Source organism: Sceloporus occidentalis, unplaced genomic scaffold (assembly GCF_023333645.1).
Source record: "Sceloporus occidentalis isolate IW3139 unplaced genomic scaffold, rSceOcc1.0.p SCAF_136, whole genome shotgun sequence".
In the NCBI taxonomy this organism is placed as follows: domain Eukaryota; kingdom Metazoa; phylum Chordata; class Lepidosauria; order Squamata; family Phrynosomatidae; genus Sceloporus; species Sceloporus occidentalis.
In genome coordinates, this window is record NW_028317116.1 from 557,390 (window position 1) to 679,285 (window position 121,896).

Consider the following 121,896-nt stretch of genomic DNA (forward strand, 5'->3'; position numbering starts at 1 on the left):
CCAGTGGTCTCTGAAGGTATGGAAGATAAGTGGAACAGCCTCCCAGCAGAGGTGGTAGAGGGTAATACAGTGAGGGTATTAAACATGCATGGGATAGACATACGGCTCCTGAATCTAAGACGAGAACAACGACTGATTAAGGTTTGAGTCTTTACAGCAGGAGAAACGGGCAGAGTAGACGGGGGCCGGATGGGGCTGATCTGCCAGCAGATTCTAGGTCTCATCTGTTTCCCATAAATAACACGGGTATTCCCATTCATCGAAAGCCATTACAGTCATCAGATACGGATCTCCCAACACTTTAAACGGCCTAAGAGGATGTCTTTTGTCTCAAGACATTCCCTTTTATAAGGCGGGTTGTACCGGAGCCTACCGAGGTCTCGTGAGACAGATCCATGATTTAAAGGGCAGTCGCGTCCAACTGTTTTTTAGGGATCTTAGTTCGCTTCAGAGCAATTTTATCCAGTGTTCCCCGGCCGCTACCTGCTGCCATCACCGGCTCTTCCCAGTAAGCCATTCCCAGTGCAGCCCAGTAACGCTGTCCGTAGTATCGGCACCGAGGCTAGTTGGGGTCTATAAAGATCATATATATTGCAAAAAAAAACCCCCAAAACTCAATGTATACAAAGTATCTTGGCAGCAACCAACCAGGTCTTCCGGAATTCTTGGGATTAACACCCAGAACAAGGTAAATAAATAAATAAATAATCGCTTGACTGTTCCTTTGAATGGAAACTAAATCTAAAACACATGACATCACCACCAAGCCTTTATCCTTATCTGATAACGCAATTTAACCGGTTTGCCATGTTTCTGATTACGGGACGGGTGGCACATGGAGATGGGCTGGGTGGCAGGGGGACGGGACGGGTGGCACACGGGGACGGGACATGTGGCACACGGGGACGGGACGGGTGCCAGGGGGACGGGATGGGTGGCACACGGGGACGGGATGGGTGGCACACGGGGACGGGACGGGTGGCACACGGGGACGAGACGGGTGGCAGGGGGACGGGACAGGTGGCACACGGGGACGGGACGGGTGGCACAGAGGGACGGGACGGGTGGCACAGGGGGACGGGACGGGTGGCAGGGGGACGGGACGGGTGGCACACGGGGACGGGACGGGTGGCACACGGGGACGGGTGGCAGGGGGACGGGTGGCACACGGGGACGAGCCGTGTGGCAGGGGGACGGGTGGCACACGGGGACGGGACGGGTGGCACATGGGGACGGGACGGGCCGGGTGGCACACGGGGACCGGACAGGTGGCAGGGGGACGGGTGGCACACGGGGACGGGTGGCAGGGGGACGGGTGGCACACATGCTCATTAAAGTGGGTTCATCAACTGAAATAAAAAACTGCATTCAGTAACCAAACACCCAGCTTAGAATCTGATAAGATTGGGGTCAGGACCAAGTAAGGTTTAATGATCTACAGCAGATAAAACAACGGGAAGCCCAAACACATCGGCAACTAACTTTGATTTAAACTTTGAGCCGAGTGGTCTTAAGATATGCCCCTAACTCTGTGTTTTTAAACTTAGTGAATAAACCCTCTGTAGAGTTCCTTATAGAAACACAGAGTTTAATGATAGGGGGACACGTCTTAAGACTGCTCGGCTCTTTAAGTAACAGTTGGTTGCCGATGCATTTCGCTATCTGCCCCAACATTTCTGATTTCCCTCATTTTACGCACTCACTCTGTAAACGGACCGTTGGCGTAATCCCTCAGCCGCCGGTGGACTTTCCATAACTCCATGTCGCTCCTCATTGGATATTTCCCCTCCTGCCGCAGGACGCTCTCCAACAGATCCACGTCGCCGATATTCACGACTTTGTATCGTCCCAGCGAGGTTTTCCACATGGGTCCATACTTCTTCTTGAAAATGAACTGAATACAAGGTGTGAATTAGCAGAACGGGGAATTTGACCCATACGTGGTGGCAGCGAATGTATAGGGGAGACGCCGCTCTAAGCAGAAGATTTTAGTCTGTATGGCAGCAGCTTTTGGTCTTGATTAGAGCTGTTTTTGTGAAATAGTAGTAGTGGATACAGACGCTATCTAACCGATTAATAATTAATGAATAACCAGCATGTGTTTAAGGCTACACTGTTGCAACAACTTTTTCCTTTCTGGAACTGATAATATTTTTTGTTACATTTATTATTTAGATTTGTGTTTTATTGACAAATAATCTAAAAAACCAAACAAACAAAACAATGTTATACAACAAAGAACAAAATAATGACTTTGGATCTAAATGATCCCTCATTTTGCCTCAATCACCCATATAATTCCTATTAGATTGTAAACTCACGAGCGGGACCCTCGTAAGACCACCATTCTTGCCAGGAGCTTTGTATTAAGTGTCATGAGGCTAGATGGCAGTTCGTGGGCCGGGCGCTCAACGCCTGCTGTATCTGTATATAAATATATAAATGTATATTTTCTATGTATTTGTTAACCACCTCATATATAATTTGTACAGCGCCGCAGGTTATGTTAGCACTTAATAAATAAAGAGTAATAAAAAAAACTATAAATCTGGTCCTCCTACCCTATAAATTAAAATGTGATTAAAGCTGGTTTTATGATTATAAATTTAATCAATCCTCAAGACTTTATATATAAATATTCTATGCATTTAATACATTTTAAGAGGATTTTTGTTATAATGACTATTTTTAATCACATCTTAAATAATAAAGCTGTATTATACCTTTAAGTTGATACAATGTTAATGAATAATCTTACATAAATAAACTGCTATATTTAGCTGAGACACAGGAAACATTTTATTTGGACAAAGTGTATCGGAGGACAGAGGTCTGGTTCTGGGCAGTAAGAAGGGATATAAAGTTACTCAACAAAGTACAAGAGGGGAGAGTAAGTCAAAGGAGGGGAGAGGTTAGGACACGAAGTCATAGTCTAAAACTAGAGGTTTAGATAAAACGGAAGGAAGCTTTCATTTACTTAGAGGGTGGTAGATAAGTGGGGCAGCCTCCCAGCAGTGAGGGGATTTAAACATAGGCTTATGGCTCCTGAATCTAAGACGAGACCAACGACTGATTAAGATTTGAGTCTCTACGGCAGGAGAAACAGGAGACTAGACGGGGGCCATATTTTCTTGCATAAAACACCAAATTCCCTAAAAACAGGAGGAAACAGTCAAAACATAATAATGCAATTTTGGGACCCTACTGGTTGAAATGTGTATTGCATTTTGCCAATGCACCCCCCCCCCCATTTCCTGGAATCAGATGAGTTAAACTTACTTGCAGCTCATGGGAGTACAGCAGGTATCCTCTCAGGAACACCCAGTACATATTGGTGAGCAGAGAAGGTCCAGGGAGATCCTGAAAGCTCTTCATCCTCTTCTCTCCTTGGACCACCCCAGCTGCAGCCCCTGTGATTGTCCTCCCCTGGGTCACAGCCCCCCTGCATGCCTGCAGCAGCAAGAAGCCCCTTCCCCTGCTCAGAGGGGGCAAGCAGCTCAGGGATCCAGGGGTTAACATAGCTGGAGAGGGGCTGCTTCTGGTTAGTCTGAGGGTATTAAGGGCAGACAGGAGCCTGGCCATGGTTATGGGAGGCAGGCTGTGCTTCCAGAGCCTGCTCTGTTGCTGTTACTGTAACAAGGAACTCCCTCTGATGGCTGCTTTCCTGCTCCAGCCCAGGGTGACTCCCACCAGTCTCTCCAGTTACTTAACTGAACTGGGAAAGGCAGGCAACTGGTGCTTATCCGGAGAGCAGAGAAGAATCCTCAAACCTTCACCCAGAATAATAAAAAAACATTAAAGAGAGGAAAAGGAGCTCATCTGTAACCTGATCACCTAAAGAAACAAAAGGAAATAAACCAGTTTTATTCTTTCATTTTATAAAAAACAAAGCTACGGAATGTCAGAAAATAAAGACTAGGACTGGTATTATTCTTATTGTTTTATAGAGCGTCATCATATTCCGTGGCGCTGTACAATGGAATATAAAATTTATATATGTTAGGTGTTACACTATAAGCAGGTGTGTGGATATATATGTATACGGACACGTGTATGCGGGTGTATGGATGTCCATGTGTGCAAATATGCATATGTATGTATGTGTGTGTATGTATATATATATATATATCATGGTTTCTGCTAATACTAGTTAAATCAAGATGCATGGGAGGTGGCCGGGAATGATAAATATTTGGGAAACCTTTTGTCTTAGTTTAGATAACACTGATATCCGTGATGAAGGGTGTGTGGAAGAAAGACGGGTTTTCTCATGAAATAGATTGAATCAGGTCAGGAGATCTTTGGGTTGTAAAAGACCCCAGGGTGTGGTGTTGGCCAAAGGGAATAACTTCAAAGGGTAACTACGGCAACCACAGGGTCCAATCAGGGATCTCCTAGTAGACCTAATTGGGACCCTCTAGTATATCAAGGGACAGGTAGTGAAAGTAAGGGAGAGAGAGGAGAGGAGGAGAGAAAGAAAAGAGACAAAGGAACATCACTAACCTGGAGCTCTCAGGGAAGGTAACTATGAACATGCATATTTGAATATTGTAAATAGGAACTTATATATATGTATTTGTTGTAAGTGTGTCAATTAATGTGGGGATTATTGTTATTGTACTGTTATTTGTATCGTTTTATATTTGGAACGTTCTAGTAAAAGTTTGTATTGTTGTATCATAGCCGCATTGTGGATTCTTGGATATCCTGTTGTTGTTTCCAAAATATTCTGTTGCATTCTGGAAGAAGCGAAAGTTTTCAGTTCCAACCTTAAAAGTTAGAAGAGACAGGGATTGTTTAACTTAATAAGCCAGTGGTGTGACAGGGCCAGGCTAGCTGGCTCATGTGTCATATGAAGTTTAGCCGGGTCACGGAGCACTTTTGTGTCCGGTTCCGTATACCGTGACCCGGTAATATATTATATTGTGTATTATTGTGTAACCGGCCCAGAGACTGATGTGGCTCCAGCTCCAGCCTTCAAAGAGACGATCCTATAATCTGGCTGGGGCTCTTAATCAGCCAACACAGCCCTGTCTGCCCAGACGGCACCCGGACTACAGGGGGGATAACACAGGTGGGGGAACCTATTGTATCCCTTAATCCCCTCACTTGATACATCCCCTGTATACTGATGGGATTTGTGATGGGATGTGGCTGATGGGATTGGGGGTTGGGTTCGGTACACATTGCATTGAGATTGGATATAAATTCTGTGTGTTTGTAATAAAGAGAGTTCTTCTTGGTTTACTGCGAATGGTGGTCTGGATGATCCGTGGATAGCTGAGTGCTATCCGTATGAGGGACTGACTGGTGATTCCTCAGCCCTCAAACAGGGGGACCCAGCCTTGGGTACGGTGACCCTGTAACATTGGTTGGCAGCGGTGGGAAGAATCCCACGATTTGGGTGAAATCCAAACCACCAACTGGGATTGCAGACGAGAGACACCGAGAGAGCTCCTGGAGGTTTGTAGCAAAGGAAAGGCTACTCTGATTGCGGACTGCAGAGAGATGGATCGGCACCAGGATGCCCCAGAGGAGAGCCTCGGACTGAGTGCTCTACAAAAGAACATTCTATGGCACCTATCCCTGTACCCAGGAGGGGCTACATCGGAGCAAGTGACGGCGGTGATTGAAATGTGTCACCAGGAACTGAGCCAGAGTGGGTCTGTATCTCCCAGACTAGGGGAACAGACCACCAAAATATTGTACCAGGATATCCAACCCTTCCGAGAACCAGAGGGTGAGACAGACCGGGTTACAGCCGAGGTGTGTGAGATGGAACACCAGCAGAGGCAGTTAGAGTCTGCGCCCGCAGACTGGAGGGATGATTTCTCCCATCCCCACTTTGAATCATACTGGGCACAGTACTGGACAATGTGGGATCTACGAGTTCCACTCCTGGGGGAGAACCCGTTGCCGGAGTGGGAAGAAGAATTGAGAGGTCTCATATATGCAGAACTCGACCTCCAGAGCCGCTACCAGGGATTCTCCCAGCAGTTAGCAGGTGAAGACCACAGCGACCCTCTGATGCTGTATAGCCCCGTCGACCCAGGACTGATATATGATGCCTTCCAATTTGACTCGTCCTTCGGAAGCCCCTGCCAGTACCGCAGGGATACAATCTGGGACAACCGTGCAGAAGTCCTGGTTTATGCTATTCCCCCTGAGCTGGAGGCTGTTATGGATTGCCTGGTCCAAGAGGAATGGCAGCTCGAGAGGGACTATAAAGAATTGCTGCGGAGAGTAGAGCTTCAGGAGTTACAAGGAGACTGGGAGCATGGTACTACAACTTGCGGGAGTGGGACCGAGGTCCTCTTCACCTACTCTGCGGCCCCTGCCCTGGCGAGAAGAACCGAGGTCCTCGCCAGCAAGAAGAAGCGGAGGAGGAAGCCAAAAGCTCCGACCCAAGTCCTCACCAACAACCCTGGCTGCTCTACCCCGGCAGAAGAGATGACTGTCCCCACCGCCCGAGTAAGTGGCACAATCCCCCTCACCAAACCCCTAGCTATGCCCGTAGAAGCCAGTGCCCCAGACTGTCCCCCTGATTTCCTGAGTGTCCTGGAAGAAGCCCGGGTCACTGCCCCAGAGGTTCCCTATGAAGTCCCTGGTGACCCAGTAGAGGCACCGTTCCCTAACCTAGCGAGGACGCCAGAGGGGGTGCCGAGTTCCCTGGGTCCTCTCAGTAGCCTGGCGCAGGCCCTGGTTCCTATCCCTGTGTTCTCCGAAGTGATCCCTGGTTCCCGAAGTGTCCTCCTAGAAGCCCAGGTCACTGTCCCAGAGTGTTCCTCTGACTCTCCCCGTGCCCAGGCAGAGGCACCTGTCCCAGAGAGGAAGATCGAGGGTCTGTTTAACCCTCCCGGTGGTCCAGTACTGGCACCTGTCCCTGCCCCGGAGTATTCCCCTGGGTCCCCTGAGTACCCCGCAGAGCTGCTTAGCTCGCCCAATAACCCTGTAAGGGCACCTGTTCCTGTCCCAGAGTGTCCCCTAGGTCACTCCAGTGTCCCGGTAGAGGCCTCGCTTACTACCTCTACGTGTTTCCCTGGTTCCCCGAGTGCCCCCGGCCCGATCAGCAGGGTTTTCCTTCCATGCAACCACCCTGGCCTGGCAGCTGCCCCAGACTCAGTTCCCAAGACTAGGGAGCAAGAGTCCCCACGTGCCCCTGTTACCCCGGTGAGGGGGATAGCCATGTGCCCCCGGCTGAGCTGGGACCGTCCTCCAATTCACAGAGAACTACTGACTATCTTTTTGGGCAACCAGGGCCCTGGCCCACCTTCTCTGGATGATTCTGACAAAGGGGGCCATGAACTAAGGCCTGCACCTTTGAACTTTGTCCACTCGGACAGCCTGCAGCAGACCCGTGTGGATCTGCCTGGTCTGCCGGACCGTTGGTCAAGGGGGAGATCTGTGACAGGGCCAGGCTAGCTGGCTCATGTGTCATATGAAGTTTAGCCGGGTCGCGGAGCACTTTTGTGTCCGGTTCCGTATACCGTGACCCGGTAATATATTATATTGTGTATTATTGTGTAACCGGCCCAGAGACTGATGTGGCTCCAGCTCCAGCCTTCAAAGAGACGATCCTATAATCTGGCTGGGGCTCTTAATCAGCCAACACAGCCCTGTCTGCCCAGACGGCACCCGGACTACAGGGGGGATAACACAGGTGGGGGAACCTATTGTATCCCGTAATCCCCTCACCTGATACATCCCCTGTATACTGATGGGAGTTGTGATGGGATGTGGCTGATGGGATTGGGGGTTGGGTTCGGTACACATTGCATTGAGATTGTATATAAGTTCTGGGTGTTTGTAATAAAGAGAGTTCTTCTTGGTTTACTACGAATGGTGGTCTGGATGATCCGTGGATAGCTGAGTGCGATCCGTATGAGGGACTGACTGGTGATTCCTCAGCCCTCAAACAGGGGTACCCAGCCTTGGGTCCGGTGACCCTGTAACAAGTGGGTGGGTTTATCGGTGCATATTTCATAAGTGTATCCATACACCCATTCACCTGGATAAGTGTAGTTATTGTAGCTGGAAAACACATTAGCCTTCAGGAGATATATCCGAATAAATATTGTGATTTCATTGATATGTGTTTGGATGTATCTGTTGTTGGATCAGTTGTAATCTTAAGCACATAACACATTCATAAGTCTTTTAGATGGTATGCTGTAGATAAAGCATTAATCCATCTGATTGATAGCTTAATAACACAATTCCCTAGTTCCCTCAAAAGAAAACTTAACATTAGGGTAGTTAGAAAGTCCCAGATTCAAACTAAGTCTAAAGGAAAGATTTCTTTTCTCTGCATGATTATTCCTCCCCATTAAGCTATTTTTGACCTGTTGGTAATGGGACACTCCGGCCATCATATGCACGTTAATGCATATGACGACTGAGAGGTCCCTTTACATTTTCACTGTGACCCCAATGCATGCGGGGATTCCGCCATCAGCTCGACACATGTTATGGGGGAGGGGGGATCCTCCATGCGCATGCACAGAAAGTTCTCCCATTGATTTCAAAGAGAGTGCTTTCCTGACAGTGTTTTGATGCCTCTGGAGCTGCAGCTTCTCCTAAAGGCAATTGATTTTTTTATTTTTTTTTGCAGGCTTGACAAATGCATATTAAAATACTTAAAGGATGCCTGGAAGACCCCCTTTAAGGTGCTGGCATACTAATTCTACCACCTTCGGCTTCACTCCTATACAGTAAAATAGTTTCTTACTTTAAAACCAATTCCACCAAGAAGGCAGTAGATAAATGGAACAGTCTGCCATCAGAAGTGGTAGAGGTTAAGAGTGTACAGGAATTTAAAACATGCATGGGATCAGGGCCGCCATCAGAAATATTGTAGCCCAGAACAAACATAAAGACAGCCCCCCCCTGCCCCATTCTGCCCCATCCTGCCCCATTCTGCCCCATCCTGCCCCATGCAAAAGAGCCACTAGACGTCAATCACTGGGGAATACACTGGACGCACTCGACCCAATGTGGGTTTGGGGAGCGGTAAACAGGTGCTGTGAGAAGGTTATGAAGCAATTTAATGAAACAGGATCTGCTGCTCTCACAAATCCTATGATTTACATTCCAATGCACTTGGCAAATCAATGTCATTGTGTTTACAAATTAAAAATTATACATGCACAGGGCTGGGGATGACGAAACGGCCCCGGCGCTTTAACGCTGGCAGACGCCTAATGGAATAAGAGTAGTTGATATGAGAGTCTGCACATTAAATATGACACCAGAGAATGAAATCTGGGTCCTCGCAGAAACGTTGACTTCTCATTACTTGAAGATACATTTGAATCACCTGCATCCTCTAGATTGTAAGCCTTTGAGCCGGGCCCTTCTCGCCTGTTGTTTCTGTAAGTCAAATTGCTATGTTACATATACTATGTGTTATGTCCTGTCTACCCAATGTACAGCGCTACGACATTTGATGGCGATATATATAACAATATTTAATAATAATTCACGCAGAGGTATCAACCATAACATACTGGTAACAAAACCACCAATTGGGAGTCTTATATTTGATCACACCAGGGTAGAATAGGAAGGAGTCAGCTCCAGACTGTGTGACCCTGAGAATTAACCTCTTCACCTTAAGAACCTAAGATTGGGGCAAAAATCCTGAGACTCAGGGGCAAACGTGCGTATTACCTGGCAAAATGTAAAAAATCCACCAGCATTCCGTTATCACGGGACTGTTGCTGTTCGGACTTGGGAAAGATGACCAGCTGGGTGGAAAAAGCCAAGTTAGAACTGGTTCAGGTCCCCGTTCCCTCCTCTGGATATGGAGAGTCCTTGTCACATCTGGAAGGATCAAACGATGGTGAAGGAAAAACGGGAATTTAGTCAATCTCCTTTTAAGCTAAACCAAGCAAGATGTTGCGCAATAGCCACCAATGGCCCTGCCTGTGCTACTACCATGTAAGCACATTGAAAAGTCTGGTTTTACCGTGGTTGGTAGGCTGGTTTCTCCCCAAAAGTGATATGTGTTGACTCTTATAGATCTAGCTTTTTTTTCTATCTATGCTGCAGTTTATCCATAAAGTTTTTCACCGGCTCTTGTTTTATTGTTATACCTCTCAGTGCCACTAGAGGGCACAAGCTGCACACAAAAAAAACACATTGTTCTGCTGTTGGCTCACAGCCCTCAATAAAAGGAACATTTAGATCAAGGATCCAAATGTATTTGTTTCTACACACACAATAGACTGACATGTACTAAAAGGCTCTGTCAACACAAAAATTTTACCGGACTCCGCCAGCAGAAAGTGTACGAAATGCCGCACGTCTTGGAACAGTCTGCTGCGTCACTAAGCAACATATTTTAGTAGAACACTTTGTGCTTTAGAAAATCCGCAATAAAGCCCAAATTCTATTGTTACACATCCACTGTTTCTCAGCGAGTCCTGCACAAACTGTCCTCCCTAACTCATATTGATCTACAACTCCTAACAGCCTCATCCAGCATATAGTATACTTACATGCTCAACAGCAGAAGTTTAGGCTTATGTCACGTGGCTGGCGGGTCCTATGTTCCTAGGATAGCATTATTTGGCTAGTATATGCATAGCACTAAAATGGTAAAAAAATAATATCATATGATACGTTGCAAAGGACTGATAGAACCTTAATGTACGATAACCCGACGGCTCCATTAAACCAGGGATTAAAAATGTAGCCAGATCAAAATGCAGCCAGATTTTGACACAGCTTTGCAATGTATATTTTCTATAAATATCTCCAATTAAGTAGCCATCTGGTGATTTTATGTTAATGTGATTGTGTTTTTTTTTTAGAAGCCTATATTTTACAGTTCAGTGCAAAAGATAAACCCATGTAATGCTGCTTACAGATTAAAGATGAGTTAATAGAAACCCACCTCCTCCTTCCCAAATGTCCCCTTTTAGGACTGTTTGTACAGCCTCTGCATTAGGCACTCCAGCTGATTCTGGAGCTAGTATTTCCATAGTGGACCCACAGCAATTTTCAGGATTGGTATTGTAGGAAGGAAAGGGAGGTGGGGGCATAGAGAGTAAGGGGCCTGGTGAGCATGACAGGGGCCAATAGGTAACATAAAGGATTCAGCAAGGAATCTCTACAGAACAATCTACAATTTACTCAAGACACCTCTAGTGGCCGTACCTGGAACTGCAAGGATTAAAAAAAGGGGTTTTGGGCCCATTCCTTGACTGCCTGATCTTTGTTAAAGCATATTTTTTGTAGGTACAAAGGTATGCAAGAATAATGACCCCTAATGACCCCTCCGCTCACACAAAAATCATTATTAAAAATATTATATTTATATTATAATCTTTAAAATTACATAGGCAAACTGCATGGATGCTGCAGACTCCAACTTCCATGATGCTCAGCCAGCAGCTGTTTCGGTGTTACTGTAACACAACATGTATTAACAGACACTAATTATTTTTTTTTTGGTCACAGTAATACTATATTAGTGAATATCCTTTTATTAGGCAAACACAGGGCTGTCTTTCCTTTAGTATAAAAATTACATTTAGTGGTGCAAACAGAAAAAAAGCTGCGTTAAAAAACGGATGATGTTGCATTGGAGTCATCGCCATGTTATACTCGAAAGAGATAAATCCTTTGTTGTTTTTTTTTTTATATTTTATTGTTTTGCTAATCAAAATCTTAAATCTGATTATAATTTTCTAAATCCGTTTCAGAACGTTGCCGAGCACAAAAACTAAATAAAAAAATATATATAATAATAATATTAATAAAAAATCGTTAAATTTTAGCTAAAATAAAACTCCAATCATTTATAAATCCAAGCAATTTGTTATTGTTTAAAATCTAAGACAGCAAAGTGTCGGCTTATTAAAAATATATAATGATTAACCTTTGCAATGCCAGTGTGTTGTTCAGTGCATTGCTCGTCTGGCACCCAAGGGGTTAAATTAACACTGGGGAGGTTGGGGGGGAAATGGAAGTGAATAGAATGGAAGCCCCGTTTTCGCTTTGTCCGTCAGCGCCTTTGTCTGCGATAATGTGAAGCCGTGCTGTACTCGGTGACATTGGGCCCGATCTGTTGCTAGGCAACCGTTATGGTCTAATCAATAATGGCTGACTTTCTAATATGCAAGGGGAACATTAATATGGAGAAGTGGTAAAAATGATGTGACGGGGCTGCCAGGAAGCGTCTGACGCGACCGCTGCGGCCGGAGGGGCTCTTTAAACGCACAATGCTGCCGACCGGCAATGCCATACTTACCAAGTGCCCCTTGTTTCAAGGGGTCCAGTCCTTCTCTGCGACCCAAATCCCACAGTTGCTAGGCAAAATAATGCGAGTCCAACGAGAGTTACCAAGGTAAACCGCTTTAATATTAACCCACATGGAAACAATTAGGAGGAAAAAAAATGCTGCTTCCGGTCTGCTGACATCACTTCGCACGCATAAATATATTAATAAACCAGGTGGACCTGTATTATTTACCCTTTACTGTACCCTCCTCTCTTTTATTTATCTTTTCTTTTTAAATGTAACGTAAGGGAGTTTTACTTTACAGAGAGGGTGGTGGATAAGCGAAACATCCTCCCAGCGGAAGTGGTAGAGGCTAATACAGCAAGGGTATTAAACATGCATGGGATAGACGTACGGCTCCTGGATCTAAGACGAGACCAACGACTGATTAAGGTCTGAGTCTTTGCAGCAGGAGAAACGGGCAACCAGACGGGGGCCGAATGGGGCCGATCTGCCGGCAGATTCATATCTCCGTTTCTGTCGTCCCGTCACCGCATGCCTTTCCACTTTCCTAGTCCTATACCCTGTCTGCCACTCTTGCTCCTTCTTGCCTCCCATATTTAACCCTTCATCTTCTTTGAATACTATTTCCAACCCCCTCCTGCAAAGAAATTCTATTTTCCATTGACTCTCCTTCTTAAAAAAACGGTCAGGAGTCCGATGATGTCATAGTAAAGAAAACTTGATTTTTTTAAGTAACACAACATCATAGAGAGGATTCTGAAAATCAGTGCAGAGTAACATCCCCGAAACTGTATCATTAAGTATATCGAGGATTCTAACATAAAAGAGGGTCGCTACATATGTATAAAACTCAGTGTTCCGTATGATGTAATCACGCCTTAAGTCACGAGCCAGGCTCTAGCCAATCATCGGCCACCTTGTAGCGTTATCTGTCAATGCTTCCTTCAGAGATGTGACCTTCGTCGGGCCGGGGATTAGGCAGCCGAATGTGACTTTCTTTTAACACATGGCATAACAGCGGCGTGGCCCTCGTGGCTCGCCCTGCGTGACGTTTCTAATTCCGGTGAGGCTAGCGCTTCGTAATCTTGTAAAAGCTCCGTAATCTCCCAAGTCAGCATTTTAACCGAGAAGCCACAGAGCTGAGAGATACTAGGAGCAAAAATCCAGCGACTAATCGCGGGACGCGTGTTACGGGCGCCGCGATGGAGGGGGTCATGTGACACAAAAGCCAAAACTGGAAGGAAGACTGAGCTCATGTAAAGAATTCCTCATCTGTGATTAGATCGCCATGAAGTTGGCATCGCGCATGTTGTATAAGTGCAGAACATTGAAAGGGTATAAGACTCGCCGCCAAAACCACAGCATATATATCTCTCCTGCAGCTCCTCTCGTCTCTTTGTACTACAGCGGCCAGCCGCGCTCTCATGCGCAGCCGCCCAACGCACAAGATGGCCACAGGCGTGCGTCCAAAACAGAGAGAGTCACCCCTATTCTCCTCCTCGGCCCTGTATAGACCTCAGAAACCCATTCCATCTCTGATGGCCGTGCCTATGCTAGTCATGGTGTGTCCTGTCCTTGAGCATTTATTGCTATTGTTTGACCCGGCTTGACCCTGAATATTCCGATTTCTGGCTTCCTTGATCTCGGCTCAGATATATCGACCACCCTAAACTCCGGCTTCTTGACCTCGACTCTTATACATCGCTTCCCCTGAACCTCGGCTGGGTGACCACGGCTTGTCTTGACCAACCTGCTTGCGCACGCTTAGAGTCTGTCCTCCGGTCTCGGAAGGAACGTCACAAGGTCCCACGGCCCGTCAAAGCCCCAAAACTCAACCTTATTGGGGAACGGGTTGGGGACCGATGGGCATTATCTGGTGGGGACACAGTGTCCTACCCAGGTCTCCTCTGGTACGTTGAGCGGACAGCGTGCAGACCTCTCTGTTGGGACACCCTATATAATATTTTAAATAATTTGTTGCCTACAATATACTTTTTGCGTATGTAATTGTTTCAGGGGTGTAACAAATGATTACAATGTATCCCCTCTGCAGGAATCCCTTGGCTCATGGTGAGAGCCTCGAGAATGCCCCTGTCCATGGTTCTGAACCGACTTCTGGTTGCCATAGCACCGTAGAGGCAGGAACGGGGTAGATTTATGAATCCAGACACTTTCCTGTAATAGAAATGAATCCTATGGAGAGCAACAAAGGAGATACTTAACCCTTGTGCTGCCACAGGAGGGCTACAATTCACGCTGCGATCCTTTGCATTAAACTGGAGGATGGAATATCTGATAAAAACAAGCCAAAAAAATAAAAAATAAAGCAAAAAATATATTAAAACCCTCGTCGGAAAAGCCCTGCTGCGTTTTCTTCCTGTTATGTCAACCGTTTAAATGATGAATCTTTGGACCCAGGTGTGGATTACCAGCCGCTGTCAGGAAGAAAGGGGAAAAATAGGATTAATTCCAGTCCTTTCCTTAACTCTTTAAGAGCCTGAGGGTTGTGCAATACGCCGCGCGGCTTGGCTTATTGCCTAAGAAATGATTATTTATTAATAAAGGCGATTTGCATACTAGGCTGGTTTTGCATCAGACATCAGGGAGTTAATATATATTATAAAGCCACGTGTAATGTATGCAAAGACGCAGCAGGGGGAATGCATTATAATTTATTTACGATTCAGGAGGTACGTCTATAAAGACAAAAAAGAGAATTTAATAGAATGTGGTTTTTTTATCCGTAATGAAGGCAAAATATTTTTTCTCTGGTTAAGGATCCCCATTGCAGACCTTCCTGGGAAAAAAAAGGCAATTATCATTTATATTGCAAGTATTAATCTCCTGCGGTTTAAAGGGAAATGTTTATCCAATGGATATTCAAATGGAAAATAAAATCAAGAATTTTATTTTTTTTAATATCGAGGCGGGTATTTTTGTAAAATAAAAGCAATATGATCTTTACAATAAATTCGCCGATATTGGGTAAAATACATTCTGGATCGTGTAGATTTTGGCAATTCAGCATCGGCTGCATACTCTACATTGAAACGCATACTATTCTCTGAAAGGCACGTGGCTGGCCAAACGTGATGGGAGTTAAGGTGGACACCAGTTAGAATGATTGTTATCTGCTGAAGAAATCCTTGTTATTCGCCATCAATATGTCTTGGAGACATCGCTAATTAACCTTTCCTCGAGGTGCACCCCGCGGCTCATTGAGGCCGTTCAGAAAAGCACAGATCAATATCAGGCTGCCAACTCGCCCATCTTTTCCTGGACACATGTATATTTCCGTTTGATGTAGAGCGCTGAATGGGTGAGCGTAGAAAGTATGTTCTCAAAGAAGGGAATCCATTAGGCAGAGAGACAGCAGCCGGTGAAAGTAACGCGTTTGGAAGACTGCAAAACCTATTATAGTCCTTGGGATCAAAGGGTATGAGACAGCAATCTGGTAGACTGACTTCATCGACATATCAAGCAGGGTCGGGACACAAGGACAGTCTAGAAAAAGGGATGCAAACAAAGTTCTTCATTAGACATTGGCAAGTGGGCCAAAAACAATACAAATTTTTGGGTTTGTTTTTGGCCCATTTGTTTCCGGGGGTCATTTTAGATTCAAAAATGAAATTCTGGTGACGTCCTCTCCCCCTGATTGGAGGATCACGGGAGAGGACGTCACCGGAAGCTCCGTCATTTTGCCCTAAGATAACCATGTGTGAACTTGCGCAAAAATGGGGGAGATTCTGGTGAGGATTAGAGGAGAGGACGACACTTGAAACTCCCCTATTTGAGCAGAAGTTCACCAGGAGGAAATGAGTATGAAGAAAGAAGAGAGAAGAAAGAAGAGAGAAAAGAGAAGAACAAGAAGATGCGAGACATGGGCATGGAAGTTGTTGACAGAGAAGGTAGGGAGACAACAGCGAGAGAGTGAAAGAGCCCCGGGATTTCGGATGAAAATTCAGAGCTTTTTGCTTCTATTTCGTCCAATTCATGGGGGGTCTGGCATTTTTTCGGTGATTTGTACTAACTGGCGAAATTGGCAGATTTTGATACATTTGCAATTCGTACAAACCCAAATGCACAAGTCTCTTCTTCATACACCACCAAGCCCACATTTCAACCATCATAGGATTTGTTCCCTTGTGCAGAGAAACGTTGCCTCATATTGTGGTTCTGAGCTGCCTTTGTGTCGGTCCGATATCTCGGTGGAGATTCTTCCTCTATAATGACACAAGAGAGGCTCCAGAGTCAGGATACATTAGAGCAGAACCGTCTGTCTGTCCTCGATGTGTTGATCTCAAACCTTTTTTTAGTATGAGGATATTTATTGAGCCTCCAGGTTAGGTCCATCTGCTCGCTAGTGGTGTTTTAGGTACAAAGTCCATGCGCACCAGTCGTGCAACAAAAAAGATAATGGCCCACAAAGAATCTTTATGATCCATTCACTAACAACATGTGTAACGTACTGCATTAGTAGCCTAAAGCTAAGGAAAGCTGGGTACATCTGAAGAGGGCACTTGACTCCTTCATGGGTCATGGTGTCCTATGAATGGACTATTTGTAGGCTTTCTTCAAGTCCTTCCTACTGACTTCAGCCAGAATTATGTTTATAACGTATATTGTAATATGAAAATAAAATAAATATTAAAGGGGAAAAAATAAATAAATAGCTAATATTATAATTCTCAGGGTTTGGATGATACCTTTTTTTTTGTTTGTTTGTTGATACATTTTTATCTTTCTGAGATGATTCTTCCCAAGATATAACATTCTCTCGTGTCATTTAATTAGGTGTCTTTTCTTGGAACTCAGGGCCACCAATGGGTCAGTAACTCCGCCGGATGGTATCACCTTTTCCGATAAACAAGCAAATTGGGCAATTTTTAAGGCTACCCCGAAAGGACTAGAATGGTGGCCGCTGCCTTATTCTCCACCATTTCCATTCCCAGCTTCTCCTTCCTCACTCTTCTACATTATCAATTTTCTCTTCTCCCCCAACGTCTCCAAACCTTTAATCCTGCCCTGACCGTGTAATTATTACCCCTCGTCCCATCTGCCCCCCCCTCCTCCTCCTCTATCCCCTCTCTCTCCCGGGAATTCTCCAGAACCTCTGCTCAAGGAACATGTAATTAAGATCTAAAATCTCTGCCAATAATTCAACGTTCCACGTCGACGTCTTATAAATGACACTTTCGATCCCCGCTGGCATTAGAGACCCGCTGAATGTAAATTTAACCCTTTCAGTGCCAGTAGCAGCGAAATACCGTTGTGACGTTTCCCTACGATCCATGGAGAATATATTACAAAGTATCTATTTTACAAACTATTCTTCTTTCTGTACATCCGGTGTTTTGGTTTTCCACCCCCCCCCCGTTACATTCTAAACCCCCACATTAAATGTTCTTTAAGGCTGACGCTATTAAACACACATGTAAAGAGCTCCTTGTGATACATTCATACCCCCAGCCCCCCCCCCCCTGGATTTCCTCCCACACACACCTATGGACCGCTCGGAATAGCATTGCCATGGAAACGCGGATGCTTCCGCAGTCCTGTATTATGCATCAGGCAGGGAACCGTTCGCAGGGAGCGTCTGTACCTCTCACTCACCGCCGTGAGAGCAGACTGCAGCAAACGGCAGCCAATCAGCTCGCCCGCTCCCCCCGCCCTCGCTGCCAAATGGCACATGCTGTTGATTCATAATTTCTTGCAGAAATTCCTTTTAAGGTCTTTATCGCCAGGAGTACCGCGGTGCATGGAATATTGATAAAGGGCCATTGATACTGACATCATTTTAACTAAATAGCAACAAAAAACAAAAAAAACATTTCTATTAAACTCAATCAACTTATAACAAAAATGTAAAATATTCCAGATGGAGAAATCTGTAAAAAAATTTAAAGGATTTTTTTTTTTTTAAACGGATCACAGACTCATAATGCAATGGATTAGAAAGCCTTCTGTCACACCAAGGGTTAAACCCAATTGAGAATAATGATGTGCATTCGTTCCATGGCCACACAGTTCCGTTCCTTTTAAGATTAAATTGCCAATATATGTAAAAAAAAATTCTTGTTGATTAGCTGGAAAAAAAAAGAGGTGGTGGTGGTGGGGAAAATCTACGCACAAGCAATCTATTTCAAAGCATCGAACAAGTGAGTCACTCCATCAAGGCTCCGGGATCAGGGCGATTACAACGGATACGGACCCTAACCTGCGGGCCGGTGTATGGAGGGCTGTGGGATATGTTTAAAATGCTTTGAAATATTAATATAGTTTATTATTATTATTATTACGGTATTATTATTATTAATATTACTACGGTATTATTATTATTAATAATATTATTACTGTATTATTATTATTATTACCGTATTATATTATTATTATTATTATTAATATTATTACGGTATTATTATTAATAATATTATTACTGTATTATTATTATTACCGTATTATATTATTATTATTATTAATATTATTACCATATTATTATTCTTCTTATTATTATGGTATTATTATTATTATTACCGTATTATATTATTATTATTATTATTATTAATATTATTACCATATTATTATTATTATTATTATTATGGTATTATTATTATTATTACCGTATTATATTATTATTATATTATTTATTATTTTTTAAACATTAGCTTGGCTGTCTGCAGCTTTTCTTCAAGGTTTGTGGGTGATTTAAAAGTAAAATCATCACCTATGATAATAAATTAATCCACATTGAATGATGTCATTTTAAACCCAAAGCATCTACTTCTATTTTCTGATTTCTTCATCCCTTATATAAATAAATGTTACTATTCTGGTCCCTAAGCTGATAGTCCAAAGACGTTGGAAATGTGAGGGTGATCAGGGTCGTTGTAAGGTCACGGTGGCCACCAGATCCCCAGTCTTAATCTTCTGGGGGTCAAACGCCATTAAAAGACCCTTCCTTCCCTCCTTAACCAGAAAGATGGATAGAGCAGCTGGGTCTCCACCCAAAAGGGTGAGATCCATTTAAGTCTTATTAGTTATTATTATTATTTATTGTTTTATATAGTGCCATCATATTCCATAGCGCTGTACAATGGGATAGAAGCAAAAAAACAAGGCTTCCATGACCGGGTTCCACTATGAGAATCTCTGGACTGCCATATTTGTGTCAAATTATTTCAATCCAAAAATAATAAATAAAAAAAAACATTGGGAAATGTTCTCTTTTAATATCAGTAAATGTTATCGCATTTTTCAGACTGCGAGGTGATGTTACGGGGACGGCGGCTTAGAAAACAAACACGTCCCACCAATGCGGCCTCGCTGGTAGATAAAAGATATGGGCATCCGGAAAAAAAATAACACCGAGCTGCGGTTAAGGAAGGTAAGGCCATGCGCGTGCTGGGAAAATACGAGGACATGAGAAGAAAATAAAAAGGTGCTATTTTCAGCTTTATTAAAAGAGTTAATATCCCTGCTTGATTACAGGTGTTTCAAGTCCTGACAAAGATGATTGGCTAAGCAAGCACTTGATTCCAAGTACATTGAGTCGTTGTAATGGGCTATTAGAGGATTTCCTTAAAATCAAGCATTCCCTTGATGATGACGAGGATGACGAGGATGATGACGATGACGAGGATGATGATGAGGATGATGAGGATGACGACGAGGCAGGGCTGATGGTACGGGGGCTGCCACGTATTTCGCCCCCACTGAACGATGACATTTAGGGCACGTACTGCTTTGATCAGAGAGATGTTTTTCCTGCCCTTTTCTTCTCAATCCCTCTGAAAGATACAAAATTGGCAAATTTGCAGTTTTTATCATTCCAGTAAATATTCTGGATACAGTATCACCCATCTGTCTGAGATTCTGTTACATCACATTGAGACACTTTTCTATATGCGTAAACCGCAGGAGCGGTGGTCTACTATTCAACATCTGCATTATTATTCCTCCCCATTGTTATCTCCCCACTTTTACTAAGCTGCTGATTGCTGTTGATTGGTCCAGGCAGCCCTCGCAAGAGCGGAGGGAGGAGAGGAGAAAGCGAGGTGAGAAAACGGTCGGATAATGGCGTCTCTCGGCTTCCCTGATGTGAAAACAGTAACTTTATTTTAAAACCAAAACTAAAAATATTTATAACAAATGTAAAAAAACCAACAGCAATGAGATCTCTGCGGTGGGGATTCCCTTATAACGAGGACATTTCTCTCTATATAAAGATACCCAAAGCCAGACATGCCACGTTTGTTGTTGGGAGCCTTTGGCTAATTCTACCAACAGCATGACAGAGACGGTAATTATTAGCATGTAATTAAATGTCACGGACGCTTCTACATACATGACGTCTGCACACAAAGTGTCTGATGATCGGGGTTTGGATCGGGTCCACCGAGCCGCAGCTGGGAGGATTTTTGTGATCCAGCTGCTTGCACACAGGCTGGATTCCATATGGATGTCGCCTTCTGTAAACCGGTGTCTACGCGTCCCAATTAACACCTCGCTGGTTACCCGTGTCTTTCACGGGTTGTAAAGGAGCCCCCCCGCGCATGCTTGATTACCCAAAAATGTAATTCTATCCAGTGCTGGCATTCCATTCTTATCTAACGTGCGTCTCAGATTAAGCAATACATTTATTATTATTATTATGATTATTATTATTATTATTATTATTATGCATTTTTATTTATTATTATACATTTTTATTTATTATTATGGATACTTAGTGATCCTGGTATGGGCTCATTTATTTGTATTTAAGTTATCTAATTTATTATGGATCTTTCTAGAAAAAAAATGGCTTCCCAGCCCCTGTAACGTTCTTGTAAATTCAAGGATTTAAATGTAAAAGACTAAAAGTGCAAAAAAACCCCCAAAAGACAAGAAGCCTGTACTGTGCCTATGGGAGGCAAGAAGGCGCAAGAGTGGCAGACAGGGTATAGGACTAGGAAAGTGACAAGACATGGAATCTCCTGGAAGATCGGCCCCATTCGGCCCCCATGTAGTCTGTCCGTTTCTTCTGCTGGAAAGACTCAAACCTTAATCAGTCGTTGGTCTCGTCTTAGATTCAGGAGCCGTATGTCCATCCCGTGCATGTTTAATACCCTCACTGTATTACCCTCTACCACTTCTGCTGGGAGGCTGTTCCATTTATCCACCCCCTAGGTAAAGTCAAACTTCTTTACATTACATCTAATGGATATAGAGTAACAGATCTCACACTCTGACACAGATATGATACTTTAGGATTGTATATAATCTGTGGTTCTGGACAATATTTTACTCCTCAATGCTCAATGGGTTGGACCAGTTCTTCTGACTGGTACCACACACCCTAATGCCTCCCAACTGTCCTGCTGTGTGTGAGACAGTCTCGAATTCGATACTTTATTCAGCTGTTCCGCCAAGCTCTACCTCTGTCACAATTTTTGGGGGGATAGAAGTAGAGCTCAGCGGGACAGCGGGCTTCGTTCTCCGGTGTATGCGCATGCACAGCACGATTCAAGGTACACTCCTGTCCCCCCCGTCTGGGGGTCTTATCCAGACTCAGAGCAGAGTTAATTCCAAATCTCAGAGTTTGCAAAAAATTTAAATCCGTGACTTGAAACTTTCAGAGCGAGATTTAAGAATAAAGCCCTGAATATTTCGTTACAAGATGCGGGCAGCGGAACATTCACAACACGGAGACATTCATTCTTATACCAAAAAAAAGTAATTATTGGTTCGATGCTGAAATTGCAGGTTGTGAGCACTTTGCATTGGGCCAAATATAATGAGACATTTTTAGCTAATTGTCTCAGGATTAGGCTGTAAGAATACAAGCGGAAAAAAATACGCCATTACAAAGCGAATGAATGAACAGAACATAGAATATATTTAGCTCAGCAGTCAGACCGGATGTGTTTTAATGACCAAAAAGAGAGAGAAAAAGCCCGGCAGCTCGGGTCAAGAGATCGGCTTATCAATGAAGAGATTCTCAAAGCAAAAAGAACATCAGGGGGGTCCCAAACGGGCCAAATGGGGTCCGATATGGACAGTCAGAAATACATGACCTGGTGGCCCCTAACTCTTTGAGTACCAGTAGACTGACTATATCTTCCCCCGGGAGGCCGGGTAAACTTTCGTGGTTTAGCACTAGTCATATTTAGATGACAATTTTATAAACAGCTTATATATATATACTGTATATATATATATATATATATATATATATATATATATATATATATATATATATATATATACATACAGAAGAACTTCCTGCGCATAACAAGAATTCCCTTTATGGTATATAATATGAATGCTTTGTGCTGCCCACACTGATAAAGCGAGAAATCAGCTGCGTGCAAATAATGGAAAATGCGAGGTTTTTGTTGACAGAGCGGATGAAAAATCCTTATGTCTCAAAACGTTAACATATAATTCATGGAGTTATTTTTATTCTCAGACCCCAAGATCCCTGTCAGCTCCAGCATTCCTAATGCCCTTGGGGCCGTGTGTTAACAACCCCCTCCTGCATAACAGTTTTCACCTTGAGCATAAACCCCAGAGCTGTATACATTAATAACCCCCAGCTCTGTATTTAGTAATAACCCTCAATGCTGTATACAGTAATTGACAAAAACCTGATTTAATCTCATTTTGTCCCAATAAACTCCCTTTATCTGCAGACCTGGAGCCGCCGTTGCTGTCAGTCATGTGATATTTTGGGTGACTTTCAAACACCACACTCAGCTGATGCTTTATGGCAATGCTAATGAAGTCCGCTCCTCCATAGACTTTCATTAGTCAGAGTGCCCAGCTGGGTGATTAAGACTCAGGCATTCTATTGTTCCCCACAGGCAGTATGATAAGGAGTCGGAGTGTTTAGTAGATCGGGGATCAGATAACAGAACGAGAATCATACAAACGGCTGATATGCAGCTGCCTGAAAACATCATATTATGGGGAAGAAACAGAGCAATATATCGGAATACTCATATAGGGGGCTTAGTAGTGTTGGCCCCAGTAGTTCAGATCCCTAAGCAGCTGCTCTTTTAGTGTGCATGGCAGGGCCGGCCCTGGTTCCTCTGAAAGACGTCGCAGTCACTCCTTATCTTCGCTCCTCCTGGCGGGGAAGACATTTTTTTTCTTGTTTATTCTGTGCGGCTAAAACTGATAAATCCATTGTTTGTCCAATTTAATGATATCTTTATAAACTGAGCAAGCCGCGGCCCGCGTTAGTAACAGACAGAGGCTGCTGCTGTCCGTCCTCCGCCGCTTTATAATTAACAGTCGCTTCTCAGAATAAACCGGCTGTAATTGCTAATCCCCACGTGGATCTATAATCCAGGTCCGTGACATCACAAGGCGACGCTACACAAACCCCGTGTGACATTGCAACAAAAAGATCATGACTTAGGTAACCAGCTAAGGCCTCCAGAAATAACACAGTTAAAAAAAGAACTGCCACCATTTTTTATCCCTAGTATCAGATTAAAACAATGTTTTCTAAAAATTCCGCTATTATTTTTTTTTTTATCCCAGTTGTAGTTTTTGCCCCATAATATGATGTTTTCAGGCAGCTGCATATCAGCCGTTTGTATGATTCTCGCTCTGTTATCTGATCCCCGATCTACTAAACACCCCGACTCCTTATCATACTGCCTGTGGGGAACAATAGAATGGCTCAGTCTTAATCACCCAGCCGGACTCTTTGATTAATGAAAGTCTATGGAGGGACGGACTTCATTAGCATTGCCATAAAGCATCAGCTCAGTGCGGTGTTTGAGCTGGAAAGTCACCCAAAATATCACATGACCGGCAACAATGGCCGCCTCCAGGTCTGCAGATAAAGGGAATTTTTTGGGACAAAATGAGATAAAATCAGGTTTTGAGGCAGCCTGTGTTACCACTAGCATGATTTAACCAATTTTCTGTCCTGAAGGCGGCCTTGACCAATCAACAACAATTGGCAATTTAACAAAATTATAGAGATAACTGAATGGGGAGGAATAATATTGATTATTTTTATCTGTAAGGCCTATAACATAGGATTATTTAGTATATAGAGATCTGGGGAAAGTGGCAGCGCGGATTCGAGTTTTACCTATAAACATTTTCATTTAAATGGATGGGCAGGTGGCGGCAGCACTCAGCCAGCTGGCAGCTCCCATCACAAGCCTGAATCACGATGCTAAGTGGGCAGACAGCGCCCTCAGTATCTGCAGTCATCTGATGCATAATAATAAGAGATGGCGAGGAGACGCTCGTCTGCTTCATACAGAGTGCAGGGCGCAGCTAAAACACTAAGAGAAATCCAGTGCAGGTTCCTGTGATCAGCAGCATCCCCAGCATTTGCCCCAATGGTGAGGTGGTAGATTCTTGGGATCATACAGTCTGGAACTGACCCCTTTCTATTCTACCCCTGCTGTGACCATATGTTGGACTCCTAGTTGGTGCTTTTGCCCCCAGTATGTTGAGGTTGATATCCCTGCTTGAATGCAGGTGACCCAATAAAGTGTAATGACAAGTCGAGGTTTCTATAAGGAGCGGGATTAGAGCCACTTGGTTAATGTATTTGTCGAGTCAGTATGTAGAATCTATTAAAGGGTTAAAATTTCAAGGTTCTCAGGGTACGCTCATTAGGAAAGTTCCCAAGTTTCTGCACCTGTATACAAGGTAGGCATGTGTGGAGGGATACATACAGCTTTAATGGGGACCTTGCCCCGCTCCATGCCCCGCTCCCTCACCCGCTCCATGCCTTGCCCTGCTCATTGCCCTGCTTCTTCTCCCGCTCCATGCCCCGCTCCTTGCCCCACTCCATTGCTTGCTCCATGCCCCGCTCCTTGCCCCACTCCATTGCTTGCTCCATGCCCCGCTCTTTGCCCCACTCTGTTGCTTGCTCCATGCCCCGCTCCTTGCCCCACTCTTTGCCCCGCTCCATGCCCTGGCAGAGCCTTGTGTGTTTTTTCAGCGGTTTATTGTCGGGCGCTGGGACTGATGTGAAATGTTACCGGTTTATTTATATAACATTTTAATGTAACAATATGTTTGGAATTTAAGGTTTCTTGTAGTTCTGGCAAAAAGCCAAACCTCTGACTCAAGAATCGCTTCCAAGATGTTTTTTCTCTTTTTCTTCTTCTTGAGAAACATCTGCTGGGCACTCGCTGGAGCGAAGCAGCCGCTGGAGTGAGAGAGACTTCCAAGATCATTCAGCGCTCCCGATCGCCCTCCGTGAGTCACCGGGACTCGCTGTTCCGTGTTCTGGAGTGGGCGATCCACTCGCTGGAACCCGGCTGGAATCTATTCTTTGTCTATTAAACGTATTTTGTTATTTCGGCCGGTGCTGCCCAATCACTCTTCAGCGGCTGCACAGATCGTGCTACGAGTGATGGATGTATCTCGAGAAGTTGTGGCATTGAAGGGTTAAACACTGTTAACTAGGGTTGAACACACAGAGATACAGAATGCCCATGTTTAAATTCCCTCACTGTATTATACGCTACCAAACCTGATGGGAAGCTGTTCCACTTATCTACCACGCTCTCAGCAAAGTACAATTTCCCTACAATACAAATATATTTATACCCAGCAGAAAGTTCATGCGTCATGCAGGGAATAATTCCGTTTCGTAAATTGGGGCCGGCCATGGGCTGGGGGTCCCTATCAGCCGCTATGAGAAGTTATTCCAGATGAGGACCCTTAAAGCTATTTACCTGCCTTTAAAAGACATCACTAAGTGACAGCGTGACCGTGTCTGAGGACCCCCGGATCGCTGCTCCTCGTATATTACATCCCAACATGTTATTTTCCACCATTAAAAGGGGAGGAAAAAGGAGAAGTAATGACGGTTATTACTGCTACATAACTCTGTACGGAGGTTACGCTGGGATCTTTAGTCACAGTTGGTATCTTTTCAGGCAACATAGAAAAAGATGTAGCGTTACCTACGTTTCCAGATGGAGACCTCAGGGTTCCTGGGAACTTGTGTAACTTTACATATTTGTTCACTTTGGCCCAAAAAAGAGTTTTTTCTTTGGCTAACACAGCTATAAAATAAAAACAATAATAATAATTATATTATTATTATTATTATTATTATTGATATTATTATTAATTATTATTATTATATTATTAATAATATTTCTTATTACTATAAAAGGTTTGGTGATATAATATTGATGAGGATTGTCTGGAATAATAGAGATAAAGGTCTAAAAATTAGGGAGAAGTAGACTGTAGATAATAATATTACTATTATTATTATCATTATTATAATCACTACTATTATCATTACTACTATTATTATTATCATTATTATAAAAACTACTATTATCATTACTGCTATTATTATTATCATTATTATAATCACACATAATAATAATAATTATAATAACAATAATAATAATACAGTGTAAAAACTACTATTATAATTAGCATCAAAATTATTACAAATAATAAAAAAAAAAATAATAATAGTATTTCTTATAAAGATAAAAAGGTTATAATATAATATTGGTGAGGTTTGTCTGGAATAAAAGAGCAATACAGGGCTTCTTGTTGACACACCTGTATTCAAGCAGCTATCAATTGTCATTTTCTAGGAACATCTGAAAGTTAGTAAGGCCGGAACCTGAAGATCTTTGTAAATAATTCCCTCGCTGTCTCAGTCTCGCTATTCATTAAGGAAACTGGATTCAAATTATTCTGCAATCACTGCAATAAATCCTTTTCTTGTGCACAGGTTGCTGAGATCTCACCTGCCGGGTCCCTGGGGGGGTTAAGCTCCCTCTTTGTATTACCCTCTACCACTTCGGCTGGGAGGCAGTTCCATTTATCTACCACCCTCCTGGTAAAGTAAAAGCCTGTACTGTGCTTAGGTTGGAGTGTCACGGTATCCCCTATTATTATGGGGTCATTAACTAAGGGCCATATCACCAAGTCCCGCTAAAAATGTGCAGTATTACCGTATTTGCTCGATTATAAGACGAGGTTTTTTCCAGAGCAAATGCTCTGAAAAATACCCCTGGTCTTATAATCAGGGTCATCTTATAATCAGACCTCAAATAGGTCTGATTATGAGACTAAGATCCAGTTCCCCCGCAGCGATGCAGGGGACCTGGATCCTCCTGTGTTATGCGCGCGCGCCCCCCCCCCCCCAACTCAGAAGCACCGGTAAGTTTGGAGGAGGGAGGGGGAGGGAGTGTTAAATGGGGGGGGGTGTAAGGCATTTCTGGAGGCAGAGTGCTCTGTGAAATGCCTTTTAACCCCTTTAATGCCACTCTGCCTCCTGAAATGCCTTTTACCTCCCTATATGCCACTCTGCCCCATAATATGCCTTTTAACCCCCTAAATGCCAGAGTGGCATATAGGGGTATAAGGCATTTCTGGAGGCGGAGTGGCACATAGGGGGTCAAAAGCCATATCAGGGGGAACAGTGGCATATAGAGGGTTAAAAGGCGTATTATGGGGCACAGTGGCATTTAGAGGGTTAAAAGGCAGGTTGGAAGAAAAAAAGGAAATAAAAACAAAATATTTTTCTCAATCATAGCTTTTATTAACAAACAATTGTTCACATAGTTTACATGAACTAACATTTACTGGTAAAACTTTTTTCCTATAGGGTCGTCTTATATTCAGGCTTTTTCTTTTTTTCCTAAGTTAATATTCAGATTTTGGGGGGTCGTCTTATAATCAGGGTCGTCTTATAATCGAGCAAATACGGTAAACGGTTACAAAACGCTCAAAAAAAAAAGATACTCAAGATCCAGATTCTTCTTTTGAGTCGACTCGGACACCAAGCGCATGAAGAAGTCTTCAGAGGCGATAGCATGAATAACACATGAAATAAACTGTATTTATAGGCAGGGAAATCCACGGGAGGATCCCAGCGCGTTCCATCACAGCACGCAATGCAGGCTGCTGGTGGGGAGGTCAGGATCTACCTCGGCCGTCTTGGGCCGGCTCTATACCAGCCCGGTTCTAATGAGGGGAGCCTTCAGCTAGCGGGGTGATCATGAGCTGTCGATGGTTATTTATGAAAGCGTAGGAGAAGAGAAATGTATCTCGGTTACACGATCTGAATAATATCAACGCTTACGGGGATTTTAATTGACAAATTACGATGATTGTAGTTTTTTGGAGCGAGAGGGAATTGGGGCCCAAATAAGATCTGCTAGGGGGTGGTGGATCCATGGAGATCCTTTTGGCCGACGTAACGTGCTTCTGTTAGACGTTCCATATTTTTGAGATACCAGACTTTAAAAACAACAATTTTAAGAAAAAGTACCGGCCCCGAGGTTCTATTTGCAATCCATGACGCAGGTAATTTTATTTAATTTTAACAATATTAAAAAAAAATATATATATATATACACACTGTATATAGCAATGTCTTTTTAAACAAACATTTTATTCAGATCACTAATACTAAATGCAGAAACAAGCATTTCATCGAAAGTCATTTTATTAATATTCATTTTTTTTAGATTTTGTCTGCCTAGAATTCATTTTATGTTATAAGGATCTCCGTTTCAGAAATAAAAGTGTAAGGAACTGAGCCGTCCGCACCTTGTCTGTCACAGTACAGCGCAATGGAATCTGTTGGCGCTATATAAATGGAATACAAGAAATTTCTACATTATTGATCGGCCCCCCAAAGTCGTCGTTGGCAGATCAGGTTCGGAAAAAGGTAAATTTAGTTGAAACGGGGGGGGGGTAATCAACCTACGCAGTCCGCTAGGTCCTTACTGTTGACACAGCTCCGGGATCGAGCGTAAACAAGACATGACGTCAATAAAACGTCAATAAAACGGTATTTACAATGCAACGTGAACCCAAACCGTGTAACAATTATGTGACCAGATTAGATTAGATTAGCCCGCAGCCATCCAGTTACTGGCGATGTAACTCTCAGTACCCTCAGCACATCGGAGTAGCCTTCTTGCCGGAATGAGCTACGGATATCAGTAATAACTTTCACAGTTCAGAACCACGGACAGCAGAGAAGACAGTCAGACACCCGCGTCAGCCTTACATCGGCAGAAGCTAGCTGAGGATGATGGGAGTGGTGACCTCCCCTAGAGCCTACTCAACCCAAAAGCCACATAATATATATATATATATATATATATATATATATATATATATATATATAAAAAAAAAAAAAATTGTTACATTGTGTTAAGTGATCCAGTTCCTACTGAGTACTATCTAAAAAAAAATAAAAAAATAATGTAAATTGCAGTATTTGTATAACGATCCAATAAAAATATTTTTAAAAAGAACATGATTAAGACATTAAGACACAAATAATTGTGTGTTATTAGTTTATAAGTATAGATTTTATTTATTTTAATATAAACATAATGAGAAGAAGGGGCTCGGATGGCGGGCCAGTGAACCATGTGGGTGATATCACCCACTCCCATCACTACATACCGGCCTCCCAGACAGATCATGTAAAAGCTGAAGATTTAGACGGCGTCCTTTGTTTTCAGCACCATGGACAGCAAACCTTTTCCCAGCAATCTGGATGCCAAGTAGAGGATCAGCGGGGGGGGGGGGGCTTGGGTGTCAAGCGAGAATTAATAGTGAAGAAGCTGTTGCCCGGACTAAAAAAGTATATATATTACAGTAAATGACCAATTAAGCGACCCCCAGTTGTTCACGGATTGCAATTCCCATGTTGCTCAGCCAAACCATCAAAAGTCTAGATATTTGACACCATACATCAGACCCATTCAGCCCACCTATTTGCCCGTTAATCAGAAGCCGTATGTCTATCCCATGTATGTTTATATTCCCTCACTGTATTAGCATCTACCACTTCTGCCGTGAGGCCGTTCCACTTGTCTACCACCCTCCCAGTCGGTACTGACCACGTGTGCACTTCTACAGGGGAGCATCTGCCGGCTTTTTCCACTGTGAGCAAATGTTTGTGGGACAAGACAAAAAAATTAATAAAAATTGCTAAGTCTTCTCCAGATGCTGAAAACATTGGTTTCGTTACAATCGTGCTTAATGTCTTGTGAAAAATTAAATATTCAATGTCCCCCCCCACCCCCAACATAGCTCCACTAACAATCCAAAAAAACAGTATTCTCACACAAGCTGGGGGGGGGGGGGGGGGACGTATACTCAGAAAAGAATCCAGAATCACTTTTTTTTTTTTTTTTTTAGATTTTTTTTAAATATACAATATAAAACAATACGTTTTTTTTTTGTTTTTTTTGTACATTTGAACACCGTTGGCACAGAGTACAGCTTCATCGTCAAACATATTGCGGCATTTAGTGCGTTTCCAACAGTTACATTCGTACATACTATGGAGGTGTTAAGATATCTGAAGCAGCCGAAGCCTGGATCATATCCGGCACCACGGACAGCACCCAACGGGCAAGCGAGCACCAGCGACAAAGGGGGGGGGGGCGCTCGAGGTGATCGGACAGAGCAGAGCCCCCCGCTACCGAAGGTTTGTAAATGATCCAGAACTTGGCTCTTCGACGGGAAATATGCGAGATGCTCCAACACAAATGACTTACAGCCACATGCATGTTTAGAAAAATACAGAAAGCCCCTCCATGTACTGTGATTCACAGTAGCACGGGGTTAATAGTGTCTCTGGTTTTACACGGATATGCACAATTCTATAGGGGCGGCTTTAGCGGCATCGAAACATCTGTCAGAACTTAAAGCAGAAAGGAGAGGACGTCGGGCGGAAACGTTCCTTCGTAAATTACAAGAAGTGCCTTATGTATCGGGGGCATGGAGAGAGGAAACATTGTTACCACGTGGTATTATTGCCTGGAGCAGAGTGCAATTCAAAGCCCACCCATACCAGAGCTTTATCATTCAACCAAGACCCCCCCCAATCAATCTTGGAGGTGTGAGGTATGGTTCCAGAAGGTGAAACTGAAGTCACGTGGCACACCTAATCTCAGCAAGTGTAAAATATCAAAAGTGATTACCCCCAAAAAGTATAGTGCCGCCCTTTAATCCTTTCACTAACGGTCGCTAGGGGCCCCAAAACGCGTTCCAGGCCCTTCCGCCAGAGAAGAGATTAATGGTTTGGAGCTCCTCAAAGTTAAGAGTGCCACGGGGCACACGAAAAAAAAAAAACACCCAAACATTCAGTGCCAAAGAGCAGTAAACCCAACTTCTGAAGTGTCTCGTATGTGGACAGCAGCCTCATGAACGGGATCTAGACCCCAGTCTCATGAATATTCATTGATTAAGTCTAGAAGTGTCCTTCCCCCATGCCTACCCAACTGCTAAACCTACTTCCATTCTAGCGGTCCAAGTTTATAGTCCAATGTCCATTAGACTCCCTGGTCTCCCCTTCGTTCTTCAGATCCTGGAAGACCTGCGTGAAGAAGTGAGGATCGGAGTTGATCTGAAGCATTTTGGCACTCATGCGGTCGATGATGCTCAAGCAACGTTGCCAGAAGACCTCTTTATCGGTTTCCACCAGGAAGGGCTTAAGAGGATAGGAAATCTCGTTGCCCATGTAAGAATAAGCAAGGTAGAGGCAAGTGAGAAAGGTGGCCTGCAGCTCATACTCAGTAGCCAGCTCATCTCCTATTGCCTCTCTACAAAGTAAGTAGACAAAGACTAGGTTGGCAGGAGTGATAAAACCTTGGTCCTGCCACCCTTGCAGAAGCAGAGAGCGGTCAACGTTGCGGAACCACATGGTGGGTTCTCCAGGGCTTAGCTCTTTCAGCCGGTAGCAGCGGCGACAAACAAATTCACCCAGGCATCTCAGTAACTCGCCAGTAGAAGCTTGTACTATCACCCGACGCGGAGAACACAGGGACCGGCCGCTCGCCTGTTTCTGAACAGCCACCAGCTGGTGCTGTTGGATCTTCTGACCATCTGATGAACCAGGTGGCACAGTCGGCACTGGTACCGGCTTCGGCTCTCTGCGGCCAGGGCTGGCCTGGGATTTACGTAGGTTCTCGTGGTTCAGCTGCTCCACTGGGTTGTTGTTGTTGTTGTTGGGGAGCAGGGGACCATTGATGGGCCCTGGGTTTGGGTTGATCTTCTTGGCATTTTTCTTCTTGGCCGAGGCTGCCACCAGCCGCTTCCACGTCAGCGCAGAGATCAGCACAGAGTGTCGCTTCAGGCTTTTCTCCGATTTGCTTCCTCCGTTCTTGCTGTTGGGGATGGCCGAGTACCCACCTCCAGAGGGTTCTGGCTTTTTGTCGTCCAAGGGGCCTGCCTTCCCAGGAGCCGGGGACAGCGACAGTACGGTGCCCATGACAAAGGATCACGCGGGAGCCAAGGAGCTGTCTGATCGGTGAGGGAGGAGAGTCACTGACAGGTTTCACAAGATAGGCTCTCCGGTGTTGAGTGGATGCAAAGCCTTAATGGTGCAGTAATGGATTCCGTGCCGTAAGGAGGTATAGGTGGGATGATCCTGTGTTATATGGAGGTATAGGTGGGATGATCCTGTGTTATATGGAGGTATAGGTGGGATGATCCCTCCCTGTAAGCGCTTGCTGGGTGGATCCAGTGCTATAAGTCAATGCAGGGTGCGTTCAGCCTTACCGGCAGGTGCAGGGTAGAGGTTTAGGTGCATGGAGGGTGGATCCCGTTCTTTAAACCGGTGCACAATGGATGCGATGGAGGGTGGATCCAGGGCTATATAGGACCTGATGCCCCCCCCCGGTGCGGAGAGAAATCAATGCAAAGCGGGTGCGGCGAGCAGGGGCAGAGGGCTGGCGTGCATGCCTTTTGGTGCAGTTCCCGGGGCTGGTTCGGGACGTGCCCGTGAGGAGTCCGTAGATGCAAACCGGATCCGCCGCTCCCCAGCGCGTTCTGCAGCATCCAGCGCGCACAACCCAGACCCTGAGCCTGGGGGAGGGCGTAAACCCCCCCGCCAGCTAATCACAGAGCGGAACCGCGCAGACAGACAAGCGCACGGGCCAATCAGAGGCGGCGAGTGGGGGGATTGCTGGAGATGCAGCTTTGCAGGTGGGTGTGTGACTGCATCGGGGGGGATGGCGCCGGCCCCACCTCCGTACAGCCTGTCCGCAGGAGGGGTATTAAGAGCGAGGGCTGCCCACCTGAGTAAAGGGGGTATTCCTAGCATTGCGCCTGGGGCAGAATATGGGGGCTGTATATAGAGGGAGGTCGCAAGGTGCCCAGGGGGCATTTAAATTATCCACCCAGCTGCTGAATTTAACCATGGAGGGGCTGGAAGTTATTGATAATGAGAAGGCTGCTGCATTAGCAGTGATGCTGGTCACATGACCCTAGCCATAAAAATACAATTTTCTGTTTATTATATAAATGCAAACTCATGCAGTTTGTGCCCCCATAATACCCTTCAAATGCCCCTAATAAGCGGTAAGGGGGGGGGGCTGGAACATTTAACCTTCCTAATTAGCTGATAAGCTCTGTAATCATGGGGAGGGGCAGAGCAGACTTAAGGCGCTCAAAGAGTTAACCTCACATATTATTTGCTGTCTTCCTTCCGAGCTTTGATGATTAATTCAAACCCGTTTTAAGCCAAATAGAAATAATTTTTTTTCTCCAATTTCCCATGTTTTTACCAATTTACTCCCAGTTCTGACCTCCGCTTATATGTTTTTGGGATAAAAGATAATACCGTGCGACCGGACTGGATTTTTCTCTAAAGCAAGAGTTTGCAGGAGAGTTACACTTCATGAAGCTGTACCCGTTGTACAGCACTGCGGAATATGATGGCGCCATATAACGCAATAATAATGAAGGATCGAGCCTTTCCCGGCCATTTGGATTCATAACATTGTAGAAAAACAGCTCACATGAGCTATATGTTACATATATCATTAATTGCAAGCATGTGATGTTTTGCCCGGGTTACAGAATTCCGGCTGACAGACGCACTGGAAGGATTTAAAGGGACCGTATCCTGAACATGCGCGCACCGGCAGACCATACTGGCCAGCTTGCCAACATATGCATATCCCCCTATATATCCCCCTATAGGGATTCTTTAGGACCCACCATGAAGTAGCTTGGAATTAACTAAATCCCAATCAAAACCTGCCCTTTTTTTTAAATGTTTTTCTATGAAATCACATAGTGGGGGGGGTTTGGTATATAAAATGCAGTTAACAGGGCAGCAGTGATTAGGATACAGCCCTGCGATATGTATTTTCCATAGGCGTCTTTATTACCAGGTGGAGATACATTTAGAGCCGATAACAACGTTCTATTTAAAATTCTGACGCAGGCTCAGACTCGCCCCAACAGATCCTCAAGACGGCTCGGGGGGGGGTCTTGTCTCAGCAGGGGGTCTCTTTTTTCGTTGTATCTGACGTTTTTAAATAACCCAAAGACCAATTCTGGAACATATAAAGCGCGCATCCTTTGTACAGCGCTGTGGAATATGATGGCGCTATATAAAACCATACATAAAATAGTATATGGAGAATGATATGGATTTTACTATGAAAGAGTTAATTTAATGATAGAACCAGAATAAATAAATATTTAAAGGGGAAGCGACGCATTCTACATTATCTCTGATTGTAAATTATATATTCGGAGAAACAAATTAATCCCTTTTTCATTTTCTTTTTAATGTAAAAATTACTCTTTTTCATTTTTATTTTTTTTTAAAGCGGGAGCGCTAGAGGCCCATGGGCAGGCAGTGCATGGAGGGTCCAGGACTGTCCTGCAATAACTAGGGCTGTTGGGAAGTATGAAGAAGTCATATTCATTGTCTCCATATACAGTTTATGAATATTTCGTGAAGATGATGAGACCCTCGATGGTTTTTCTGCCTAAAAGGGGCTCTTCTGAATCGCTCCACCACGCGGTCCAATAACCCCCGAAGACCCTGCGCTCTGAATCAGGAGGTGACTGTCTCTCAGCCACGAGGACGCTGTCACCTTCTGTGCTCTTTGCAAAGCTTTATCCTGTCCCTTGAGCTGTTTAATCCCTGCGTGACATGAAATCACCTGGTACACGGCGGTCCTCTCTCCTGTAAACAGGTAGCAGAGTCGCTGGTACAGCACTGGAGTCATCTAAGCCGACACGCGTACCCTAAAATGGGAATATTGGCCGGCTGACAATCATGAGAGTGGTAGTCCAGTATCAGAGGCAGACCCTGTTGCTCAGCCTTAACACAGGTTCATGCATATATCGGTCGTACTATATATTACTGTATATATATATATATATATATATATATATATATAAGCCGTGATCCGCTTATTTAACGAGATCTGAATCTTTCTTGCTACATTTAAAGGGGAACCGTCCCATTCCATGTCATCCCCTCCCCCATCTATGTGCCGTGTAGTAAACATGTTCTTTTAATGTTCCATATGATAGATCCCGTAGGTAAGAGCTGCTCTCTTGCTGCCTGGTGTTGCTCTATACATTTGTTTAGGTGACTTGTCCTTTAAGGTTATAAAGTATTAGGATTAGTACTTCGATGCCTGAGAGTGATGGGGATGGAGTTATTAAGGAAAAGGAAGAGTTCCAGTTCCAGCGCTTATCCTCCGATGACCGCCCCCAGTCAGATACAAACAAAAGGATTATCTTCTGTCCTCCGGTAACGCAGACCGCAGGCTACATAATGCGTGTAAAACGTGACTAATATCACCAGGGAGTGTTATCTAACATACATGAGTTTCCACACACGTGTCTACTCATGCACTGTATGTAGGGTTGCCATATCAGCATTTTTTCCTGTACACTTTGAATGATTTTGTCTTCCCTGCATTAGAATGTATAAACTTAGGTTTATTGATTGATTAATTGATTACCCTATGTGAGTTTATACGTCCCACATACTGCGGGTTAGTGCTATAGGTGCTGGTGAGCAGCATGCATAAATTAAATGTATCCAGGAAAAAATGTGGCTGATATGGCAACCGTGTTTGGGTTTTTGGGAAAAGTGCGGGGCAGAGTGCGGCATACAGATAGAGTGACGTCTCAGCCGTATTTTCCGGGAAGTACATCATTTTTCTATATTGGGCTTGGCACGTGTAAAGTGCTGCCCCCTGCAGTATGTGTGAGGTATATTCTAATGGAAGTGAATCTATACATCTCACGCTATAATACGCATTAACGTTCATATGATGGCTGGAGCTTTAATATCCAATAGAAAGTGCTGTCCCATCCAGGGTCCGGCTGGCTATAAGAGTACAGCCGTGGCACTTTAAGGCCAGCAGCCGCCTGACGTCTGAGTATACGCGGCCACACGCCATGTTTTTATGCTCACAGAGCGTACGGCAAATCCATCCGAATAGAATATTTTTAGAATTAAATATGCTCTTTCTGGTGGATGCCCCAAACCCTTCTCTAAAATAAATAAATATATCAAATTCTGCCCCCATCAATAATATGTAACTCCGCTATCCAAATATTTTTTTTTAAACTCTGACAGCCTAAGTTTAATTTAAAAATAATGTTAAATTTGGTTCTGGTTTAATAACGTTAAATTTTGTAATCAAGTAGATGGTCTACACAAGTCTTTAGTTAATCGATCTCATTGTATGGCCAGAGTCTTAAGCAATTCAATATATTTCCTTTAAGAAGCTTTAAATAATGGCCAATACACATACGTCGTATTTTTGTTATAAAAATATTTTAGCTTAAATCAAGTATTTTGGGTTTTTTCTGCAGTCTTTATATACATTTATTTGTATCGAGCTGCTGTAACGGAAGATGTGCACCAGGGGGCGCCATCATACAATGTATGGCGTTTACATTTGATTTTTAAAACTATGTGCATAAATATATTTTTTATTGTTATTGTTACTGTAACAGGTAAAATTGATATATAATCAGAAGTAAAACAAATTCTGTGCTGTAGTTACTAACACTGTACTGTAAGGTCCATTAATGTATAAACACAATTTATTTTACAGGCAGGGAAAATAAAATAAATATGATAATATGCAAATAATATTGTGCATTGGCTGCATTATTGTAATTTCTGCTAATGTGTATCTGTATGTATGTATGTATGTATGTACACTACCTTTCAAAAGTTTGGGGTCACTTAGAAATGTCCTTGTTTTGGAAAGAAAGGCCATTAAAATAACATGAATTGGTTCAAAAATCCAGCACAGACGGGGTTAATGTTGTAAATGACTATTGTAGCTGGAAACGGCAGATTTTTAATGGAATCTCTTCATAGGTGTACAGAGGTCCTTTATCACTCCCATCACTCCTGCGTTCCAATGGCCCTTTATCACTCCCATCACTCCCGTGTTCCAATGGCCCTTTATCACTCCCATCACTCCTGTGTTCCAATGGCCCTTTATCACTCCCATCACTCCTGTGTTCCAATGGCCCTTTATCACTCCCATCACCCCTGTGTTCCAGTGGCACATTGTGTTCGCTGATTCAAGGTTAAAAGGCTAATTTATGGTTAGAATTGTATGTATGTATATATGTGTGAGGTGTGTTTATTTATATATAAGAATGCAAAAAAACAGAATGTTGCAGAATCTTGTAATACCTTTTTTATTGGACTAACAGTATTTAAAATAATAGACGAGCTTTCGGGAGTCCTCCCTTTATCAAGTCAAAAGCATTTCTCATTTTTGCATTCTTATACACTGGACTAATACGGCTACCCCAAACTACAGTATATATATATATATATATATATATATATATATATATATATATATATAAACTAGTTCATAATATATAGCACAGAAGACTCTTTGTATTTTAATACATTTTGATCTATACATTTGCTGGGTCCGGCTTAGGGTTTCCCACTTTTTAGAACCAGGCTTGAGTATTCCTCAAGGTATTTATAAGAATAACTGGTTTTAGATGTAAGGACCAGAAACATTGTTTCTTTGAATTTTGTTATTTATCTCTCAGCGTAAAAAACCCGGCAAACAAAGGCTTCTTGTTCCGTCTGCGCTGTTATCAGGGATATGCCACCTTCTCATTCAGCGGAGATTTTACCCTCCCAGCGAAGCAGCTGCAGGTGGGAGAGAGTCCGAGAGGGGCCGGAGGGGCAGTTTGCCACTGCAGCTGGGCACATACAGGAGGAAGGGAGATAAGAGCTGCAGGACGCGAACATGGGAAATGCCCAAGGACGGCATTAACCCTTCCAGTACCCCTTATTCTTATAATTGATTGAATGGCATCCCATGGCATGATTTGCAAGAGTAGCAGTCATATTTAGCACATTTAGAAAGTTAGCTCCTCCAGCACTGAAATGGTTAAATAAATTTCCCGAAAGCCAGAAATAGTTTAATTAATGTCATTAGTCAGTACATTTTAATGTATATATATCACTAAGCCGTCTGTTTAGTGATACGGGGCGTTGGAAGCCGGCCAATCAGTGAACCGTGCTCGCTGGCGTTGGATAAACCCGCTTTAAGCTAATATTTGGATTTAATCTTTTAGTGCTTTTTTTTTTTTTTTTTTCTTCAAGTAAAAATGGGATTTATGTTTTGCAAAGCAGAGCCTCGTAAAACAAATTACAAATTGTGCAGATCCCGCCATGTTTACAAAAAAGTCTTTAACCCTTTAGTAAGGGTTAAATGCAGAATATTAAATTGGACCTATCGCAATAAAAAGTGTAAAAGCTTTGATTTAAGGATGGCTCAGTTGCTTTTAAATAAAATATTTCAGTCTGCTGGTTGTAGAACTCATTCCGGGTTTTCAGATGGTGACGATCTGACCCCAACCTCTGACGTCAGCAGCTGTACCTGCCCTGCGGGATTCAGGATTTGTTGTTATAAAACAAATTAGGGACTGGCCCCGGCGCACAGGCGTTGCATTGTTGTATTAAAAAAGAACCCTCTCTCTTTCTCTCTCTCAGTCTCTCTCTCTCTCTCTCTCTCTCTCAGTCTCTCTCTCTCTCTCTCTCTCTCTCAGTCTCTCTCTCTCTCTTTCTCTCTCTCAGTCTCTCTCTCTCTCTCTCTCTCTCTCAGTCTCTCTCTCTCTCTGTCTCTCTTTCTCTCTCTCTTTCTCTCTCTTTCTCTCTCTTTCTCTCTCTCTTCTCTCTCTTCTCTCTCTCGTTATTATTTCCCTTGGCTGCGCTTGGCTGGCCTGGTTCTGGGTGAAATGAAATTGATTTAAGACAAATAATAATAATAAAAAAAAATCCTCTAATCGGAGGCACCACACGCAAAGAATTTTAATCAGGTTACTCCATGACAATCAAGTATATTAACCCTTTATGGGTATTTTAAACAATTTGGATGATGTGAGTAGATATCTGATATATATATATATAAATTCAAATTGGTGAAAGTTTTAGACGAGCATTCCATCTAAGATCTAGTGCTGAATTACTTCAGAATGTTCTCAAAAGTCTGAAGTGTCAGAGGTTGCCTGTTGGCGTCACAGCTAGCGGACATCGGCCAGCCGGTGGCAAAGCAGGGTTGTAACGGTTGCAATGTACCATATGTCCACTAGGCAGCGCCAGCACACCAGATACTTGGTATTCAGGCTCTTGCTATTGACCCCTGTGCAATCTGATACTTTAAGCCGAACCTGTCTAACATATTGTATTAAATCCAGTAGTAACATAATAGAAAAGTTATATCCGCTGTCATGCAGACAATGCCGTGAAGACGGTACAGGATGGAAGTGACAGCTAATTCTCCACTCAATAAACACAACACCCAACTCAATTTGGGACTGCGGTGGGCTCTGTCAGTGAGGTTTAAGAGATCACTCAGTTCAGTAACAGAAATCCTAGGGTTACGTTTTAAGGAGCGTCCGCCATGGCGATACTGCAGATCCGGGAGATTGATCTATGCATTATGCTGGCCAATGTGCTAGCAGATGTATAGGTGATGCAATGGGGGTGATTTAAAAAATTTGTGCATCGGTAAAAATATTCAACAGCCCCATCCATATCAGAAATATGAATTAGTTTGGCATGGGTATTTTTTCATTCTATACATTTGCTAGAAAATTCTGTAGCACAGTGTATAGATCAAATGTAATACACTACCAAAAGTGGCTGCCATGGAATTCCATTAAGTGGTTCTTCGTCCTGCTAACCATAAATACCCTCTCTATCTCTGATAATTGAGCACCAGCTATTATTTAACTCATATCACTCACAGCTGCCTCCTGCCCGATAGTGACGCATATTGTAACTTTGCTGTGTTCTCTTTTGGTGCCATACGGTTAAACGCACACTGGCATTTGGAGGGTTAAAGCAGAGGTAGCCAGTAGGTTTACAACTATTGGTTTTGAACTACAACTCTTATTATCCATGGATGTGACTTCAGGGCCTTAATCTAAAACTAGAGGGCCAGAAGCTTAGATGGAATGGAAGTTTAGTTTTACTTTACAGAGAGGGTGGTAGATAAGTGGAACAGCCTCCTAGCAGAAGTGGTATAGGGTAATACAGTGAGGGGATTAAACATGCATGGGATAGGGCATACGGCTCCTGAATCTAAGACGAGACCAACGACTGATTAAGGTTTGAGTCTTTACAGCAGGAACAACTGGCGACTAGACGGGGGCCGGATGGGGCCGATCTGTTGTGTAATTCTTTGTTTCTATGTATCGCCGGGTTTCTTTAAATCATCCGTGTTTATCTGCGCGTGGGACAGCGGTGGCTTTTTATCATTGCAATGCCAGGAAGAGGTAATTCATCACCTTATATACCTGAGCAGGCAGGTAGATCCTATCCAGGGTGGGTTTGGGGCACTGGAGGGGCATGCGGGGGTGCGGAGCCGTGTCTGATGTGAGTTATTGGTCTATTGTGTACTAAGTGTTTACGGCTTGAGGAAGGGACAGGTAACTGGGGGAGGCGGGGGGGGGGCAGTTTATTACAAGGTCCTATCCTCAGACACATTGTCTGGCCGGCTCCGCGTGGGGTGCTGTGTAGCCGAGCGTGCTTCCTCCATTCATTCCCAGCAGAGTCCCTGCGTGGGGGTGCCGGGGGGGGGGGGGGTTCTGCTAATATTTTGCAATAAGAAACGCTTCACTAGGTGATCTATGTGAGTCCCAAAGAAATCCCGAGAACCCACGCCAGGGATCGGCAGAACCGTGAATTACTGCCCTTCCAGCCACTCCACAAGTTAATCACGAGTTCCTTCCATCCAGTGATTAGTCCGGGTAATAATGTATCACCCGTGGAATTCGGGCGCAAGATAGACCATATCAGGATTCCACACGCGCTTAACGACACGGGGGCCGGATGGGGCCGATCCGCCGGCAGGTTCTGTGTTTCTATGAGACCGTTAATGCTGAAGGCCCCTCACCATGCATAATCATATCTTGAGTTACGGTTTCTTTTTTATTTCTCTTTAAAGCGTCTTGCTTTGTGTCTGACAGTTTTCCATTTTAAGATGACTGTTTGTGCTTTGATACAACGTTCAAGTTCTAACAACGTGCCGACCGCTGACAGATCGCTCTCTCTCCACACAATCTTTTTGGGGGAGAAAATAATCCGATTCCGGCACATGTTTGACTTGTAGCACGTAACCAAAAAAATAAACAAAAACAAAAAAAAAAGCCCAGAAAAAAAGACAAAAAGGCAAATAGAAAATACACAGACACTTGAGTGCAAGAATTAATTAGTATTCATTGTCGCACACACACACTTAATACTTTTTAATGCTAAAAGTTGCATTTATGGGTTAGATCACACTTATATACTACTTTATAAGCAGCTTAGTTATCTCTTTTGGTCTATGCAGTATATATATATATATATATATATATATATAACAGTATAGAATGTAGAGACCTAGAATGTGGATCCGTTTCCTTATTGAACAAACAAATCGATCGTTTAGTTTATGGAGTTCTTAGTTTCCAAGATTCCGTAAAGAGACCGTCACCGCCATCGCTTTTATTCGAGAGATAACTAAGCTGTTAAGCAATCGTGCACAATGCCAGTCAGCAGCGGCAAAGCCCAATAAGATATCGTCAGGTATGAAACGGAGGTATTGATTCACGAGAGGAGGATATCATCTCACCTCTTCGCAAGGCAACGGTAAGATCTTAATATGCAATTCTACGCACCGGCCCCTAAATGAACGAAGGGATCTGCTCATCAACAGAAATTTACAAAGAACAAGAGTCCTCTGAGACAGGAAGAGGGAAGATTTCAGACATAACAAAGGAAGGGATTCTTTACAGTGAGGGCAGTAAAGGTACGGAATCCACCACTGAGAGAGGGGGTTCCATCAGGGGGTTCCCTTCAAAAAGCGTAAAAGCAGAGCATACAGGGGTATAAATGACGGAATAAATATTGTAGAGCTTCTTGATCCAAGGAGGAAGCTGATCTCCTTTTGGAGTCGAGAAGGATTTTTACCCCCTATGTGGCAAAATTAAAAAAATAGCCTGATTGTTTTTTGGAGGGATTTTGCCTTCTTTTGTATCAGAAGCCAGGAGGGAAGCAGAAGGGCTCAACTGGATAAAGCTAGGTCTTCTTTCAACCAACATTACTTTTGTTACTAGTCAATTCCCAATGCATTGTTTCCTAAAGGGTTAAGGACTAAACGTGCAAACTTTTCTCTTATAGTAGGGGGAGGAGCCAAAAGCTCTGCAGAGTGTTTCACATGGAAATCATCTGCAGGTCACAAGAAGGCTTTCAATATTAAATATAAAAGAAATTACATGTTTCTCCTCGTCAGCGCGTAACATTCCAGACGTTCCGAATAGTGTCATTGTGCAGCGCATCGGTGGCTCAAGAAGCCCCGCCCCCATTATTTTTACCTTATATGGTGATTTCGAGATGGTTGATTGACAGGACTGTTCTGTCATTAGTGAACGTGAATGATTTATAGTCCTGTTTAATAAATCAAAGAGATGCTTTTGGAACTATTCCCTGAATGTCCTATCGGTAACCGCAGAATATTGCACCGCAGCCCGCTTGCCTTTAACGATGCATGTTTAATAGGGGGGTAAAAGTGCTTTTAACTCTTAAAGTGCTGCAGGGCTTTGAGGAGCTGTAAGCGTCCGCTCCTTTCGGCCGTTCTAGGAGACGAGAGGTTAAATGCCGTGTCCCGCGCCGCCTGTGGCAGGAATCTGTCACCACTGAGTAAGATGTGACTCATGGGAATGGAGTTTAAAGCTCCCCGCAGTTCTAGCCGGAGCCGCCCAGCACACACTAGCCCAGGGGCAAAAATACACAGATCTGCTCCCCGTGTCACGAGCCAGGCGTGTACGAGCAGGGCCAGTAGTACCGCTGGAGGCGGCCGGGACTGATCACCCGTAACTGCATTTCTCCCTCCCTCCTCCGTGTTGCGCGGTGGTGGCAGGAAGGTGAGGTCAGTCAAATATCAGGAGACACATCTGCCCCCCCCCCCCCCCCCCCTGAGCGATTCTGGGAGCACAGGGGCAAAGTATTTAATATCACAGACTTCTAAAGACTCCAAAAAGCAGTTAATTAACCCCATAATCTCAAATAACGGACAGTGCCCTGAATATGGAATTGTAAGACAGGGACGAAGAGCCTCACCGCTCAGGACTGTCTCCTGGACACAGGTGGATCGGCCAGTGTCCTAGTTTATACAGTATAAGCCACCTGTGCGCAATTAGTACACCTGCTCACATGCAAGGAGGTCCTGAAATCCTTACTGCTGGGTTCCTATAAGCTTGAAAGCCCCTTATATCCCATTCATGTGAGAGAGGAGCCATCAGCAGCCCACTTTCCTATCCTGCTGCCAACGTCCAGACCCCATCATGGCGCAGAGAACGGGTAAACCCGGCGGTGGCCGGACCCTGCTTGGTGTGGGGTCTGGATATCTGTTTTTATCTCTTGATTGCCCCAGCCCCACGTCTAGCCAGACACAGACTGCTGCGTTTACCGCCGATGGCTGTAATTAAACTAAATTACAATTCACCAACGGCACCTCTGAACGCAAATTGTAATCAGTGGCCCCTCCGCCCGCGCAGCTTGGCCACGGCGTATGTCTAGCACCAGGGTGTTGTTTCTCGAGCCTCCTGACCACCCTTTCAAAGCAAAAAAGGACCCCACTTCGCCCGCTGAGATTTTCACATATATCCAGGACTGTATATCCCCTGCGCTGTATTAAGTAGACCAGCCCTTTTTTGTAAGCCTCTTGTTATTCTCTGTCGGGTAAGAGATAATTCCATGTGTCGACCTGAAAAATGATTAAACGTGGCATTCATCGGCTCTAAAGATTTTGGGCATAAAGAGGGACTTTCCCTTCAAATCCCCTGCGCTATGGCTATTGTGCCACTAGATGGCGCCGGTAATCATGTCTGGCAGGTCACCTGTGTTTATGATACGAGGCCGTCCGCACTCCGCAGGCTCCGGACCCTGTGATTGGCTGCCTGCAGAACGGTCGCCGTCTGACCCGCATTCTGAGAGCTGGTTAGGCAGGTGCTACCGCTGTCCCCACAAACAGGCAAACGCTGCCATATATCATTACACAGCTATTTAATAGCATTTAACCTCTTCACTGCTGATATCGAAGAACAGGGGGGTTGAGGCGCTGTCCTTGGAGTGATAGGAGCTGAGTGGCAGGAAGCAGACACATAAGGGGTTATGCATACAAATGTAATGGTGCAAAATGTAAAAAAGTGGTCTTCTCACCATAGCAACAAATGGACTAGTCCAATCAGCATGGTTGCCACTTTTTACATTTTTTTTTAATTTTGCACCAGAATTAAATTTTTCCGGTCGGTGGGTGGTAATTGGGGTAATATCTGAAAAGCTTGCAAGTTTCCCAAATTTACCTGGCATTACCCAAGAGGCAGTGATCCTGCAAATGTACATTTTCTGCCCATTTTAATCACTATGACGACCCGGTTAAATAGTTTGATCGCTCGCTGGGTGTAAACAGAGGATGGAAAGATGTGGGGGTTTTTTTTCTTAAATAAAGAAAATGTTGGGTTCTTTATTAATTACACTTTTGCTGGGCCGATGGCAGTCCGCTGACTCGATTCATACTTTCCTAAGAGTCCCAGTGACTGAACGGGATTATTATAGCAATAAACTGGGTTGCTATGGTGTTGTCATCTACTAGAACCCAGGCCTTTCCTGAATACCACAAACACGGGCTTCAGCACAAAAAAATGCTTCAAAATAAGTGAGCATTCTGTGACTGTGATAAATACCTTATCTGCACTACCCATTACAGCCTCAACGCGGAAAGGGGGCGCTGTTTTGTTTAGCCCTCCAAGGACCGCCAAAGTCACGGACTCCTTGTTGGACAGAAGTGACTGAGACCTGTGATATAAACCATATTTTTACTTTTATTTCTATGCTCATAGTGGCTTCCTAATGTCTTAAAACATTCTATGTCCATTAGATTATTTATTACACTATTCTATTAGTGCCTGTTTTTGCATCACATGACACAATTATTCCCAAACAAAATATGAGGCAGCATTTCATATGAATAAACAGTTATTTGGTCCATCAGCAGTACCAGCAATTTGCTGAGTGTACTTATAAAAGTGTTAGATTCAGTGGAACAGCACCTTTTGTCACCTGTATTCAAGCAGGAACCTCGGCTGAGGAAAGCACTAATCGGAATGCAGTGATTTCATTTAATTAAAACAAAAGGAAAGGGGTCAGCTTCAGACTGTGTGACCCCCAAGAATCTGCCAATTCACCCCGAGACCCCTGAGATTGGGGTAAAAACTCAGAGACTCTGGGCAAACCCTGATGGGCTCCCAGGATTGGCCCCAAATAACCCACAGAAGCCCACGCGGCAGCGCAAGTCCAAACAGAAGGGGAAATGTGCGTGCCGAGCGGGTTTGCCCTTTCTATTTGCCTGGCATTCACTTAAATAAGCAAAATTAAGCACTATTTAATCAGCTGCCTGGCAGAGATCCACCGCTCAGGAATTTCGGGGCGTATGTTGGATGGCAAGGTGCTACCGACACGTGTGAGGGTTCAGAATGCGTTGGCATCCTGGATGCACACGGTTGTCGCGTTATTGCGTTTCCTGCGTTAATTCATCTGTATTTTGCGGCTTTGGGTCGGCGCTGAAAATTTCTGACTTTTCCCAAATTTGGAAACAAATGCCATGCGTTTTGATAATGAAAGGGTTAATGTTTATAGTCCCGGTAGTTCTCCTGCCGTTGTACAACTCCAGCTCCCAGGACACTCAGCCAGCCATAAACCCACTCCTTTTCTTATGTGATACTGACAGTGTATAAAGGATCATGGGAATTGTAGTGGTTTCTGGCATTCTTAATATTGTAATTCTCTGCTGCATTAGTTTAACATCCCCCGCCCCCCCATCAATAACCAGCAAGTAACTCGATATATAAAAAGTAATTAATACTCCCATGATGCTTAACCAGCATATGCAGTGCTGCGCATGATGGGAAAATCTGGAAGGTAACCGATTGGCTATTGCCCTAAAGGACTTTTTATTAATTCCTCCCATGGTGGGAAACTCCACCATATTCTTATATGGAATGAAGCTGAAGGCTGTGACTTAGACAGCAGAGCCCTACAGCTCTCCGGGGGTTAAGGCGCCTCTCCTTTTTCTGCATCGCCTCTGCTTTAATTATTCCGTTTGTAGGAAGTCCCCACGTCGGTGGCTCTGATCGCGCATGGAGTGATCTGTCACCCCGCCAGCTCGTAATGACATGCCGGCATCATCCTCGGCACAATTACAGAGCGCGTTCTCCTCTTCATCTCTCGATGCTTTCTCGGCCGCCTCTTCCCACCGTCAGCCCGGCTCACTCTACACTCTAACCTCTTCCTTATTCATTTCAGTATCTCTAATCCCTAATCCGGAACTTTTACCAAACGCCCGTAAAACCCTGAAATCTTACTTCTGAAGCGATTTAATTCCTATATTTTATATAATAAAGTCTAGAGTGGTAGCCCTGCAAGGTTCATGAAGAAAACCAGGTCATCTCCCAAGTTTGTTTGTCTTCTAGGGACAGACTGACATCCGTCTCAAGGTTTCCGAAAGTTTGGCCCCCCTCGCATCTCCTGATTTCTGAAGATGTTAATATTTCATCCCTTTGTAAATTGTTACAAAAAGACTACATTTGTAGATACAATATAAGGACAAAAGTATTGGGACGCCTGACCGTTACACCAACAGGGACTTTGATGGCGTCGCATTCTAAATACATAGACATTAATATGAAGTCGTTCCCCGCTTTGCAGGTATAACGGCTTCCACTCTTCTGGGAAGGTTTGCCACAAGATTTTGGGGGGTTTCTGTGGGATTTATGCCCGTTCATCCGGTAGAGCGTTTGTGAGGTCAGGCGCCCGGCTCCCAATCTATGCTCCAAAGGTGTTGGACGGAGTTGGGGTTGGGGTCGGGGCTCTGTGCCTGCCGGTCACCTGCTTACTCCCCAAACTCATTTAACCACGTCTTTATGGAGCTTGCTTTGAGTCCCCTGGGGCAATAAGGGTATTTCTATACAATTTTTCAATAACTCTGTGCACGCATGAGCTCTTCCTAGCAAAGGGTTAACCCAATACTTGCTGTCTATTCCGTTATAAGCAGTTCCAAAGCAACAGTTTTAAAGATGTTCATTGCAACATATATCCCATGTTTGTAATGTCTTATCCACTAATGCATTCTTCCTAAGTGACAGGTCCACCTTAATAAATACCATTGGTAATTAGGATATCTTGTTGAGTGACACTCCTTGTGCGCTGTGGTTATTGGGGATGAAAGCTGTGCGTACATGTTCTTTGTAACACCCCAGGGAAATAGCACAAAGTCTTTCTTTGTATGAGTGAGCGTGAGATGCTTGACTCAGTGCGCTGTACAAACACCGAAACACACACACATCCCAAACGCTGGATGGGAGTCAGCCGCTGCCTGTCCCGGACGATGTTCAGACAGGTGCCACTGTATTTGCTCATGACAGGTTACGTTTAGATCTTTCCGATTGGTACGTCCTACACCCAAGACTTGTCAAAATACTACCTATTAGAATAAAGGGACCCGATGACCCCCCCATCCCGCGATGAAACCCCCGCATGCAAATCGGCATACATCACTGCGAGATGTCATAATGTAACATGTGACTCACAAGTCTTGTGATCTTGTGTCTTAATGTCCTGTTGCGCAGATTAAAATTAAGGGTTAAAAACTCAAAAATAGGAGATAAAGTGCTTGTTTTTAAACAGGTTCTGTGGTCTTGTATATAAACAGCCTGCCCCGGCCCTTTGGACTGCCCCTAGGTTTGTCTTCTCGAAGGAAAGTCCTGATGGTCACTATGGCTGGAGGCTGAACTGAAGCAAGGTTCTCTCTCCTAGGTTCTCCCCAGTACACTTGTGCGTTCGAATTTGTATGAATTGTATGAATTTTGGCAAATTCGGCAACTCATACAAAGCCATGAAAATGAGACCCCCCCCCCCCAAAGTGGATGAAAACAAAGCAAAAATCTCAGAATTTCCATCCGAAATTCGCAGGCCCTTTCACTCACACTCTCTCATTCTCTCTCTCACACTCTCATTCTCGCTCACTCTCTCTCACGCTTTAAATGTTTCCCTACCTTCTCTGCCAACCACTTCCCCTTCCACATCTTCTTGCTCTTTAGCTTCTCTCTTCTATCTTCTATTTTTGTCCGTTGAGATGCAGACAAAGACAGAAGGAAGAAGATGAAGAACAAGAAGATGTGGAAGTGAACGAGAATAAGAATGTGAGAGAGTGAATGTGGGCACCAGGCCACAAATTTCATTCCCAACTTTAAAATGCCCAGCGATTTTCGTCTGAACCGATTGGGCAGGGGATGTAATTTGTTGCCCGAAAACAAATGTGCCAAAAATGAACCGAATTATTTTCGGCCTATTTACATCTTGACTCAGCAGACGTAACACAGAGTTACATTACCCAGGGCAGTTAGGGCATGAGGGCTGGCTGGAGGTACATGTTCTGTTTTTCTCCTGATAGTCCCCACTTTCTTAATATTTCATTAAATGACATATTGTTCCGTGTACATGTTACTGTAACCAACTATGTGTCGTGCGCTTGATACACATCAACGTTCTAAACTCACCATCCCCAGCATCTCCTTCTAATCCTAAACCTTTAGATTCTGATGCTAGAAAAAGCACAAAAACAAGACATTTTGGGTTAAATTTGAAAACCAGATCCATATATATATATATTTTTTTGCTTATTTGTGATCACCGGCCCAAAGGATCTATTGAAAAGTATGACGGAGCAGAAGTTCCTCCATAGAATAACCTGTTTGCACACCTCACAGAACAGAATTCCTTTCAAGACCAACATCATAGTCCTCCGAAGGGTATCATTACGTGCGGGAACTACAAAAGAATATTATTTGGGTTTGGGGCAACTACAAAACCCTCTGTTGCCCCAAACTTCAGAGCCTGTAGATCTTTCCCTAGGAGCGTAAGACGGGTGTAGCATCTCAGAGGAGGAATGATGGACAGATAAATTGCACAGATGAAGAGGCAGGTGCGGAGAACTTGCCCCATGAAGATCTAAGACCTGCCGGACTAGAGAGGCACCTTGTGAGGAGAACGCCAGGTGCTGAATAGTAAATACCAGCTGATTAGCACCCAGGGGGATGAGGGAGGTGGGACGTGGGTTAATCATACGGTTCTTTGAAGGAGTTAATTACTGTTTGATGTAGCAGTCCTGTGAAATCACACCCATCTCCGAGTGTGATGGAATATTTAGTCCGAAGCATACAGGAACATGTACGGGCTTCGACATCGACGGTAATCGCCGGCAATGCAGCACACAAGAAAATTCAAAACAACTAAAGGGATAATCAAAGGATCCCCACAATGAAAGCGGCCCCTTTGTGACTTTGTACGCCATCGCCGCCTGTGATGTTGCTGGGCGTAAAGTAGGTTTTTACAACACCGGGCAACCGAGGGCAAATGACCGGCCATCGAGACGATGACTTCTTTAAAACAGTCCAGCCCTCCAAACGGTATTTGTATTTTTGAATGCCTTTCGCATGGACGCCAATGCATTCTATTGCATATAAATTGGCGCATATATCCTTTACTTGCTGTTATTAGGACGTGAGATTAGTCCTCCCCGGGCTCTAAAACCAAGTCACTGAAACAACAGCCAATAAAGTGTTTTAGTAGAACATCTGTGTTGATTGGCTGCTGCTGTGACTCTTGAATCCAATGGGAGCTTATTTCCTGTTGACTGGAGTGGGCGCTTACTGAGCATGTGCGGGAAGCATACTAGGGTATGCTTCCTGGCTATACTAGGGGCAGCTGGAGGATGAGTTACATGATACAGAAGTCTCAATTTCTGACCCCAATAACTAAAGAATGCCTGCGCCGATTTTCATGCAGTAAAAAGCACCGACGTCCATGGATTCCAGGATGTATGAAACACGCAAATAGTGCCGGAGTGCTCCCTTTTCTGTTTCTCTGTGTTAAAATCTGTACGATTCCAGATACAGATGCATACTCTTCGATTGTAAGGAAAACTACAACTCATAAGACTCTTAGCCAGCCACAAAGCGTAGGCATTGCTGTTCTGGAATTTCTAGAGGGGATCAGTGTTTGATGTCACTATAAACGTCCTCACCGGCTGATTGGGAGTGGGTAGGCTTTGATGTAAACCTTATTACCAGGGATAAATACCAAGGGTAATTATGACATTTATAATAATAACTCATTTATCACCCGAATTACTGAAATCATTTATCTTCTGTGAAATAAAACATATAAAATGACACAGAAATGGCTTATAATAAAGGTTGTGGAAAAGTACCCAAGAAAGTGTTTTATTCTTTACATAAAGGGGTAGAGCGTAGGCGCAAGAAAGGGGTAACAGTAAGAAATATGGCAGCATGGAATTGCCTCCCTGCAGATGTGGCAAAGGCAAATATGTTGATGTTAATAAGGCCTGCGCAGTGGCAGCAGTAAGAAATATGGCAGCATGGAATTGCCTCCCTGCAGATGTGACAAAGGCAAATATGTTGATGTTAATAAGGCCTGCGCAGTGGGGTTCTGGAAGCTTTTCCTACTAGTTAGTGAACACCCTTGCAGTTTAAGGATAAATCTTGCTGTTAAGGGTTAATTTCCAGGGCCAGAAGTTCAGGAAAGGGAACTAGAAGACTATTTTAGTGGGGAGGCAGATAATGATGGATCTGCTTAACCAGAGATACCCCAACCCATTAAGTGCCCCCCCCCCTTTTTTTTTGCTAAGCCCCCATCGACCCCACCAATGTTTTCCACTGGGGGGACGCCAGGTCATCAAAAATGTCTTGAAATTTCCCCTAAACGTTAGTTTATCACATTTTATCTGTTCTTCGGAATGTTGGCAGTTTGTAGCAATTTCATTGTAGATTGGGGAATTTACCAACCGTTGCGTTTTAACCCCCCGGGTGCCAGGAGTTAAATCCACAGATAAACGGGACGTGTCTCTTCTGCTGATGGTGTTTTTTCAGCAGGATCGTGGAGGATTTGGCTGGTTTGCATGCGTGGGCATGGGGTGGGGTGCTCGGATTTGGGAACAGAGGGGGTGTGAAGTGAGGAAGCATGTGAGTCATTGTGGGTATGGAGCGAATGTCACCCCGGAAATGGTTGTCTAACCTGAGAGGTCTGATGAGACACACGGGGTTCTGTCTGGGTTACATTGTGGGTATTAAATGGGGACGGGGGCGACAATTTACCTTCTAGAGGTAGAATAAGGAGGTATTATGCTTTAGCTTTATAATGTAACAAAAGCAAAGATTTAGTGTCCACTCCGGCCGCAGCATCGAAGAGGATATTTTTTTTACAATTTCTAGTATCCGAATAAAAAATAAGCTTAAAAAATATTCTTTTTTCTTAAACCAGTTGTGGGTTTTGCCCCATAATATATTGTTTTCAGACAGCTGCATATCAGACGTTTTGTATGAGTTCTCGCTCTGTTATCTGATCCCCGATCTACTAAACAAACCCCCCGACTCCTTATCATACTGCCTGTGGGAAAACAATAGAATTCAGTATTTGAATAAACCAATAGATTCACTCTGAGCCTTTTATGTGGATAGAAAATGTTGCTAAAACTTTTTTTCCAGGGTACGCATAATTTTCACATGTTGCTGACCGGCTCATATAAAGTGCTGCCCCCTGCAGTATGGGAGACGTATAAACTCAGAGAAAGGCGTTTGTTACTCCGTTATGCCTCCAATATACTGCAGGGGGCAGCACTTGGCGGTCAGCTACATGTGATGTGTATACATGTCCTGGAAAACATGGCTGATACAGTAACACCAGTATAAGAATAACGACAATCCACTGGTAAAGACGGGAATGGGGGCAGAAGTGTGCTTTTCTATCCCCCAAAAATGGGGACTAAAGGGTGGGGTAAAACAGGCACTGGATTGGGTGATGGAGTCAAGGTCTTTAACAGGTTAAAAATAAGGTGGGCTTAATCACAGATATCCCTAGTTTGCAAGTTATGTGTGCCCATCATGTAAGTATTGTTATTCTTGTTTCTTTCAGATACTTCTACATCCCATATATTGGAGAAAATGACCCAATTCCAAATATATAGTTTACATTTTAATTACTATTCACAGCAGGAAAATAACTTATGATAACATACAATATCTTTATATACATTAACAAACAAGATGTAAAAGGAGGCATTTTTTTCTATGATAGATCCACTTATTTAAATTTTTATTTATTTATTTTTATTTTTTCGGCCCAGTAAATTCCGGTCGCTGTCATAGTCTCTATGAGGATCATGGGCATTGTAGTCCATTAGATATTGAAGGATAAATATCCAGTGACCATTTCTGCTTTTCATCCAGGAAAAATGATAATATAATGCTTATTTTCGCTTATTTCACATGGCGTCTTTTGACCACGGAACGCCGTTCCTTCGGTTCCTGTCAGTAAATGTTACGTTTGTAATCTATTGGAATTTACAGACAATTTGTGACTTCCATTTCTTTTCTGGAATTAGACGGATTAGAACTTTCTTTGTGTTTTTGAACCCTTTTTTAAAGTTTTAAGTATTCCTTTATTTGAAACAAAAATGCCCCGCTGATATAATTTAAATCGCCCCAGAACATTACCGTTCTTTTCTTATCTCTAGATCATAATACCCTCTCCCTTTTTTCCCTTTTCTTAATTGAATTGCCCCTCATTTAGTATCAACTTTGGTAACCATCCATACGTTCATAGAACTCGTCCGCAGTTTATATTTTATAACATGCTTTTGAGTTGGAAAATGTTAAAGCCAATATAATGTAAAATTGGATGTAGCCAAATTAGCTCGTGTGTTCTAGATCGTGCAGCATTCTGGTCAGTCTTCATGGTCTCCCCTTGCTGCCATGTGTTCTAGATCATGTAGCATTCTGGTCAGTCATTATGGCCCCCCTGCTGCCATGTGTTCTAGATCATGTAGCATTCTGGTCAGTCTTCATGGTCCCCCCTTGCTGCCATGTGTTCTAGATCATGTAGCATTCTGGTCAGTCATCATGGCCCCCCTGCTGCCATGTGTTCTAGATCTTTTAGCAGTCTGGTCAGTCTTCATGGCCCCCTCTGCTGCCATGTGTTCTAGAACTTTTAGCAGTCTGGTCAGTCTTCATGGTTCCCCCATACTGCCATGTGTTCTAGATCATGTAGCATTCCGGTCAGTCCTCAGACATTGTGTTTGATTGGAACATGATTAAGAAATAGTGTTTAGGCTACGGTCTCCAGGTCATTGAGGAGTTACCTACCCTCCAACCAGCATCGTGGATGTTGGGAAACATGGCTGGCTGGTAGGGTAAAGAGAATGTCCACTGCGCTTATGAATGTCCATTCAACTTCTTCTGGGTTCCTCCCAGCAATAACATAACTGAAATAATGGTATTGGTGCAATCTTAGAACATATATAGTCGAGTGCAACTCTAATAGAACTTCCACATAACCTCAGTCTGCGGCTTCTCCTGCAGTCCGTGGGACAGCTGGGGGTGAGACGCCTATGAGCTGGGTTAATGTAGCCACTGACCGCTAGCCAAGTCTTTGATTTGTCAAAATGATGCGGACCCCCTTGTGACAGATCCCCCCCAAACACACACGTGGAGGGGATGTGCTATTTGCACACGCTGACCCACTCCGTGATCCGGCACTCCTCGCAAACCACGTAACAGCACCAGTGGAATTTGCAGTTGCACCTCTCGCTGCGCGTCTGCATGAGCATGTTGTGTCCTCTCCCGCAGCACAGGCTCTCGCAGTTATCCATTCCTGGGCTGGTTTTGTTGCATATCCGCCCTTGCGTTCCGGCCGAGTCCAAATGCAGCTCCTGTTCGCAGAAGTCGGGCGACTTCTCGAAATAAACCAAGCCGTTGGCGCTGGCTTTCCTCCTGTAGGGCGCGTGCGTCTGCTCCACTTGGCCCGTGTTCCTGTTGTGTGGCTTAATTAAGGTGGCCCCGTTGAATCTGTCCTTCAGCAGAGACCCCACTACTCGGAACTCGGGGGTCACTTGCCAGCAGGTCTTTAGCTGACAGCTGCCGGATGTACCGTGGCATTTACATTTCCTCTTCATATTGTCCATCACAACCTAAGACAGAAAGCACAGAGTTAGGTCAAAGTAACCCCTGGGACAAGTTCTACCCCCTAGGACAAATTCTACCCATGAGACGAGATCTGCCTCCGGGAGGAATGCTACCTCTTGGGACGAATTCTACCCCCTGGGACGAGTTCTGCCTCTGGGATGAGTTCTACCCCCCCTTGGACAAATTCTACCCCCTGGGACGAGTACTACCCCCTGGGATGACCAGATACTCTCAATACTTAATGCTTAACACTATGAAAAGCTGCAGCAGGCAACAACTGAGTAAGTGGAGACGCCGTTCGGTGGAAGCCATGATTTCCTGCCAACAGTCCCGAAACTGGTGGGACTAGTGTCTTCATCGTCATACCTTTTGCACTGATAAAAAAATTTTTTAGCTACTAAAATGTCATTTTCTTTTGATTATCTTACTTGTTATGGTTATCTGTAAGCGCCTTTCTCTGACTTCTATTTAAGCCACGGTTGCCACCAGCGAGGGCAGAGTTTATGAGTATTTTTACCGCGTCTGTCAGTATTACGCCGCTGGATGGGGGGAAGATTTATGGAAAGAAGCCCCAAGCAAACTGAAAAGTATATAGCAAAGCCCCCATGACAGGTTGTTGTCTTAAAAGACATGTGCCTCGCAGGTGACGGAGGAGGTCACAGGTAAGTCAAAGGTGAAAGGTCAAAGTATGCTCCGAACACGGCAGCTTTGGGGCTGGATTACCCAGTATTTCCATAATTGTCACTCATAAAAAAGAAAATTACATTTAACCCTTGAAATGTTACACAAATCCCTTTTCCGGCTCATACTTGCTTAAGGATGGACTGGAAAGGGCAGAGGTTGGATACGAGTTCTGGGTCTTTACTGTAATATTTACTTAAAATTAGTTTTGTTCACAAAAAATGGATTATCATTTTTAAACAATCATCCTTTTTTCTAATTAAAATTTAATTTGGTCATTGAATGCTTTGTAGGAATTACCAAGAACATCACTTAGAGACATCATGGAAGGACCCAAATCCCTGATTAAAAAAAAAAATGAAACATCTAAAAGAAGAAGTGGGGGCTGACGTGCTTTTCAAGTAAAAATCTCCCTTTTGATTTAAACAAATATATATTACGTCATATTTGCCAGTTAAACTTCCTGTGACATCATGCTAATTACTGTTATGCATTTACTACGAGCTAATTAGATGGGGGTCCTGCGACTGCCGCTGGTCAGATGAGTTTAAGAACTTATTATGTCTGTGAGAGACAAAGAACTTTTTCAGCCCAAAAAAGTAGAGGATCTGGCCATCGTAGATAAAATACCTCTCTGCTCGCTAGACCAGTAATGAGAAGGATCCCAATAAATACAAACTGGGCAAAGGGGGAATCATTATTTTGAGACACCAGCATTACTTCCTGTTTCATGGATTCTGATGACCTGACAAAGTATCCAGAATAGATCTAGAATGTGTGAGGTTTGTCTTCTGGCAGCTTCCTTAGTAAATGTTTCTCTTTAGAGGAAAATTAGAACTAAAATCTAATTTCCCATGGAAAATAGACATGTGCAAAATGCCCCTGCTTAAAGGTCCAGCAGGAAGTGAGGTGTGCGAAGCAAAAAAGCTTCCCCCAGTCGGTCGACCTCACCAGAAATGTTAAAAATGTTATCGGCGAGGATATTAACAAAACACAATCGTAAATATTGTGCATGTGACAAACAATGGAACAAAATTGCCTTTCATGTAGGAGAAACCCATATTAGAAGTATAATTTTCCTTTAACCCTTTAGATCAGAGGTAGAAGTGCAATTCTTGTGAGGCCCCTGCAGCTAGGGGCTGTATAGTGATTTATAACAGTAGCCAAACAGGTGGTTTAGATAATTACAGATTAACATCAAACAAAGCACAAGAGATCCGAATGCACAAGAGGAGCCTGCGATGCTCCTGACACAAAAAAAAAAGATCAGAGACTTCTAAGTGAGACCTTCTTCCCCACCCAGTGCTGAGCGCGGCTGCTCAGAAGATGAGAAGAGCCCCAATAATCTGCCCGGTTTCACCACCTGAGATCCGGAAGGGTCCGGATCAGATAAAAATCCAGATTGGTTTCTCGCAGACAAAACAAATCTCTTCCCTAAAGCCGGGGGTCTTCAAACAGGTGGAAGAAAACCTCGTCGCTCCCGCCGCACCCCAATACTATCCTTGGGTAGAATTAGGTAGCCCCCGCCACTTTAAGGCCAGCGGCCGCGAAACGATGTAGGCTGGCTACACATGGCTGCGCGTTATGGCTTCATGGAGCGGGGTCAGTCGGTGGCCCGTCGGGCATTTGCCCAGTGTGCCAGACGGGGTATGTGCAACAGTATACTCCTGTACGAAGAGCTGGGCTCGCCCTGTATAATGTATAATTAAATTGGTGATGATTTTAAAGAAATCTCAGATATATAATGGGTGAACCCAGTTACTTTGCCAGCAGGATCTTCCCGTCATGAATTTCTAATTAATATTGTGAGATACAATGTTTCCTCTTGATATTCACCAAACGGGGCGATAAAGGGGGAATAGACAGCGCGGCGTAAAAAATAGCATTTGACCTTGTAAAGAATCCGCATTCCTGCACACATCACATGAACCTCAGCCTGGGGAGCGCAGGTACAGACATATCACGGCGGCATGCAAGAGAAAACATGCGCCGCTTCGCTATAGCCCATGCCATTTTTTTTTACAGATGTCTATTTAGATTGCAGCTGAAGAGCAGAGTTTAGAAACGTCCATTCGGCTTCCGGCGACAGAATTCCGTTTAATTATTATATATGCGGAGAATGCGATAAATAGCGGAACGTTCTGTATCTAGAATTCTAGACCAATTACGTTTGAGAATTATATATATATATGATGTATATAAAATCAACAATACTAATAATAAGTCTGTTCTCGCTAGTAGTTTTGTTACGCACCTGTCGGCCCACTCTGTTGTTATGCAGCCTCATCCGCGCATGGATGTCTCTGTACAACTCCCGAGAGTCCAAGAGTTCCCTGGAGAATCTGTCCCCATACTCCACATCCGGGCTGCAGCCCCCCCACTCCCAGGAGTCCTGAGGGCCCGGGGCATCTGCCGGCAAGTGCTCCATCACCCCATGCGCCACCCCCTTGCCGTGGTTCAAGGCCTCCAGCTGCAGCCGGTGCAGCTTGGCTCTGAAGGCTTCCTCGTCGCCTCTCCTCTTCTCGTCGCAGCCGCACGGCTTCAGCTTGCCCATGGAGCAGGCGTTGGACACGGCATGAACCACGCCGGCTGCCGCGATGGCGTAGGCGTAGGCGCTTTCTCGGAAACCTGCGGTGCACAGAGGCAGAAATCACTTAGTTGGGGTTGTTTAGTAACTCTACTGGGTTAGACATGAGAATATTGTTTCAGTGATTAATCGGGGGTGCTTCATCTTTACATGCGTGTGATAATAGCTTTACAGACAAACTGCACGGCTGCACACAAGCTCCAGCGCAGCGACTAGGCTGACAGTAAGATTCCAATGTGATCGTCACTGAGGGATCATGGGAAATAAAGGGAAATTTTCATGAAATCCAGGGTTTGCCTTTGGTGGATGATCATACCTGGGAACTCTGTGGGTTTGACCCGGAGACTCCTGGTCAGTTTAGTCTTTCTCTGGGCAGGGGTGGAGCGGAATTTAATCACACCCACTTCCCCGCCCACTTAAGACTGTGGTGGGGTTAGCCCTGCCCCAAATATGGCTAGCCACACCCCTATGGAGAGGGAGAGCTCCGGAAAGCCTACCTTGGGAAGTTCTGGGAATGTGAATGTAAAGTATAAATCTGAATAATTCGGAATATTAAATAACAGAACCGATATATTTCAGCTTAATTGTTATCATTTTATTAATATTCATTTATTATTGTTTTTTTTGTTTTTTTTTATATAGCTCCATCTTATTCCGCAGCGGAATTTTATCTCAGATATAACAATTCCTCTTTCATACGAGCGGAAGAAGCGTCAGTGTTTGTGAACGGACCCTGTAGACATTTACATTGTGGCATTAAAACTACTTTACCAAATTTTGATGATTTGTTCCAGAATGTGCATTATTTATTACTTATCTCTGTTCGGCGGTGAAAATGATTTTTTACAATGAAATATTTGTGTAGATTTGTATCAGAGCTCTGCCTCAACGGGGCAGAGGGGCAAAAACGGGACAGGGGGGCAAAAACGGGACAGAGGGGCAAAAACGGGACAGAGGGGCAAAAACGGGACTGTCCCGCGCCAACGAGTACATGAATTTAAAAAAAAAAATATATATATATATTAACTCTTTAAACAAGGAGATTCCCCACGGGGGGTTTCTTTCTCACCCCCCCCCACGTGATGGTGATTTGTTTTTGTCCCTTCTGCTGCTCTTTAGAATGCATTCTTTACATTAATCCTCTTCATCGACTCTCTGTTTACCGACCTCTCTGTGCAAAGTGATGGGAGACGGAGCCAAAGTCCTTTTCTGTTATATTCTGCGAGCCTCGGCAGCCGACCGGTCTGAACTTGCCCCTCATACCCTCCGCTACCCATAAACCCCCCCCCCCCACAGCTCCACCTCTGTTATTTTAAAAAAAAAATTAAACTGAGGATGAACCTGCCCCTCGGCTTAAAACCGACCATAAGGTAAAGGCTCCCGCGAATCCCGACTTGTTCTGATCGATCTAAACACCCGTGGCCCCCTCCAGCTCCCGGGACGAGTGCCGATGTATCTGGAAAGAACGTCATCCTCCGCAGCGGACGCTCCTCGGGGTTCTAAAGATCTCGGCTTTCTCAGGATCTCCTTCATGGCGCGCGGGTGGATCTCTGAGCCTTTGAGCGATCCACCCCTACCCACGAGTGAAGAGATCCTGGAAACCCAAATGCCGCCGGTAGACCCCGAAGACTTGGAAGACCAACGATCGTCGATGTATCCGTCCGACTAATTCTGTGTTCCATTCCCTGATACTAATTTTAACCCTTGCAACACCGGCGGAGTGTACCCTGTAGGGCATTGCCCTGTTTTGGGGATTCCGTTGGGTTATGGAGGCTGCCATTATTAACAGAATGTCTCCATATGTATTTCAAAGTAACGACCCGGGGGGGGGGGGGGACCCTTTCGTCTGTGTATATAAATATCCGTGCCACAAATAATTTACAGCGCTGCGCACGCTCGGCTGGGCTGATGGCTGAGAAGTGGGAAATAAAGATAAAATATTAAGGAGTTCTTGTCGCTTCGGATTAGCGCCGATGACCTCATGAGCACTTTTTGTGCCGCGTATCCAATGAGGCTGGGAAGTGATGCTGGGGGGGGGTCGCTCTCCCCCCGAGACGTCGGGAACCATTAGCAGAAAGACGCGAGGATCTGAATCCCGTAAAGTGTTTGAAGGCTGTTAGGGCTAAACGGTGTCCCACTTCACACCTCCGCGCATCTCCTCCCCTGACCTCCAATACGTGCGCAAAACTCCCCCCCCCTTCCTACTCCTGGTGCGATACGGCAAGGCTCTAGGATTCCGAAGGTCCGCTAAGTATCGTTTTTTTTATATATATATAATATTGGTTTCGACGCGAATAAAGCTCTGTTTAACTCTTGTTCGTTCTGTAATGATATCCCTTGCGGAGTCGGTTAAATATTTTATATCCTTTCAGTGTCGGTAACTTTCTTTTAAAAATTACCAGATTAAAAAAAAATAAAAATCAAATCTTGGGACATTTCAATGATTTATTTACGCGACCGCAACAAGTTATAGGCAAAGGAAAGCGAATTTTAAGAGATGAATAAGGAATGTATCCGTCTTACGGAGGAACATCATTTTATTACGAGAATCATGTCTAAAAAAAGTATAAATCAATAAAAATGTCGAATTCTTTTGTGTAACGCTAGCCGCATGCACAATGTTGGATCTTAGGCCAAAGTTTAGACCTTTTTTTTAGGCGGCCGTCCCACTTGGGGACCCCCCGCTGTGTCCCCGTCCCAAAGTTTGGCTCACCTCGGCTGAACACAGCGCTCTCGTAGGGTATTTTGTTCTTGGTCTCCAGGCTGGAGCAGTTCCACCGGTGATCTCGGAACTGGTGCTGGCACTCATGGATGGCGATTTGGATTCCTTGGATGGCAGAGGCCGCCACGTCCGGGTGGCGCATGCACACCTCCATTTGGCGGCGTGTCAAGCCTGGGAGCGTCAGACACACGGTGTTGGCGTTCAGCACTGGCTCTGGGGGGATCTTCAGCCCTAAAATTTCATTTGTCAAAGACCTGGGGGTTACAGAAAAAAAAAAACGAGGGACACCCCCGGTTAGGCGCACGCAAAAAAAAATAGATATTATACGTATAAAAATAAATTGTCAAATTTATCATATTAAAAAAAACCATCATTGGCTGTATCCAACATATGACATCACCAGGCAGCGCAGTCTGCAAATGTATTACTGCATCATTATATTAAATATAATGCAGATTTAGGAAGTCACAAATAGGACACAGAGTACACGAGACTCATTTTGCCTGATTATGACATTATTTTGAAAAAAAATATTAAAACATTAAAAAAACTTAAACAAAATAAATAAAAAAATGACTTTTATGTGGTCTGAGATTTCCACTGTCCCGCACCAGGTGAGGTGTTAAATATTATTGACCGAAATTTGCTAAAAAATATATATATATTTTTTTTATAATAAATAATATTTTTAAGTGCAGAAATCAGTTAAATAGCCAAACGTGCACAATTTTTTTTTATATATTTTAAATACTTCTTAGAATGTTAAATTTATACATAAAATGCCGCTGTTAAAATATTAACGTTCAGCTCGTAGAATGTAGCAATTTTTATCTCGGACCGCGCTCCCCCCCCCCCCGATTTATTACCGTTTCTGCTCGGTTTTGTAAATCATCTGACTTGCGCTTTTGTTATAATTTATTTACGTTTCTGTGCAGCTGGGAATTTAAGCGGCCGAGATGGAACGGACAAATTGAAACGTGCAAAGAGATGGAAGATGCTGTTTGTGCGGATCGAGGTGTGGAGAGGTCCAACTCCACCGAGGGAGTGGATGATACGGAGTAACCGATGCATACAGTAGACACTCAGACCTATGCTAAGGGCTCTTACGCCCCAACAATGCAGGTTTTCTGCTTCGTACATGAGCACAGGTGTAATTGTAATCACTGAATACAGTCTTCATTGGAGTGGTGGGTTTTCTAGGAACATTTAAAAAGTTTGAAGGTCAAAGGAAAGGCAGAGCGTAAGAGTTTCCGAGGGTGAGTCGAGTATGAGAAGACTTTTAAGTGGCCGTGGGAGAAGGTGGGTTTCGATGATGAAATTGAGTCACAGGGCGTAGGACGTTCCTGCTCACCTAAACGCGCGTCTGTCCTCTCTGCTCTCGGTGATTGGACAATGCTTACAGCCAATCACAGCCAGCTCTCTAAAACTTACCGAGTTTGCCCCCGAGCTCGAATGCGCTTTTTAAATAAAGTAAAAAGTGAAAACTGGTTTCATTGTATCAATAATTTAACATGAAGATGTATCCAGCACTCCAAGCGAAGTCACATAATCTGCTTCAAACGACTGAGAGCATATAGTAACAGAATGAAATCATTCTCGGCTAAGTCCTCCCCCCTCCGGGGCTCGCTAACCTACCTGCTAGGCTACGAGATGTCTGGAATTTTTTAAAAGTAGCATCATCTCACCTGCTGTACCTGCCCGCGTCTGACGTCGCGCAGACCTCCTCGGCTTTCATGTACAAAAAAAAAAAAACCCCAAGGTATTTTGCTCTCTAAATGCTGTTTTTTGGACCATTAAAATAATTATCCCTGAAAGTCATTATTTTCCACTTTGTAGGCTGGGCTGCGCGTCTGAAGTCGAAAAGCCTTTGGAATTACATAAGTAACCCCCCCCCCCACCATAAAAATACTCTCACTGCCCGAGTAAAGTGAAAGGAATGGCAACAAGGAATCCACCGACCGGCCTCTTCACACAAATCATGGCGTAGATGGAGATCTTGTTGGGTCCTAAAAGTAGTCTGTGACCAAGGAGCTCCTATTGGCTGGGATCTTGAGGTTGCGACAGCCAATAGAAAACCGGAGACAACAGCGGAAGGCACCGTGAACTAATAACGTAGAGACGCTCAACATTTAAATCCCCTTCTACTCCGTACTTTCATTTCCGAACATCTAATGTTTTTAAACAACGTCCCCAAATTACTTTAGACTTTTAAACTACCCTGCAGGTTTATCGGGGCAATTATTTTGGGGACAGGTAGTAGATAAGTGTTTCTTTTTGCCCCTTCCCTGCAGATGTCCATGTAGAGGAGGTCACCACAAGTCTACGTTATTTAGGGTCTTGACAAAGCTTCTCTCGGAAAAAAAAGTGTTTTAAAATAATTTCAAAACAAATTGACACATTTTACATATCTCTTAATCCTTTATATCGACCAAGAATGACAAGTTTCCAGCAAAAGAGAAATGAAGAATTTTAGGTAACCACGGCAACTGGTGGAGCTTTACAAAATTTGTGGATAACAAAACCAACATATTTTATAGAAGACTAATTTATCCTCATTTACCAGAATCTATAGAAACATTATTTTTGCGATTTTTTATTGTTTTGACGATCGAACACCCAACATTCTTAGAAGGCGTCCATTTTTTCTAGAATATTGATCCGTTCCGCGGACCCCCGAAAGCTCTGCGTAGATTTAACTTTGAGCTCTATGGAGTTTAAGCTATCGAGGGACCACAAAGTTAAGTTGTCAAGGTCTTTAGGATTTAAAAAAATATAAAAAAATATTTAAAACTAATAAAAATATATTTGCTTTTAACCCCTTAAAGACAACGGGTTGTCCTTAACCCATTAATGACAATGCATTGTGAGCAAGCAACACACAGACCGGTTGAATAACGTCCGTTTCAGCAATGCTGCAATAATAATTTTAACGATAATAAATGTAATATTATGAATTTTGTTAAGTGATGAGAGTTGTATCGCTCGGCCGCACATTCCCCGGATAATTCCTGTGCCGTCTTTACAGGACAGATGGGATTCTTTAAAAGATTTTATTATAAAACAGACGAGTTCTGGGTTTTCGAACCTCGTCCCTAATTTCCGAGCACAATTTGTGTTTTGTGAGACCCGACCTGTCAAGCGATTAGAGTCGGGCTCCTCCTGCCTCGATGCGCCTAAACCTGTCGCTGCCATTGTATATAACGTAATTCCTGACACGTTCTGAATAAACTAATAATAATGTTTTGTCTGAAAATAGATCAGGAGTAATTCCTGGAAATACGTCCAGAACGGTTACAGGTATCGCGTTCGAAAATGGATACTTTTTATTATTGCAAAGCGATACTTTAGTCTAAATATATTTATCAATTAAATGAAGGGCAGCCTCCTCAAACGGAAGATCCCCCTTTCTTCCATCCGATACGAAGAAAGGTGTAGAATATATGACACCAACATATAGAAACACAGAACCTGCCGGCAGATCGGCCCCATCCGGCCCCCGTCTAGTCGCCCGTTTCTCCTGCTGTAAAGTCTCAAACCTTAATCAGTCGTTGGTCTCGTCTTAGATTCAGGAGCCGTATGTCTGTCCCATGCGTGTTTAAATCACCTCGCTGTATTAGCCTCTACCACCTCTACTGGGAGGCTGTTCCACGTATCTACCATCTGTGCTAATTTCCCACCTAGCCGTCTTGGCTTTATGTGTTCAGTACTTGGTCATTAGGTTATCCGGGGTACAACGCATGCCATAGAATTCATTATAGAGGGTATTCGGTGAATCCAGTAACCCCCACCCTTGCTTTCTGTCTCACTGAATTCATGGACTCCAGATCAAAGGGAGGCCGAACCTTTAAACAAAAACCAAAAAAAAGTCAAAAATAGCCGGCGACCTCCTCCGCGTCCGGTGTTCGCTGATCAAAGCCTCTTCTCTGATATGCTTCCTGTACGCAATTTATTTCTGCCATCTTTTATTTACGCTTGGTCCCCCCCCAGTCCCCCCCCCAGTCCCCCCCCAGTCCCCCCCCCAGTCCCCCCCCTTGGCCCTTCGAACGAGGCACAAGTTCAAATTTCCAAACCCAATTACCCAACCTGAAGGCTCACACGTGGAGGAGGGTGAAGTGTGTCCTCCACGAGGGCGATGAAGGAACGCCTGGACCTGTTATTCACGCGCCGGCCTTTGAAGTGGGCGACGCGTTCAGGTGGAACGCGTTCTCGGCGTGATCTACGGCCAACCCGCTTACACCTTCATTAGGAAGGGTCTGCGCCGTCAAACTATTTTCCTTTCTTCTGTGATTTATGACGAGCAGCGAGGACCCGGAGGAGCCCAATAACCCGACGAGGAAATCTAATGGAGTTCTTTTTTAAATTGCAAAGTTTTTTTTAAGCTGTTGTCCCCATAATTAAAGGAAAAACGGACAATTCCCAGGAAGCCGGCTTTTTTACCATTACTATGCATTTCGTGCAGGTGGGAGGAGATCTTGATCTATACATGAGCTTCTAATTCACTTATACAATAAGCCATTAACAAAAATAGTGCATTTTTAAACTGGGGAAGAGAATTCTGGCGTTATTCATCTTTTGGGGTCATTTTACCCCAAACGTACACATGGGGCAAATGTCCCCTATAAACAGTCATGTTTGGGCCGCCCTGCTCATCCAAAGCATTCATCAGTAAAAAGTATCAAGGTTATAGATTGTAAGCTCACAAGAACAGGACCCCCTTCTCCTTCTGTATATGTTATCTATGTTTATGTTATTGTTCATGTTTTTGTTTTTAATGTTGTTTTCTCTCTCATTGTGACAGCGCTACGCTCTGTAAATAAAATGTAAAGAATAATAAAAGGCAGGTAGCTGGAATTTAGGGCTATCGAGACTTATAATATCTTAATGAGCGGACCCTGAGAAGCTTAAAATATTAACCCTTTAATCACCCATTGTGAAAGTTTTGTGCAGTGACTCTCCAAATGTGTTACTCAAATGGCTCTAATACACGGAAACCTTGACTTGTCATTATTTGAATATAGACTTAATTAAGGTACACGGAACCCGGGTCACAGCTTACTTAATACTCAGTTTACATGTATGATCAAAGTATGTATTGTATGGGGCTTTCCTTATTCCCTGCTGTTTCTATACACATTATCGGGGCTTTTAGGGCTGTAGAACCCTGCGATCCCCTCATACCCAGCAAACATTCTGACCTCCTAGAAAAGAGGGGCATCAGGGGAGGAGAGAGGGGCATCAGGGGTGAAAAGAGGATTGACAAGAAGGATTAGTGAAACTAAACAGGGACAGTTGGAAGCTATGCATTGAACCATGGAATCAGCAATCCTAGAATGAATAAGCAAAAAAAAATATCAAGAGCGCTAGATACACAGTAACGCTCAGAATAAAGCAAATGAAAACAAACTTTAAGGTGTATTTAAATCTCCCGTGTGAGAATCTCAGGTGATTACACATATGGGGAGCCCCCCCCCCCCTGGAGCCCCCCCCCCCCGAATTCCCAGAATCCCGGCTGCTTTTGTCTGGCTATTCAAGCGAAACGCAAAATATTTTGTTAAGCAAAACCTTTCATTTTTTAAAAAGCTCTTTCATACTGAGACAATATTTATATTTTCCTTTAATGCGCAAAACCAGCCTTAGGTTTGTTGCTAAATCCTATAGAACTTGTTTTTCTTTCACGTTTTTTTAATATTAAATGAAAAAAAAGGAAATTTTTAAAACTTTTGACTTTTTAGTAAATATTTTTCATATTTTTACACAATTAAGGTGTTATTGGGATCCTGCTGTCAGGACTGCCCCAATCAAACTGTGGCTGTTGGCACCTTGCAGCTTGCCTTTGGAATCAAGAATTAAAGAGGTGAATTATATCACATGGAAGAATTAGCTAGAATATCTGCCAGCCGTCCTGGGTATTCAGGGACAGTCCTTGTTTTTTTTATTACTACCATTAATTTATATTCTAGATATAAGAATTAATAAATCAGCTAAATGTACTTTCTTTCAAATATATATAATATATAATTTTTTTATACAAAAGTGTATAATGGGCAAAGTTGTACATTTTTTGGCAATCCAAGGCAATTCAAACGTTTGCATCCTGCAGTATACAGACGCGCATGCGCAGAAAAAAAAAAATATATATTCAGTTTTAAAAATTATTATAATTAGTTAAGTGAAATGATTGGAAATATGTATATATATATATATATATTTATATATATATATGTATATATATATATATATATATATATATATATATATATATATATATATATATATATATATATCGTTATATAGCTTGTATTGAATGCTGAGGTCTTTGAATAACAGGTTGAAACTCGTCATGTTGGTCGTTTCAGTAATAATCGTGGAGTTTATACATCGTACAGGGAGGGCAGTAAAGATTTCTGTAATTAAGAGGTAATCAAACAATTAACTTTGTGCATCAGTGAGTAGAGTATTATACACGGTCCTGAAAAACTGGTGTGTTTACGGCCCTTAGGGGCAGTTTTGGATAGCTCTCTAGGCATAGGTGTGCTGGGTGCTGGTAGGGCATGCTTAGGGGCAATGAGCTTCTGGGCTGTTATGAGTTAATGCCTACGGGTCAAAGCGGTAACCTTTATGAACTTTCTGTCCTGGATAGGTCTTTCTATCTACATGTTGCCCATCGGTCTGACCGTTAAAGCCCCTCTTTGCTATTCCTATGACCTTGTTTTTAGGGCAGAAAGGTGCTGTGTAACTCCGCCCACTTCCTATCTACGCCTATATCTTTTTTAAAGCACACCTCCCACTCTGTCCTAGCCCCTCCCACTCTACGCCCCATGGTGACCCTAAATGCTAATTTTGTGATCAGGTGGCAGTGGTGGCATGCAGCCCGCCAGGTCACCTTTGTTCCCACCATACAGGTGCCTAGAGACTGACCTGGGGACTTGTTTCTCTCCTATGTTAGCAAGAATGTGGGGATGAGGGCACATTGGCCTAGGGCACTAGAAATCTACCAAGGGTTAATAATTATAAGGTGACCCGGGGTTATTGGGTTTTATATTGATCCTCTATGTAACGTGATCATTACTGTAACATATGCTATGCCCCCCCCCCCCCCGTCTTTTAGGAATGAGAATGGAACCTGATAAACAAAAAAAAGATAAAAATGTTAAAATGTTGTAATTGCTGAAAAAACATCAAGATCAGGGCCAAATCTCCTAAAAAATCAAGCTGACAGTTTGTAAAATGTAGCGGGTGAAGCGTACGGGGTAATTATTACACAATCCGGATAGAGCAGGAGATAAAACCCGTAACATGCAGGCGATGTCTACGTGGAATCCACATCACCGCTAACGATACCTGAGAACTCGCAGGGTTTGCCCCGGAGTCTCCGGGTTTTTGCCCCAACCTCAGGGTCTCAGGGCAGATTTTAAAGGCTTTGGTTTAATACTAACTGACTTCCTAGACTGATAAAAACTGTTCCTTCCCGGAGATCTGTGGCTTTGCCCATGGTCATTTTTGGGTTAAAAACACATCTTGGCCCAAATTGGGGAAAAAATTAAATATAGATATATATATATTAAAATACAATAAAATTAATTAACCACGAGGCATCCCTGTATATATATATATATATATATATATATATATATATATATATATATGCATATATATATATATATGTGTGTTCCGGTTCTATATATGTATATTCTATATAGGATTATTATCTTTGGTATTTGGTTTAATTTGGGTGTTAGATCAGTATTTTCATTACCCAACTGATAAAGAGGAGGGGGTCCCCGGCAGGCAGCTATAGGAGCCCCTATACATCCAGCAGCACCTAATGCTTTTACGGCCCGGCTATTTACCCTGTTTGACCGGATCACCTGCATTACCCGGGACAGGAACGGCCGGCAAATTACAGATTTTCTTTTTTTTCTGAAAGCTGTTCTGTTGGAAACTATGCGGAGAAACCTAAAACAAACTATACCCTTCCGATTATTTACTGCCCATTCCATCCTTAAAAGTGCGTCGTTATCATGCTAATTCAGTATAATTCAGTATAACTTCTAGCATTCCCCCGCGCCTGGCTCCGTATTTATCAAACTGGAAAAGTTCTGGAGTAAAGAGTTTCATTGATGCAATCACTATGGAAACAACAAAAACTACAAAAGAATGTTGCCGCTGATGTTTCCAAATGTAGCATTTGGCTTCTGAATGGCTATAGTTCCATTAATATAATAATAATAATAACAATAATTATAATAACAATAATAATAATAATAACAATAATTATAATAACAATAATAATAATAATAATAATAATAATAATAATAATAATAATATGACCTGCTATGGATTTGTTTAAATGGATTTTCCTGTCCTGTTTTTTTAATACATTGGGGTTCCCAATACTGCAATTTCGATGTAAAAAAAACTGTACATTGCGCAATCATAGAATATTTTGTCAATGGATTTGGGGTTATAACATAAATTCCCTTAGATCCAGAGAATCATGGGGTTTTTTTTGTAAATTGCGACTTTCTGCAGAAAAGGAGTTTTTTTATAAGCGCGAGGCGATGAATAGTTTATTATTGGCCAGCGGCTGTGTGTAGAGAATTAACGGGAAGACAATCAAACGCAGAGTGATTTGTACAATACGACGGTGACAGCAAACAGTAAACATCGGTAGCCGGGAATTCTGCCCATCTCGGAACAACTGAAATTAACCCCTTCTGTTCCCGATGTTTTCTGCCTGGTATAGATCAGTCTGGAATAAACAGTAACCCTTCCAAACAAAATCACCATTTTCACTCCCATCACTCACAGGCATACTTGAGATGTGAATGGTATCGCAGGTTGTCCAGCCCAGGTGAAGTATAAAAGTATTAAATTAACCTTTTGTAAAGAACCAAAATTCCTTATTTTGGAGAAGTTACCTTTTTTTTTATCGGGGAAAAAATTTCAAGGATGTGACTCAAAATATTGTAATTGTTACCTTTGTACGGAGAGCAGGAGGCCGGCAGTCAGGATCAGGATGCCAGGTAGGTGCCGTGGTGCCATTCTTCCTGTGTCACCTGTCTGGGTTTCTCCCCCGGTCTGTTACCCTTCCCTGCCCGGTTGTCTAATTTCATTGATTTTTGAAGCCGTAGAAACGAGGCTCATGTTTTTCTGGTGGGGATGATGGAACCTTCTGCTTTTTTTTTTTTAAATACCCTTCCAAGTCTTAGCAACAGCACCGTTAAGTAGACATGTCAACAGAGTTGTCCTCTGTGTCGGACCCCCTCGTATCACTACTACTCCTGCTGAATCTCGGTCTGTCTTTTTGAGTTTCGTAGACCTCTGGACCACTTTCCAGAGTGGCTTCTGTCATCTGGATCACTCGGGATTCCTCTGATCTCTCTCCTCGCAGGCACTGCAGTCACGGGGCTTAGTATTCCAGAGTATCCTCACTCCATTCCGTCACGTCGTCTTCATTCACCAACATTCCAAAAAGTTATCAATAACTCGCTAAGAGGTCCCGATGTTCTTCAGTCCTTCAGAGCAGCTGTCACAAGTCTCTCTTCTGCTGCTCTAAGACTGCTTGTCCCTACCTCCTTGCACTTCCCCTACTACTCTCCTCCTCTTTAAATTACCCTCTCTCTCTGTCACTACACACACCCATCCACTCCTCCTTGATCATCTGAAGACACCATGACAAGAGCAAATGTCCCGGTTTAAAGCTCAGGCCGGGTTCCGCAGAGAGGGACCTTTTGACTGCAGGCGCTGTCCTCATATTGGGGGGGGGGCATATCACGTAGAGGAGATATCCTTTGGGGCATAAACAGTTCAATGTATCAATCTGATTGGCTTAATCTGAAATGATTTATAAATCAAGCCTGTTCTGGAAACCTAGGAAAACGAGTCTAGTCTGGGCTAAATGTAGCGAAATCAATCGTTTCCCAGCGTAGTTCCCAGAAGGTCAGAAGGTGGCAGGTGGCACCGGTGGGCTGCAGCATGGAGGTCTATGTCGGCACAGACACTGACCTCGCTTCGGGCAGTACAGCTCTCGGGTGGACCCTAGGACATCTTAATGCTTTAAAGGACCCCCGCCTTGCTTTCTCACGTACCCTAATAAGGTGGCTTTCTTGGCGAATTGGTTCCTAATCGCCATTCCCCGGTCGGAGGGTCCCACTTCGGCCAGCCTCATACACGGCTTCTACGATCGCAGATCCCTAAACGGTTTGGACATGGGGACTTTGGCTCCATTCGTCTAAATCCCTTATTGTAGGACATTATGTGCTAATGCAACAACCGGGGGGCTGGGGATGCCAAATTGGGACTGTTTGGTGCAAATGGAAAATAACTGAACCTAAGAGCTGACCCCCAGAACAGTCAGGGGGAGAGAGCCCCCTCCTCTCCATTTCCAGCTATCGCTCCCATTGTTCCCATTATCTGTCAGATGCCGACATGATGGTGTAAACAAGAAGAGGACATTCAACAGGAAAGAGAGCCGGCATCCCTTTGCCTGATGCTGGATAACAACTCCCATGATGCTGAGGCAGCCAGAATAGCGCCGTAGTACAGTTAGAGTTATTATACAAGTGTTATTATATGTTATCCAATATTGAATACATTTTCCTGATCAGCTTCGGTTTGGTGAAACTGATTGATGTCTGTCTTTTGCCGGCAGGTCTGTCGTTCTTCGCCGTCTCGCTTACCGGCTGCCGAGAGAAGGGCTGAAGGGACGGCAGTTCCGCATCGTGCAAAGGGCAAGAGAATCAGTCCAGGAGCGGTGGGAGGGTGGCTCCCGAAAGGCCCCCATGCATTTGTCACGGACTGTTTGCTAAGAATTCATAGCTAACCCCGCGCGAGTGCAAGACCTGAGCGCGGAGATCCTGTTAACCACAACACTGCCAATGAGTGGAAAAAAAGGCTGTAAAGGGCAAATTTCACAGCTTTAACCATAAATAAATACATTTATCAAAACTACCCATAGCTCATGGCTTTGGTCCAGGACCGGACTAGTAATGACTCGGCGGCTCTGGCACTTTAAGGCCAGCGGCAGCATATGAGGCACGTGCCGCCGGCGTGTGGATACGTGCCACCATACATTCCGTATGCGGCCCGGGCTTTTCCAACCAGCGGCCGCCCGCAGCGGCACCCGGTCTGCCTCTGGAGTGGTGGATCTGGTGGACGTGGACATTTCTGGGACTTCTCCAGGTGAAGCGCCGCTTCTCCAGGTCACCACACAGACGCTCCAGGTCGAGGGGGTTTGATAAAAAAGTCTTGTAGATTTTTGCAGACAATCCCAAACTGTGCGCGGTTATAAATTTAGCTCACGATGTCTTAGAAATGGCAGATGAGACTCAACATTGATAAATGTAATGTTATGCATTTGGGTTATGAAAACACACGTGCTAAAGATGAGCTAAATGGGTCTGATTGTCGAAATCACTTTAAAAAAGATTTTGGGGGAAGCAGTTGACTCTTAACTTGGCCGCTATGACTGACAGGTTACATTGGGGTATCAATGCAAGATCTGAAAAGAGATTATGCCTCTAATTCACAAATATATTTGCAGTTAGAGAGGGAAGAAGGACTTTTGGGAGTTAGTAAAGCACGCTTTGACCCAAAACTAGTCGCTGTCAAAGATCCCTTCTTAAATCTCCCTCACCATGCAGTATTTACTGTCAAGATCTGCCCCCTCCTTACTCACTCTCACTCCCTCTTGCTACCTATCGCTCTGTCACTCAGACACGTTGTAACTGTCTATCCATATGCTTGTGTCTCTCCCCTTCTGCGCTGTTTCATCTCATGCATTCCAGTGCATGCTGAGACTTGTAGTCCTTTAACCGTATTGACTGCACTTTAAATCATGCCTGGTATAAATGTTAGAAATGTCTTAGAAACAGACACCCCATATATAGGAACATTGAATTTTACTCCAGATATGCCGGCTCTGCTCCTGGTATGTTGCGAACGTGGAAGAGGACCTCCCGGTGGGGCATCCTTGGTGTCCTTGCCGGCCCCCTTGTCTTCCTATATAGTAGGGCCAGCTCTGTAGATAAGAACCATTAGGACTATCTGATATTTCCATGTTCCTACCATACTTGGTCCTTGGCTTATGTTCAGGACACTCTCTCAAAGGTTGTGTGTGTATCACAACTTGTCACACACAACTAACAGCCACACAAATCACACTTTACCTCACACGCACACCACTCTCAACCATATACACCCCACTGTCACACTTTCAAACATCCATGCCTACACACCCCTCTCAGCCACATACATTTATATCTATATATTTTTTTATATATAAAATTGATAAATAAAAAAAAGGGATCAGAGAAAAATAATTTGCATATTTAGAACATGTTAAAAAAAATTACCATAAATCCCTGTAATATTCAGTAAGGCTGAGTTCCCCTTTTTTTCGGGTCTCGGGTCTCCCAGACTCCTGTGTTATGTAACATTGTCTCAGACCTTAATATTTCTCATGAATGAGTCACTCTTTTCTGAGAAGCACAGGTTACGTGTTTGGTCACATGCGTTACACGTTAACCGACACACGTTACTTACGACAATATAGATGTGGACAGTAATTTGTTGTGAGTTGTTGCCCCATCGTTTTGTAGGATCATTTCTAAACAAACAGAAAATTAGATTAAAAAAGATCACATAACCAATTAACCTTTACTTATTTTTTTTTTATTTGTTATCTTTTTCTAGTTCTTAAATTATTTTATCTTGCCCCCCCCCCTTTAAAGGTGCCGTTCCACTCAATCTGCTAACTGTAATTCTTTTTTGTAACTAAATGTAGAATTGGAAACATTATTCTAAATTAATTCCCCAAAAATATCTCTTTAATTATGAAAATCTTGCCTCATTTATAATGTTTGCCAGGAAAACTTAATTGTCATCCCAGGAACCTTCTTGGCATGCACCCGGTGGAGCAGAGGGGGCAAAACTGGGTCGCATGAGAGATGGGGCATTAACGGGTGAGAAGCAGAAAGAGTCGGGTATGGAGCGGGCTTTGTTAGGTGAAACAAATGCTAGATCCTGAGCTTCCAGGCAAACAGAGTCACCTTTTTAAAATATATTAGTATTATTTTTAATGCAAAAGTTACCGTATTTGGCCGTTTAAATGTCTGGAGGTCTGACGTCATTTTAAAGGCACAGCCGTTCCTGTCCTTGGTAATTTCAGGTTATCACTTATTTAGAATTCTCTCCGCCACTCACCCGCTCTGGATACCCATGCTGCCGTGTGCGCACGATCGGGCATTAGAACGTTGCCCCCTGGTGGTTGGATTAGGAATTGAACCAATTGGCATACTTAATGGCACTGGGGCATTAACCAAAGGGGAAAGGTTTAGCATTTACACCAGAGGGTTAAAGAAGAAACGCTGCAGAGGCTCTTCAGAGGACGTCAATTACTTAAAATAAATGAGAATGAAGCCAGTTTTTTTATATCTAATTGCTCTTTTTATTCAATTTTTGTCAGTTATAAAGCCTCATTAGTCTTTCTGCTTTGTACAGAACAAAGGGCAGCAATAAAAGAGGTTGGCGGCTCATGGGCCGGGAAATCCACCGGAGCAAACCTTTTAACAGTTGTGCATTCTCCGGATAGTCAGCGGGTCACATACTTCAGCTCTAAGGCCTGGAGCATTAACATGAAAAAAAAAGAGAAAACCTCACCTAAAATAAAACCCTGACGCTCCACTGGCGTATAACCAGACCGTCGAGGCGCGCGCGGCTCCATCACAAAGCCATAAATCGTCGTTTCTTTGCAACCTTGGCATAAAGGCGGTGGATTTGTAAGCGTTTAGCTATGTAACCAAACGCAAGACAAAAAAAAGATCAAAAACAAGCAAAAATTCTTTCCATTTCTGGGCCGTTTACTAGAATTCATTATTTTATAGGTAGCGGTCGGGATGCAGGAGCAGATCCCAGATTTGTCAAAGATAATCCGGCAATTGCAAGATTAACGCTTTAGATCCCGTTAGCGATTAGTTAACAACTCCCAAATTTTTTTACAATATATCTCATTAAATGTGAAAAAAAGATACATTTATATAAAGATCGGTTCTAATGGGAAGTAAAGCAATCACTATAGCAACCAACAGAACATCCCTTCTCCTTGCTCCACTTATAGCACTTTGCACCAAAGTACAACCCGGTCCGTCACGGGGCAACGTAGTAACTTTATTATTATTTTGGAACAGGTTTCGCAATCCGTGGCTGTGTTCTTTCAGCCAATTAATTATTTTGCAGCCACAGAAACTCAACTGCTTGAAATTCACCCAAAGTCCAGCTTTAGGACCAAGTCTCCAGCGTGTAAGAAGAGGCAAAAAAAATATAACACAATACAAGGTTTTGGGTCTGTTTTCGGAAAAAAAGAACTAATAAAATATATCAGCATAAAACATAAAATACTTTATTTAAACAAAGCAGTTCTATGTCAAAATTCTAAATGTGAAGCAGTCACCATGGGAACAAAGAGAAAGTTTTCTTGTTTTAGAGTTTTCTTAACATAGTTATATCATCGGGTCTTAGGAGTTTCAGGTGAGGGCCTACAAATCAAGTAGACCCCTAGTGGCGAGATCTGAAAGTGCACCTTATGCATCACCTGGAAGAGGTACATTTTTGTTGATATATCTGGACGTTTCCTGATTGAGTCTCGTGTTTCCCGGGGTTTTTCCGTCCCCGGAATGTTTTCCTTCACCAAGTGTTGGTGGATATAAGAAAAATGTCATAATTAAGATTTATATCTCAGACAAAAGTTCATTTCTGTGTATTTGCATCTGATGATTGATAAAGTGCATCAATACTGAAAAGAGGGAAGTTTATTTTAAAGGAGGAGAAAAGACCATAATTTGAAACCTACAGGAGTAATGTAAGGAAGATTTACTTGACTGAGAGGGTGGTAGATTATTGGAACAGCCTCCCAGCAGCAGTGGTAGAGGGTAATACAGTGAGGGTATTAAACATGCATGGGATAGGCATACGGCTCCTGAATCTAAGACGAGACCAACGACTGATTGAGTCTTTACAGCAGGAGAAACAGGTAGACTACATGGGGGCCGAATGGGGACGATTTTTTTTTATATAATGGCTGCTTCGTTTTAGAATCACACAAAAACCTGAATGTAAAGATCGTCGCTGGATTTAATGTATAAGATCCGTAGGGGCCGGGGCGGCTGCGGGAAGCGGGATAAAGCGTTCAAGTTGCGCCGTCAGCACCGTCAGAGAGGGTAAGACAAGATCAGCTAAGTGCAGCGCCGAGTGACGGCGGAGGTTTGGATGTTACTATGATTACCTTGTGTTTGCTTTGCCATTTGAGACCTCTCTAGCTTTTCCTCCCTTCCAGCTCCTTTCTGGCAGCCGTCCACCGGCAGACAGATGCTGAAATCTGGCAACAATCTTGCCGCCCGGGAGCCGCGCGGAGCAGCCCCGTCTGACATCACATAATAGCAGGTTTTTGGTTGTTCGTTGGGTGAGAGTCTCTGCACAAAGCGAGGGGTGCTTATTATCCCGGGTCAAGGGGAACGGCTGCCAAACGATCGCATGCCCACTAACCCCAAATATTCCTTCTGAAGGCACGGAGCGGTTGGCCGCCCTGATCCCGTCTCGTATCCTTCCCACGCTCGGCGTTGGGTCTTTTTTTAGCTTCTATCATTTTTTTTGTTACCAGAGTGAAAACAATAAAAAAAATGAGCGTTTCGGTTAATCAGACCTAAGATTATTAACAGGGACAGGTGGCAGGTCACGGCGGTCTCCACTCACAATGCGTATGCTGGACCCCCGTATCCGTGCAGCATTGTGGTATCGTAGAGGTGAAACAACCATCTCTTTCCCATATAAAACATACACCCTCACATGATGTGTCCTTGCAAATTCGGGACTGTTGGCAGCTATGTGACGATGTCACAAACACATAGGTGTCTCTCACAGTTTCCAGTTCTCCCAGAACCTTGTAATCTTTAATATTATTCATTATTGTTTTATATAGCGCCATCATATTCCGTAGCGCTGTACAATCAGTAGGACATAACACACACTTTGATTTACAGAAACAACAGGTGAGGAGGGTCTGGCTCAGAAGAGTTTACAATCTACGGGATTGAAGGTGTTGATATTTCTTCCGATTAGGGCAAGTAATGTGGATTCAGCCCACTTATCCACATTCTGTCCTTATGTTACCTACCATGCGTTCTGTGTTTTGTGAGACAGTCCTGATTTTTGGGTGCTGCCCCGGGTAGCTACCCCACTTTCCCTCCTAGATCCATGCATGAGGATGACGGTTTCTTCTTAGTCGTAGGGGTCTTGCCCACATTGCGCGGCCACCCCCGGGGCACTTCAGGGGTTAGGCTATTCAGGAAGCGCTGCCAAGGCTGTTCCCGCTTCCATTGTTTGCAAAGTGGGAGGATTACCCGTTTCCATCCTAGCTGAGGATGGGATTAGATGTACAGTATGCCTGAGTTAAATCCTACAAAGATACAGGGAAAGGCAGCCCAAGGGTTCACCACCGGAGCCAAATTACCCCGAGGCCAGGTGAAAACTTTGCTTGTGTGTTAGGTTTAAGAGCAGGGCCCCTGTGACTCGTGTGAGTGCCGCGGTTTAACCAATTAACTTGTCAGACTATAAACGTACCCAGCACTAGAGGGTTAATACATGTCTGAATTAACCCAGGGGCAGGCAGCGCAGGCTCTAAAAGAGTATATGGGGCAAAGGTCATAGAAGACAACTATAGGGTACCAGCGAGAACTACATTACCCACAATTCTCCAAGGTGAAGTTCATACCCTTAGGGGCACTAACAGCCTAGGGGCACCAAATATTGCATGCATTGCCTTTCAATGGTAAATAGAACAATGTATTCAATGTCATACGGCGTGCCCTTCCCCCACCCCACTGGAGTCACGCGGGATGAGGGCACATAACCAGCGAGGTCGTGAAATTTGGTTAAAATAGCATTACATTCCTTTCTTTTTCTACTTAGAATTGAGAATTATATTTGGGGGGGGGGACACAAATAAAATGCCCAATAAGTATATAAGCCTTGGTTGTTTTTTTTTTTACATGGGGTGTTAAAGTGCAGTTTTCTTCCAATTTTTAATAGAGAACACCGTCTTAGTTTTATTGCCCCCCCCTTGTGTAAAATATGCAGCATTTTATTAATTAATTTATTAATTTAGTGAATAAATACTCAAGAGCACCCAATGCATTTCACCTTTGCTGCTGGGTTCAAACCAGGGATTGTATGGAATGGTTACAGTGTAATAATAATAATAATTATAACAATAATAATAAATAAAATAATAACAGTAGATATACCCCTGCACTGTCCCTTTTAATATAGGACCCCATTAGCCTCTGAAGGGTCCTCCTACTCCCAGACAGCAATAATTAGGGCTGTTTTGTTTCCTTTGTATTCGTTACATTGTATCTTAATATCATTTATTTAGCGTTCTCTTTTTGTTCCATAAACTATACAAAAGTAGCCATTTACCTAACATTTCACATATTTGTTTATCTGTTTTATTTGTTGAAATAGTTATTAATATTATGGGTTTTTTTTAAATAATAAATTTCATTTATAAATGAATTAATATTAATAAATTCACACATTTTGTCAATGTCAGGCCCCCAGCCCCTCATCATGCCCCTTACCGGGGTCTTTGGCTGGACGCCGTGCTCCGTTGCGGGGCGGACTACGTCCTCGTCCTCCGGTGCCTCCCGTGCCGGCAACCACGCGGCAGATCATCCGGCCATCACGGCCGCCAGCGGCAGTTGCTGCGAGGCGCGCCCCCACGCTGTTGCGGCCGCGCACGGCAATTACAGCAAGGCGCGCTCCCGCACAATCCCAATCTCAGGCGCCCTCTGCTGGCCGCCGCACGGTAGTGCAGGGCAGACTAAGTTAACCCCTAATTAACCCCCATGGTGGGGAATACTTATGCTCTCGGGTGTAGGTGTAACACCTGTGAGTCAGTGGGAGGAACCTGGCCTGTAGAATATAAAAACCCAGCTCACCCTTCAGTCTGGGCTTAGTTATTGAGCTTCTAGTGCCTTGTGTTCTGCTCTGTGCGATTCCCCATTTATCCTGCCTTTTTGTGTTTGACCTCCTGGTATTCGACTTCGGCTTGTTTCTCGTTATTGCTCCTTCACTGCCTGCCCTGACCCGGATTTATCACTCGGACTTTGTATTTGGCTTATTCTTTCCATCTGGTGCTACCCTGCTCTACGCTCCCTACCTTTCCAGCTAGCACCCCGACAGTCAATCTCTCCCATTGATCCGTATCATTCTTTCTCTAATTTACAATTTCAATTTTTTTGGCCCATGTGCAGTTCACAAACACGTATGTGTAATAAGTTTGGGATGGGGTTGTATGGCATACTGCAGAACACAATGTGCGTGACGCTTACTTTAGGGAGTTATGTAAGTGATTAAGAATTTGGGCGAATATATGTCTGGAAATCACAAGCACATCTCCCAGGTTAAAAGAGAACATGAATGGGACGCCCCAGCCATCCTACGCACTTTAATATATATTATAGCTGAGAAGTTTCTTTAAATCTTGCTGAGCGCATTCTTGCCACTGATTGGCTGCTTCAACCAGCCAATCAGTGCTGAGAATCGTCGACGCAGGCAAAATGTAAGCATATTTATTTTTTTACAAACATATTTTAAGAATTAATATTAAAGTATTTTTTAAAGTTGTTGAATACACATTATTCTTTGGAATATCTCCCTGAGACATTAACCCTTTAAGTACAATGGACGGTCCCTAAACCCATTGAAAACAATGCATTTTGAGCCTGTACATGTACGGGCTTTGTCATTAAGGGGTTAAACTGTCCCTTTAAAGTCCACACTTTGCATATGAATACATTGTTCTTAAAGGAGCAGTAAGGAGTAGACTGTTATTCCAAATACATTAGCTTTCGTGGTCCTCTGACTCTCAGACGGGGTGTTCTCCTTTGTATTTGTTACATTGTTTCTTAATTAAGAGTTTTACTGCCCTAAAAGCCCCGATAATGTGTATAGAAACAGCAGGAAACAGCCTTATAAATTAAACGGGGGAAATAAAACTCCAATATTCTTCTTCTAAATGCCCCGCTCAGCTACACAAATACCCAGCAATAGGGCACAAGGTGACACAGAGGGTCTGGCTAAAGCCCCCCTCTTGTCCTCGCCTACATTCACACCCCCTAAAAGAAAAATGCCCCTCGATAAGCACTTCACACGCTGGGAAGCTTTTAGTGTCCTTTAGAATTGCCCGTTAATGGCCCGTCTGTGAACCCTTCCGAATCTCCGGCGTTAGATCACATTATGCAGTCTGAGCCTTCACCGCGTGGTCCTGAACGCGGCCCACCCCATGAGGAAAGTTGGACGGCGACGTCCTGGGTCTCTGAGCCAGATCTGGAAGGTTTCCTGAGAAGCACTGACTGTCACTTGTCTTATTACTGCACCGTCTTGGCAGCACCCCCAGAAAACTCCCATTTATATAAATAAGCATTTGGGTTTGTCGGTGGCGATTTGGCACCGGCCCCCCTATTGTGTAACCTCATTTGAGTCTCCCTCCCTAACATAAAAAAAACCCTCTATTTTCTTATTAAAAAATGTTTGCATTCGATACAACGCCCACAGTATGTTCTTCTGGATTCTCCAAACAACAGCTTTTAACACTTTCCTAGAAAATAAAACAGATCAGAGTACAGGCTGCTCTTTGCCCCAGGCATGTAACCGTGTCGGTGCCAGGCTGAGAGTATAGGGTTTCAACAGAAATGTATGATTAACCCCCTGTGGCACTAAAAGGGTTAAGACGTCCCTTTTGTGAATGATTATTAAAAACGCAGGGTTGGGGCGCCCTCTAGTGGAATTCCCTGGAACTGACACACTGGATGCATACGGCATTTTTTTTCTACCACCAGTATTTTTTTATACTATTTTTTTACAGGTTGTCCTACTGTAACACTTATCTATAAGTCCCATAGTACAGCACCACTGCATAAGATGGCACTATATAAACAATAAATAATAATAATTGTATTATTAAAAACCAATTGATATTGTTACATCAATAGAAGTTACGCCAACCACTGGTAACTTAATTAAATAATATTCCTTAGACAGAGGACATGACCTCCAGCTAACACAGCGCATGTGCGATTCTGTGGGTTTTTTGGGGAGGATTTCAGCTAATTCATTGATTACCTTGAGGGTTGAGAGTATAGAACTTTGCACAACAATAACATTTTTTTGGCATGAGGCCAGATGCCATTGAGTTTATTGGTTTGTAATCTCGTTCCGTGCAAACTCTCCTGGCGCCTTGTGTTCCGGATATAGCTGAAGATTGTATGGATAGTTAGATATTTATCATAACATTCTAGAAGAAGCAGATAAAGAACTCTTTTAATGGACCCGATCTGATTTTATTACAAAACTGTATAGTGCTCTTTCAACTCTCTAAACCGAAAAAAAGGAGAGCGTTTACAATTTTGGATATCGCCCGATCCATCTACCGTATTCAATCCAACCGACGACATGGCGCTTGGGTTGGGTTCGGTCATTCTCCATAACCCTTTCATTGATTGAAGGCTCACAAACAAATGTATTAACTTGGAATCTGCTCTACATATAAGAGTTCATTCATTGCAAAGTTCACCTTCTGTTTTGGTCAATAAGCTCATGATTCAACCATCGTAGGCTTATCCACGACGCAACGTAGCCTATAGCCAAGGGTTTCTGGCTAGAAGAAGGCTCTGCACCAAGCATGAGAAGGTGGTAAATGTAGACCGTCACCCCGATAATGTAGGTTACGCCGGGTAATGGTGCAAATTTACTGCCCCTTGGTGCTTCCCCCTCTCTTGGTTTTGGAAGGAGGCAGTAAGAAGGTGTTTTTGGGTAAAGATAGCGAGGCTAGCCTTGTATAGAGGTCGAGATAGCCTCTAAACAATTGAAAGGGGCTGGGAGGTGGCAGGATTGGGGCAGGACCTGGGCGGGGAGTGGGTTTGGCCAAATGCCACATTCCCGCCCACTAAAGGGGGCTCTGGTAATCAGATCTGATTTGTAGAACATCTGGGCAAGATCGGGAGTGTTCCCAGGTATCTGTTTTAGATCCAGTATCTGTACACCTGAAACCCATGATTCACCCACCCAAAAGGTCACCATCCTCCGCATGTGCCCTGTAACCACAACTGGTTCCACTGTAGAATGTTGCGGGATTCCATCCTTAAAACCTTTTCTTCTGGGAGAAGCTCACCAAAAAAATCATAAAACATAACACCTTAAATAACTTTATTAGTAAAAAATAAAATATTATACACCACACAGGCATATTTCCTCCACCCTACGCTGTGTGCATCTGTACAGATATCTGTGTTCGTTTGGCATTGATGGGTGAAGGGCATCGCTACGGAGATCACGCCAGTCATATAGAGCGTCATACAAACTCATGGCAATGGCAACAACCAATCATTTCCATTGCTGGATGCCAGACTGGGGGGACTGCTTCGTCCCTTGTCAAAAGCCCCCCAAAATAAAGATAAACCATCATATTTCACCAATATACAGTCGAAAAACTGAAGATTTCACAAGAAATAAAAGCGTACAATATACAAAAAAAAATATGTGCAAGATAAAGGTGCCACGAGTCAATCCCTAGAGGATCTGCCAACCTCTAGTTGCCAGAATTTGTCACCAGAATGAACTTTCCACGCTCTACAGAATAAGTGCTGAAAAAGTATAGTTGTTTTTGAATTTTGAAGGTAAAGAGTTAAAAATACGGTTCAACTTTAACTCTTGCTACGCGTGTATAATTGTGGGTACAAGAGAGGTTGCATTTGTAATCTTATCATTATATCTTATTATAAAAACTGCATGTTCATGCGCACGCTCCGCAAATTCTTATCTTTGGGTCAACTACAGTAGCCTTCTTAGGTAGGATATATATCAACGTTCAGATACTTGCTGTAGGAAAGTAAGTATCTCAGACCTTTGCAGTCCTTAAGACTGACTTAAGAGGTTAGAAAGATACCATATGCCAAGCTTCAATATATATATATAGGAGTAAAGGTAATAGTAAGTTCCTCAAGTTTTAAAGAACTTCTCTCCACTCAACAGCAACTTCTTTTTCAGTGACCCAACTTTCATCGAACTGACCCAAAAACTAACCAAGGGGGCCGGGTCAATTAAATAAGATACAGAATGGTATTGCGTTTGTTGACCTCGCTTTATTTTGTACACCAAGCCCTTGGAATTATTTTGTAGTATTGTGTGTATGAGTGGGATTCTAGAAGTTTTGTCTGCCTCTTGTCGTGTTTTGCGTAGAGAAGACCCAAAATTATTTCTTAGAAGTTGCTTCATCTTCCATCGTTGCCTTTTTGAAAGTAAGGCGCAATTAACTAGCCCTCGTGTTGGTAACATTGTAATTCCCAGGAATCGATTAAACAGCAGGGCATTGTTGGCCAGTGATGACTTTGGACCACAAGAGCCACATCTATGGCTTTGCAGCTCTTTCTAGACTACGGCCCTTTTGATCCATGAGATAATTTTGGGTGAAGGTAGTTGTAGCCACAGGTAGACCCTCATTATTTATTTATTAGCCAGAAGTTAATGTTCATTTGATATAAGGCAGAAACTATTGTGAATGCTCACCTAAAATGCCCACCACACCTAGTAGTCTCTTACCGGTAGGTGGTCCTGTCTAACTGAAAAGGGCAACAGTTTACCCTACCTTACCTATTAATTCTGCTGTGTTGGATAGGAAAGTTATGTGTTGGTAGGGTGGTGATGGTATGGTCCATTACAGATCTTTGGACACCATCAATTAAGCTGTGGTATGGGACACTTTGCCCTCACCTTTGGAAGAACTTCTACCTCCCAACAGCAGAGTCCATCTCTAGTACAGGTTGTATTTGGTAGATGTGCTGGTCCAGCCTGTAGACCTCCTTGTTCAAGCAGAAACCAAACTAATAATTCTGTCTTGTGGCCTCAGCTCATAATATTGAGGTCTCCAAATTCCAGCAAAGACGTCGTCTGGGTCATTTATAGAGCAGTCCGTGTTTGTGTTATAGGTTAACGATCCACGTGTAGCCTGATGGATTTGTTCAGGTCTACGAACGGGATTGACAAATTTTTGTCTCTCTCCGCGTCGGAGTCCATTTCATAAGCACATGCTGAGCTCTTTTTTCACAGTACATTTTTTGCATTGTACTTCGCAACACCAGTGGAAACGACACAGACAGTTATCCTCCATCACCACAGTCTCCTCTCTGTGCCCTCTCCCGCAGCAAAGCAGGTCACAGCCCCCCACGTCCAGAGCCGTGCTGTTACACACGCGGCCCCTGGTTCCTAGGGACCCTGTTTTTCTGTTGGCTTGGCAAAAATCCGGCGAGTCGGCCGAGTAGATAAGATCTTGTTTGTCCGGAGGCTTTATGTTGTGCCCTACTGGGATGATGGTTCTTCCATCGTTACCGGCCATGACTTTGAAGGCTCCGTTAAATCTTTCCAGCAAGCGGTCACCAACTTCTCTGAAATGAGGCATCTTTTTCCAGCATGTCCTCAGCGTGCAGGAGCCAGAAAGCCCGTGGCATTTACATTCAGTTCTCATGTAGTTCTTCACAGCCTGGAGAATGAAACAAAGTAACACTGAATCAATAAATATCTTCCATAGATCCCATGGAGATCCCCTTCACTGCTTAATTTAACAGTTTTTTACCCAAAAGTGGTATTAGAAACGTAATACCGCTGAATGTCTGAATTCTTATATTATATGGTATACAATTTTTCTTCATTACTATCTTTTTTCAGGGAAAGCTTAATGGTCATGTGACACAAAAGCAAGCGCTGATAGGTTATTGCCATAGAATAAACTTCACGTTTCTGTTTTGGTTGACATGATGAAACCTTACAAGGAAAGAATAAAGTGACAAATCTGTTATATTTAATGTGAAAATGGAACAGCACCTTTAAACAAAACCTTAAGTTCTCTTCTTATAACCTGAGTGGGCAGCGTCTACCTGATCGCCATCCCACAATGCACTGCGTGTGTGCTTTAGGATCGCAATATATACATGCTCTTTTTATAAAGAGTAAAGCACTGTATACATTGTGGCCACCATATAAATAAATTATATAATATAATGATATAATATAATGAAATAATGAGCAAAAGAGCAGCAAATGGCTAGGTATGGGTTAATTTGGAGCTGATCCTTTGGGTTCCAGACAGAAGCCTTAAACACACAGGGAAACAGAATAATACTTTAACCCTTTAAAAACAAATGGCAGAAGGATTTCTTAGTTCTATTACGACTGCTGCTATTATTGTGAAAAGCTTTGCTTGCATTTCATTTCCTGGGACAGTTTCAAGAATTAGGACTGCCTTTGGAAACCCGGAACAGCTGGCAGGTATATCAATCCACTTCGGCTGCACGGTGAATGACAGAAGAAGATAAATGTAAACAGACGTATAGAAAAAAAAAAGGGGGGGGGGGACGAGCCCTATGTGTAAGGAGACAGTAAGACGAGAGACGGAGGGGGTGAGAGGGAGAAGCGAGAGAGACGGGGAGGAGGTGAGGAGATAGGTGAGATAAGGCGAGATGTTTCTTCCATGGAATGAACCTTCGTTCCCTTCGGGCTAAACCCGCCACCCCCAGGAATGCCTGTCTCTCCGATACGACGCTCGCCACTAATTAGTTTGTGATTCATGCACTGCCCGGCTCTTTAATTAAAATACTTGTGTGAGATCCCGGATAGGAAAGTACCGGTCTCGGGTTATTCAGCCAGGACCCAGCGCCCTGGCCTCTCCGGAGTGATGGCGGGTTATGAGTACAGACTTCCTCAATCATCACTACGTGAGGGTGAACTCAGGGGCAGAGCTGGGAAAATCCCCATCGCTGGGTATTTGTGTAACTGAGGGGGGTATTTAGAAGAATAATGGGGTTTATTTACCCCGTTTAATTTATAAAGCTGTTTCCTGCTGTTTCTATACACATTATCGGGGCTTTTAGGGCTGTAGAACCCTGTGATTCCTTTGTACCAAGCAGTCCTCGGGGGAGGAGACAGGAGCATCAGGGGAGGAGCGAGGGGCAGGGAGCAGGAAAGAGAGGCACAAAGGTTTGGATATCAATTATTGACTTATCATTCCTTACCAGTCTCCCAGCCTCGTTGTTATGGAGATCAATCAACGTTCGAATGTCGCTCTTCCCCTTCTTCCTCTTCGCGTCCATGAACTGGCGAGATTTCTCGTATCCGTATTGAACGTCGTCTCCGCAACCGCCCCACTCCCAGGAGGAGCCCTCGGCTCCTGGTCCAATAGCAAGAGGAGGGGGCGGTCCCCAGTTGCGGGTGACCTCACATCCGCATTGCAGCATCTCCCCCATGCTGCACGCTTGCGTCACCGCGTGGATCACGCCGGCAGCTGTGATGGCGTACACAAACGCTGTCTCGCGGATATCTGCGGGGGAACAGAAAAAAAAACACGACACGTTAATTCACCTTCACCGGCGCGCTCTAGATTTCCAAACGCTCCGAGAACATATTTTTTACGGGGTCCACAGCTGTAACATAAGTGATGAAAAGAATAATTATATATACTTAAAAAAATGCAATCATTATGAACAAAAGTTTTTTTTGGGGGGGGGAATTCTAGCGATAACTAGAACCTGTCCAATTCCTCCGCCATCCGCTGAGAGTCTACGAGCCTAACGGAGACCTGGTGAGTTTATGTGGTGGCTCCGCTCCTGAATGCAGATGACAAGTATGTATATTTTGGGGAGGGGAAAAAAATAAACAAAACTGGAAAGAAAAAAAAAAATCAGTTGTTTTAAGGTAAAACCAGTGAAAACCTCTTAAAAGAACCATGTTGAACCAAATATGGACCCTCCCTCTGGCGAGCCGAGGGTTAATGCAAACAGAAAGAGCAGGTTTATTGAATCCGACTTGGATTAAGGTCTTAGGTTGGTTGATTTAACAAGATTCTCCCAAGATACCTATTTGTTTAGCGAGAGCCCTTGAACCTGTCCGTATAGCTGCCGAGTGGGGAATTCCGGTGCCAAAACCTGCCGGCGATGAAACCCCCCCACGAACCGTCTCCTCGGCATTAAAAAGACCCTTAATGCATGATTCTATATTATAGTAATAAATATCACGCTGCCTGCTATAAAGCAAGTCTAATCCTGACCTGTTTCTTTTTCTGATTCCTGCACCAGTAGTAAGATAGGTTAGTAAGTAGGGTTAACCCCCCCAAAAAAAAATACCAAAGGGAACAGCCAATCAGAATGAGGAATCAGGATACAAGAAAATATGTTCTAGAAATAAGAGACAATCGTAAATATGCTACTATGCAGATATTTTAAAATGCCTGCGCAAACATTATGGAATTTTAACAGAAATACAATTTTTACACGTTATTGATTTATATAATTTTCTTTTTTGGGTTTGCTTGAGCTAATGCGGCATTAATGATGCTCCTGCTTGAGCACAGGTGTGTCCATGAGTTATTTACATTATACATTTGGACATTCTGGTGCTTTTACTAAATTTAAAACATAACCTTAGCTTCTCCGATGGAATTTAATGTAATATTTTATTCCATGATGGAATTTTCAGAAAACCAAGGTATCCCTCGTTTTCTGGAGTCATCCTTCTGACGGCTGATGGGTTGCAGGACCTCGCCAATGATGTCAACTCGTGAATGCTGGTGGAGCGGTACTTACATTCCAGTCTCGTCTCAGAAACATGGTGGATCTTGCCTATGGGCCATCAAGGTCCCAAGGCAGCTCTCCATCGAGGAGTAACGGTCAGTTGTGTTTTTCATTGTTGAGAATAGCTGTCCATAGTCAGTGTGGGACGTGACTTCTGTGCAATCACCCTGGATAATGATATCAAAGTCTCGGGGTCCCCATCAAACGCAACAATTATTTACCTTTAGGCGTGTGCCTATGTGATGGCGAATGGTTTAGGTGGCTTTAACAACACGGACAAGAAAGAGGAGCTGCTTGTAATGGTTCTGTGGGTAGATAGTGGATGTAATTAGATACCAGGACAGGATGGACCTCGCTGAACCGATGAGTGTTTAGAGTAGAAACTTGACAGAACGAGGTAGGGAACTCCATGGCGTAGGAGCACCCAACTGGCTCAGATACATCCTGGAGACCCGATGGCTTCAAGGGTTAGACCAGGTTTGGTCCGGTCTGGTTGCCGTATGAATAATTTATGGCTTCCATGGGTTTACTTTGTTTCTTGAGTGAGCGCATGTTTTCTAGTCGGAGTCGGACCCCATGATTGTTGAGTCACCCCCCCCCCCAAACCAAGCTAAACTTAAGGAAAGGCTAGAATACAAAACAAGGAGGACTCCGGCTCATACTCTTCACAAGCCAGATCCGGCTCTCCCGGTTCACCCCTGAGAAAGCACCGTTCAGAGCCCCCCCAAAAAAAACAAATCCAGCAATTCCAGGAACTTTACGAGGAGTCTGTGACTGTACCTGTCTTTTTTTCTTAGACAGCCTGAAATGATTGCAGTCTTGCAGAGATCCTTCCATAGATCCCTCCGGGCAAAAGGTATAAGTCACGAATCAGACATATGGAGAGGCGTCACATTCCTTTCACATTGTGATTCACTCAAAGGCCTCACTTTTCGCGTCCATCAAATTCTGGATTCGGGGGAAGAGCCGTCGTAGCTTCAGTCTGAAGAACGGAGAGAATAAAGTCTATGGCTCCAAGCTTTTTCTCAGCTCACCTTAGAGGTGCTGTCCCACTTAGACATTAATTGAGCTCTCTCTCTCTCCAGTATGTTCAGCAAATAAACATTAGCAGATTTCTAATTTTATTTGCTCACCTAAAGGATTAATCATATAAAAACAATACAGAAATTATGGCAACCACCGATCCGTACCAGCTTTTGTGTCACATGACACTTATTTCCGTCAATGGTTAAGAATAAGGCGCGATTTTACGTCATTAAACAATTATTTCTTGGAAGGGTTTAGACCTTCAACAGTACGAGGAATTGTGTATACAATTTGTTAAAAAAGTGTTAATTTGATCAGACTGGGTGGAACTCTTTAACTCAACATTTAACGCAGCATTCCAGGCTTAATACAGATAATGATACAATTTGTCCGTACTGCCGTCAAGCACAATGTTTTGGGACAAATAAAGGTGAAATCCTTAAAGGCAAGAAGAGGTAGCAAGACTTGGTCTACAGAAATAGACTAAAAATACTTATGATCATAATTTTTCATTGCTTTCCCCGACTGCTCTATGGTTTAAAAATAATGGTTATATTTAATAATAATAATAATTATTATTATTATTATTATCCAGGATATATATATATATATAATTTATATTAAATACTTTTTTAATAATTTAAATATATTGAATTAACCATTTTGGCCAATAAAAAGCGGAAACCGTCTTCCTTTTGTGCTCTTATAATCAGTCCACAGAAGATAACCATCCTTGTTTGTTATTAATAAATGACACTATTAACAAACCTAATGCGAGATATCATTAGTGACCAAAAACATATTGTATTGGACCAAGAGAAGAAACAAGATCTTAAGATCTTTTATGGCTCCACATATTGTCGTCGAAGTTAGAAGAGAATCCCTAAACCATATATTTTTATGTTATATTTGTTACGGGGAAGATACGAGTTTGTGATACATTTTAGTGGCCAACAGATTCATCGAGTGAGACGTGGGGTCACGTAACGATCCAAAGCCTCAGAGGTCTGAAGAAGACAACGTAGAGGTTATACAATACTGAGAAAAAGTATTTCCCTCCTGCCTAATTTCTTCTATTTCTTGCTTATTTGTCGCATTTAAATCTTTCCGATCATCCAACTAATTAATATTTTAGACAAGACAGTGTGAGGAAACACAAAATGAAGTCTTTTGACTTATTGAAGATAAAGAGTTAATCAAAACCTATATCACTAATGTGAAAAAGTAACTACCTCCTAAACCTAATAACTGGTTGTGCTGCGCTTGGCGACTGGTTGTATGATGTTGTTGTTGTGGAATGTTGTGTTCACTTTATGCCAGATGTAAAGGAACCCATTTCTTCCAAAAAGTTCCACTTTTGACTCATCAGCCCAGAGAATATTATGGGGGCCATCAAGATGTTTTTTAGGTAAATGTGAGACGAGCCTTTGTGTTGTTTTTGGTCAGCGGTGGGTTTTCGGCTGGCAGCTCTCTCATGGATGCCCTTTTTGCGCGGTCTCTTTCTCGTTCTGGAATCGTGAACCATAACTGAGGCGAGTGAGGTCTCCGGTTCTTTACACGTCGGTCTGGGTTCTTTTGTGACTTCCTGGTCGTGTCGTTGATGGGCTCTTGGGGGAATTTGGGTCGGCCGGTCGCTCTTGAGAAGGTTCTCCACCGTTCCAAGTCTTCTCCATTTGTAGATAATGGCTCCTCTGCGGATCGCTGAGGTAAATCAGACACCAGTTCACTCAGATACCACCCAGAATTGTCCTAGTTTAGCCCCATGTAGAAAATGAGGTCCTCTATAAACTTCTGTCTCTTAATAGCTTAACCGTTCACATCAGGACACGGCTCCTACGTCACCAGCCATTTCTTTTCATTAAAACAATCTTTTAAGTTTGTGACTCTGTGTATGTACGAAAATTATTTCCTTTTATACAATTTACCTATTCTTTGACATCCAAATCAAATACTACCTTTGCCAAACCCTTCAGGATAAGATGCTAAAAATACCCTAAATTATTACTTGTGTTCAGAGCAGAGGCAGCGGGATGAGAGCTTCCCCCGCACGGCAGAGCCATTATAATATTTCAAGGATATGAGCGCATTCATTTCTGTCCCGGCAAATTATTGGGATTAAGTTCTTCAAGAGATTGTATCATAGTGTTACAATGTATCGCATGACGGATGCTCCAGAACACGGAATCTCTTCCGCTGTCATCACAACACTTAGAATTTATCAACACTCTGGACTCACGAGATCGAGAACATACACTCATCGCAGGCATAAAAAGAAATACATGCTGTGGCGCAACTGTTATTATTACTACTACTTAAAATAATAATGTTGATAAAAAATATTTAAAATAAATAAATAATAATAATGATAATAATAACAATAATAATTTATATTAACAATAATGTCAACAATAATTTATTAAAAATAGTGTAATATTATTACTTATAATAATAATGTAAATAAAAATTATATATATATATAAATTAAATAAATAATAATGTTAATAATAATTGATATTAATAATAATGTTAATAATAATTTATTAAAAATAATTCAATATTATAATTATTGTTGTTATTATGATTATTATTATTAATAATAATTAATACATTTGGATCCACTTCTCAATTATTTTTTATGCTATAGTACGGTGAAGCATAGATCTTAACCACCCTCCACCCTACAGGGCAGTTAATACAAATCCTTTTAAGATAAAATCTCAAAAACATTGTTTTTTTTCTTAGATAAAATCTCTTCTATGCTTCGACGTCCTTCATTATGAGAAAAGCTGGGTCTTGCCGTGGCTGGTGGACGGAGGATAAAACAATCCTATTGCGGAATTGTGAATTCTTTAAGGTTCCCTGTGGCGGTTTATCTTGGGGATTGCAGGAACTACCAGAATCAACTAATCTGATTTTTAAAGATTAAATCTGGGGATATTTTTGGAAATTATATATAATCCCCCCCCCCAAATTCCGTATCACTAATACTACTAATACTACGGTGATAGCCAATGAAATAACACGACCCATGTAGATTCTTACAATGCCATTGACTTTTATTTTTCCAGAACACTCCACATTTAGGATTAAGTGGGATTCAGGGGATATTTCCTGAGATATTCCCTTCCTGCCTCCCAAGCCATTCTGCCCCTGCAGAGGGGTTAATACTTTATGTGTAACCTCAGTCATGGGGCACAGTGGCAGTCCATAGTTCTCTAGGTGTCACTGCACAGGGCAAAGCCAGGACTGGCACAGCAGGCACATTCCCGGCAGGGTGCTGGCCGACGGATCGGGTGCCGCGGCCACCGGCAGGGTATGCCCGCGTGAGCATAAACATGTTGCTTGAAGTGGCACATATCCAGACGTTGGATGCGCTCATGTCATCAGGTGGCCGCTGGCATTAAAGTGACAGGCCTGCATCTTCATCACCGGCCCTCCATAGGGTAATCACCATACTTGGGCACCATACCGGCTACATGGAGCCCTCCCTCCTGGGTAGACGGTCCCGCTGATGTCCGCCCCAGTCCTTTGATGTCAGTGGGCCGTCTTACTGAAATCCGCCCATTTTTGGAGAGGAAGTGGGCACGACCCGGAGAGCTCACAGGTGTGGTAATAATGCTAGCCAAAAATAACGCCAAAAACATGGGGCCGCGGTGCTCTCACTGTCCGAGTGGCCTGTTTATTCGCTGTTAGAAATAATCGTTATAAATAAAGTTGATCCTCAGGATAACAAAAAAAAAACAAACACATATTACGTTTCCACAAACTGACAGGAATATATATGCTTCTGACGTGTTTTAAAACGCATCCTACGGCCACACCTTAGGCTTAGATAGGTAGCTTTTAGGCCTAACTTCATAGGAAACGCACCACTCCTGTATCTGAAGGTCAGAGTTCCAAAATAGAACGCAAAGCAGCCAATGGGAGATAAGACGGATTCCACTTCCTGCTCCATCAGTATTTTTCCCACTACAGCGCGTCTCTTATCTTTATTTCCAGTCCGTGGCGTATTTACCAAATATATCACGAAACCATCGTTTCATTAAACAGTGAGTGTGAGGAGAAACGGTTCTTCTCATTGCAAATCACCTTTTGGACACCTCCTTAGTGACCCTGCTGGGGCCCTAAACCGCTGATGCCCCTCTTTCCTCCGTTGATCCCCCTCTCTCCTCCCCTGATGCCCCTCTCTCCTCCCCCGATGCCCCTCTTTTCTAGGAGGTCAGAATGTTTGCTGGGTATGAGGGGATCGCAGGGTTCTACAGCCCTAAAAGCCCCGATAATGTGTATAGAAACAGCAGGAAACGGCTTTATAAATTAAACAGGTTAATAAACCCCATTATTCTTCTTCTATAATACCAGGGCCGCCTAGTGATCATCAGACAGGCCCGGCTTCTAACCGCACCTCCTGTCTTTGACATGTTGGGAGTACGGCCAGCCATTCAGCGAATAAACCCCCTGTAGGTTTTTGCTACTAGTAATATTTTTATCAAGAGCAATACAGTTTACTTCTAATTCAAGAGCTCAGATACGACCCCCTACATCCTCCATAGTGATCATTTTTTATTATTAAAACTGGGACTAAAGACACAGAATAAAGGATTTTGTCTCAAGTATTAATTCACCTCCACCGAGTTTAAACATCAATCATTAAAAAAATATTTTAAAAAAAATGTAAAAAAAAATTAAAAATTATTTTTTAAAAATCATTAAAAAAACAGAATTTTGTATTAAAAATGTAATTATATATATATATAAAAATATATAACCACCTAAGTTATATATATCAGCAATGCACCCATCTAAACTTCCTGCATGATTATTCCTCCTTGTTATCTCTTTTGTGTTGTTAAGTTGCTGGTTGTTTCTGATTGGTTCACGCAGCCTTTGTAAAGGTTTGAGGGGAGGAGCAGGGAGAGAAGTCCAAATAAATTGGATAATAGTAACCGGATCACCATCCGCCGCGGATATCGGCTTCCTCGTGCTATAAACATTTAAATTTTTAACGTTTATTTTTTTGATTTTTTCAAAACTTTTGAAACCATTTAAAAAAACAAGTTTTTGGTAGTTTCTACTTAAAAGAGGGATGCAGGACCCTGAAAAGATGGCGTGGAGGCCGCGACTGATGCACATTCTAGAGGCTGAGGATTCCGAGAACCTTGTAATAAATCCTCAAGGGAACAGTAAATCAAGGAGCAGACAAGAAAACATTCTTTTTCTTTATTAAACCCACAGATTGTCTAGAAGCGTCCATAATTACTTCATTACAGCAGTAAAGCCCCGGACTTATATAAAATATAACCAAAAATCTTATTCCCGTCTGCAGGGGAGGAAAAACAAGCCAAACGACTGACGAGAAGGAAAAACCTTCTTATCGTTTAACAACAAAATGAAGAAAAGTCTTAACCCTGTGAGCGCTGCAGAGATACACTATATAGTAGCAATATAATGTTCATATATCCCACCTGGGCACCTGAAATGTTGGGGGCGGTGGCAAAAGGAATGGGTTGGGGCGTGGCCAGTGCCAAAAGTGGGTGGGACCGGAGGAGCAGCCATCAAAGACGCGATGTAGGAGCTTCAATGAATGAATGAATAAAGTCACCTCTATTCAAGCAGGAAATGGAGGTATAACAGTGAGAAAAAAACTAAATGAGATGCTGAGATGTTATTAAATCTGCCCCTTCACCCTGAGATTGGGGTGAAAACCCTGAGTGTGTCTTAGGAGACCGAAGCTCATATATTTTAACGCTTTAACGTCCCGTCTCATCTGCTGATATACATCTTCCAGCATGCGCCTGTCCTGCTCCGTCCTGATTGGCTGCTCCTTTAACAGCTTCCTACAGCTTTTGTTACCTTTGCTTTTTGACTCTTGCAGTATTAACCCTTTAATCACAGACTGATAGTTTGTTAATAATTAGAACAAAACATATACATTTTATGTTCCGTAGATTTTTTTTTAAATCTGTATTTTTCACACGGTTTTTTTTTCATGCGGTTACCTTGCTGCAGGATCTTCCCGAAATACTTGTTGTGGCTGGTACAGTTCCAGCGCCGGGACCTGAACTGGTGCTGGCATTCGCGAACACCCAGCTTGGCACCTTTGGCCACCTCGCTGACGATCTCCGGCTCGGTCTGGCACAGTTCAGCCTGCTTGCCGGCCAGCCGCTTGGTTTTCCTGCATATGCTGTTTGGATCCATTACCAAGGGGCTTCCAACTGCCCTGCCACAGTCACAAAAAAAGAGAAGAAGAATGAAAGGACAGAATGACGAGGGGAACATCATTTAATACGGGGAACCCCTTAATGACAAAAGCTTTCTATACCTACATGGGAAGTCCCATGTTAAAAAGCACAACCCCCAGCGCTGTATATAGTAATATACCCCCAGGGCTGTATGCAATATTATACCCCCAGCGCTGTATACAGTAACATAACCCCCCAGCGCTATATACGGTAATATAACCCTCCAGCGCTGTATACAGTGATATAGCCCCTAGTGCTGTATACAGTAATATAACCCCCAGCGCTGTATACAGTAATATAACCCCCAGCGCTGTATACAGTAATATAACCCCTAGTGCTGTATACAGTAATACATATAAACAGGGCTTGAATTTATGTCACAGTAGCCATTCAAACAATACCCCGATTTTCTTTTTTTTAAAATTACCCCCAAATTATATTTTTCAAGACACAGAAAAATTATTTTCATAGCAAAAAACTTTTTTTTCTTAAATAACAATACCCCAAAGTAGTTAGTATTAAACAAAAACTATATTAAAAGAAAAAATATATACTCATTTCTTAAGGTTATAGAACAAAATCAGCATGGACCTGTATTACCCCCCCCCCCCTGCAAATTGTTTAAATAAACTCCATGGAAATATTTGGGATTTTTAAAAAAATACTTTAACATGATTGCTACACAATTGTCCTGCAGGCCTCAGAGACCACCTGTAAGAACGTAATCCCACCTTGGGGGATGTTTGCAGTGAACGCACCAGACGCGGCCGATCCGTTAATGCAGGTAATTTAAGTGCCACCATTAGTGGAATTATTTTAACCCTTTAAGAACGACGCTGGGGGGGAGGTCATGTACTGGAAAGTAAGTGTCTTATGGAATGCAGTTATTCGGACTGCGCATGATGAGAATGTTAGTTACTAATAAACGAGATGTGAATAAAAATGTAAATATTAACTCTACAAATATTTTTGTTTAATTTTTTTTAACCTAATTTAGGTACTTTAAGCGCTGTCCCTATGGCCTCCAGCAATGGATATTCACAGGCTGCTATAAACAAAAACAACTAATTATTATTATTATGTTTTATTGTTTTATATAGCGCCATCAAATTCCGTAGCGCTGTACAATGGGTAATTAGACGTCGGTCTCTGCGAAACACGAAAATAAAGGTGGGTAATAAAAATACTTTTGTAACAATGTTTCAAATTAAAACAATCTCTACAGATATGAATTAAAGCCCATGGGAGCGACCAAATCGTACTTTCCTGTTCTCTGGATCTGTGTGATTATTCCTCCCCATTCAGTTATCTCTCGGTTGCTGGCTGTGGCTAATTGGCTCAGGCAGCCTTTGTAAAGATGGGTAAGTAGAAGGGACAGAAACTGAATATATCATACTGGTTCTGCCACATGGACAATACACAGAGGAACCGGGACCCCGCCGTCCGCCAGCCACTGTTTGTCTGTTTGCATTAAAAATGACCATTGTCGGCGTTATCTTTTTTTTTAATCTAAATTCCTATGCACCCCCCACACACCCGGATTCCTGAGAGGGGAAAACCGTTTCCAGGTGAGTTTAGCGTCCGTGGATGCGCACAGGTTATCTGATCGGAGGCTAAAGGCGCTAAAAGTTGGGTTTTTGGAATTCTGCGATATTTGTACATCCATGTTGTTCCGAAGACGGGGAAAAGTTAAAGTATTTTGTTTGTCGACCAGCTGTCAGCATTTTATATACTAATAAAAAAATGGCATAATTCCATTATAAGACCCAGAATGTGTTTACAAGACGTCTGACTCGCTCGCACTTTTAAGGCAGAAACGGCTGTTTTCAGTGATTTTTTTAAATGTCAGCTATACCAGTAGTGGCCACTGACTGGGCCGCTGTAACTGTATGTGGGAAGAGTTTACCCCTTGAATCTCTGGGCTTTTACCCCCGTCCTGGGGTGAATGGGCAGATTCTCAGTGTTTTTACCCCAGCTGCACGGTCTCGGGGTGACGGGGCAGATTCTCCGGGTCACACTCGGGTCATACTCTGGTTTAATGATATCTGAGCATCCCGATTGGTGCTTTTCTCCCTGTTATATCACAGCTGGAATCCCTGCTTGAATACAGGTGACTTCATTCAGAATATCTTTACCTCTTGATTTCTACGATACTTGGAACCATTTTGGTTGCCAACATTACCGATACACTCGGGAGTTTCTGAGAAGGAGCCGCGGGGGCCACCCGGGTCGTTGGTGGTGAAGGTGAAAGGTGCTGCCAATCAATGATTTCACATGGTGACCCAAATATCTAAGACGAGACCAACGACTGATTAAGGTTTGAGTTTTTAAAGCAGGAGAAACGTGTAACAACAGGGAAAATAAAATGTGGGAGCGTTTTGGTGCCAGAGATAAAGAGCTCCCAGTATATTAAAAACAATTTATTTTCCGGAGTCGGTTCCCCTTTCTCTGAACTCATCCTTTGTTCTGTATACGGAGTAATAAGTAGCCGCACGCTTAACCCCTGCAGTGCCGGAGAGAGAACACAGAGAGAAGCCTTGGCTCCTTCATCCAAATTTAATTTTGCCACCGACCCCCCCCCCCCCCAAAAAAAACACACGCAACAAATTTAACAAAGTTCCTTATTCTCAAACTTAATCTTTTAGATACAAACTGATTATTGTTGGAAATCAACTGATTCCAGGGAATACCTGAACTTTAGAATGTATATTTTTGTATCGGAATCTCCCGCACGGAGACGTTTTGCTGTAAAGCAAGATTTTAACAGATTTTATTACTTTTTAATCCCACTTCCTTTTCTCCGCCCAAAGAAGTCATTCTTCTTCAGTAGGAACAAGTTTCTTTTTTTTTTTTCTCTATTCTGTGATTATTCAAAGAATTAAATGTACACATTGTCTATTTAAAACAAATATATATAATAATATTTGTTTTTATTTAGAACACCCGCGTTGTCGTCAGTAATAATCAGCCTACCTCGGAACTTTCTAAATGAGAGTCTAGCAATTAACCCTTTAATAACCCATTGAGAAGATTCTATGTAGTGACTCGCCAAATGGCTCGCGGTCCTCATGACACTTAATTGAGTCACCTGTATTCAAGCAGGGATATCAACCATAACATACTGGGAGCCAAAGCACCAACTGGGAGTATTATTATATGATCCCAGCGGTGGGGGGAGAATAGGAAGGAGTCAGTTTCAGACCCCGAGAATCTGCCCCTTCATCCTGAGATTGGGGCAAAGACCTGAGCGTTCCCAGGTGTGGTCATCATCCATCCTCTACCTCATGCAAGCCTGCTAGCAGACACAAAACGCTAAACCTTCCCCATTTAATAAAAACTGTTTTCAATACAATTTCTGGCACCGTTTATTTGCTCGCAGTAAAAAGAAGAAGATGAGAGTGAGGTTTTACCTACACATTTGGTCATGTGACCCCCTAGTAAACGTATAGGTCAAATCATACCCTTACCTAACATTTTATTCTTCTCTCGGGCAGAGAGTGCCCGCAGCGAACCACTTCTCACCCTGTAATGCATCACTAGATTGTAAGCTTGCGAGCCGAGCCCTCTGACTTTACACAATGTAACAGTTATGTACAGTAGCCAGGAACGTGGCCAGGAACGTGGCTAGCACAACGCAGAGAGGACGTTTTATCATGATGGCAGCGTTTTGAATGGAAAGCAAACCCAGGTGATGTCTTGCGGGGATTCTGGGGCTGATTATTCACTCTTCTGGATTACAAATCTCACTACTCACAGCCATTATATGGCGTATACAGTGTATGCCATGTATGCATTCAGTCACTCACGCTGTGGCCGGGCGCGCTGCCAATGCGTCTGTTTGCACAGTCTATTAACCCTTCTGCTGCCGGACCCACAGTGTTTTTTATGCTTTGCATGCAAGAAAAGTCCAGGTCCACCCAGTAAGCCATTAACCCTTTCGATATAGATCTATTGACTCTTTCACTACAGAACTCACAGACCCACACATCAAGTCATTAACCCCTTCGCCGCAGAGCTCCTTGATTCGCTTAGCCAAGCTTTAACCCTTTTCGTCACACAACTCCCACATCTGCCCGGGAAATGATTAACCCTTTCGGTTCTCCGGAGCCACTCAGTGTTAACATCGGGGAGATCTTTAAAGCCGTGCCCTTTAATGTATATGGAGCAGCTGTGGGAATGAGTCTTTCATGTCCTTACATGAGTCTCCATTCCCTGGCAGTAAAACAATGAGGATAGCCTATCTACTGTTTAATAAGATTAATGGCATGTTACCTCTCAGCGGAGGCAAGCAAAGCTGGCATGAAGAGCAGCCGTTAGCCGACGTGCGGGATAATAATTACCCTGAGACTTGTGTTTGATTCTGCAGCTTGCAAGGAAAGCACCTTCTTCTATAGCCAGGGGCCGGCAATTTACATTGTCCAAATCCCATCACTCTCATCCTTTTCCTTTACTTCCAACCGATAACAGAAAATAACCCCTTTTTCTACCCCATGATAAACCCATTATCTCCTTCCTATGAAAACTATGACTTGTCAAGAGGCTAGGGGCAAAAATATTCTGAATGAAGTCACCTGTATTCAAGCAGAGATTTTGGATGCGAGATACTTGTAATCATCTTAATTTAAATCATCCGCGGAAAAAAATTGCCACAAAGGTAACATTAAAAGAAGAAGAGTCAGAACGTACGTTGTGATGTCACCGAGCGGATATTTTGTTACTATTTCGAATAATACGTTTCAGAAGAGGAAAAGGGGGGCTTGGGGGGATTTGGGTACCAAAGAGGGACTGGCCAAAGTAAACAGAGGCAGGTATGTATGAAGCATACATGGATCTATGCATATGTATCTGTGCCTGGATGGGTACATCTGTGTGCATGCGCGAGAATGGCTGATTGTATACGAGCGTGTGCAGCGGCTGTACGTGTGTAACATGTACATGTATGTTCCGAGGGGGGGGGGACCCAGGACAGCTGCCAACTTCTTCTTTCTTACCAGTAGCTCGGGGTCTGTCTAAGCTTGTTCTCTCTGCCACGATTTTAGGAACCATCCAAAATCTATAATTATCATGACAAGCCTGTCTCAACGCCTCCCTCGCTGAGCCTTTCCACCCTTCTAATAAGGAATTAACCCCTTGCACATTACAGGTGGCGTTGGGGGGAGGGGGGTTATTTTTTGGCTGCGGACCCATTAACCATTTCAGCTCCTGCTGCAGCGCAATCTCCTTATAAATACCCTTTAAAACAGTTTTTTCATATTTATTCTGGCATTGGAAATATATCCAACATTCCTCCTCTATTCATGAATAAATAATTACAAAATAAAACACGTAATTCCCGCTTTCTGATGGCCGCGACTTGACTTTGGCTTCTTTGAAGAAGCCCTTAAAGCTTTAAGAAAGCAGCCTGCACTTTAGAAGTTACACGCTGCTTTCTCAGGGATGCTGGCACTGCATGCTGGAAGATCTGGTCGCCGACCGTCGCTGTATTCCCTATACTATTTGTGGAACTGAAGCATAATGGGAGAGTCTCCACTGATTGGCTGAAAACATGCGCTGACATCATCAGCTGTCAGTCTTACGACTACAAGAAACGAGGTGTATCTTATCTACTCTGAAAATTCTAACAATTGAAAAACAAAGGTTTGGTGGCTCTCAAAGCTTTTCAGCTGGGATCCCATTAAACGTAGAACCTGCCAATCATTTACTGTAACAGACTATCTCGACTTAAACACACGTCAGATGCTCTCACCTTCAACAGCATTTTACCTATAAAGCTAAAATCTATTATTCCTTTTAATAAACCCCCAAAGACCCCAATGAAACATAGAATCTCCCGGTAGATCGGCCCCATTCGGCCCCGTATCTCCTGACTCAGACCTTAATCAGTCGTTGGTCTCGTCTTAGATTCAGGAGCCGTATGTCTATCCCATGCATGTTTAATCCCCTCACTGTATTACCCTCTACCACTTCTGCTGGGAGGCCGTTCCACATTTCTACCACCCTATTATTAAAGTAAAATGTCTTCTTATTATAAAACTGGGATCTCTCAAAAGTTAAGAGAACTGTGCTGTTGGCTGAACCGTGTGCATCCTACTCCTCCTTTCCTTCAAAGCCGACTACACGACCCTCCGCTTAAATAAGATTTATAAAATGTGATATTTGAACGCAGGTTCTTCATCCGCCGTGAACTTCTCTAAGCCTTGTGACGGACATTGGGGTCTGGTGGACACATTGCCTCTTAGTGGGTTTCTCGATGGGTTAAAAGTCTGGATTTAGAGGGTTAAAAGTCTAGATTCCGCATTGGACAACCGACCCCGTTCTTTATGTCTTAACCATTAAAATGACAGCCGTCTGGAGAAGGATCAGCCGCCCTCTGTCTCAGCACAGAGCTGTTTATTTAAATAAGTGAATTACATCGGAAGCATCGATACGACATAAATTAACGCAACACATTGATGGCCGGTTTGTTTTTGTCTGCTTGGAGGAATTTGTGAATTATTAGAGCTTTCCTCGTCCCAAATCCCCCCCCCTTTCCTTCAAACTAAGTGTCTCATTCTCGGCCCTTCGGTATTTTAAAGGATTTGCTAGGACTTTGCCAAAGGTGACTGATACACCTCTGAGGACGGTCACAAGGGAGCGAAGGGGTCGGGGACAAATTAGCCAGAGGTTTTTATCACTCCCATCACTCCTGTGCTCCAATGGCCCTTTATCACTCCCATCACTTCTGTGTTCCAATGGCCCTTTATCACTCCCATCACTTCTGTGTTCCAACGGCCCTTTATCACTCCCATCACTCCTGTGTTCCAACAGCCCTTTATCACTCCCATCACTCCTGTGTTCCAATGGCCCTTTATCACTCCCATCACTCCTGTGTTCCTACGGCCCTTTATCACTCCCATCACTCCTGTGTTCCAATGGCCCTTTATCACTCCCATCACTCCTGTGTTCCAACGGCCCTTTATCACTCTCATCACTCCTGTATTCCAATGGCCCTTTATCACTCCCATCACTCCTGTGTTCCAATGGCCCTTTATCACTCCCATCACTCCTGTGTTCCAATGGCACGTTGTGTTCGCTGATCCAAGTTTAAGTTTAAAAGGCTAACTGATTGTCAGAAAACCCTTTTTGTGATTATGTTACAGCCAGAAATCTCCTTGTTTTGCATGAAAACAGCTGAGTGACCCCAAACTTTTGAAGAGTGGTATAAAAATAACATTAAATAAATCATTTGGGGAGGAAAGTCATGTAAAAAGGTTAAGCGGTTTTATTGGGAAGGGGAAGCGTGTGACGGAGCCGGGATCTGTAGAAGGAGATAATACATCGCTGGCTGTATCTGGAGAATCTTGGAAGAGCGGCTCCAATTCTCAATAGATTTAAAGTTTGCAAGTTTCGACAAATGCCCGTTACCGGCGCGGCCTTTTATGACCCTCGATAAGAAAAATCTCTGTCTTTTAGGAAAATTTTCCATCTCCCCCTCTTTCCAGCGGGGATTTAAGGCAGTTTCTTCCGCTTTTAGCACATTAGCGTTCCGCTTCGCGTCGGGGAGGCAGAGAATTAACCGAAACACAGAATTTGATAGCAGATAAGAAGAAATCGCCCCACCTTGTTTTTTTTTTCTTATTCCACCTTGGGCTCTGTTGTTGACCCGATTTGATCTCTTTTGCTCTTTTGTGATGAAACTCTATCCATATTCTATGCTTTTTTTTAAATGTATTTATTTCGGCACCTCTACAGGGCAGCTATTCAATGTATATACTACAAAGTAATAGTATATTGACTATGAGACCTTAAGTGTTGTTAATGGGTAGGGGTTACTACATGGAGGGTCCTCATTGGATTAGCACGTCGCTATCCTGGATCGAATACAAAACTAACCAGGTTTAGGGTCTTCTGGAGATAAAATTAGTAGATCGGGGGGGGGGGCATATGAGCCGTATCTGTAAGATATGAAGATGCCCCCCCCAAAAAAGTTCTAAATCGGCCTCCCAGAGTACAACTTCGTCTGATCTCCTGGGTGATACAACCCAGATGGAACCTCAGAGTCAGGACCGGTCCCAGACCAAATGGGCCACCTCTTTGGACCCATCTCTCTAAAACCAATAGGGCGCTGCCTGCCGACCCCATTAGGGACCCCAGGAGGCTACCTGGGATGTCAGGTGCTACGACCAGCCCCGGGCAGAGCGTAGATAACTCCCTATTGGATAGATAGGATAACAATGGAGAGAATCTTGTATAACCCGGAAAGTTCTCGAACAGCTCTTGAAACGTTCACGGCACCGACGCAGCATCTCTAGAGTCCGGAAGGTATAGAGACAGAATCTATGGAGTCTGCATTCCAGAAACTAATTCCAGGTAACCCCAGCGCGCCCGACGGGGTATAAACTATAACACAGGCGCTTCTATTATGCTGAGCGTTACCTCTCGTTCCAGAGTTTCTATCTTGTCATCTTTTCCCATCCTTCTTCCAAGCTGCACATATTTATGGCTGCCAGTTATTCCTAACAAGTTCTTTCCTGCTGGGGTCTCACCATGTCAGTAACACTGATGACCTTTAGATATAATGTAAGGATGTTTTACTTTATTAAGACGGTGGTGGATAAATCGAACAGCCTCCCAGCAGAAGTGGTAGAAGGTAATACAGAGAGGGTATTAAACATGCATGGGATAGACATACGGCTCCTGAATCTAAGACGAGACCATCGACTGATTAAGGTTTGAGTCTTTACAGCGGGAGAAACTGGGATTTCCACATTATTTTGCATTTCCACGCCTCTTTTGATTTTCTTAATAAATATTTCAATTACTTTACTTTTCAATTACATAATAATTTGCAAAAAATTGACCATTTGCCACTAATCGTGTACATATTAAAAAATGTATATTTATTGTCTGCCCCAGTCAGTGAATAATAATTATTATTATAATTATTATTAATGAATTATTACTAATTATTATTATTACATTTTGTATTAAAAAAACTGCATTCTTAGTTGTACACCACTTGACATTTTTACAACTAAATACAAGATTAAAAAGCATCATTCCTATCCTTCCCAGTACTGAGCGTTCAAGCCCTTCCTAGAAATAATTCTTTAATCCGGTCAACTTTCCTCTCATTCATCATTTTCCAGGGAATGCTTAAATGTCATGTGACACCAACCCAGGCGCTGATAGGCTGTTCCATAAAAACTGTAATTAGCGGTAATTAAATTTGCGTTTACTACTATTTTCAATAAAAACCCAACAAACTGGGAAGATGTGAATAAGTAATTTTTTTTCCTTCTCTCTCTCCTCTTTTTGAATGACTATTTGCATCTTCCCAATTCATTGGGTTTTTCTTGAATATAGTATTAAAAGCTGTATTTAAATTATTTTACAGCATAATCTTGGGCTTTTTTCGGTTCATCTTCGGGTTACCCCCATTCATGCTTTTTTCTACCTTGTAATTTGAATATACCTGCTGGGGCTAATTCACTCTGGTTTGCTTTGTTACCATAGAAACTGAAAAAGCTTGTTAAAAGTTTGCGTCGTTTTAATGCGTTTCAAAATAATAATGCGATTTAAATAAAACGATAGATCAACATTATTATCAGGATTTATTGTTGTTATATAGCGCCGTCATATTCCGTAGCGCTGTACATTCTAGCTATAGTGCAATTCTTATTATTGATATTATTTAGAATTGAACCAAATGTGTCGATTTCCTGGCTCGTCATGAATGACCCTTAATTTTTAATAATTGTTGGTTGGATGAAAACATTTAACTGGAATTTTAGAGTTAAGAGGATTCTAAAAAAAATTCTAAATGGATGCAGTCACCATAGAAACCGATGAAATGTCCCCTGCTGATTGGTTCACCCTTTATTTTCAATTTTAAGTTTTTTCCCCCAAAAGGAATGTATTTTTTTTTCTCCATAGAGTCTCTTTTTAAAGGTGAATCCCTTCCCATAAATAAAAGCGGGTGTCTCTTTTTTATGTGTCTGATTTGCCCTCTAGTAGACACGCTGCGCATTCTCCGAAGCCCACCGTGCTTCAGAACGTGACCTCTTATTCTAGCAAATTCCTGCCGTGACCTTGATGAACTGTAAGATGTGGGTGAGTGACAGTTAAAGCCCTTATTGAGAGTTAATATTCCTTCTGGTCACCGCACTCCAGCCCCTGCCTGCGCCCTGCGGGGTAACATGTGTCTCCCGCAATCCATTAGACCGTTTTTTGGTTTTGGGTGGGGGGACTTATTTCGTAAGCCATCAGGTATTAGTATAACTGAGGATACTTTGGTGTAATGCCGATGACGGGTATCCAGAACAAACCTCGGGTGGATCGCCCTCTATGACCATAGTTCTAGACGGCCGCTTGCCCTTTTTCCCCAGTAACACAGGGCTTTAACTCGGGTTAAAGGGGCAGATTCTCTGGTTCTATCACCTGTAAGCATTCTCCGTGCCCTCTCCTGATTCACCGGCAGGGGGGCATTTCTAGAAACGCTGCACCATTTACTGGAATTACACAGCTCAAGTCCCTACTTGAACACAGGTGACTCAGGGTATAGTTTTAATCCTGAAGATCCTAAGGTTTCTTAGTCAGAGGCAAGACATAGCACGGGAATCTTAGATGAAACTTAACTCTTCTAAGGTCTGAACGTCAAACACGTCGGAATAAGTTACAGGGGGATAGAAACATAGACTCTGCCGGAAGATCGGCCCCATTTGGCCCCCGTCTAGTCGCCCGTTTCTCCTGCTGTAAAGACTCAAACCTTAGTCGTTGGTCTCGTCTTAGATTCAGGAGCCGTATGTCTATCCCGTGCATGTTTAAATTCCCTCACTTTATTAGCTTGTACCATTTCTATTGGGATGCTACTCCACCTATCTACCACCCTTTCATCAAAGTAATACTTTCTTACAATTGGACAGAGGGTTATAACATTATAACACATATCAAATTCCGAAGCAAACCCATTAAAAAAAATGAATTAAAAAAAATATATATATTTATATACAAATCACATTTTTGTGCATGTATAGATGCATATCCACTCTTTATGTGTCCTAAAATTTAGTTTTTTAATAAAAATAATAATAATTATAATAATAATAATTCTGCATATTATCATTGAGGTTTTATATAGAAGACGTTTTAATCTTTGTGGATGGGGTGGCAGAAGAAGCCCTCTAGTGGTGAAAATGTGCAGTTGCGCTTAACACAGTCAACTATGACCTTTTATTTCATTATTCTTCTCCTTTTCTTATGTCTCCCATTTGACGGAATCTTTAGATTAAGAAGGGAATTGAATGTTCATGCCAAGGAAGTGATTAGTTATGCAGGTCTGCTGAGGTTAAATAGTCCCTTACCTTTAAACCAAGTATCTCTAAAACTATTACACTGATTAGGAGTGTAAATTGTGCCTCCCCTTTAGGAATAATCATAACTCCTTTGGATTATTTATGAAGAAACATTTCCCATAATTCCTGAGACTTTATTTCACCCCACATCCGTATGGAAGCCATGGTTGTTTTTTTGGGGGAGAGTGATTTTAACCCTTTAACCCTTCAGAGGAGTCAAATAAGTACTAGTTTTGGGTCTTAAGATAATGATAACATGAAGAATTATGATTATACGTTCCTTGCTCTTCAAAAGCCCTTTCCAGTGTTGCGCTCCCTCCAGGCAAAGACTGGAAAGGGTCATTAGTCTTTATAACCACAAGCCCAAGGGTCAGTAAAACCCATTCCACTGGCCACCTGCCTTTCCCATTTGTTTTTATTTATTTGAAGGGATTGGAATGATGGTCCATGACCTTCGGTCCTTTAACATTAATTTAAACCTCCCTTCCTTTTCTATAGTGGTCCTAAGATGATAGGGGTATTTATAATGAAGCTTTGGATCCTGTACTCTAGTTTTTCTCCATTGGCCAGCTAGACATGAATCAGTCCACGAGAGCTCCGCTATTTGGACTACTGTGAACAACTCAGCTGATGGCCATCCAAAGCCTTTTGACTTTGCAAATAGCGCCCCCACCAAACACGAAGGCTGTGAGGTGTACTGCACTTATCATCACAATTAAATGACATTTATCACAGCAGTGGGAATACATTTCCCATTTGTTCACAAGGAAAAGTCTTACAATTAGTGATTATTTCCCCTTTCACATTCCCTGAAGGTGTATTAATGTCAGACACAATGGAAATGTTGTGTGAGTCACGCTCTTTCCAGCTCAGAAGGAAACGAATTTCCCAACTCGGTTCTGAGTCAGCTTTCTCTCGGGAGGACCCCGACAAGTATTTCATAAACTTCAGTAAATAAATATACCTATATATTTTTTTCTAGATTACAATAGTAAAAATACAAGGATCTGAGCATTAAATAATCATGAACTATTGAGGAATTGAAGAAGAGGCTGCTTTAGATAACTTTTGTAAGCGCAAAGACACATTTTCACCACTAGAGGGTGATGTGGCATAGAAGTAGGAATCATAACTTCTGGTTCTAATTTTCGGGATTTTGCACCCCCCAGTTAAGTTATTGCTCCCCTTTGAGTAAGCAGAAATATGTGAATTAATATTAAATGAAAATACAAATGAATGACAGCATAATACATTTTCAAGTATCTGAATTCTGAAATACAAAGGCTCCTTTTCATTAAATACCGATGCGGCTCCTCCATTCCAAAAAATGGTGTGCAGGGCAGAGGGTGAGAGTGGTTTGGGCATATGGTGAAAGTGGGCAGAGGATAGAGTCGGAGTGGGCATAGCATGAGCTTACGAAGGGCATATGGTGGGAGATGGCAGGGCATTGGTTGGGAATGGACAGGACATATGGTGAGAGTGTGCAGGACATAAATTGGGAGAGGGCTGGAAATAATGTGAAAGTGGGCAGGGCACAGGTTGGAAATAAATGGTACATAGTAAAAAATGGGTAAAAAGACTCAAAAAAGAGTCTAGAGTTGTATTAAATACCATCACATGATACAACAACATACATTCCTTAATCATACTTAATACATTCAGGGTCATAGCAGGCATCAGACTTGTCTCTATGTGATATATTCAGGGTGGGGTATCCTATGGGGCTTTAAACCCCTAGGAATTTGGGGGTTTCTATCACCCCGGATAATTGATAGTGTATTTTCTTCCATGCTTGTTAAATCGTACATAGATCTACGCCAGGAGCAAGGAATAAAAAATGTGCTTACACGATGTTTTTAACCGTGTAATTAAAAGGGTTTTGTTTTTTTTCGAGGTATTGCGCACAAGTGATCCCGGGGCTATGATTTGTGTAATCTGCTTTAATTTCACATTCTTTAATATAATTCTCAGTACCTGAGACGGGACAGGTAAATAAAGGAACAGTCATGTAAACTTTTTATTTCCTTTATTCTTAAATCCTAAAACGGCCCCCCAGCTTCTTTTTTTTTCAGCACGTCATTCTGTTTTCACAAAAACCTACAAATTTTACTTAAAACTATGAGATCTTTTCGATTGGATACATGTTATCAAACAACCGATTGTATGCTCAGCGTCAATATCAAAATGAATGTGTTGTAATAAAATTAATCACCTGGGCATTTGTATAAATGTATCTCCGAAGAGTTAATTAATACATACAAAGTAGCAAAAATTCCACATCTTAGCTACATTTAAAAATGCTGAATTTTAAGCCACAAAATGCATGGTGTTATCGTCGCCAACAGCACAAGTAATAGCAAAATGCACAAAGGGGTCCCAAAAACATACCACCCGAGTGTCTCCGTTTAGCTTGGACAGTCCCTTTTGAGCCCCAAACCCTTGAACCCATCTCTCATCCCCTGAGACCCCCCTTCTCTAGAATGTTTGCGGGGTATGAGGGTATCGCAGGGCTCCACAGCCCTAAAAGCTCAACAAAAAAAGCACCTTAAACTTAATACGTTTTGCTTACCCCATCGGCTCTCAAAGAGTTAAACATGAACCTTGCAAGGGCATGAGTGAATATAAATGTATAAAAAAGTTTTTAAAAGTATTTAAAAAAAAAAAAAGTTCTGATCATTTGTTTATAGCCACATAACAAATAGGAGAGCATCAACTGTAAGCTCTTGGGGTCAGTTTGGGGGTAACTGCATATATTGTAAAGTGTCACATACACCTGCGATAGGCAGGTTCCTGCATTCCTACTGCTGCGGACTCCAACTCCCATCACGCTCATCCATAATCTATGCGCCCCGGAATGCCCACCAGTAGCTCTGGCAAAACCAGTCTTCAAGATACAGATGGCAGGATTTTGATTTGCAGCCTCCTTGGATTCCTCTCTTTTTTTCCCCCAAATGAAGACTTGCTGATTGAGGAAGAGACCTGTCAGGGGTCATCCACAGACACTGCTGGGGCTGCCTTCTCCCAAATCATTAACCCACTCCCTGCCAAAGCCCCCCAGGGCACTACTGCACAATATAACCCAAACTGGGGCAGTTTGTAACAAAGATGGATACTTGGCTGCCTCAAGTATTCTATTGTTTAGCTTTTCCCTTTAATAAATGTTACTTTTCTGAGAGCAACAAAAATGTTCCAAATTAACAAAATCATTTATTAAATGATTATATATATATATATATATATATATATATATATATATATATATATATATACTGTATCTTCCTAGTACTAAGGTAACAGTAGAGTATAGAGGAGTAGTATTTATTAATACAGAGCTATGCGCATATATATATATATATATATATATATATATATATGTGCGTATACGTATGGTGTAATATAGAGTACCGTATGCATGCATGTGCTTGTATGCATGGAATAGTATTTATGCATACATACATTTATCAATACATCTCAATTATCAATAATTCACATCATTTTATTGCAGAAATAAATAAGTGAAAATAATACTTAATAATACATAATCATTCCTGCATGCATGCAAGTGAACCTAGACATAGGGACATATGAATGTGTGTATGTATATATGTGTGTGTGTGTGTATATGTATGTATATGTGTATGTATGTGTGTATGTATGTATATGTATGTGTATGTATGTGTGTGTATATGTATGTATGTATATGTGTATGTATGTATATGTGTGTATGTGTGTGTATGTATGTATGTAAACTTTTAACCCTTTACTGTCAGTCCAGAGCATGCATAAGATGTGCAAACATTGCTCTGCACAATGTTGGTTTATTTCCATCAACTGCAATCAGCTTGTTGTCTTTCTTTGCCCATCATATATAATCCCAGGGCTGTCAAAAACCCCACCGAGCCCTGCTCCCTGAGTCTGTCATCAGCCAAATGTCTGGTTGCATTTCAAGACTGCTTAAGAAAACATCTCCGAGTCTCTGGTGCCTTGTGCTGGGGTTTGACACCCAGCTACTGACTAAACACTCGGGACAGGGCTGATACCTGCCTGCTGCCACTGACAAGCAGCCCCCAAAAATCCTGGGCATGTGGATTTGGCAAGTGGGAGCTTGTGGGACAAGTCAGCCAGGGGTTAGCATGGAAGATTAAAGGCATTAGGCAGCCTCTGGCAACCCAGCTGCTGGAAGCCAATGATGCTCAACCAGGCTGGGGAGATAAAGAGTTCGAACTCTTAAATCAAAGCATGGCTGAGAGTGATGGGAGACGTAGTCGACAACAGCTGAAGATTGAGTTTGCGAATGATGCAGAGAATGATACCCTTTTAGTTTCAAAGACATTTAAAGAGACAGCTGCACTCGCACGGTGATTTACACTATTACTGTATCACTATTACTAGTGAAAGGAAAGCCTTAATATAGTCAGATTCCTTCTGCTCCACCCGATTTACCCCCCAAACCCTTACGAAGTACCCCTTGGTCAGGGTCAGGGGCTGAGGCTACTCACCACCACAGTCCTATGATGTTTGCAGGGCACAGGAGGATGAAAAATAGCCCCAGCTGCGTCCTGGCCAGGGGCATCATGCTTGCTCTGGGGAGGTGAGGCAGATGAGTCTCTGGAGGCAGCCAAGAACACACAAGAGAGTGCAATCAACAGGTAGGAGACTCCCGGGAGTGCCAGCAGACCTCACTCAGTGAGGAGGCAGGAGCTGCCCCTGGGCATGTGCTGGGGGGCAGGTGGGGAGGACAGCTGGGGGCATCAGAGCGTAGGCAGCGGGCATGGACTGTCCTGCAGGCTGAGCATAGACAGGGGGAACCCGGCTGGGAGGGACACACAAGGGTCGGGGGAGGAGTGAAGGAGAGGAGTGGAAGAACAGATAGAGGGAGGTGAAGGAGGCAGAGAGGAGAGGCAAAGTGCTGAAGGGAAGAGAGAGGTGACAGCGAGAGGACTAATTAGCCCATGAGGGCAGATGATGGGGAAGAGTGGCCAAGTACCTTCTTTTGCACCAGAATGCCCCTCTCTACAGACTTATTCCGCCCCAGCAGCCACAAGGTGCAGGAATTACACTGAAGAGATGACCTTGCACCTGATAAATATATATAGGGCTGTGAGTCATGCACATCAGCATTAGGATATGGGGGTATGAGGGAGGAAGCAGGGGGCAGGTGTGTGGTGTTGGGGGTATTAGTCACTCATCCTCCCTATCCTAATGTCTGAGTCACAGGTAAAGGGACCCCCCCCCCCCACGTGTGTGTTTTGGTTTTCTACCTTTAATTTTATGGTTTATTCTTTCTAGAGTTTTGAAATTCCACATGCTGTCATAGTCAAACTTACAGCTGCGTCTCAGTCTCAAATTGATTGAATTTGCTTGTTTTGCCACCTTTTGCCATAAAAAAACTATATCCATGATATAAAATAATCAAAATATCTCCAAAACCATTAAAAAAAATCATATATATATATATATATATATATATATATATATATATATACTGTATATAATGAATGCAGTGGTGTGTGTAAGTGTGTATATAGAAACCAATGTATAGATCAAGAGTTTTTTTCAACCATTTGGTCCTAGCTATGTTGGTAATAAGCGTAAGTAACCTGGTCGCATGCTGAGTTCAGAAAGACTGAATAGCTGATTTGATCTATACATTCGCTGGTACTACTTGTGCGTAGGTTTTATTTAATGCTATGCAGAAACACATCGCTACAGAATTGCGAGGCAAATTCCTTTTGGGAAGGAAGTAGAGACATGTAACATGTTAGATCGCAGATCTGAAATAATTGTATGTTAGAGGACTGGGGGGGGGGGTTAGGTACATGTTTGGGGTGGAGAAGAAATGTCTAAGGAATGAAGTTCCTCCAGGTGGCTATTAACTGATTGAGGAGGGGAATAAGAGATAACAGACAGGATATCGGAGACTTTGAGCAAAAAACATAGAATTTCCAACCGAGGAAATGAAGGTTTTATTCGCTAAACAAACACAAGATGAAAGAAGAAGCCCAACCTAGCGAGGAGGATCAAGGCGCAGGAAGCCATGAAGGGTTTTAGAATTTAGAAGCCAGACAGGGATATTTAGAGGCCAATCTGATCGTTATAGGAGCCCAGGCCAAGATGCCGTACATCCATAAAGTTAGTTCTAGGAGCCATAGGCACACCTGCGAGCTCTCAAGGTTTGACCCTGAGTCCCAGGTGTTTTGCCCCAATCTCAGGGTGAAGGGGTAGATTCTCGGGGTCACACAGTCTGGAGCCGAGTCCTTCCTATTCTCCCCCAGGTGTGATCATTTATAAGACTCCCAATTGGTACTTTTGCCCCCAGTATGTTATTGGTTGATATCCCTCCTTGCATACAGGTGACCCAATGAAGTCGCGGTTTAGACCCATTTGGTTAACACATATGGCGAGTTCACAATGGGCTATTAATGGGTTAATTTTTCCAGAATCTCAGGGTCCGCTCTCAATAGAAAAAGATGCAGCTTGGACTACCACTCCCATCAGGCTTGTTGAAAACGATGGTCACTGCGGCTCAGTGTAGCTGGCAGGCGAAGGGTTACCTTTTCCATTGAAGGATTATGTATTTATTGTTTTTAATAACGTTATCTTAAGGTAACTGATAATATTTTTTTGGGGAAAAAGGAAAAACAGAAGTAAAGTGGAATATATTTTATTTAAAATCATTCTAAGGCATTGGGAGATTATAGGAAATGAAAGACAGGTGCGCACAGAATTTCAGTTTCATGATATAAATGGATATTTTCGAGAAAGGGATATTGGCGCTTAGTTATTAAATCCATACCATACATGCCATAGGTTCAGACATTCCTATGTAGAACCCCGTAGAATGTATAGTTTCAAAACAAAACACTATAGTATGAATTCATAGAACACGAAAAGGAGCGAAGATCATCACCTATTAACCCATTAGTAACTAGAACTCAAGCAGCTCAAATCAGAATTAAAAATTTAAAGAATTTATGCAAATTTTAATGTTTTGGGAGTCAATATATGAACTGCAGGCTTTGGGAATGGGGGAGGAGATATAGGGACTGTTTGTAAAAATGAAGATGAGTTGGCAGGTATGAAGATACCCGGCACTATTTTCTTTGTTTAGCGTACACTCACACGGTAGCCAAAATAAAAACATCTTGCGAGCCTTAAGGCAAAGTTCCCCCGGATCTCTCAGCGGCTGATTGAGGTCCAGGATGCCGTGTAATTAACGAGGGCACAAAATAAATAAAAAGTTTGGACTATGACTCCCAGTATACCCAGCCGGTTACGATGCCAAATTCCCTTAGTGGAATGCTTGAGGTGTTTGCAGGCCGATATGTTGGGTCCCCCCCCCCCGTAACAGGAAACTCTCCGGGTTTGGCCTGGAGAACTCTGGGAGAAGCGCTGGATCTCCATGCCAACAACCGTATCTTCCGGGTAGCGGTGTCTCGACACATCCCACTTCCCGCCCATTTCCCCTTAAATGGGGGTGATTCCCACAATGTCAGTGGGAACGCCCACTGATGTCGATGGGAACGCCCACTGATGGGAATGCCAGTCCTGGCTGCGTCCCGCAAGGGTAGGCCCCAGGTAGCTGTAGAGTTCTGGTCCTCGCGCATGCCCAGAGGACCCAAAAACTAAAGTGGAGGAGTTTTTGGTTCTCCAGCTTCTCCCCTCCTCCCCATCTCCCGAATCTCTATTCTAGAGCCATAACTCTTGGTGCCCGGGGCAGGTGCGGTGTTTCTGCCCCCTGCTGACATCACGCTGGGATGAGGCAGGGGCTCATGTTTGCCCCTCGCCTGGCAGTTCCCGGGGCAGCTGCCCCTCATCTATCGGGTAACTGGGTGGAGAGACCTCCTTCGCCCCCCCGTTGCGTAGAACGCTGTAGAACGTATACATGAAACACATCAGACGGAATCGCGTCAATACATCGTAGCTTCTCGCCACGCAACGATCGGAGATTCCACTCAATCCGCTTAGAAAACTTTTACTCGTCGTCTCCGTAACACAAACACAGCCTCGCATCGCCACGGAGACGAGTAAACTCCTGTCGCCGGCCGCCATCTTTCTCCGCCTCGCGATTTATGTCCCGCGCCTGAACTTTACGAAATATTCATATAAATTGTTTACGCCTTTTGCCCGCGTCTCCATTTAGCGCGTGTTTTATGATTCCTGGGCTTAACCGTTAAGTGGCCTTTTATTCAAGATTTCTTCTAACAATCCCAGAAGTCACTTGACCAAAGAGCTTGCAATCAGCGCTGTATCATTTCTTATGGGTTTTTTTATCTTACAGGACGTTTAGATGGCGGCTCCCACGGAACACAAATAGAATTTTCAATATATATTTATTGTTTGCTATCATTTTTAAAACTGTTACTTGGTGTTAGAATCTTAGATGTGATGTTGCAATTTATTTCCTCGCCGGGAGAGTGGTAGATAAGTGGAACAGCCATCCAGCAGAGATGGTAGAAGCAGAAGGATTTCTTACAGACCGAATGGCTCTTAATCTCAAATTATGAAGTTCTAAATGTTTGAAATTTATTTAAAAAAAGGACAAAATCAGTATTGACGTTAGTTGTGCCAGTACATGACAACTGACATTAATCACTGTGCCAGTCCCAAGCTCATGCTCTCATCATGCTGATTATCTTCTACGTCTGATCGATACATTTAGTCGGAGGGGGCGTAATTCGGCTCATTCCATCTTTTTTTTCGCCTTAAAGGCGTGAGTGATTGGCGGGTAACGAAATTCCTGTGTTTTTGGGACATTGCTTGTGGTCACCTGCGGTAAGTTGAAGGGAAATTCCTCGCAGGGTTATTGGTCTGTGTGTTTTGGCAACACAGCGCCCCAGATAAGCTGCGCATGGGTTTCCTGTCTGCTCACCGTAACCAGGACAGGACCCTCAACCGAGGCCAAGGGTCTTCTCCACAAACTGTCCGCTTATCATTCACCGCGCCGCCGCTGCCGCTGCCCAGGGAACAGCCTTTTCTTTTCTGCATGTTATTGTCCCTCTAAGACATTTAAAACGGCCCGTGCCATGGGGGAAGGCATTTCCTGTTACACCTGGCACTTCCTGTCGGCCGTCACCCAGCCGCAAAACCTCCAACGTATAATTAGCTTCTGCAAAATGGGGCTAAAACCTGGTATTATAACAAAAAGGTTGCAGAAATTCTTCATGTAGAGAATATGTGTAATAATTCCCTTAAATAAAATCCTTCGGCTATCAGATATTCATATTTAACGTCAAGGTGTTTTTAACCATTTTCAGTGCTTTTTACCCCAGACAGAGTATCACTGAAGGGTACGGGTGGGCTGCGGCCCCTTTTCTTCCTGCCAAATCATCTTTGTGCACCTGAGAAGCCATCTTTCCTCGGCTGTCAGATAACCCCGTAATGGGCTGAAGGCTGGGAGTGCTGAAATCCCTGGATCTGGCGGGGCTCCCTTCCAGCGAGCGGCATGGGGGGGGGGGACAGGTGTTTAACGCTTATCAGATCTACAGAAGAGGAGCAGGAGAGCATGAAATAATCTCTTTGAGTTTCCATGCAGGGGGTTTTCGGGGAGGGGGGGGCGGTGCGCCGCTTAGAAGATAATGGCAGGTGCACCTTGGGTGGCTTCATAATGGCTGTGAAGATAACACCCATCATCATGGACAGCGTCTTCTCCGCAGTGGGTTACGTGCGGTATAAAGGACAGATTGATGGGTAGAACAGCGCGTTGTTATAAGGAATGCGGTCCCTTTAAGAGTTAATTTAACTTTTATTAACTTATTTTCTGTTTATTGGCGCAGAGTGATGGGAGTGAACCGTGAGGTAGATGGAGGGGTAAGTGTTACCGCTTGGTTTCCATGCTCTGTTAATTCTCTTTATTGATCGTCCCATCCATGAAAAAACTTATCTTCCTTGTCTCGGCGATTAAAGAGACGCTCCAGCTCTCTGTGGCACTCTAATGCGTATGATGCCTGCGCAGTCCCTTTCTAATTTAATGGTGTCTCCCTGGCAAATGTATTGGGGGGGATTCAGCAGATCCCCCCGATATGTATTAGCCCCTATCCATATAAATTGGCTTTTAATGGTGTGAAACATCACATCTCCTGAACATAATTAATTATAGTTTTAACTTTAGTAAATAGCTATTAATTATACATTCCCTGGGAGACTCCTGTTTGAGTCGGAGAGAAATGTTGTTTTTATACAACGTTATTCAAACCAAGCAACAGTTTCGGGGTGGGAGAGAGATGTGAAGGAAGATTAAAGCCGTCCCGTGAATGATGAATTCAAATCAAATCAAAGAAATGAAAGGGGCGTGCAGGGTCGACCTCAGTGGCTTCTCCGGCAGAAGGGCAGAGCTGGCCCTGTATAATGTATAGTTAAATCAGTGAGAGCTCACGGAACGATACATTCTGCAGAATAACCCGGCCCGTACTGAGCGTTCATCACACGTAGCGATGAGCACCTGGATCTCTCCGGTTTAGTGAATAAACCTCCGTTAGATTTCCGCCCTGCCTGTGGCGAGAGTGCGAGGGCTACCGGCGGCCTGAGACTCGGGTCGTGAATCATTTGTTTTGGGATCAGACAGCTGCCAGCGAATCCTTTTGGGTAACGTTCCTCCCATGTCTTTGAGCGATGCAGACGTCACGTTGTATCTGATACTAATTAAAGGAAACCTCGGTTACCCCTGCGACTTTTTTAATATCCCAACTAAGAAATCAGCATTAAGCAAAGAGACAAGTGAGGAGGGATGGAAACTGATGGGAAACAGATGTCACAGGGAGCAGGGGCCGACAAGCAGCGCTCAAACTATATATATATATATATATATATATATATATATTACCTTTTATATATTTATTAACTTATATATATATATATATATATATATATATATAATTTATTATTATTATTTGTATCTTTTATATATATATATATTATAATTATTATCTTTTATATATTATTACCTTTTATATTTATTATCTTGTATATATTTATTATCACCTGTTATATATATTATTATGACCATTTTTATATATATATATATATATATATATATATATATTATCATTTTCAATTTATTTATTATTTTTATCTTTTATATATACATAGTGCCAACAGTCCCCAGAGCGCTTCATACAGTCCATATATTTAGAGAGTCTGACAAACCTACAACTGAGAGACTAAGACCAACTGATGCATTACAGAAAGAGGGCTCGGCTCGCAAGCTTACAATCTAGCGTATACATATATAGGAGCCGTTTCATTTTACCAACCTTAGTTCCACCGGTCTGCTATTTTATATCTAGCGGTTTAATGAATGTTTGCTTCCTGTGTCGGTTACTCGGCATCGATTGCGATACTGATGTAGAATCTGCATGATTATTCCTCCCCCCTAAGTTATCACTTCCTTTTTATTGGGGTCTCCCTCTCCTGCTCTTTAAAGAAGGCAGAAATGGTGGATGGTAAGAGCCCGGAAAGACTTACCATGGATAGGGAGAGAAATAGCCCCCAAGAGAACTGAAAAATGCATGATCAGGGCAGGTAGTGGGTGTGGCCTTGGTGGGAGTGGGTGGGGTGATCTTGAGTGACCCAAAGGCCCTGTAACCTGCTCTGAAAAATTAAACTAAACATAAAATAACGAGGTAAAGATATGTTTAGTAAATACATTTGGTTGCCATAAAACTTGTGATGATTCCCCTTTAAGAAGCATTAATAGCATTTAAAGGGACAGTAAAGAGAAAAAAAAGCCACATTAATTTTTGTGTTGCTGCCCTTGTGTGATCGTCTATCCCTATTTATTATATATTTAAGCTTTATATATATATATATATATATATATATATATATATATAAGGCCGGGGGATGGGAAGTTTTTAGATTTTTTCAGATAATCAAAAAAAATTTGACACGACTATTCCTTTAAAATTGAGGTTAATTAGGATGCATCTATTAATATCAGTAACTTGAAGAAAATCAAATTGTCCAAACTAAACAGAGCAGAGAAAACAGCGGCGCCTGCCAATTCCTTCCAACACATGCGGCGCTGCTAAAGTCGTATCATTCCTGCCACCCGTCCTGCTGGGGTATGAACAAGGGTCTCGGATATTCTGTTACAGCTCCGTATTCCTCGGTGCTGTGCGGCCCCCGTGGAAGAGATCGAAGGCTGTTGAAGCATGGCGTATAAGCTTTAACCCCTTCCATTCCAGCAAAACACTAGGCACACAAGCGGTGAACCTGTCGTGCAGGGGTTTCCCACTCATAATTTAATTTTTTAGTAAAAATACTTTTTATTTTATTTTACCATGTTTGGTTTTATAGTAACCAATAGTGGGGAGTTCTTAAAATGTTTTTTTTTTTATTATTCTTTGACTAATAATGGACTGAAAGTTACCTCATAATGTACGAGTCCCTCGGAGTCCTTATCAGGTTTGTTCTTCTGGAAATTTTTAATTTAGCAAACTATACAATTTCTTTTTGGATTTTCCAATAATCTAAAGGGTGCCCAAAAAATAAATTCCATTTTTCATTGGGGCGGCCAGCTGGATTTACTCGCTTCCTTCTTGGTTATCCCAACTTCTAAAAATGTAACTTTCCAGATAATAATACTCTATATTTTTTCATTGGCACCTGCCAGTTCTACAAATCCCCAACCATGACCTGATATCCTAAAATTCAAATCCATTTTAATAATAAAAAAAATATATATATCTTTTTTTTTTTTATAACTTTCAGTATCCCATGTTGCCTTAATAAGAAACAGAGATTCAGAACATAATTCAGAATTATCTCTCAACATATCAAAGGGTTAAAATAAAGCAGCGTGTTATTTGCATGGAAATTAGTAATGAGATCTTATTTTAAATTAAAACAGAATTTAAATTTAATATTTTGCGAAGTGCTCGTGGCTACGGTGGAACAGTCTCAGATAATGAATTAGTTGGTGAATTAAATCAAGTTTTTAACAATTTCAATTTTTTTATTAATTTTTATTCCATTTATTGATTTCCTGTTATTTATTTGATGTTTTTGTTATTTTATTTTCTTACTGGTATTTCCCTTCTGTGTTTTTAACAGATCCAGACAAATGTATTTATTTTTTTTATTATTATTATTTTTTTTACTGTTATTTCACTTCTGTGTCTTTAACAAATCCAGGCAAATTTTTGTGATTTTTTTTTTTTTTTTTTTTTTTTTCATTTTTTTTTTAAAAATGTATTAATTGACATGAGGACATCCATTCTGCAATGATCCCTCCGGAGAGCGGGTGTCTGTGGTTCCTTTTTTGCTTCCATAACATGACTTTGTGCTCCTCTCTTTGTTACAATGTTATTATAAATTATAAATCCATTATTTCCTGCCTCGCTGCATTCTTTAGCCCTGCACAAGAATTTTAATGTATTTATTTTTTGAGACTGCTGGGTGAGCGAGAGGGTCCCCCTGCCAAGCCCCGCAGCACAACTGTTGGAAAACACTGATAAGAAAACTCTCCCCGACTTTAATTTAAAGATTCGACTTCGGGGGGTGTCAGAGCCCCCCCTGCCCATCCCTGAAATTACTAATCATTTATTTTCCGTCTTGACTTTCTTCATTTTCTGTCCCTTCTGTATCTGATTACGATACCTGGGAACCTTCGAAATGAACTGACCCAATGACCCCTTGGAATAATTAACACTTGTACCTCTTTGGGGGGAGATGGGGTGCCTTTTTTTTTCTTTTTTAACCCACGAGGCACTGGAACTTTATTATTCTTTTAAATGAATTTTTTAAAAATGGTGGAATCTCTCTAAACCGCAAATATGAAAAAATGTGAGTCTGAGATTCGGGGGTTTCATTTCAAGAGCCGCGAGGAGCAGGAGAGGTGGAAAGTCCTAGGCTGCGGAGTAGTAGTTTCCAACCACCAGCGCCCTGCGGACAAGCATTTAGGTCACAGCATGACATCACAGCCTGCATCTCATTTCAATGAGAACATTGAAGCAGCTTTGTGGGTGGCGGGTTCTGTCCCTAAAAAAGGCTCCAGTCCAGCAAGTTCAACCTTATGTTTTTTTATAACAACTCAATAAACGCAGAAACTAGAATCTGCCGGCAGATCGGCCCCATCCGGCCCCCGTCTAGTCGCCCGTTTCTCCTGCTGTAAAGACTCAAACCTTAATCAGTCGTTGGTCTCGTCTTAGGTTCAGGAGCCGTACGCCTATCCCATGCATGTTTAAATTATTGGTATTACCCTCTACCTTCTTGGTCATAAAAAATATTTAAAAAATAGAATTTTATATAAAAAGTGAATGTTGGTCAAATGAGACTTACAAAATGGTGTTAAATCTTTAAATGTTAAATCTGGATTATTGTCTTGCTGGCGAAAAAAAAATACTAAAGTTAAAGTGACTTGTTTGTGTCCATAGACGGCTATTGGTTGAATTAACCCTTCGCACGCACAAAAAGGGTTAAAGGTTTCGCAATAATAGTTTTTGGGGGTTTTTTGGAACACCTGTCTCGAGCCCAGCAAATTCCTGCGAAGCCGCTGCGCGATCCTATGTGTCGAATCATAGCACAGCTGCAGGATTCCTTTTCCATAGCAGACAATTGTGTGCAATCACCTTGAGGCCTCCAAACCTGGAACGTTATCGGGAGATGCAAGGTCTTTTGATGTTAAGCCCCCGGAAGGCAGACAAAGCGCTGCTCATCCTTAAAATTCCCAAGATCCCACCAGCTTCGTTATCAGGAGAAGGGCATTGCAGGAGCTCGGGGCTGACCTTTCCAGAGGCGCTAACCTAGAGCTGAGCGAGTCAAGGGTGTCTTATCTAGAGGAGAAAATGAAGATATATTCTTCTATCATCTTGGAAATATTAGCCATTAGACTAATGGGACCTGATGTCTCCTCTAACCTACAAAGACCCTAGAATAACTGCTGCCTTCGTGATCTATTATTTGCAAGTGTTCCCAGTTAAAGAACGGCCAGGTCAGCCATATAAAATAGGCATGGGGGGGGGGGGCTTACAGGTTTAAGGGGAATTAAGTGAAAAAGATGTAAAGGAGCCCTATCCGAAATATAAGCCATGAAAAGAGTAACGGTAGTTTGTTTAATGAAAGGAGATATAGATAAGAGTGAAATTAATTAGGAGGGAACTGAAAAGATGGAGGGCATGCAGGTGGGGTGGAAAGACTTTGCATTTTGATTTTGGCTTTTCTGCTTTTGACTATGGGCTTAGTCATGTGATATTTTGTGTGGCTTCCCAGCTCTACACCACACTGAGCTGATGCTTTATGGCAATTCTAATGAAGTCCATTCCTCCATAGACTTTCATTATTCAGAGAGTCCAGCTGGGTGATTAAGACTGAGCCATTCCAACTTCCACAGGCAAATTTATAAGAAGTCGGGGTGTTTATCTAGTTGATTGGGGCTCAGATAACAGAGCGAGAACTCATACAAATGACAAATAAACAGCTGCCTGAAAACATTATATTATGGGGCAAAAACTGGTTTGAAAAATGAAAAAATAGCACTATTTATGATACTAGAATTAAAAAAAATGGACGCTGAAAGAATATATTGATTTTCACCCTTCTTCATTAGCTCACAAACTCAAGGTGTTACAGTATAACCATCGATAATTCAACTGAACTAAAAATCTGAATATAAATTAATTATCTGCAAATTCAATTATAAACTTCCCAAAAACATAATTTTATTTCCTAGTGTAAAAGTCACCATTCACAGTAGCAGGAACCAGTTTTAAATCTAAGTTTTACCTGTTGATTATTTGATTACAGGTGAGGTATGGTGAGACGAGGTTTGGTGGAATTACTAAATGGTAAATTGTTGGTTTTCATGCATACATTTTAGACCAATTTGCAACTCAACTCAATTTGCAACTCAACACCCAAAAAACTTTCTTCTAATTTGCTCAGCCTCATATTATTATTATTATTATTATTATTATTATTATTATTATTATTTTGTTTGAATTGCTTGGTAAGAAACATTGTTGCAATAATGATAAACACATTCTTTAAACAAATGAGAGAAAGTTCTGGGGGAAT

General features: G+C 43.0%; 4 protein-coding genes across 4 annotated transcripts in view; all 4 read right to left on the reverse strand.

The window, feature by feature from the left end:
• LOC149281265 (sterol 26-hydroxylase, mitochondrial-like) overlaps window positions 1-3,582 on the reverse strand; it is a 9,376-nt gene extending 5,794 nt beyond the window's left edge. The window contains exons 1-2 of the mRNA XM_089499472.1: window positions 3,280-3,582; window positions 1,704-1,894 (exon numbers count right to left, since the gene is read on the reverse strand). Of these exons, the coding sequence (XP_089355598.1) occupies window positions 1,704-1,894; window positions 3,280-3,582 (494 nt within the window). The remainder of the gene's footprint in view (window positions 1-1,703; window positions 1,895-3,279) is intronic.
• A 27,941-nt stretch (window positions 3,583-31,523) lies between these two features.
• Window positions 31,524-32,492, reverse strand: LOC149281266 (cyclin-dependent kinase 5 activator 1-like). The gene has a single exon (XM_089499507.1). The coding sequence runs from the start codon at window positions 32,490-32,492 to the stop codon at window positions 31,524-31,526; it is 969 nt and encodes a 322-aa protein (XP_089355633.1).
• A 21,664-nt stretch (window positions 32,493-54,156) lies between these two features.
• Window positions 54,157-69,654, reverse strand: LOC149281267 (protein Wnt-10a-like). The gene is made up of 4 exons (XM_089499473.1): window positions 69,590-69,654; window positions 60,601-60,863; window positions 57,555-57,928; window positions 54,157-54,624 (listed from the first exon to the last, which is right to left on the reverse strand). Exons 1-4 carry the CDS (start codon window positions 69,652-69,654, stop codon window positions 54,157-54,159), a joined length of 1,170 nt encoding a protein of 389 aa, XP_089355599.1.
• A 14,086-nt stretch (window positions 69,655-83,740) lies between these two features.
• On the reverse strand, window positions 83,741-110,458 carry LOC149281268 (protein Wnt-6-like). The gene is made up of 4 exons (XM_089499456.1): window positions 110,382-110,458; window positions 94,307-94,527; window positions 85,731-86,035; window positions 83,741-84,202 (listed from the first exon to the last, which is right to left on the reverse strand). Exons 1-4 carry the CDS (start codon window positions 110,456-110,458, stop codon window positions 83,741-83,743), a joined length of 1,065 nt encoding a protein of 354 aa, XP_089355582.1.
• Between the last annotated feature and the right edge of the window lie 11,438 nt (window positions 110,459-121,896).

Coding starts and splice junctions, on each gene's coding strand:
- LOC149281266 (XM_089499507.1), bottom strand. CDS start 32,492: ATGGGCACCGTACTGTCGCTGTCCCCGGCTCCTGGGAAGGCAGGCCCC.
- LOC149281267 (XM_089499473.1), bottom strand. CDS start 69,654: ATGGCACCACGGCACCTACCTGGCATCCTGATCCTGACTGCCGGCCTC. Junction 57,929..60,600: donor GAGCGCTGTGTTCAGCCGAG/GTGAGCCAAACT, acceptor TGTGCACCGCAG/GTTTCCGAGAAAGCGCCTAC. Junction 54,625..57,554: donor ACAACAGAGTGGGCCGACAG/GTGCGTAACAAA, acceptor TTTCTGTCTTAG/GTTGTGATGGACAATATGAA.
- LOC149281268 (XM_089499456.1), bottom strand. CDS start 110,458: ATGATGCCCCTGGCCAGGACGCAGCTGGGGCTATTTTTCATCCTCCTG. Junction 86,036..94,306: donor CGGGAAGATCCTGCAGCAAG/GTAACCGCATGA, acceptor GTTCCCCCGCAG/ATATCCGCGAGACAGCGTTT. Junction 84,203..85,730: donor ACAACGAGGCTGGGAGACTG/GTAAGGAATGAT, acceptor TTCATTCTCCAG/GCTGTGAAGAACTACATGAG.